This window comes from Cyanistes caeruleus, chromosome 25 (assembly GCF_971803275.1).
Source record: "Cyanistes caeruleus chromosome 25, bCyaCae1.hap1.1, whole genome shotgun sequence".
NCBI classification, from domain to species: domain Eukaryota; kingdom Metazoa; phylum Chordata; class Aves; order Passeriformes; family Paridae; genus Cyanistes; species Cyanistes caeruleus.
Window position 1 is genome coordinate 4,389,426 of NC_141725.1, and position 137,175 is coordinate 4,526,600.

Here is a 137,175-nt window from a genome sequence, read left to right on the forward strand (position 1 = left end):
TGTCACCCTGACACCCTGACACCCTGACACTCTGACACTGTCACCCTGACACCGTCACCCTGACACTGTCACCCTGACACCCTGACACTGTCACCCTGACACCCTGACACCCTGTCACCCTGTCACCGTCACCCTGACACCGTCACCCTGACACTCTGACACTGTCACCCTGACACTGTCACCCTGACACCCTGACACCCTGACACCCTGTCATTGTCACCCTGACACTCTGACACTGTCACCCTGTCATTGTCACACTGTCACCCTGTCACCCTGACCCTGTAACCCTGACACCCTGACACTGTCACGCTGACACCCTGACACCCTGACACCCTGTCATTGTCACCCTGTCACCGTCACCCTGACACCCTGACACCCTGACACCCTGTCATTGTCACTCTGTCATTGTCACCCTGACACCCTGACACCCTGTCACCGTCATCCTGTTCACCCTGACACTGTCACCCTGTCACCATCACCCTGTCACTGTCACACTGTCACCGTCACCCTGTCACCCTGACACCCTGTCATTGTCACGCTGTCACCATCACCTTGTCACCATCACCCTGTCACCGTCACCCTGTCACCCCTCCCTGTCACCTTTCTCTTCCCTATTCCTGTCACCTATCCCTGTCATCCTGTCCTTGTCACCCTGTCCTGTCCCCCTGTCCCCGTCGTGTCCCCATGTCCCCCTGTGGTGTCACCGTGTCCCCTCCCAGCAGGGCAGAGCCGCTGTCCCCAGGGCGTGCTGTGGTGGGACATTGTCAGGGCCCCGGCTGTCCCCAAGGGTGACAACACCCGCGGGGACCGGGCCCTGGACACGGCCACCGTCACCCGGGAGCTGCTGGAGCGGCCGGACGGGGAGGGGACACCCCGGTGTGACCCCCCCGAGGGTGGCACTGTCACCGAGAGCGACGTGTAGGGGACATGGGGACAGTGGGGACAGCAGGGTGGGGACAAGGTGCTGGCCCAAATAAAGGAGCTGCTGGTCCTGGATGGAGCCTGTCCTTGAGGGGACAGGGAGGGGACACTGGGGGGACAGGAGGGGACAGGCAGGGGACATTGAGGGGGACAGGAAGGGACACTGGGGGGACATTGAGGGGGACAGGAAGGGACATTGGGGGGACAGGAGGGGACAGGAGGGGACACTGGGGGGACATTGAGGGGGACAGGAAGGGACATTGGGGGGACAGGGAGGGGACAGGCAGGGGACATTGAGGGGGACATTGAGGGGGACACGGCCGCTGTCCCTCAGGTGACATGTCTGGAATGGGGAGGGGTCACGGACAGGTGTGGGGGGAATTTGGGAATCAAGAACTGGCCTGGTGAGCCCCGCCCACCCAGGTGACAATGCTGTCACCCGCAGGTGACAAAGGGCCACGCCCCTTTAAGCCCCACCCACACTGGCTACAAAGGGCTACGCCCCTTTAAGCCCCTCCCCCAGGTGTCAATAATTACTCCTGCAGGTGACAAAGGGCCACGCCCCTCTAAGCCTCGCCCACCCAGATGACAATGCTGACACCCGCAGGTGACAAAGGGCCACGCCCCTTTAAGCCCCGCCCACCCAGGTGACAATAATGACTCCTGCAGGTGACAAAGGGCCACGCCCCTTTAAGCCCCGCCCACCCAGGTGACAATAATGACTCCTGCAGGTGACAAAGGGTCACGCCCCTTTAAGCCCCGCCCACCATCTGACAGCGACCCCGCCCACTCCCCTCAGGGGGCCGCTCAGGGCGCCGCCATCTTTGAACCGGGCAGAGCCGCCGCCGGGCATTGCGCGGGTTCCCGGCGGGTTCCCGGATTTTTTCCACCGCTCCACCCTGAGCGGGAATCCCCGCCCCTCCCGCCGCTCCTTCCTCTCCCTCCTCCGCCGCTCCCGCGAGGAAGAGGCAAAGTTGTACCGGGCCATGCCCTCAACAAAGATGGCGGCGGCGCGCCTTGCCCTTCCCCGCCATTGAGGCGGCGACGGCGCGCGGTGATGACGCGCAAAGGGCGCGACGGGCGGGGCGGCGGGGCCCGGTAGGAGCGGGGCCGGTTCGGGGCCGGGCGGGGCTGAGGGCGCGGGACGGGCCCGGGCCCCGAGTGAGGGCAAAGGGGGCACCGGAGGCGGCGGGGACACCGGGGAAGGCCGGGAGGAACGGGCCAGGCCTGGGGGTCCCTTTTGGACCCCCCTCAGGTGAGGCCCTGCCCGCATCCCGCTCCTTGGGAAGGCTCGGAGGGCAGGAAAAGGGATTTTAGGAAGGGTCAAAGTGCGAGAAAAGGGATTTTAGGAAGGGTCAAAGTGCGGGAAAAGGGATTTTAGGAGTGCTCCGAGGATGTTCCAGACAGGAGGAAGGATTTAATCCATCCCAGGTTGGGAAAACCTCGGGAATGAAGCAGCCCGGCCTTATTTAATTACATTAAAAATTACCTGCCATTAAAATCAAAGATTCAACCCCAAAGCTGCGATTTCTTTTCCCGGTGTTTGGTTGATTTTAAAGCTCCCGTTTTCCTCGGATTTGACTTTTCCCACCCTGGATATCAATCCCAGCCCGTTTTTGGGGCTGTTTATCCAAATTAAAGGCGTTTCTCCCCTCCCTGTGGATCCCCCTGGATCGGGATAGAGGCTCCTCAATCCCGTTTTTTCCTGGATCCGGGTTTTTTTTTGGATTTCCAGGCGCCTTTTCCATGGGGTGGGAGGCTGGAATTTGGCCTGGGAGGGGGTGCAGATTCCTTTGGGATCAGCCAGGATCTGGAAACTGAGGAAATCCAGGAGATTTATCCCGATCTGAGGCTGGGATAAATCAGGTGGGGTGATCCCAGATTTTCCCCTCTGCAGTGCTTGGTTTTGGGGACTTTCACCTCCCCCAGCCCCACCAAATCCCCAAAATCTGGGAAAGGCCTGGAGAATTCCTGAAGGAGCTGGGAAGGGTCGAGAATTCCTGAGAGAGCTGGGAAGGGTCAAGAATTCCTGAGAGAGCTGGGAAGGGGCTGGAGAATTCCTGAAGGAAACTGGGAAGGGTCTGGAGAATTCCTGAAGGAGCTGGGAAGGGTCTGGAGAATTCCTGAAGGAGCTGGGAAGGGTCTGGAGAATTCCTGAGGGATCTAAGGAGAGGCTGGAGAATTCCCAGTAATGGGCTGGAGAATTCCTGAGGGAAACTGAGAAGGTTCTGGAGAATTCCTGAGGGCGCTGGGAAGGGTCTGGAGAATTCCTGGGAAGAGACTGGAGAATTCCTGAGGGTCTGGAGAATTCCTGAGGGTCTGGAGAATTCCTGAGGGAGCTGGGAAGGGGCTGGAGAATTCCTGAGGGAGCTGGGAAGGGGCTCCAGCTTTTCCAGGGATTGGGGCGGGGAGGGGAGGACATTCCCAATCTCCAGAATTCCCTGCCAGGAGGGGCTCCGCTCCCAGGGGACAGCAGGGAGAGGCCTCAGGGTGCTCCGGCAGGAATTTCCTCATGGAAAAGGCCTTGGAATTGCCCAGGGAAGTTCGGAATTGTCATCCCTGGAGGTTTCCAAGGATGCAAACTCCAGGGGGAGGGGCTGGAGAATTCCCAGGAATGGGCTGGAGAATTCCTGAGGGAAACTGGGAAGGGTCTGGAGAATTCCTGAGGGGAACTGGGAAGGGTCTGGAGAATTCCTGAAGGATCTAAGGAGAGGCTGGAGAATTCCTGAGCGAGCTGGGAAGAGACTGGAGAATTCCTAAGGGGCTGGAGAATTCCCTAGGGAGCTGGGAAAGGGCCTCGAGAATTCCTGAGGGAGCTGGGAAAGGGCTGCAGAATTCCCAGGAAGAGGCTGTAAAATTCCCAAGGGAGCAAGGAAGGCAAACCTCGGAATCCCCATCCCCGCGGATTCCCAACGATCCCAGCTCCGAACCGGCCCCAAACCCGGCTCCGTAACAAAACAAACCCCGAACTTTAGGGGGAAAAAAAACCAAAAAAAAAAACATCCCAGAGCAACTTTTTTTTTTTCCCCCATCCCGGTTTTCCAGAGGATTTGAGGGATGCCCAAGAAATTCCAGGGGGAGAACAGCAAGTCGGCGGCGGCGCGCGCCCGCAGGGCCGAGGCCAAGGCGGCGGCGGAGGCGCGGCGGCAGCAGGAGCTGGAGGATGAGCTCTGGAAGGACGAGGACAAACACGTCCTGAGGAAGGAGCAGAGGAAGGTGGGAACTGCCAAAATCCCGGGAAAACGGAGAGGGGAAGGGTTTGGGATGAGAGGGGGAGGAAGGCTGGGAATGAGGGAGAGGAAGGAAAAGCTCTGGGAGTGAGAGGAGGGAGGAAAGCTGGGAGTGAGGGAGAGGAGAGGGAGAAGTCGGAATGAGGAGAGGAAAAAGTCTGGGGATGAGGAGGAAAAGGTTTGGGAAGAGGAGGAGGAAGAACCCTGGGAATGAGGGAAAGAAGGGAAAACTCTGGGAATGAGAGAAGAAAGAATCCTGGGAATGAGGGAGAGGAAGGAAAAGCTCTGGGAATGAGAGGAAGGAGGAAAACTGGGAGTGAGAGAGAGGAGAGGGAGAAGTCTGGGAATGAGAAGAGGAAAAGGTTTGGGAAGGGGAGGAGGAGCAGAGGAAGTTGGGAACTGCCAAAATCCCGGGAAAATGGAGAGGGGAAGGGTTTGGGAAGGGGAAAAAAAAAAAAAAAAGAGGAAAAGGTTTGGGAAGGGGAGGAGGAACGACCCTGGGAATGAGGGAGAGGAGGGAAATCCCTGGGAATGAGAGGAGAAAGAACCTTGGGAATGAAAGGAGGGAAAACTCTGGAAATGAGGGAGAGGAGAGGGAAAAGTCTGGGAAGGAGAAGAGGTACAGCCTTGGGATGAGAGGGGGAGACCCGTGGGGATGAGGGGAAGGACGTCCATGGATCCATCCATCCATCCATGAATCCATCCATGGATCCATGGGTCCATCCCTTCATCCATCCACGAATCCATCCATGGATCCCTCCCTTGCTCCATGGATCCATCCATCCATCCCTCCAAGGATCCATCCATGGATCCATCCATAAATCCATCCACAAATCCCTCCATGAATCCATGAATCCCTCCATGGATCCCTCCAATAATCCCTCCATGAATCCCTCCATGAATCCATCCATGAATCCCTCCATGGATCCATGGATCCATCCATGAAACCATGAATCCCCATCCATGGATCCATCCATGAATCCCTCCATGGATCCCTCCATGAATCCCTCCATGAATCCCCATCCATGGATCCATCCATGAATCCCTCCATGAATCCATCCATGAATCCCTCCATGAATCCATCCATGAATCCCTCCATGAATCCATCCATGAAACCATGAATCCCTCCATGGATCCATCCATGAAACCATGGATCCATCCATGGATCCATCCATGGATCCATCCATGAATCCATCCATGGATCCCTCCATGAATCCATCCATGGATCCCTCCATGAATCCATTAATCCCTCCATGACTCCCTCCATGAATCCCTCCATGAATCCGTGGATCCATCCCTTCATCCATCCATGGATCCCTCCATGAATCCATCCGTGAATCCCTCCATGAATCCATGAATCCCTCCATGGATCCCTCCATGAATCCCTCCATGAATCCATGGATCCCTCCATGAATCCCTCCATGAATCCATGAATCTGTGGATCCATCCATGAATCCCTCCATGAATCCATCCATGGATCCATCCATGAATCCATGAATCATGAATCCATCCATGGATCCATGAATCCATCCCTTCATCCATTCATGAATCCCTCCCTGGATCCCTCCATGGATCCCTCCATGAATCCATCCATGAATCCCTCCATTAATCCATCCATGAATCCATCCATGAATCCATCCATAAATCCATCCATGGATCCATGAATCCCTCCATGGATCCCTTCAGGAATCCATCCATGGATCCGTGAATCCATCCCTTCATCCATCCATGGATCCCTCCATGGATCTCTCCATGGATCCCTCCATGAATCCCTCCATGGATCCATGAATCCATCCCTCCATGAATCCCTCCATGAATCCCTCCATGAATCCCTCCATGAATCCATGAATCTCTGGATCCATCCATGAATCCCTCCATGAACCCATCCATAAATCCCTCCATGAATCCCTCCCTGGATCCCTCCATGGATCCCTCCCTCCCTCCCCGGATCCCCCCACACCCCCCAACCCCCCCGGCTCCGCTCTGACCCCTCCGGATGGGCGGGAATTCCCAGGAGGAGCGGGAGAAGCGGCGGCTGGAGCAGCTGGAGCGCCGCAAGGAGCTGCAGCGCCTGCTGGAGGAGGAGGATTCCAAGCTGAAAGGGAAAACTCCCAAGCAGGGAAATCCCGGGAAAATCACCCGGGCGCAGATCGAGGAGAACGTCCGGAAGGAGCAGCAGCAGAAGGAAAACCCCGACGGAGGTTCGGGAATTCCCTGGGAATTCTGGGATGGGGATGGGGGAGCCGCCGTTTTTCCAGGAGGAAGTTTGGGAATGGCTGAGGGCGGTTTGGGATTCCCATTCCGTGGAATTATCCCCCCCAAAAAAAAATCCCGGATGTGGCGCTCTGGGGTGGGGTTTGATCCCAAAGCTCGTTTCCAACGTTGGAATTCCGTAGAATTCCATGATTTTTCCCGTGTTCGTATTTTTCCCAATCCCAAATTTCCCATTCCCAATCCCACCTTTCCCTTTCCAGAGGAAAAACTTGATTTTTTTTAGAAAAAAATGGAGTTTTCCAGAGGAAAAATGGAAGTTTTTTTTAGAGGAAAAGCGGATTTTTCCAGAGGGAAAAATTCCAGAGGAAAACCAGAGGTTTTTAGAAGAAAAAAAAAAAAAAATTGGAATTTTCCAAAGGGAAAAAAAAAAAAAAATTGGAATTTTCCAGGGTGGAAAAAACCAGAAATTTTTAGAGAGAAAAAAATTTTTTCCAGAGGGAAAACTGAGTTTTCCAAAGGAAAAAAAAAATAGAATTTTCAGAGGGGGGGAAAAAAACCCAGAAATTTTTAGAGGGAAAAACATTTTAAAAATTCCAGAGGAAAAAAATTGGAATTTTTTAGAGGAAAAACCGGAGACTTTTAGAGGGAAAAACTGAGTTTTTTTTCAGAGGGTTAAAAATGGATTTTTCCAGAGGGGAAAAGCGGGTTTTTGGAGATTTCCCAGCGGGATAATCGAGTTTTCCCGAGGGAATTCCCCTCTCCCGGAGGGATCTGCCAGCATTCCCGTTTTTCCCGGCAGTGGAGAAGGAGAAATCCCACCTGGAATTGCCTCTGGAGGAGAACCTGAACCGGCGGCTGCCCGAGGAGGGCGCGGTGGAGGCGCGGAGCATCGAGGACGCCATCGCCGCCCTCAGGTATGGAATTCCCAGGGAATTTATGGAATTCCCCATGGAATTTATGGGATTGGCCATGGAATTTATGGAATTCCCAGGGAATTTATGGAATTCCTCATGGAATTTATGGGATTGGCCATGGAATTCCCCATGGAATTTATGGAATTGGCCATGGAATTCCCATGGAATTTATGGAATTCCCATGGAATTGCCCATGGAATTCCTCATGGAATTCCCTATGGAATTTATGGAATTCCCCATGGAATTTATGGAATTCCCATGGAATTGGCCATGGAATTTATGGCATTCCCATGGAATTCCCATGGAATTTATGGAATTGGCCATGGAATTCCCCATGGAATTTATGGAATTCCCATGGAATTCCCCATGGAATTTATGGAATTCCCATGGAATTTATGGAATTCCCCATGGAATTCCCATGGAATTTATGGAATTCCCCATGGAATTTATGGAATTCCCATGGAATTTATGGAATTGCCCATGGAATTCCCATGGAATTTATGGAATTCCCATAGAATTCCCCATGGAATTCCCTGTGGATCATCCCTGAGACCTCTGGCCTTTGGATGCCGGTGGGAAATCCCGGGATTTGGGGAGGAAGGGGTGGCGTGTCCCGGAATTCCCGGGGGGATTGCTGTGGGATTGGGGCGGCCAGGAAATCCCTGGGGCCGTTCCCGTCGGGATTGGGGCCGTTCCCATCGGGATTGGGGCCGTTCCCGTTGGGATTGGAGCCGTTCCCTTTGGGATTGGGCCGTTCCCGTTGGGATTGGGGCCGTTCTCGTCGGGATTGGAGCCGTTCCCGTCGGGATTGGAGCCGTTCCCGTTGGGATTGGGCCGTTCCCGTTGGGATTGGGGCCGTTTCCTTTGGGATTGGGGCCGTTCCTGTCGGGATTGGGGCCCTTCCCTTTGGGATTGGGGCCGTTCCCGTCGGGATTGGGGCCGTTCCCGTCGGGATTGGGGCCGTTCCCGTCGGGATTGGGGCCGTTCCCATTGGGATTGGGGCCGTTCCCGTCGGGATTGGGGCCGTTCCCGTCGGGATTGGGGCCGTTCCCGTCGGGATTGGGGCCGTTCCCATTGGGATTGGGGCCGTTCCCGTCGGGATTGGGGCCGTTCCCATTGGGATTGGGGCCGTTCCCGTCGGGATTGGGGCCATTTCCTTTGCCACTGTGTCCCCATCCCTGTCCCCCTGTCCCCATGTCCCTGTGTCCCTGTCCCCGTGTCCATTCCTGTCCCCATGTCCATGTCCCCATGCCCGTGTCCCTGGCAGCGTCTCCCCATGTCCATCCCATGTCTCCATGTCCCCGCAGCGTGTCCCCATGTCCATCCCATGTCTCTACAATGTGTCGCTGTGTCCCCACAACGTGTCCCCATGTCCCCACAGCGTGTCCCCATGTCCCCACAGTACGTCCCTATGTCCCCACAGCATGTCCCCATGTCCCCATGTCCATCCCATGTCACTACAGCGTGTCCCTGTGTCCCCACAGTATGTCCCCATGTCCCCGCAGCGTGTCCCCATGTCCATCCCATGTTCCTACAATGTGTCGCTGTGTCCCCACAGCGTGTCCCCATGTCCCCACAGTGTGTCCCCATGTCTCCATGTCCATCCCATGTCCCCACAACGTGTCCCCATGTCCCCACAGCGTGTCCCAGCCCCAGGAGCGCCACCCCGAGCGCCGGCTCCGCACCCACCTGTGTCCCCATGTCCCCACAGCGTGTCCCCATGTCCATCCCATGTCCCTACAACGTGTCCCCGTGTCCATCCTGTGTCCCCACAAGGTGTCCCCGTGTCCCCACAGCGTGTCCCAGCCCCAGGAGCGCCACCCCGAGCGCCAGCTCTGCTCCCATCCATGTCCTCATGTCCATCCCATGTCCCTACAATGTGTCCCTGTGTCCCCACAACGTGTCCCCATGTCCCCACAGTGTGTCCCCATGTCCCCATGTCCATCCCATGTCCCCACAACGTGTCCCCATGTCCCCACAGTGTGTCCCCATGTCTCCATGTCCATCCCATGTCCCTACAACGTGTCCCTGTGTCCCCACAACGTGTCCCCATGTCCATCCTGTGTCCCCACAGCGTGTCCCAGCCCCAGGAGCGTCACCCCGAGTGCCGGCTCTGCTCCCATCCATGTCCCCACAGCGTGTCCCCATGTCCATCCCATGTCCCTACAATGTGACTCTGTGTCCCCACAGCGTGTCCCCATGTCCCCACAGTGTGTCCCCATGTCTCCATGTCCATCCCATGTCCCCACAACGTGTCCCTGTGTCCCCACAGCGTGTCCCAGCCCCAGGAGCGTCACCCCGAGCGCTGGCTCCGCGCCCACCTGTGTCCCTGTGTCCCCACAACGTGTCCCCATGTCCATCCCATGTCCCTACAACGTGTCCCCGTGTCCCCACAGCGTGTCCCAGCCCCAGGAGCGTCACCCCGAGCGCTGGCTCCGTGCCCACCTGTGTCCCTGTGTCCCCACAACGTGTCCCCATGTCCATCCTGTGTCCCCACAAGGTGTCCCCGTGTCCCCACAGCGTGTCCCAGCCCCAGGAGCGCCACCCCGAGCGCCAGCTCTGCTCCCATCCATGTCCTCATGTCCATCCCATGTCCCTACAATGTGTCCCTGTGTCCCCACAACGTGTCCCCATGTCCCCACAGTGTGTCCCCATGTCCCCATGTCCATCCCATGTCCCCACAACGTGTCCCCATGTCCCCACAGTGTGTCCCCATGTCTCCATGTCCATCCCATGTCCCTACAACGTGTCCCTGTGTCCCCACAACGTGTCCCCATGTCCATCCTGTGTCCCCACAGCGTGTCCCAGCCCCAGGAGCGTCACCCCGAGTGCCGGCTCTGCTCCCATCCATGTCCCCACAGCGTGTCCCCATGTCCATCCCATGTCCCTACAATGTGACTCTGTGTCCCCACAGCATGTCCCCATGTCCCCACAGTGTGTCCCCATGTCTCCATGTCCATCCCATGTCCCCACAACGTGTCCCTGTGTCCCCACAGCGTGTCCCAGCCCCAGGAGCGCCACCCCGAGCGCCGGCTCCGCGCCGCCTTCGCCGCCTTCGAGGAGCTGCAGCTGCCGCGCCTCAAACGGGACAATCCCAACATGCGGCTGAGCCAGCTGCGGCAGCTGCTGAAGAAAGAGTGGATGAAATCCCCGGAAAACCCCATGAACCAGCGGCACAAGGCCTACAACAGCCACAAATAGGACTGCAGCATTCCCGGACTGGGATTCTCCCGGGAAAATCCTCCCTGGGAAAATTCTCCCCGCGGGATTCGCTCCTTTCTCCTCCCCCTCTCTCTCTCTCTCTCTCTCCCTCTCTCTTTCTCTCTCTCCGTGGATTTCTCGAGGTCGGACTGATGGCGCCTTCTCCTTCCCCAGATTCCCTGGAAAAAGCAGCTCCCAGCAGCTCCTTGGTGTTCCCTCCGTGGAATTCTGGAGCCGCCGCGTGGGAAACGCTCCCGGGGCGTGATCCCGAAGCGATTCCAGAGCGGGATCTCCCTCGGGCATCCCTGCTGCCGTTTCCTTTGGGGTTGGGGTATCCCTGGAATCCCTTGGGATATCCCTGAAATCCCTTGGGATATCCCTGGAATCCCTTGGGATAGCCCTGGAATCCCTTGGGATATCCCTGGAATCCCTTGGGATATCCCTGAAATCCCTTGGGGTTGGGGTATCCCTGGAATCCCTTGGGATTGGGATATCCCTGGAATCCCTTGGGATATCCCTGGAATCCCTTGGGATAGCCCTGGAATCCCTTGGGGTATCCCTGGAATCCCTTGGGATATCCCTGGAATCCCTTGGGATCTCCCTGAAATCCCTTGGGATATCCCTGGAATCCCTTGGGATTGGGGTATCCCTGAAATCCTTTGGGATCTCCCTGGAATCCCTTGGAATATCCCTGAAATCCTTCGGGATTGGGGTATCCCTGGTCCCATTTTCTTTGGGATTGGGGTATCCCTGAAATCCCTTGGGGTTGGGATATCCCTGGAATCCCTTGGGGTTGGGATCTCCCTGATGCCATTTCCTTTGGGATTGAGACCATTTCCTTTGGGATTGGGATATCCCTGAAAACCTTTGGGATATCCCTGGAATCCCTTGGGATTGGGGTATCCCTGAAATCCTTTGGGATCTCCCTGGAATCCCTTGGAATATCCCTGAAATCCTTTGGGATTGGGGTATCCCTGATGCCATTTCCTTTGGGATTGGGATCTCCCTGAAATCCCTTGGGATTGGGCTATCCCTGAAATCCCTGCTCTCATTTCTTTTGGGATTGGGATCTCCCTGAAATCCCGTGGGTTTGGGATCTCCCTGGTGCCATTCTCTTTGGGATTGGGATATCCCTGAAATCCCTGCTCCTGTTTCCTTTGGGATTGGTCCCATTTCCTTCGGGATTGGGGTATCTTTGGAAATCCCTGCTCCTGTTTTTCTTGGGATTGGGATATCCCTGCTCCCGTTTCCTTTGGGATTGGGAAATCCCTGAAATCCTGCTCTCATTTCTTTTGGGATTGGGATATCCCTGAAATCCCTTGGGATTGGGATCTCCCTGCTCCCATTTCCTTTGGGATTGGGATATCCCTGCTCCCGTTTCCTTTGGGATTGGGAAATCCCTGAAATCCTGCTCTCATTTCTTTTGGGATTGGGATATCCCTGAAATCCCTTGGGATTGGGATCTCCCTGCTCCCATTTCCTTTGGGATTGGGATCTCCCTGCTCACGTTTCCTTTGGGATTGAGATATCCCTGCTCCCATTTCTTTTAGGATTGGGATCTCCCTGAAATCCCTTGGGATTGGGATATCCCTGGTGCCATTTCCTTTGGGATTGGGATATCCCTGGAAATCCCTGCTCCTGTTTTTTTTGGGATTGGGATATCCCTGCTCCCGTTCCCTTTGGGATTGGGGCTATCCTTGTCCCTTTGGGATTGGGAAGAGGGAAAAATCCTCTCCGGGAGGAGCAGGAAAAGCCTCTCCAGGGGCCGGGGGAGAGGGGACAGCAGTGCCAGGCGGCTCCAGGTGACATTCCCTGGAAAAAGCCAGGCTGTCCCTGTCACCCCCTCCTTGGAATTCCGCAGCCACCGCATGGAAAACGCTCCCAGGGCGTCACCAGAAGATTCCAGAGCGGGGTCGCCGCTCCAGCCTCGGGATTTTGGGAGCAGCTGGGTCGGGAAGAGGGAAAATCCCTCAGGAAGGAAGGGGGGGAGCCGCTCCCCAGCCCCATTCCCGCTTTTCCCGGGGGGGACCGGTGACATTCCCGGTGTCCCCAGGGATGCCGGAGCCCCAGATCCACCCGGAGAAGGGAAATCCCTGCTTTTCCCATCCCTTTTTCTTCTTTGATCCCGGGCTCAGGAGCCTTGGGGAGGGGGAGTGACATTCCCTGTGGGAATGCTGAGCTCCCTTGGGAATGCTGGAATCCTTGGGAACGCCAATCCCGGGTTTTCCCCCCTTCCTTTGGGAATTAAATCCCCAGGAATCAGCCTGGAGGTGCCACCGGGCTCCCCAAAAATCCCATGGGATTCATCCAGGCTCATCATTTTCCCTCTTTTTTTTGGGGGGGGCTGCTCCTCCCCCTGGGCTGGTCCCTGTTCCCGAATCCCAGAATTCCCAAATCCAGCCAGGGAGGAGTGACCCCCCCCTCCCCCCCCCCCAGCCCTTTCTGTGAGTTTGGTGTGTTTGAATCCAATTAAAAATTAAAAAACAAAATCCCAAATCCCATGAAATTGGGGGAGGGATCATTCGGGAAGGGTTTGTGGGGATTCTTTCCCTTTTTTTTGCTGAGTTTTATCCCTGAAAACGTGGAAGATCCCGCTGGAATTGGGGGTGGGATTCCTGCTTGGATTGGGAGGGGTTTCCCGAGGAATGAGGAACCCACGGGAATCCCCATCCCGGGAATTCCCCATCCCCAATTCCTGGGGTGTTTCCCCCCCATCCCCATCCCGGGAATTCCCCAATTCCTGGGGTGTTTCCCCCCATCCCCATCCCGGGAATTCCCCTTCCCCAATTCCTGGGGTGTTCAACCCCATCCCCATCCCGGGAATTCCCCAATTCCTGGGGTGTTTCCCCCCATCCCCATCCCGGGAATTCCCCAATTCCTGGGGTGTTTCCCCCATCCCCATCCCGGGAATTCCCCAATTCCTGGGGTGTTTCCCCCATCCCCATCCCGGGAATTCCCGAATTCCTGGGGTGTTCACCCCCATCCCCATCCCGGGAATTCCCCAATTCCTGGGGTGTTTCCCCCATCCCCATCCCGGGAATTCCCCAATTCCTGGGGTGTTTCCCCCCCCATCCCCATCCCGGGAATTCCCCAATTCCTGGGGTATTCACCCCCCATCCCCATCCCGGGAATTCCCCAATTCCTGGGGTGTTTCCTTCCCATCCCCATCCCGGGAATTCCCCTTCCCCAATTCCTGGGGTGTTTCCCTCCCATCCCCATCCCGGGAATTCCCGAATTCCTGGGGTATTCACCCCCCCATCCCCATCCCGGGAATTCCCCAATTCCTGGGGTGTTCACCCCCCATCCCCATCCCGGGAATTCCCCTTCCCCAATTCCTGGGGTGTTCATCCCCATCCCGAGAATTCCCGAATTCCTGGGGTGTTTCCCTCCCATCCCCATCCCGGGAATTCCCCTTCCCCAATTCCTGGGGTGTTCACCCCATCCCCATCCCGGGAATTCCCCAATTCCTGGGGTGTTCAACCCCATCCCCATCCCGGGAATTCCCCTTCCCCAATTCCTGGGGTGTTCATCCCCCATCCCCATCCCGGGAATTCCCCAATTCCTGGGGTGTTCACCCCCCATCCCCATCCCGGGAATTCCCCAATTCCTGGGGTGTTCATCCCCCATCCCCATCCCGGGAATTCCCGAATCCCCATCCCGGGAATTCCCCTTCCCCAATTCCTGGGGTGTTTCCCCCCATCCCCATCCCGGGAATTCCCCAATTCCTGGGGTGTTTCCCCCCATCCCCATCCCGAGAATTCCCGAATTCCTGGGGTGTTTCCCTCCCATCCCCATCCCGGGAATTCCCCAATTCCTGGGGTGTTTCCCCCCCATCCCCATCCCGGGAATTCCCCAATTCCTGGGGTGTTCACCCCATCCCCATCCCGGGAATTCCCGAATTCCTGGGGTGTTTCCCCCCCCATCCCCATCCCGGGAATTCCCCTTCCCCAATTCCTGGGGTGTTCAACCCCATCCCGGGAATTCCCCTTCCCCAATTCCTGGGGTGTTCACCCCCCATCCCCATCCCGGGAATTCCCCAATTCCTGGGGTGTTTCCCTCCCATCCCCCCCTCCCATTCCCATCTTCCTTTATTCCCAATTCCCATTCCCAATCCCATTCCCACCCCGGGTTCCCTCCCCATTCCCATTCCCTGCTCCCAATCCCATTCCCAATTCCCAATTCCCGGTTCCCATTCCCGGTGTCCCCCCCACGGGATCGAGGGGGGCTCTGGGTCAGTCCCGGGGTCCCGCCCCCTTTTCCCGTGGGATTTGGGGGAATTCCTGCCCCATGGAATTGGGGTCCCCCTTTTCCCGTGGGATTTGGGGGAATTCCTGCCCCATGGAATTGGGATCCCCCTTTTCCCGAGGGATTTGGGGGAATTCCTGCCCCATGGAATTGGGATCCCCCTTTTCCCGTGGGATTTGGGGGAATTCCTGCCCCATGGAATTGGGATCCCCCTTTTCCCGAGGGATTTGGGGGAATTCCTGCCCCATGGAAAGGGGGGATCCCCCTTTTCCCGAGGGATTTGGGGGAATTCCTGCCCCATGGAAGGGGGATCCCCCTTTTCCCGAGGGATTTGAGGGAATTCCTGCCCCATGGAATTGGGATCCCCCTTTTCCCGTGGGATTTGGGGGAATTCCTGCCCCATGGAATTGGGATCCCCCTTTTCCCGTGGGATTTGGGGGAATTCCTGCCCCATGGAATTGGGATCCCCCTTTTCCCGAGGGATTTGGGGGAATCCCGCAGTGCGGGAGGGGGGGGAGGGGCGGAGAAGGGAGGGGATTCCCCGCCCCTCCCCCCCCGGGGATTCCCCTCCCCCCTTTTCCCACCGTGGGGAGGGGGAGGGGACGTTGCCATGGCAACGAGCGGGGGGGGGAGGGGCGGGGGCGGCGGTCACGCGGCCCCGGGATTCGCCCGCGCCACCGCGAGGGGCGGGAACCGGGAATCACCCCCAAAAACCGGGAATCACCCCTGAAAACCGGGAATCACCCCTAAAAACCGGGAATCACCCCAAAAACCGGGAATCACCCCCAAAAACCGGGAATCACCCCTGAAAACCGGGAATCATCCCTGAAAACCGGGAATCACCCCAAAAACCGGGAATCACCCCCAAAAACCGGGAATCACCCCCAAAACCGGGAATCACCCCAAAAACCGGGAATCACCCCCGAAAACCGGGAATCACCCCCGAAAACCGGGAATCACCCCCAAAAACCGGGAATCACCCCGAAAACCGGGAATCACCCCTAAAAACCGGGAATCAACCCCAAAAACCGGGAATCATCCCTGAAAACCGGGAATCACCCCTGAAAACCGGGAATCACCCCCAAAAACCGGGAATCACCCCAAAAACCGGGAATCAACCCCAAAAACCGGGAATCACCCCCAAAAACCGGGAATCACCCCAAAAACCGGGAATCACCCCCGAAAACCGGGAATCACCCCCAAAACCGGGAATCATCCCTGAAAACCGGGAATCACCCCTAAAAACCGGGAATCACCCCAAAAACCGGGAATCACCCCCAAAAACCGGGAATCACCCCTAAAAACCGGGAATCACCCCCAAAAACCGGGAATCACCCCGAAAACCGGGAATCATCCCCGAAAACCGGGAATCACCCCCAAAAACCGGGAATCACCCCTGAAAACCGGGAATCACCCCCAAAAACCGGGAATCACCCCAAAAACCGGGAATCAACCCCAAAAACCGGGAATCACCCCGAAAACCGGGAATCATCCCTGAAAACCGGGAATCACCCCCAAAAACCGGGAATCACCCCAAAAACCGGGAATCACCCCCCAAACCGGGGCTCGCCCCCCAAACCGGGAACCGCCCCACACCGGGAATCCCGCACCGGGAATTCTGCACCGGGAATTCTCCCCCTTACCGGGAGACCCCCCCGCCTTTGCTCTGGACACACGGAGACAGACTGACACACGGACACACGGACAGGAGACACACGGACACACGGACACACGGACAGGGGACAGGGACACACGGACACACGGACACACGGACAGGGGACAGGGGACACATGGACACAGGAACAGGCTCATGGGAACACGCGTGTCACACCTTGCACAACACCCTGAACACCTTGTGCACAAACACCCTGAACAACACCCCGAACAACAGCCTGAACACCCTGAACAACACCCTGAACACCCTGAACACCCTGAACAATACCCTGAACAATACCCTGAATAACACCCTGAACAACAGCCTGAACAACAGCCTGAACACCCTGAACAACACCCTGAACACCCTGAACACCCTGAACAATACCCTGAACAATACCCTGAATAACACCCTGAACAACAGCCTGAACAACAGCCTGAACACCCTGAACAACACCCTGAACAACAGCCTGAACAACAGCCTGAACACCTTGTGCGCAAACACCCCGAACAACACCCTGAACAACACCCTGAATAACCCTAACATAACCTGAATAACAACACCCTGTGCACCCTGCGCACACCCACCCTGAACAACACCCTGCGCACACCCACCCTGAACACCCTGAACAACACCCTGAATAACCCTAACATAACCTGAATAACCTGAATAACAACACCCTGTGCACCCTGCGCACACCCGCCCTGCACAACACCCTGCGCACACCCGCCCTGCACAACACCCTGTGGACACCCACCCTGAACAACACCCTGCGCACACCCACCCTGAACAACACCCTGTGCACACCCACCCTGAACAACACCCTGCGCACACCCACCCTGCACAACACCCTGTGCACACCCACCCTGCACAACACCCTGCGCACACCCACCCTGAAAAACACCCTGCGCACACCCACCCTGCACAGCACCCTGCGCACACCCACCCTGAACAACACCCTGTGCACACCCCGCCTTGCACACCCCGCCTGTTCTCACCCCCCCTTGCACACCCAGCTCGGGAAACCCCTCGTGCACACCCCAATGCACACCCCAATGCACACCCCAATTTACCCCAAATTCACCCCAATGCACACCCCAATTCACACCCAAATTCACCCCAAATTCACACCCAAATTCACACCCAAATTCACCCCAAATTCACCCCAATTCACCCCCAAATTCACCCCAAATTCACACCCAAATTCACACCCAAATTCACCCCAAATTCACCCCAATGCACACCCCAATTCACACCCAAATTCACCCCAAATTCACCCCGAATTCACTCCAATGAACACCCCAATTCACACCCAAATTCACCCCAATGCACACCCCAATTCACACCCAAACTCACGCCCAGCTCACCCCCAATTCACCCCCAATTCACCCCCAATTCAACCTCAAATTCACCCCAAATTCACACCCAAATTCACCCCAATTCACACCCAAATTCACCCCAAATTCACCCCAAATTCACTCCAATGAACACCCCAATTCACACCCAAATTCACCCCAATGCACACCCCAATTCACACCCAAACTCACGCCCAGCTCACTCCCAATTCACCCCCCAATTCACCCCAAATTCAACCCCAAATTCACCCCAAATTCACACCCAAATTCACCCCCAATTCACCCCAAATTCACACCCGAATTCACACCCAAATTCACCCCAAATTCACTCCAAATTCACCCCCAATTAGCCCCCAAAATCACCCCCAATACACACACCTCGCACACCCCCAATTCACACCCCTTGCACAACCCAATTCACCCCAATTCACCCCCAGTTCAGCCCAAAATCAGCCCAAATTCACCCCCAAATTCACACCCAATTCAGCCCCAATTCAGCCCCAATTCAGCCCAAATTCACCCCCAAATTCACCCCCAAATTCACACCCAATTAGCCCCCGAAGTCACCCCCAATACACACACCTCGCACACCCCCAATTCAGCCCAAATTCAGCCCCAATTCAGCCCAAATTCAGCCCCAATTCACCCCCAATTCAGCCCAAATTCAGCCCAAATTCAGCCCCAATTCACGCCAAAATCACACCCCAAATTCACCCCCCCGCGCCCCACACCTCACCCCCCCCTTTGCTCCCCCCACCCCCCGCCCACCCCAAACCCCCCCGTGCCAGCCCCCCCCTCCCCCCCCGTGTCCCCAAACCCGCCTGGGTGACAAAAGAGGGGGAGGGGCTGCAGGAATGGGGGGAGGGGGGGACACTCCAGCCCCCCCCACCCCCCCCAACCCCGGGGTCCCCCCCCCGCCCCCTCCCCACCGCCAGCACCCCCGGGGGTGACACCGAGAGCTTTTGGGGGGGGGGGGGGGAACAAAACCCGGGGGGGGGTGGGGGTCACCGGGGGGGGTCCAAGGGGGGGGGTCCAAGGGGTTCCCGGGGGGGGGTCCAAGGGGGGGGGTCCAAGGGGGGGGGTCCAAGGGGTTCCGGGGGGGGTCCAAGGGGTTCCCGGGGGGGGGTCCAAGGGATTCCCGGGGGGGTCCAAGGGATTCCCGGGGGGGTCCAAGGGGTTCCTGGGGGGGTCCAAGGGGGGTCCCCAGGGGGGGTCCAGGGGGTTCCCGGGGGGGGTCCAAGGGGTTCCCGGGGGGGGTCCAAGGGGGGGCCCCGGGGGGGGGGTCCAAGGGGTTCCCGGGGGGGGTCCAAGGGGTACCCGGGGGGGGTCCAAGGGGGGGCCCCGGGGGGGGTTTGGGGGGTCCTCGGGAGGTCCCCACGGGGTTTGGGGGGGGTCCCGCGGGTGGGCGATCGCCCCCAGCCCCGCGGCTGCGGCGGCGCGCGGGGGTCTGGGGACCCGTCGGGCGGCCGCGTTTATCCCAGCGGCGGCCGGGAAACACCGGGAGAGCCCCGGGAAACACCGGGAGAACCCCGGGAAACACCGGGAGAACCCCGGGAAGCCCCGGGAGAACCCCGGGAAACACCGGGAGAACCCCGGGAAGCCCCGGGAGGCCCCCGGGAAACACCGGGAGAACCCCGGGAAGCCCCGGGAGGCCCCCGGGAAGCCCCGGGAAGCGGCGGGGCGGGTGCTCGCGGCTGCGCGTGTGGAGCGGCGCCGCATCGCCTCCCGCAGCCCCCGCGGCCGCCGCCGCCTGCGCGCTGGGGAAACCGAGGCACGGCGCGGCCGGGAGGGGCTCGGCGGCACCGCGGAGCCGCTCTCCAGGCTCGCCCCCGGCTCCCGGTCGCGATCCCGGGCTCGGCGCCGCACGTGTCGCCGCCGCCGGGCCATGGTCAGCGGCGGCAGCGCCCGAGGGCAGCGGAGGCCGGGGGCTGGCGGCAGGTGGGTGAATTTGGGGTGCGGAGGGGGGGTTTGGGGGACCGGGGCTGGCGGCAGGTGGGTGAATTTGGGGTGCGGAGGGGAGGGGGTTGGGGGACCGGGGCTGGCGGCAGGTGGGTGAATTTGGGGTGCGGAGGGGGGGGTTTGGGGGACCCCCCAGCTCAGCCCCAGGGCGGTGCCGGTGCTGGGGAAAGCCGCGGCGGGCGGGAATTCCCGCATTCCCGGGAATCCCCCGGCTCGGGAGGATCCCCCCGCTCGCTGCCCGGTGGCGGCGGAGGAGGGGGGAGGTTGGAGAAGGGGAGGGGGCAGCGCGGAGGGGCTTCCCCGGGGCTTCCCCGCTGTCCTGAGGCTCCGGCGCGTCCGGGGCCTGTTCATCCTCCCCCGGTAGCGCGGGGGGGGCTCGGGAGGAGCCCCCGGCGGTGACAATGAGGACGCGCTGCGAGTGACAGTGCCCGGCTAAAAATATCCCGGGCTCCCACCCACCGCCAGCGCCGCGGCCTCAAGGTCACTGCCCGGCCGGGGGGTGCGGGGAACGCGGGGGCGCGGGGCGGGGAAGCCCCCGGACCCCCCCTTCCCACCCACCCACCCACCCACCCCCCCCCCGCACGCTGCCGTTGTCGCCAGTGTCGCTCCGCCGAGCCCGGAGCCGGCAGCGCCCGCCGCCCCCGCGCCCCCCGCGCCCCCCGGACACCCCCGGACCCCCCCGGACACCCCCGGACCCCCCCGGACACCCCCGGACACCCCCGGACACCCCCGGTAGCTCCCCGTAGCCCGGGGCCGTGGCAAGTGAGCGGGCGAGGGGGTGGCAGCGGTGTTGGGGACACCCCCGAGGGTGGCAGCAATGTGGGGACACCCCCGAGGGTGGCAGCGGTTTTGGGGACACCCCCGGGGGTGGCAGCGGTGTTGGGGACACCCCCGGGGGTGGCAGCGGTGTTGGGGACACCCCCGAGGGTGGCAGCGGTGTTGGGGACACCCCCGGGGGTGGCAGCGGTTTTGGGAACACCCCCGGGGGTGGCAGCGGTGTTGGGGACACCCCCGGGGGTGGCAGCGGTGTTGGGGACACCCCCGGTGGTGGCAGCGGTGTTGGGGACACCCCCGGGGGTGGCAGCGGTGTTGGGGACACCCCCGAGGGTGGCAGCGGTGTTGGGGACACCCCCGGGGGTGGCAGCGGTTTTGGGAACACCCCCGGGGGTGGCAGCGGTGTTGGGGACACCCCCGGGGGTGGCAGCGGTGTTGGGGACACCCCCGGTGGTGGCAGCGGTGTTGGGGACACCCCCGGGGGTGGCAGCAGTGTTGGGGACACCCCCGGGGGTGGCAGCGGTGTGGGGACACCCCCGAGGGTGGCAGCGGTGTGGGGACACCCCCGGGGGTGGCAGCGGTGTGGGGACACCCCCGGGGGTGGCAGCGGTGTGGGGACACCCCCGGAGGTGGCAGCTGCGGGGACCCCGCGCGTGGGGTGTGGGGACAGCGGGGACTCCCTCCCTGAGGGTGTGGGAATGTTGGGGGTGTCCTGCGGGGGGGACAGGAGGGGACACCAGGGGTGTCCTGCGGGGGGGGACAGGGAGGGGACACCGGGGGTGTCCTGCGGGTGCGGTGTTGCGTGTGGGGACAGCGGGGCCGCTGCAGGGTTTGTGGGGACAATGGGGATGTCCTCCCTGCGTGGGGGGGACACGGGTGTGGGGACATCAGGGACGCCCCCCCTGCGGGTGTGGGGACAGCGGGGATGTCCTGCCCGGGGGGTGCTGTGGTGGGGGACACTGGGGACGCTCTCCCTGCGGTGTTGGTGGCGTGGGGACATTGCTGTGGTGTGGCGACATTGCTGTGGTGAGGGGACATGGCTGTGGGGACATGGCTGCGGTTTGGGGACATTGCTGTGGCGTGGCGACATGACTGTGGTGAGGGGACATGACTGCGGTTTGGGGACATGGCTGTGGCGTGGGGACATTTCTGTGGCTTGGGGACATGGCTGTGGGGACATGGCTGTGGCGTGGGGACATTTCTGTGGCTTGGGGACATGGCTGTGGGGACATGGCTGCGGTTTGGGGACATTGCTGTGGCTTGGGGACATCAGGGACGCCCCCCCTGCGGGGCTCGGCTGCTCGGGGCACCCCCAGCTGACGGATCCAGGGCATTTTGGGGGTCCCCGTCCTTGGGGACAGCGTGGCTGCTGTCACCAAACGCGTGAGCGCGCTTGAGGGCTCGGTGGCACTCGGGGCTCCCCCGAGTTTTGGCTGCTGGGGTGGCCCTGGTGGCACAGGAGAGTGACACGAGTGGCACAGCGGGGGTGACACGGGTGACACAGAGGGGTGACACGGGTGACACTGAGCGGGGTGACACGGGTGACACTGAGCCGGGTGACAGGGGTGACACTGAGCGGGGTGACACGGGTGACACTGAGCAGGGTGACACGGGTGACACTGAGGGGTGACACGGGTGACACTGAGCAGGGTGACACGGGTGACAGTGAGCAGGGTGACACGGGTGACACTGAGCGGGGTGACACGGGTGGCACTGAGCAGGGTGACACGGGTGACACTGAGCGGGGTGACACGGGTGGCACAGCGGGGGTGACACGGGTGACACGGGTGGCACTGAGCGGCGTGACACGGGTGACACTGAGCAGGGTGACACGGATGACACGGGTGACACTGAGCGGGGTGACACGGGTGACAGTGAGCGGGGTGACACGGGTGACAGTGAGCTGGGTGACACGGGTGACACAGAGTGGGGTGACAGGGGTGACACTGAGCGGGGTGACACGGGTGGCACTGAGCGGGGTGACACGGGTGACACGGGTGACACTGAGTGGGGTGACACGGGTGGCACTGAGGCGTGACACGGGTGACAGTGAGCAGGGTGACACGGGTGACACGGGTGACACGGGTGACACGGGTGACACTGAGCAGGGTGACACGGGTGACACTGAGCGGGGTGACACGGGTGACACGGGTGACACGGGTGACACTGAGCAGGGTGACACGGGTGACACGGGTGACACGGGTGACACTGAGCAGGGTGACACCCGGCTCAGCACCCACCACAGCCAGGGTGACCCCGCGCCCCGGACGCGCCTGTGACACCGGGCTGCGGGTGACACGTCCGGCCACCAGCGCTGTCCCGGTGCCGCTGCCCGGCCCGGGGTGGGCACCGGGGGGGCTCCGGGAACCTTCTGGCACCGCCTGGCCCTCCTGGCCTCCACGCGCGGGGACCTTGGGGACACACCCGCCCCTCGCGACCCTCCCGGTGACCTTGTCCCGCCCCGGGGGACCCTGCGCTGGGTGGGCACCGCGGGGACACCCCCTGCTGAGCGCCGGGGACCCCCGCCCTGCCCTGGGGACCCGGGGCTCTACAGGGGCGTGTGCGAGCTTTGGGGGTACCCCCCCTCCGTGGGGGCTTTGTGGCGGTGCCGGGCGCTGCGGGCACAGCCGTGTCCCCCCCCGGGTGGCCGCGGGCGGGGGTCGGCGGTGGCCCGGCGGGGGCAGCCAGGCGGAGCGGCTTTGTCCTTCGGGCTGAGCCGAGCGCGTGGGGGAGGCGCAGGGAGAACCCGGCGCGGCGGCTTTGTCTGGGGACGCCGGCGCGGTGGCGACCGAGGGGGGGCGTGGGGAGCCCGGACCCCCCCGCTGCAGCCCCCCCCGGGACCCCCCAGCCCAGCCCCGAGCACCGCGAGCAGGTAGGGGGGGGTCCCCCGGCTGCGCGACCCCTCCCCGGGCGGGCGGGATGGGGATGGGGTCTCCCCCCCGTTTTGGGTTGGGGGTGTCGCGGGGAGGGGGATCACGGCTCTCTGCCCCCCCCCCCCGCTCGGGGACACGGGGGATGTCGCCGTGTCCCCGGGTCCAGCGGCGGAGCCCGGCTGTTCCGGAGGGGCTCTGGGGAGGGATTTTCTCGGGGAGACCCCGGCACCAGGCGGGGATTCCCCGGCGCCGCGGCGGGGCCGGGGAGCTTCGGGTGTCCCCGCGTGTCCCCGCGTGTCCCCGCGGGTGTGCCACCCCCTGTGCCACCCCCTGTGCCACCCCCAGCTCCTGGCGGCGGGGGGGGACACACGGACACCCCACGGGTGACACCGACCCTGCCTTGGGGAAACCCCCCCAGCGCCGGGCGCTGTCCCCACCCCGCTGTGCCAGGGGGGCGACACGGGGACGGGGGCGGGGGCTCCGGGGGTCGCCACCACCGAGGGTGTCCCCAAACCACCCCCCCCCCCCGCTCCGTGGCACGGCTGGGCTGAGCCATCCCCGTTTTTGGGGGGATCCGCGTGGCCCCAAAGCACAGCGAGCCCCCCCCCCCCGCCCCCTGCCCTGCCCTCGGGGGGCTCCGGTGCCACCCCCGGGCCGCCCCGCGGTGTCCGGCGGGTGGGCAGCGGCGGCTGCGGGGGCCGGGGGCTCCTGCCGGCCCCGCCAGCTGCTCCCCAGCCTGGGACATATGGCCAGGGCTTGGAACCGCCGCCACCGCCGCGGATTTTTGGGGCCGGAGCGGGGGGGGGCTGCCGGGGGTCTGACGCACTCGGTGCCCCCGGCCAGCCCCGGTGGCGACCGGCGGGGAGCCCCCGTCACCCCGCCCGGGGTCACCGCGCGGTCCCCAACAGCCCCGAGCGTCCCCAACCCCGCAATGGGAGGGTGGGGGGGGGCTCCAGCCTGGCTCTCCCCACCCCAAAATTCCTGCCCCACCCTGCGGTGATGCCCGGGCAGGAATTAGCGAGCGGGGAATAAATAAATCACCCGCGGGGAGCGCTTCGGGCCGCCCGCCTCTATTTATAGCCGCGCCCTCCCCGCCGCTGCAGTTGCTCCGAGGCAGCTCCGGGCCACGGGGGGAGCCCAGCGTGGTCCCCTTGTCACCCCCTTGTCACCCCCTTGTCACCCCCTTGTCACCCCCGGGTGCTGCAGCCCGGCCGTGGGGTGTCCCCGGCCGTGTCCCCGCTCCGGGAGGCGCTGTCGCGGCCGGTGTCACCCTCAGGACCGCTTTGGTGTCCCCATCAGCGGCGCGGTGGCACATCCCCAGCTGTCCCCATGGTCGGGGGGCTGGCAGTGCCACCCCCCGCGCTGCCACCCGAGGGTGTCCCGCTGCCGCCGTGCCACATCCCGCGGCGGGGACACCGCGGCCCGTGGCTCAAGGACACAGCGGTGACCGCGGACCTGGCGTGTCCCCATCCCTGCCCCGGTGGGGACAGGCGGGACCTCCCTGCGCATCCCCACCTTGGGGACAAGGACAGGGGACAGGGGACACGCGGCCTCGCCGGGGTGAGGAAGATGAGGGAGAGCTCGGGGCGGGGGGAAGATGGAACCGCCGCCATCCAGGGCAGCGAAGCCACCACGGAGCGGAGCTCCATGAAATATTTACTGTCCCCAACCCCGGGGTGGCCTCACCCAGCCCCATTTGAGGTGACAAAAACTTTTCCCGGGCTGTGGGGCCTGGCACAGCCTCAGGGGAGGGGAGGAAAACATTTCCCCTCCATCCCTGCCCGCTGCGGCTTTTTTCCCTCCCCAGCCGAATATTAAAAAGAAATCGGAGCCCATTTTCCTGCGATAAATTTGGCAGAATGGAGAGAAAATGATCCGGCTCTGGAGGGGAGCCAGGGCTCCGGCTGCACACCGGGAGCAGCTGGGCGCTGGAGCCCGGCCACGCTCCGCAGCTCCCGGGGGAACCGGCACCGCCTCAGCCGCGGCTCTGCGGGCCGGCACCGGGGGTCCCGAGGTGCCGCAGCCCCCCCAGGGGACCGCGGGGTGCCGGTGACAAGCGCAGCTGTCCCCGGGCTGGTGGCCGGAGCCATCCCGCGGTGCTGGAGGCCCCGAATGCCGGGGGGGGGGCCGCAGGGATGGGGGGGATGCGGAGCCCCCCGGGGTGGGCCGTGAGGAGATGGGGGTTTGTGGGGTCTGGGGGGGTCGCGGGGTGTTGTGAGAGGGTGGGGGGTGGTGTGGGGCGGTGGGGTTGGGGCAGTAGGGCTGCTCGTGCTGTGGGGTTTTAGTGGGACATAACCCCCCGTGCTATGGGGTCTTTGAGCCCCCCGTGCTGTGGGGTTTTAGTGGGACACAGCTCCTCCTGCAATGGGGTTTTAGTGTGATGAAGACCCCCGTGCAGTGGGGTTTTTGAGCCCCCCGTGCAATGGGGTTTTTGTGTGACGTAGCCCCTGTGCAGTGGGGTTTTTGAGCCCCCCGTGCAATGGGGTTTTTGAGCCCCCCGTGCAGCGGGGTTTTTGATGGTGCAGCCCCCGTGCAGTGGGGTTTTTGAGCCCCCCGTGCTGTGGGGTTTTTGAGCCCCCCGTGCAATGGGGTTTTTGTGTGATGTAGCCCCTGTGCAGTGGGGTTTTTGGACTGTGCAGCCCCCGTGTGATGGGGTTTTTGAGCCCCCCATTCAGTGGGGTTTTAGTGTGACACAGCCCCCCGTGCAATGGGGTTTTTGGATGGTGCAGCCCCCGTGCAATGGGGTTTTAGTGTGACATAACCCTCCGTGCAATGGGGTCTTTGAGCCCCCCGTGTTGTGGGGTTTTAGTGGGACACAGCTCCCTTTGCAGTGGGGTTTTTGGACTGTGCAGCCCCTGTGCAATGGGGTCTTTGAGCCCCTCGTGCTGTGGGGTTTTAGTGTGACATAACCCCCCGTGCTGTGGGGTTTTTGAGCCCCCCGTGCAGTGGGGTTTTTGTGTGACGCAGCCCCTGTGCAATGGGGTTTTTGGACCGTGCAGCCCCCGTGCAATGGGATTTTTGAGCCCCCCGTGCTGTGGGGTTTTGTGTGACATAACCCCCCGTGCAATGGGGTTTTTGTGTGACGTAGCCCCTGTGCAGTGGAGTTTTTGGACTGTGCAGCCCCTGTGCAGTGGGGTTTTTGAGCCCCCTGTGCAGTGGGGTTTTTGAGCCCCCCGTGTTGTGGGGTTTTAGTGGGACACAGCTCCTCCTGCAATGGGGTTTTTGGACCGTGCAGCCCCCGTGCAATGGGATTTTTGAGCCCCCCGTGTTGTGGGGTTTTTGGATGGTGCAGCCCCTCACGCAGTGGGGTTTTAGTGGGACACAGCTCCTCCTGCAATGGGGTTTTAGTGTGATGCAGACCCCTGTGCAATGGGGTTTTTGAGCCCCCCGTGCAATGGGGTTTTTGTGTGACGTAGCCCCACTGCAATGGGGTTTTTGGACGATGCAGCCCCCGTGCAATGGGATTTTTGAGCCCCCCGTGTTGTGGGGTTTTTGGATGGTGCAGCCCCTCACGGAATGGGGTTTTAGTGTGACACAGCCCCTCATGCAATGGGGTTTTTGATGGTGCAGCCCCCCGTGCAATGGGGTTTTTGAGCCCCCCCGTTCAGTGGGGTTTTTGTGTGACACAGCTCCTCCTGTGCTGTGGGGTTTTTGGATGGTGCAGCCCCTCACGCAATGGGGTTTTAGTGGGACATCACCCTCCGTGCAATGGGGTCTTTGAGCCCCCCGTGCTGTGGGGTTTTAGTGGGACACAGCTCCTCCTGCAATGGGGTTTTTGTGTCATGTAACCCCCCGTGCAATGGGGTTTTTGTGTGACGCAGCCCCTGTGCAGTGGGGTTTTTGGACTGTGCAGCCCCTGCGCAATGGGGGTTTTTGAGCCCCCCGTGCTGTGGGGTTTTAGTGGGACACAGCTCCTCCTGCAATGGGGTTTTTGATGGTGCAGCCCCCGTGCAATGGGGTTTTTGAGCCCCCCCATTCAGTGGGGTTTTTGTATGACACAGCCCCCCGTGCAATGGGGTTTTTGAGCCCACCCCATTCAGTGGGGTTTTTGTATGACACAGCCCCCCGTGCAATGGGGTCTCTGGATGGTGCAGACCCCCGTGCTGTGGGGTTTTGTGTGACATAACCCCCCCGTGCAATGGGGTTTTAGTGTGACACAGCCCCTCCTGCAATGGGGTTTTTGGACGGTGCAGCCCCCGTGCGATGGGGTTTTAGTGTGACGCAGCTCCTCCTGTGCTGTGGGGTTTTAATGTGATGTAACCCCACTGCAATGGGGTTTTTCCTGTGATGCAGGCCCCTGTGCAGTGGGGTTTTTTCATGTGATATAACTTCTCACGCAATGGGGTTTTTGGACTGTGCAGCCCCTCACGCTGTGGGGTTTTTGAGCCTCCCGTTCAGTGGGGTTTTTGTGTGACACAGCCCCCCGTGCAATGGGGTTTTTGGATGGTGCAGCCCCTCATGCAATGGGGTTTTTGTGTCATGTAACCCCCCATTCAGTGGGGTTTTTGTGTGACACAGCTCCTCCTGTGCTGTGGGGTTTTGGAGCCCCCCATTCAGTGGGGTTTTAGTGTGACACAGCCCCCCGTGCAATGGGGTTTTTGGATGGTGCACCACTCATGCAATGGGGTTTTAGTATGACACAGCTCCTCCTGTGCTGTGGGGTTTTTGTGTGACACAGCTCCTCCTGCAATGGGGTTTTTGGATGGTGCAGCCCCCGTGCAATGGGGTTTTTGTGTCACGTAACCCCCCGTGCAATGGGGTTTTTGTGTGACACAGCCCCCCGTGCAATGGGGTTTTTGTGTGACACAGCCCCCCGTGCTGTGGGGTTTTTGAGCTCCCCGTGCAGTGGGGTTTTGTGTGACACAGCCCCACGTGTTGTGGGGTTTTTGGATGGTGCACCCCTCACGCAATGGGGTTTTTGTGTGACACAGCTCCTCCTGTGCTGTGGGGTTTTTGTGTGACACAGCCCCCCGTGCAATGGGGTCGTTGGTGCAATAGGGCCCTTCTTGCAATGGGGTTTTTCTGTATTATGCAGCCCCTGTGCAATGGGGGTTTTGAGCCCCCCGTGCAATGAGGTTTTAGTGTGATGTAACCCCACTGCAATGGGGTTTTTGTGTGACACAGCTCCTCCTGCTATGGGGTTTTGGATGGTGCAGCCCTCACGCAATGGGGTTTTTGTGTCATGTAACCCCCCGTGCAATGGGGTTTTTGTGTGATGTAGCCCCACTGCAATGGGGTTTTTGGATGGTGCAGCCCCTCATGCAATGGGGTTTTTGTGTCATGTAACCCCCCGTGCAATGGGGTTTTTGTGTGGTGCAGTCTCTCGTGGAACAGGGTTGTTGGTGCAATAGGGCCCCTCACACAACAGGATTTTAGTGTGACGCAGCCCCCGTGTAATGGGGTTTTTGGATGGTGCAGCCCCCGTTTAATGGGGTTTTAGTGTGATGCAGCCCCCGTTTAATGGGGTTTTTATGTGAGGTAACCCCACCTGCAATGGGGTTTTTGGATGGTGCAGCCCCTCCTTCAGTGGGGTCGTTGGTGCAATAGGGCCCCCCGTGCTGTGGGGTTTTCTATGGGGCACAGCCCCCCGTGCTGTGGGGTTTCAGGGTGACACAGCCCCCCATTCAGTGGGGTTTCAGTGACACAGCCCCCATGCTGTGGGGTTTTGGTGACACAGCCCCCGTGCTGTGGGGTTTCAGGGTGACACAGCCCCCCATTCAATGGGGTTTCAGGGTGACACAGCCCCCGTGCTGTGGGGTTTTCCATGGGGCACAGCCCCCCATTCAATGGGGTTTCAGGGTGACACAGCCCCCCATTCAATGGGGTTTTGGTGACACAGCCCCCGTGCTGTGGGGTTTCAGGGTGACACAGCCCCCGTGCTGTGGGGTTTCAGGGTGACACAGCCCCCGTGCTGTGGGGTTTCAGGGTGACACAGCCCCCGTGCTGTGGGGTTTCAGGGTGACACAGCCCCCGTGCTGTGGGGTTTCAGGGTGACACAGCCCCCGTGCTGTGGGGTTTCAGGGTGACACAGCCCCCGTGCTGTGGGGTTTCAGGGTGACACAGCCCCCCGTGCTGTGGGGTTTCAGGGTGACACAGCCCCCGTGCTGTGGGGTTTTAATGACACAGCCCCCGTGCTGTGGGGTTTTGGTGACACAGCCCCATGTGCTGTGGGGTTTCAGTGACACAGCCCCCCATTCAATGGGGTTTCAGTGTGACACAGCCCCCCGTGCTGTGGGGTTTCAGGGTGACACAGCCCCTTGTGCAATGGGGTCATGGGTGGTGCGGCCCCTCTGAGCAGGGACATTGGTGTGACAGTCCCTGTGACCCAGGGGACACTGGTGTGACACTGCCCCTCACACCCAGGGGACACTGCTGTGTCACACACCCTGTGGAATGGGGACAGTGGTGTCACACCCCCTGTGACCAAGGGGACACTGGTGTGACACTGCCCCTCACACCGAGGGGACACTGGTGTGACACCCCCTGTGACCCAGGGGACACCGCTGTGACACTGCCCCTCACACCGAGGGGACACGGCTGTGACACCCCCTGTGACCAAGGGGACACTGGTGTGACACTGCCCCTCACACCAAGGGGACACTGGTGTGACAGTCCCTGTGACCAAGGGGACACTGGTGTGACACCCCCTGTGCAATGGGGACACTGGTGTGACATTGCCCCTCACACCGAGGGGACACTGCTGTGACACCCCCTGTGGCCAAGGGGACACTGCTGTGACACTGCCCCTCACGCCGAGGGGACACCGCTGTGACAGTCCCTGTGACCATGGGGACACTGGTGTCACACCCCCTGTGACCCAGGGGACACTGGTGTGACAGTGCCCCTCACACCGAGGGGACACTGGTGTGACACTGCCCCTCACGCCGAGGGGACACTGCTGTGACACCCCCTGTTCAATGGGGACAGTGATGTGACACTGCCCCTCACACCGAAGGGACACCGCTGTGACAGTCCCTGTGACCATGGGGACACTGGTGTGACACTGCCCCTCACACCCAGGGGACACGGCTGTGACACCCCCTGTGCAATGGGGACAGTGATGTGACACTGCCCCTCACACCGAGGGGACACTGCTGTGTCACACACCCCCTGTGACCGAGGGGACACTGGTGTGACACTGCCCCTCACACCGAGGGGACACTGCTGTGACACCCCCTGTGACCAAGGGGACACTGGTGTGACATTGCCCCTCACACCGAGGGGACACTGCTGTGACAGCCGCTCGTGCCGTGGTGTCCCCCGCGTGCCCCATCCCCACCGGCACAGGGGACACGGTGACCCGCGGGGGTGGCACTGCCAGGGCAGGACCCTCAGCGGCCGCGGCAGCTCTGGGGGTCCCCGCCCTGTCACCGGGGGGTTTCGGGGTCCCCCTAACGCCGCGTGTCCCCCCGGCCAGGCGTGGAGGGAAGCCCATGGCCCCCGGACCCCCGGACCGCCCCCGCGCCCGGCCCCGGCCCCGCAGCCCCTGACGGCCCCAGGACCCCCCCGGTCGGCCCCGGGGAGCCCCAGCAGGTACGGGGGGCGGGGGGGCGCTTTGGGGGGCATCGGGTGAGCTTTGGGGTGCACTGGGGGCGTTTTGGGGTGCACTGAGGGCGCTTTGGGGTGCACTGGGGGAGTTTTGGGGTGCACTGGGGGAGTTTTGGGGTGCATTGAGGGAGTTTTTTGGGTGCACTGGGATGTTTTGGGGTGCATTGAGGGTGTTTTGGGGTGCACTGGGGGTGTTTTTGGGTGCACTGGGGTGTTTCGGGGTGCATTGAGGGAGTTTTGGGGTGCATTGAGGGTGTTTTGGGGTGCACTGAGGGCGCTTTGGGGTGCATTGAGGGTGTTTTTGGGTGCACTGGGGTGTTTTGGGGTGCATTGAGGGTGTTTTGGGGTGCACTGAGGGCGCTTTGGGGTGCACTGGGGGTGTTTTTGGGTGCACTGGGATGTTTTAGGGTGCATTGAGGGAGTTTTGGGGTGCATTGAGGAAGTTTTGGGGTGCACTGGGGTGTTTTGGGGTGCACTGAGGGCGCTTTGGGGTGCACTGGGGTGTTTCGGGGTGCACTGGGGGTGTTTTTGGGGCGCATTGAGGGAGTTTCGGGGTGCACTGGGGTGTTTTGGGGTGCACTGGGGGTGTTTTTGGGTGCACTGGGATGTTTTAGGGTGCATTGAGGGAGTTTTGGGGTGCACTGGGGGCGCTTTGGGACGCACTGGGGTGTTTTGGGGTGCACTGGGGGTGTTTTGGGGTGCACTGGGGGTGTTTTTGGGGTGCACTGGGGTGTTTCGGGGTGCACTGGGGGCGTTTTGGGGCGCATTGAGGGAGTTTTGGGGTGCACTGGGGGTGTTTTTGGGGTGCACTGGGGTGTTTCGGGGTGCACTGGGGGCGTTTTGCGGGAGGGCTGTACGGGGGGGAGAACGGGGGGTGATGAATTTGGGGGTGCAGCGCAGCCGGAGGGTGGGGAGGGGCTCCCGGGGGGTGCCGAAGGGCCGCGATGGGGAAGGGGCGTTTTTTTTGGGGGGGCAATTTGGGTCTCCGGGAGGGCGGGAACAGGGGGCGTGGCCAACTTTAGGGGGCGTGACCAAAGGCGTGGCGCGGGCCTCGTCAGCGGGGGCGGGGTTTTCTCGGACCAATCAGACCGCTGGGTTCGCTCAGGCCACGCCCCCATCCACGCCCCCCCCCCCCGGCGCTCCGGTGCCGCCGCCGCGCGCCCCCGGGACCGGTTCGGGCTGCGGCGGCGGCGGGACCCGGCCCGGCCGCCAGGCCCCGGGCACGGCAGGTACCGGGCACGGCGGGGCCGCGCTGGGAACCGCGCCGGAGCCCCCCCGGCCGCCCCGGGCACGGCGGCACCGGGAGCGGCGCGCTCGGGGCTGGCGGGGACGCGCGGCTGCGGCTCGGGACCGGAGATGTCCCGCGGCTGCGGGGAGGGGACAGGGGACAGGGGACGGTGACAGCGCCGGGGGGGTGTGGAGGGGGGGTGGCCGCGGTGTCCCGGTGGCCGCGTCCGCAGCGAGGGGGGCGGGACGCGGTTCCGTGGGCAGGACACGGGGACGCGGAGCGGGGGTCGCGGTGCGGCCCCGCCACGGGCGGGACACGGGCACGGCCCCGCAGGAGTGACACCAGTGTCCCCAACGCCCCCCGTGGCAGCGACACGGACCTGTGGTCACCGCTGGCAGGACGTGTCACCATGGACAGGACAGGACGTGTCCCCACAGACAAGATGTGTCCCCATGGACAGCACATGTCCCCACGGATGGGACGTGTCCCCATGGCCAGGATGTGTCCCCATGGACAGGACAGGACGTGTCCCCATGGACAGGACACGTCCCCATGGACAGGACGTGTCCCCATGGCCAGGACAGAACACGTCCCCACAGACAAGATGTGTCCCCATGACCAGTGCATGTCCCCACGGATGGGACATGTCCCCACAGACAGGACAGGACGTGTCCCCATGGCCAGGACAGGACGTGTCCATATGGATAGGACATGTCCCCACGGATGGGACGTGTCCCCATGGCCAGGATGTATCCCCATGGGCAGGACAGGACATGTCCCCATGGGCAGGACAGGACGTGTCCCCATAGCCAGGACAGTACATGTCCCCATGGGCAGGACGTGTCTCCATGGGCCAGATGTGTCCTCATGAACAGGATGTGTCCCCACGGGCTGAACATGTCCCCATAGCCAGGACGTGTCCCCATAGCCAGGACATGTCCCCATGGCCAGGACATGTCCCCACAGTAGGACGTGTCCCCACAACAGGACGTGTCCCCATGGCCAGGACGTGTCCCCACAATAGGACATGTCCCCATGGGCAGAACACGTCCCCATGGCCAGGACATGTCCCCATAGACAGGACAGGACATGTCCCCATAGACGGGACGTGTCCCCACGGCCAGGATGTGTCCCCACAATAGAATGTGTCCCCATGGACAGGACATGTCTCCATGGCCAGGACGTGTCTCCATGGCCAGGACGTGTCCCCATGGCCAAGACATGTCCCCATGGCCAGGATGTGTCCCCATGGCCAGGATGTGTCCCCACGGCCAGGACAGGACGTGTCCCCATGGCCAGGACAGGACGTGTCCCCATGTCCAGGACATGTCCCCATGGCCAGGACGTGTCCCCACGGCCAGGACAGGACGTGTCCCCATGGCCAGGACATGTCCCCATGGCCAGGACGTGTCCCCATGGCCAGGACGTGTCCCCACGGCCAGGACGTGTCCCCATGGCCAAGTCATGTCCCCACGGCCAGGACACATCACCACCACCCCCACCGAGGCCACCTCACCTCTCCAGGAACCATCACCCAAATCCATTCGCGACACCCCCGTCCCCATCCCGGCCACCCACTCATTGTCCCCCGCGCGTGTCCCCTGTCCCGCAGGTCACCCCCTCTGGGCTGAGCCATGCGGGATCTCCCGGCGCCGTCACCAGCAGAGCCATGAGCAGCTGTCGCCACAATGGGGGGGTGACACGTCCCCGCGTCCCCCTGAGCTCCTCCAGCCGCACCCCGCAGCCGCCGGACGGCGAAACGCAACCGCCGCGCCCCAGCCCGGGTCTCCGGGTGGTGGTGTCCCAACCGGATCATCCCGCGGGGACCGATCCCGCTCCCGCCGCCCTTCCCCGGGGACGGGAGGCGGCGGAGGAACGGGCGGGGGAACCGCGGAGGAACCAGAACATCGGCTACAAGCTGGGCCACCGGCGCGCGCTCTTCGAGAAGCGCAAACGCCTGAGCGATTACGCGCTCATCTTCGGCATGTTCGGCATCGTGGTGATGGTCACCGAGACCGAGCTCTCCTGGGGGGTCTACACCAAGGTTTGGGGGGGTGGGGAAGGGGCTGGGGGGGCTGCGGGGGTCCCCGCGGGGCTGACGGCGGGTGCGGTGTGCCCCTAGGAATCGTCGTATTCGTTCGCGCTCAAGTGTTTGATCAGCCTCTCGACGCTGATCCTGCTGGGGCTCATCGTGATGTACCACGCCAGGGAGATCCAGGTGGGGCGAGAAACGGAAAGGTGGAATGGAAACGCAGCGAGGAGGGCGTCGTGTGCGGCGGCTGGGCGCGGGGAAGGCGGAGCGGGGAGTGGAAAGAGAAAAGCGCTTTGGGTTCTTGGGAAGGAATGGGTTTGTCTTGAAAAGAAATGGGTTTGTCTTGAAAAGAAATGGGTTTTCTTGACAAGAAATCGGTTTATCTTGAAAATAAATCGGTTTTCTTGACAAGAAATCGGTTTATCTTGAAAATAAATCGGTTTTCTTGACAAGAAATCGGTTTATCCTGAAAAGAAATCAGTTTTCTTGAAAAGAAATTGGTTTTCTTGGCAAGAAATTGGTTTATCCTGAAAATAAATCGGTTTATCCTGAAAAGAAATCGGTTTTCTTGAAAATAAATTTGTTTTCTTGACAAGAAATCAGTTTTCTTGAAAAGAAATTGGTTTATCTTGAAAATAAATCGGTTTTCTTGAAAAGAAATTGGTTTATCTTGAAATGAAATCAGTTTTCTTGACAAGAAATTGGTTTATCTTGAAATTAAATTGGTTTTCTTGAAAATAAATTGGTTTCCTTGAAAATAAATTGGTTTTCTTGACAAGAAATCAGTTTATCCTGAAAATAAATCATTTTATCCTGAAAAGAAACAGGTTTTCTTGACAAGAAATCAGTTTTCTTGAAAAGAAACGGGTTTATCTTGCAAATAAATCGGTTTTCTTGACAAGAAATCGGTTTATCTTGAAATGAAATTGGTTTTCTTGAAAAAAATCGGTTTTCTTGAAAATAAATTTGTTTTCTTGACAAGAAATCGGTTTATTCTGAAAATAAATCGTTTTATCCTGAAAAGAAACAGGTTTTCTTGACAAGAAATCAGTTTTCTTGAAAAGAAATTGGTTTATCTTGAAAATAAATCGGTTTTCTTGACAAGAAATCGGTTTATCTTGAAATGAAATCAGTTTTCTTGAAAAGAAATTGGTTTTCTTGAAAATAAATTGGTTTTCTTGAAAATAAATCAGTTTTCTTGACAAGAAATCGGTTTATCCTGAAAATAAATCAGTTTTCTTGAAAATAAATTGGTTTTCTTGAAAATAAATTGGTTTTCTTGACAAGAAATCGGTTTATCTTGGCAAGAAGTTGGTTTATCCTGAAAAGAAATCAGTTTTCTTGAAAAGAAACCGGTTTATCCTGAAAAGCAATCGGTTTATCTTGAGAAGAAATGGGTTTTGTGCTGAAAGAACTCGTTAAAGAGGCAGGGAGAAAAGAGGAATAAAAAAGTTGTGGAATGGAAGAAAAAAATTTCGTGTGAAATAATAGTAATAATAGTAATAGTAATAATACTAATAGTAATAATTGTAATAATAGTAATAGTAGTAGTAATGATTTTTAATAATATAATATAATATAATATAATATAATATAATATAATATAATATAATATAATATAATATAATATAATATAATATAATATAATATAATATAATATAATATAATATAATATAATATAATATAATATAATATAATATAATATAATATAATATAATGTAATATATATAATGTAATATAATATAATATAATATAATATAATATAATATAAGTATAATATATATAATATTATATATAATTATATATTATATAACACATACAATTATATATAATATAAATTATACAATATACATTATATGTATTATTATATTACATACAATAATATCATAATTATGTATATAGATATGAGTTTTATAAATACACGAATAAATACATTTAATTTTAATTCATTATTTTTATTTATTAATTTAATAGACATTTCATTCATCCCATTTAACTTTTAATTCACTAATTTTTATTTATTAATTTAATCAAAATTTTCATTCAACCCATTTAATTTTAATTCATTATTTTTTATTTATTAATTTAATGAACATTTCATTTAACCAAATCAACCCATTTAACTTTAATTCACTATTATATTTATTAATTTAATAAACATTTAATTTAACCATTTCAACTAAATTAACTTTAATTCCCTATTCTATTTATTAATTTAATAAAAATTTTATTTAACCAAATCAACCCATTTAACTTTAAATCACTAATTTTTATTTATCAACTTAATAAAAAATTCCAATTAACCAAACCAATTTATTAATTTTTATTTATCGACTTAATAAAAAAATTCCAGTTAACCAAACCAACCCATTTAACTCTAATTTACTATTATATTTATTAATTTAATAAGCATTTCATTCAACCAAACCAACCCATTTAACTTTAATTCACTGATTTATATTTATTAATTTAATAAAAAATTTCAATTAACCAAACCAACCCATTTAATTTATTAATTTTTATTTAACAACTTAATTAAAAAAACCAACCCATTTAATTTATTAATTTTTATTTACCAACTTCATAAAAAATTCCAATTAACCAAACCAACCCATTTATTATATTAATTTTTATTTACCAGCTTAATAAAAAATTCCAATTAACCAAACCAACCCATTTAACTCTAATTCATTAATTTTTATTTATCAACTTAATAAAAAATTCCAACCCATTTAATTTATTAATTTTTATTTACCAACTTAATAAAAAAACCAAGCCATTTAATTTATTAATTTTTATTTACCAGCTTAATAAAAAATTCCAATTAACCAAACCAACCCATTTAACTCTAATTCATTAATTTTTATTTATCAACTTAATAAAAAATTCCAACCCATTTAATTTATTAATTTTTATTTACCAACTTAATAAAAAAACCAACCCATTTAATTTATTGATTTTTATTTACCAGCTTAATAAAAAATTCCAATTAACCAAACCAACCCATTTAACTTTAATTCACTGATTTATATTTATTAATTTAATAAAAAAAACTCCAATTAACCAACCCAACCCATCCAATCAATTTCCACCCCACCCCTACCCCCAGCTCTTCATGGTGGACAACGGCGCCGACGACTGGCGCATCGCCATGACCTACGAGCGCATCTTCTTCATCTCCCTGGAGCTGCTGGTGTGCGCCATCCACCCCATCCCCGGCCAGTACCTGTTCACCTGGACCGCCCGCCTGGCCTTCACCTACGCCGCCTCGGTGGCCCACGCCGACGTGGACATCATCCTGTCCATCCCCATGTTCCTGCGCCTCTACCTGATCGGCCGCGTCATGCTGCTGCACAGCAAGCTCTTCACCGACGCCTCCTCGCGCAGCATCGGCGCCCTCAACAAGATCAACTTCAACACCCGCTTCGTCATGAAGACGCTCATGACCATCTGTCCCGGCACCGTGCTGCTGGTCTTCAGCATCTCCTCGTGGATCATCGCCGCCTGGACCGTGCGCGTCTGCGAGAGGTGCGGGGAGGGGTCCTCCGGTGGGGGTCACTGGTGGGGATGGGGAGGTGGGGCTGGGGATGGGGGGCTGGGGATGGGGGTCACTGGTGGGGATGGGGATGTGGGGCTGGGGATGGGGGGCTGAGGATGGGGGGCTGAGGATGTGGGGCTGGGGATGGGGGGCTGGGGATGGGGGGCTGGGGATGTGGGGCTGGGGATGAGGGGTTGAGGATGTGGGGCTGAGGATGTGGGGATGGGGGTCCTCGGTGGGGCTGAGGATGTGGGCCTGGGGATGTGGGGCTGAGGAGGTGGGGCTGAGGATGTGGAGCTAAGGATGTGGGGCTGGGGATGGGGGTCTGAGGATGGAGGTCCCTGGTGGGGCTGAGGATGTGGGGCTGAGGATGTGGGGCTGGGGATGTGGGGCTGAGGGGGTGGGGCTGAGGATGTGGGGCTGAGGATGTGGGGCTGAGGATGGAGGTCCCTGGTGGGGCTGAGGATGTGGGGCTGAGGAGGTGGGGCTGGGGATGTGGGGCTGGGGATGTGGGGCTGAGGATGGGGGTCCCTGGTGGGGCTGGGGATGTGGGGCTGGGGATGTGGGGCTGAGGATGGGGGTCCCTGGTGGGGCTGGGGATGTGGGGCTGGGGATGTGGGGCTGAGGAGGTGGGGCTGGGGATGTGGGGCTGGGGATGTGGGGCTGAGGAGGTGACAGATGTGGGCTGGGTGGGTTGGAGACCCCCTCGTGGTCAGGGTGGGACCCCCTCCCGTGGGACATTTTTGGTTTTTTGGGGGGGTTTGTTGGGTTTGTCAGGTCGGTGCTGTGCGGTTGGGGGTGATGTGGGGGGATGTGGGGTGGTGAGGGGGGCAGAACTGGGGGGTGTGGAAGGGAAGGGAAGATTTGGGGTCTTGCAGAGGGGTCTGAAGGTTGAGGGTTCAGAGAGCTGGAGGTGTCAAGGGGACAAAGATTTGGGGTCTCACAGAGGGTTCTTGAGGGGTCTTGAAGGTTGAGGTTTCAGAGCTGGAGGTGTCAAGACAACCAAAATTTGGGGTCCTGATGCGGGGACCAGAAATTGGGGGTCCTGCAGAGGGGTCTGAGGAGCTCGGGGTGTCAAGGGAATGAGAATTCGGGGTCCTGATGTGGGGTCTGAAGGTTGAAGGTTCAGAGAGCTGGAGGTGTCGAGGGGACCAACAAAAATTTGGGGTCCTGCCGTGGGGTCCGAGAACCTGAGGGTCCCACTGTCCAAAAACTGGGGGTCCCACAGGGGGGTCCTGTGACATTCCCACCGAGGGGACCCTCCAGGATGTGTCCGCGCTCCTCAGCTGCTCCTGCGGGGTCCCAGGGATGTCCCTGAGGGGTCCCAGGATGTCCCTGAGGGGTCCCGGGATGTCCCTGAGGGGTCCCAGGAGGTCCCTGAGGGGTCCCAGGAGGTCCCTGAGGGGTCCCAGGGATGTCCCTGTGGGGTCCCAGGATGTCCCTGAGGGGTCCCAGGATGTCCCTGAGGGGTCCCAGGGATGTCCCTGAGGGGTCCCAGGATGTCCCTTTGGGGTCCCAGGGATGTCCCCTCGGGGTCCCAGGATGTCCCTGTGGGGTCCCGGGATGTCCCTGAGGGGTCCCAGGATGTCCCCTCGGGGTCCCAGGATGTCCCTGAGGGGTCCCGGGATGTCCCTGAGGGGTCCCAGGAGGTCCCTGAGGGGTCCCAGGATGTCCCTGAGGGGTCCCAGGGATGTCCCTGAGGGGTCCCAGGAGGTCCCTGAGGGGTCCCAGGATGTCCCTGAGGGGTCCCAGGGATGTCCCTGAGGGGTCCCAGGAGGTCCCTGTGGGGTCCCAGGGATGTCCCTGAGGGGTCCCAGGGATGTCCCTGAGGGGTCCCAGGGATGTCCCTGAGGGGTCACAGGATGTCCCTGAGGGGTCCCGGGATGTCCCTTTGGGGTCCAGGGGATGTCCCTGTGAGGTCCCAGGGATGTCCCCACACGGTTTGAGGATGTCCCTTTGGGATCCTGGGATGTCCCCATAGGGTTCAAGGACATCCCTTTGGGGTCCCAGGATGTCCCCTCGGGGTCCTGGGATGTCCCTTTGGGGTCCCGGGAATGTCCCTATGGGGTCCCAAGATGTCACTGTGGGATCCCGGGGATGTCCCCAGAGTCCAGGGATGTCCCTGAGGGGTCCCAGGGATGTCCCTGTGGGGTCCCCAGATGTCCCCTCGGGGTCCAGGGGTGTCCCTTTGGGGTCCCAGGGATGTCCCCAGAGTCCAGGGATGTCCCCTCGGGGTCCCAGGGATGTCCCTGAGGGATCCAGGGATGTCCCTGTGGGGTCCCTGGATGTCCTTTTGGGGTCCAGGGATGTCCCTATGGAGTCCCCAAATGTCCCCTCAGGGTCCCCAGGACATCCCCACCGTGTCCCCCCCCCCGCTGACCCCCAGCCCGGCCCGGGGGTCGCGCATTAACCGCTGTTGTTTTCCCTCCCTGCCCGCTCTGCTGCTTGCAGGGACAAACTGTGAGTGACCGCAGGGACCGTCCCGAGTGACCGCAGGGACCGTCCCTCGCCCCAGGCTTCCGCTCCCCGAAATTCCCAGAATTTAGGATTAGCTGCAGCCGGGGCTGGGACACGGAAAGGGGCTGGGGGCCCTTTTTCCTCTTGGAACCTCAGCAGCCGCTCCCTGTCCCCTCCCCTGTGTCCCCCAGCCTGGTGGCTCTGGGGGGACATTTAGAGACCCCACAAGGAGTCTCCAAAGGGGTTTTGGGGTTTTTCTTCCCCCCTGGATTCCGATTTTTTGTCCCTTGGCGTTTCCCCCCCGCACGTTTCGGGTTCCTGGGGGGGCAATCCCGGCTGTCCCGGGAAATGTCACCGTGGCTGTCACCTGTCCCCCTCACCCCGCCCTGTCCCTGCCGTGCCCCTCGGTGCCGGGTGAGGTTCCAAGCCCAAACCGGGTCGGGAAGCAGCAATCCTAAATTCCTGGAGCTTGAGACCCCCCACCCCGGCTTGTTCCCGTGTCCCCTTTCCCCTTTTCCTGTCCCCTTTTCCCTTTCCCTGCCCCATTCCCTTTTCCCCAATTCCATTTCCCCTTTCCCACCCCATTTTCCGTTTCCCATTTCCACTTTTCCACCCCATTTTACCTTTTCCCACTCCATTCCCTTTTTCCCATTCCTATTTCCCTTTTTCCAATCCCATTTCCCCATTCCCATTTCCCCTTTCCCATTTCCCAAACCCATTTTCCTTTTCCCAATCCCATTTCCCCAATTCCATTTCCCTTTTCCCAATCCCATTTCCCCATTCCCATTTCCCCAATCCCATTTCCCTTTTCCCAATCCCATTTTCTCTGTTTCCCCTTTCCCCACCCCATTTCCCTTTTCCCCATTCCCATTTCCCCAATCCCATTTCCCTTTTCCCAATCCCATTTCCCCTTTCCCATTTCCCTTTCCCTTTCCCATTTCCCTTTCCCAATCCCTTTTCCCCATTCCCATTTCCCATTTCCCATTCTCATTTCCCCTTTCCCCATTTCCCTTTCCCCACCCCATTTCCCTTTTCCCCAATTCCATTCCCATTTCCCCATTCCCATTTCCCATTCCCATTTCCCATTCCCATTTCCCCTTTCCCCAATCCCTTTTCCCATTTCCCATTCCCATTTCCCATTCCCATTTCCCCTTTCCCCAATCCCTTTTCCCATTTCCCATTCCCATTTCCCATTTCCCATTCTCATTTCCATTTCCCATTCCCATTTCCCATTTCCCATTCTCATTCCCATTTCCCATTCCCATTTCCCATTTCCCATTTCCCCTTTCCCATTCCCATTATCCCCCTCCCCATTCCCACTTCCCCGCATGTCCCCGTCCCCCTGCCCGGCTTGGCGGCTGCTCCGTGTCCCCCGGCCGGGTTTGTCCCCACCCTTGGGGACAGGGGGTGGTGGCACCGCCGTGTTTGTGACGTGGGAATCTCCCGGTGTCCCCGGTGCCCTCCCGGTGTCACCCGCGGTGGCCTCGGGGGGTGCACGGTGACATCGGCGTCCTGCGCTTCTGGGGACAGCGGTGCCACCTCTGTGCCTGTCCCCTCATTGTCCCTTGGGGACACAGCCTGGCCATGGGGACATCCCTGTGGTGTCCCCAATTCCGGCTTGGGGACAACGCCCCAAATCCACCATGATGGGGGGGATCAGTGAGCACGGTGACATCGGCGTCCTTTGGGGACAACAGTGCCACCTCCGTGCCTGTCCCCTCATTGTCCCTGGCCATGGGGACGTCCCTGTGGTGGTGGTGACACGGTGGTGACATCGGTGTCCTGCGCTTCTGGGGACAGCGGTGCCACCTCCGTGCCTGTCCCCTCATTGTCCCTGGCCATGGGGATGTCCCTGTGGTGGTGGTGACATCGGTGGTGACATCGGTGGTGACATCGGTGTCCTACGCTTCTGGGGACAGCGGTGCCACCTCCGTGCCTGTCCCCTCATTGCCCCCTGGGGACACAGCCTGGCCATGGGGACGTCCCCGTGGTGTCCCCAATTCCATCTTGGTGGATTTGGGGTGACATCGGCGTCCTGCGCTTCTGGGGACAGCGGTGCCACCTCCGTGCCTGTCCCCTCATTGTCCCCCAACCCCGTTGCCCACGGGACACAGCCTGGCCATGGGGACGTCCCCATGGTGTCCCCAATCCCAGCTTGGGGACAACGCCCCGAATCCACCGCCACGGGCACGAGGAGGGGCGGGAATTGAGCAGCGGCGGTGGCGGCGGTGGCAGCGGTGACGCCGGTGCCACCGCCCCGCGCAGGTACCACGACAAGCAGGAGGTGACCAGCAACTTCCTGGGGGCCATGTGGCTGATCTCCATCACCTTCCTGTCCATCGGCTACGGGGACATGGTGCCACACACCTACTGCGGCAAGGGCGTGTGCCTGCTCACCGGCATCATGGTGAGCGCGGGGACACCGTGGGGACACTGCGGGGACAGCGTGGGGACACTGCGGGGACAGCGTGGGGACACTGTGGGGACACCGTGAGGGGACACATTGGTGTGGGGACACTGCCAGGGGACATGGTGCCACACACCTACTGCGGCAAGGGCGTGTGCCTGCTCACCGGCATCATGGTGAGCGTGGGGACACTGCGGGGACAGCGTGGGGACAGCGCGGGGACAGCGTGGGGACACCGTGAGGGGACACACTGGTGTGGGGACACCGTGAGGGGACATGGTGCCACACACCTACTGCGGCAAGGGCGTGTGCCTGCTCACCGGCATCATGGTGAGCGTGGGGACAGCGTGGGGACAGCGTGGGGACACTGCGGGGACAGCGTGGGGACACTGTGGGGACAGCGTGGGGACAGCGTGGGGACACTGCGGGGACAGCGTGGGGACACTGTGGGGACAGCGTGGGGACAGCGTGGGGACACTGTGGGGACAGTGTGAGGGGACATTGGTGTGGGGACACTGCTGTGGGGACATCACAAGGGGACAGCGTGGGGACAGCGTGAGGGGACATCGGTGTGGGGACACTGCATGGGGACAGGCACAGGGACACCACGAGGAGACATTGCTGTGGGGACATCACAAGGGGACATCACAAGGGGACAGTGTGGGGACAGCGTGAGGGGACATCGGTGTGGGGACAGTGTGGGGGGACATTGGTGAGGGGACACCGCAAGGGGACACCGTGAGAGGACAGGCACGGGGACAGCACGGGGACACTGTGAGGGGACATCGGTGTGGGGACACCGTGAGGGGACAGACATGGGGACACCACAAGGGGACATAATATTTTCTCTTCCTGGTCAATTTATAACTAAAAAAAAAGCAGAATATTAATTAATTGGTCAATCTATAATAAAAAAAAAGTAAAATATGAATTAATTGGTCAATTTATAATTAAAATAAAAGGAAAATATTAATTAATTGGTCAATTTATAACTAAAAAAAAGCAGAATATGAATTAATTGGTCAATTTATAATTAAAAAAAAGGAGAATATGAATTAATTGGTCAATTTATAATTAAAATAAAAGGAAAATATGAATTAATTGGTCAATTTATAATTAAAAATAAGGAGAATATTAATTAATTGGTCAATTTATAATTAAAAAAAGAGGACAATATTAATTAATTGGTCAATTTACAATTAAAAAAAATCAGAATATGAATTAATTCTAGGAATAAACCAGCGCCACTCACCGAGCATTGCGTGGGGAAAAAAAGGAATTATTTTGATTTCCAGATTGAGAAGGAATCTGGGAATTTCCTGGGCCGGGTCATTTAGTTCACCCCAATTTTACTAACTATGCAAATGATATGCAAATGATACGCAAATGATATGCAAATGAAGGGAGCGAAGCTGTCCCCGCTGTCCCCGCAGGGCGCCGGCTGCACCGCGCTGGTGGTGGCCGTGGTGGCCAGGAAGCTGGAGCTGACCAAAGCCGAGAAACACGTCCACAACTTCATGATGGACACGCAGCTCACCAAGCGGGTGAGGAGCAGGAAAAATGGGGAAAATCTCATGGAAAGTGGGAAAAAATATGTTAAAATGGGAAAAAATCCCGTTAAAATTGGAAAAAATGCATTAAAAATGGAAAAAATCTCATTAAAAATGGGAAAAATCTCATTTAAAATTGGAAAAATCTCATTAAAAGTGGGAAAAATCTCATTTAAAATTGGAAAAATCTCATTAAAAATGGAAAAATCTCATTAAAAGTGGGAAAAATCTCATTTAAAATGGGAAAAATCTCATTAAAAATGGAAAAATCTCATTAAAAGTGGGAAAAATCTCATTTAAAATGGGAAAAATCTCATTAAAAGTGGGAAAAATCTCATTAAAAGTGGAAAAAATACAATAAGAATGGAAAAAATGGGAAAAAATTGGAAAAAATACATTAAAACCATGAAAACCCCATTACAATTGGGGAAAACCCATTGAAATCCCATTAAAACCTCATTAAAACCGGGGAAAATCCCATTGAAAGTGGAACAAGTCCCATTAAAAGTGGAAAAAATACATTAAAAATGGAAAAAAATCTCATTAAAAATGGGAAAATCCCATTAAAAATGGGAAAAATACATTAAAACGGAGAAAATCCCATTACACTTGGGGAAAACCCATTGAAATCCCATTAAAACTGGGAAAAACCCCATTTGGGATGGGACAAGCCCATTAAAGCCGGGTGGTGGCCGTGGTGGCCAGGAAGCTGGAGCTGACCAAAGCCGAGAAACACGTCCACAACTTCATGATGGACACGCAGCTCACCAAGCGGGTGAGGAGCAGGAAAAATGGGGAAAATCTCATTAAAAGTGGGAAAAAATATGTTAAAATGGGAAAAATCCTGTTAAAATTGGAAAAAATGCATTAAAAATGGAAAAAATCTCATTAAAAATGGAAAAAATCTCATTAAAAGTGGGAAAAATCTCATTTAAAATTGGAAAAATCTCATTAAAAGTGGGAAAAATCTCATTTAAAATTGGAAAAATCTCATTAAAAGTGGGAAAAATCTCATTAAAAGTGGGAAAAATACAATAAGAATGGAAAAAATGGGAAAAAATTGGAAAAAATACATTAAAACCATGAAAACCCCATTACAATTGGGGAAAACCCATTGAAATCCCATTAAAACCTCATTAAAACCGGGGAAAATCCCATTGAAAGTGGAACAAGTCCCATTAAAAGTGGAAAAAATACATTAAAAATGGAAAAAATCTCATTAAGAAAGGGAAAAATCTCATTAAAAGTGGGAAAAATACATTAAAATGGAGAAAATCCAATTACAATTGGGGAAAACCCATTGAAATCCCATTAAAACTGGGAAAAACCCCATTTGGGATGGGACAAGCCCATTAAAGCCGGGTGGTGGCCGTGGTGGCCAGGAAGCTGGAGCTGACCAAAGCCGAGAAACATGTCCACAACTTCATGATGGACACGCAGCTCACCAAGCGGGTGAGGAGCAGGAAAAATGGGGAAAATCTCGTGGAAAGTGGGAAAAAATCCGTTAAAATGGAAAAAATCCCATTAAAATTGGAAAAAATGCATTAAAAATGGAAAAAATCTCATTAAAAATGGGAAAAATCTCATTTAAAATTGGAAAAATCTCATTAAAAGTGGGAAAAATCTCATTTAAAATTGGAAAAATCTCATTAAAAGTGGGAAAAATCTCATTTAAAATTGGAAAAATCTCATTAAAAGTGGGAAAAATCTCATTAAAAGTGGGAAAAATACAATAAGAATGGAAAAATGGGAAAAAATTGGAAAAAATACATTAAAACCATGAAAACCCCATTACAATTGGGGAAAACCCATTGAAATCCCATTAAAACCTCATTAAAACCGGGGAAAATCCCATTGAAAGTGGAACAAGTCCCATTAAAAGTGGAAAAAATACATTAAAAATGGAAAAAAATCTCATTAAAAATGGGAAAATCCCATTAAAAACGGGAAAAATACATTAAAACGGAGAAAATCCCATTACACTTGGGGAAAACCCATTGAAATCCCATTAAAACTGGGAAAAACCCCATTTGGGATGGGACAAGCCCATTAAAGCCGGGTGGTGGCCGTGGTGGCCAGGAAGCTGGAGCTGACCAAAGCCGAGAAACACGTCCACAACTTCATGATGGACACGCAGCTCACCAAGCGGGTGAGGAGCAGGAAAAATGGGGAAAATCTCATTAAAAGTGGGAAAAAATATGTTAAAATGGGAAAAATCCTGTTAAAATTGGAAAAAATGCATTAAAAATGGAAAAAATCTCATTAAAAATGGAAAAAATCTCATTAAAAGTGGGAAAAATCTCATTAAAAGTGGGAAAAATCTCATTAAAAATGGAAAAATCTCATTAAAAGTGGGAAAAATCTCATTTAAAATTGGAAAAATCTCATTAAAAGTGGGAAAAATCTCATTAAAAGTGGAAAAAATACATTAAAAATGGGAAAAATGGGAAAAAATAGGAAAAAAAACATTAAAACCATGAAAACCCCATTACAATTGGGGAAAACCCATTGAAATCCCATTAAAACCTCATTAAAACCGGGGGAAATCCCATTGAAAGTGGAACAAGTCCCATTAAAAGTGGAAAAAATACATTAAAAATGGAAAAAATCTCATTAAGAAAGGGAAAAATCTCATTAAAAATGGAAAAATCTCATTAAAAATGGAAAAAAATCTCATTAAAAGTGGAAAAAATACAATAAGAATGGAAAAAATGGGAAAAAATTGGAAAAAATACATTAAAACCATGAAAACCCCATTACAATTGGGGAAAACCCATTGAAATCCCATTAAAACCTCATTAAAACTGGGGAAAATCCCATTGAAAGTGGAACAAGTCCCATTAAAAGTGGAAAAAATACATTAAAAATGGAAAAAATCTCATTAAAAATGGGAAAAATCCCATTAAAAGTGGAAAAAATACATTAAAACGGAGAAAATCCAATTACAATTGGGGAAAACCCATTGAAATCCCATTAAAACTGGGAAAAACCCCATTTGGGATGGGACAAGCCCATTAAAGCCGGGTGGTGGCCGTGGTGGCCAGGAAGCTGGAGCTGACCAAAGCAAAGAAACATGTCCACAACTTCATGATGGACACGCAGCTCACCAAGCGGGTGAGGAGCAGGAAAAATGGGGAAAATCTCATTAAAAGAGGGAAAAAATATATTAAAATGGAAAAAAATCCCATTAAAAGTGGAAAAAATCTCATTAAAACTGGGAAAACCCAATTAAAACTGGGAAAAACCCAATTAAAACTGGAAAACCCCATTAAAACTGGGAAAAACTCCATTAAAACTGAAAAACCCAATTAAAACTGGGAAAAACCCAATTAAAACTGGGGAAAACCCAATAAAAACCGGGAAAAACCCAACTAAAACTGGGGAAACCCCATTAAAACTGGGAAAAACCCAACTAAAACTGGAAAAACCCAATAAATCTGGGGAAAACCCAATTAAAACTGGGAATAACCCAACTAAAACTGGGAAAAACCCAATTGAAACTGGGAAAAACCCAACTAAAGCTGGGAAAACCCAATTAAAACTGGGAAAAACCCAATTAAAACTGGGAAAACCCAATTAAAACTGTGAAAAACCCAATTAAAAATGGGGAAAAAAATGGGACAAACCCCCTGAAAAGTTGGAAAAGCCTGGGAAAAAGGCGATTCCGACGGGCGATTCCCGGGATTTTGGGCTTGCAGGTGAAAAACGCCGCTGCCAACGTGCTCAGGGAAACGTGGCTCATCTACAAACACACCAAGCTGGTGAAGAAGATCGACCACGCCAAAGTTCGGACCCACCAGCGTAAGTTCCTCCAAGCCATCCATCAGTAAGTGCCACCGCTTTTCCTGCTTCCTTGTCCCACTGCCACCTCCCTGTCCCCAGCGTGGGGCGTGTCCCCCTTCCCCGGGTGGGTGACAGCTGTGGTGGTCCCCGGGGGGTGTTTGGTGGCCCTCGGGGGGTGTTTGGTGGCCCCCAGGGGGCCTTTGGTGGCCCCCGGGGTGTCTCTGCTGGGCTCGTCTGAGGGTCTTGGTGTGTGTTCTTGTCGCTGTTTTTGTCACCTGTTCTTGTCACCGTTCTTGTCCCCTGTTCTTGTCACCAACCTTATCCCCATTCTTATCCCCATTCTTGTCCTCTGTTTTTGTCCCTTGTTCTTGTCCCCATCCTTATCCCTGTCCTTGTCCTGTCATTGTCCCCATCCTTGTCCCCTGTTCTTGTCCCTTGTTCTTGTCCCCATTCTTGTCCCCTGTCCCCCATTCCCACTGTCCTTGTCCTCAACCCCGTTGTCCCCTGTTCTTATCCCCCGCCTTGTCCCCTCCTTGTCCCTGTCCCTGTCCCCCTGTTCTTGTCCCCTGTCCTTGTCCCCATCCTTGTCCCCTGTCCCCCATTCCCACTGTCCTTGTCCTCAACCCTGTTCTTGTCCCCATCCTTGGCCCCAGCCCTGTCCCTATCCCCTCCCTGTCCCTGTCCCCTCCCTGTCCCTGTCCCCTCCCTGTCCCTGTCCCTGTCCCATCCCTGTCCCTGTCCCTGTCCCTGTCCCTGTCCCTGTCCCTGTCCCATCCCTGTCCCATCCCTGTCCCTGTCCCTATCCCTGTCCCTGTCCCTCTCCCTGTCCCTGTCCCTGTCCCTGTCCCATCCCTGTCCCTGTCCCTATCCCTGTCCCTGTCCCTCTCCCTGTCCCTGTCCCTCTCCCTGTCCCTGTCCCCGTCCCTGTCCCTGTCCCTGTCCCTGTCCCTGTCCCTGTCCCTGTCCCTGTCCCTGTCCCCTGTCCCTGTCCCTGTCCCATCCCTATCCCTGTCTCTGTCCCCTCCCTGTCCCTGTCCCTGTCCCTGTCCCTGTCCCTGTCCCTGTCCCTGTCCCTGTCCCTGTCCCTGTCCCTGTCCCATCCCTGTCCCTGTCCCTGTCCCTGTCCCTGTCCCTGTCCCCTCCCCTGTCACCCCCAGTCTCCCCGGGGTGTCCCCGGCTGTCCCCAGTGTCCGTCCCCACGTCCCTCATCCATGGGGGGACCCCTGGGGCTGTGACTGGGGTGGGGGCGTGGGGAGTGGCCTGGCCGGGACAGGGGTGTCCCTTTGGGGTCCCTTTTGGGGTCCCTTTTGGGGTCCCTTTTGGGGTCCCTTCGGGCTGGGGGCGGTGACGCTGCGCCGCTGTCCCCTCGGAATTAACCCTTTGTTTTGTCTCTGTTGCGCCCCGTCCCCGCAGAGCTCAGAAGTAAGTGCCCCCCTCCCTCCCCTCCCCCCCAGCTTCGCACGGGCTCCGCCGCCAAATTTTGGGGTGGGGTGGGGTGGGGGACACCCCAAAACTCACCGTGACCCCCCTCCCCCCCACCCCAAAATTTGGGGCGGGTTTGGGGTGGGGAGGCTGCGCTGGCAGGGAGGGGCTGCACCTTTGGGGCAGGGTGGCGTTTTGGGGAGGGGGCGGCGGGGGGGTGACAGCGCTCGTGGGGGGGTGACAGCGCTCGTGGGGGGGTGACAGCGACGCTGGCAGTGTCCCCAAGGCCTCTGGTGTCCCCTCAGGCTGAGGAGTGTGAAGATGGAGCAGCGCAAACTCAACGACCAGGCCAACACCTTGGTGGACCTGGCCAAGGTGAGCCTGGACAGGGAGCGGGGGGGGGATTTTGGGGGGTTTTGGGGAGTTTTGGGGGGTTTTGGGGAGTTTTGGGGGGTTTTTGGGGGGTTACTGGAGGGTTATTGGGGAGTTTTGGGGGGTTTTGGGGGGTTTTTGGGGGTTACTGTGGGGTTATTGGGGAGTTTTGGGGGATTTTGGGGGTTTTGGGGGGTTACTGGGGAGTTTTGGGGGGTTTTTGGGGGGTTACTGTGGGGTTATTGGGGAGTTTTGGGGGATTTTGGGGAGTTTTGGGGGGATTTTGGGGGGTTTTTGGGGAGTTTTGGGGGTTACTGGGGAGTTTTGGGGGGTTACTGGGGAGTTTTGGGGAGTTTTGGGGGGTTTTGGGGGGTTTTGGGGGGTTACTGTGGGGTTATTGGGGAGTTTTGGGGGGTTTGGGGGGTTTTTGGGGTGCTGAGGTGCAAACTGAAAGAGCCTGAACTGGGTGTGTCGCTCTCTGCTCGTCCTGGGGGGATTTTTGGGGTTTGGGGGGATTTTTTTGGTTTTGGGGTGGATTTTTTCCCTTTTGGGGTGTATTTTCCCTTTTGGGATGTATTTCCCCCTTTCAGGGCTCATTTTTCCACCTTCCACCCCCATTTACCCCCTCCCACCGACCCAAATCCCCGACCCCCACCCCAAATCCCACCCCATTTACCTTCCCCGTGACCCCCACCCCAAATCCCCCCCCGTTCACCTCTCCCGTGACCCCCACCCCAAATCCCACCCCCATTCACCTCCCCCGTGCCCCCCACCCCAAATCCCACCCCCATTCACCTCTCCCGTGACCCCCACCCCAAATCCCCCCCAAATCCCCCCATTCACCTCCCCTGTGACCCCCACCCCAAATCCCCCCATTCACCTCACTCCACCCCGTGCCCCCACCCCAAATCCCCCCCCATTCACCCCCCTCCCACCAAACCCAAATCCCACCCCCATTCACCTCCCCCGTGCCCCCCACCCCAAATCCCCCCCAAATCCCCCCCCATTCACCTCCCTCCCCCGTGACCCCCACCCCAAATCCCCCCCATTCACCTCCCCCGTGACCCCCACCCCAAATCCCACCCCCGTTCACCTCCCTCCCCCGTGACCCCCACCCCAAATCCCCCCCATTCACCTCCCCCGTGCCCCCCACCCCAAATCCCCCCATTCACCTCCCTCCCCTGTGACCCCCGCCTCAAATCCCCCCAAATCCCCCCCGTTCACCTCCCCCGTGCCCCCCACCCCAAATCCCCCCCATTCACCTCCCCCGTGCCCCCCACCCCAAATCCCCCCAAATCCCCCCCATTCACCTCCCCCGTGCCCCCCACCCCAAATCCCCCCAAATCCCCCCTCCCCGCGCTGTCCCCAGACCCAGACCGTGATGTACGAGCTGGTGTCGGAGCTGCAGGAGCGGCACGAGGAGCTGGAGAAGCGCCTGGGGGCTCTGGAGGGGCAGCTGGAGGCGCTGGGGCTGAGCCTGCTGGCCCTGCCGGGGCTGGTGAGCCAAGCCCTGGGCCAGCAGCAGCCCCGCCCGGGCCAGCAGCAGCCGCAGCCCCGCCCGGGCCAGCAGCAGCCCCCCCCGGGCCAGCAGCAGCCCCGCCCGGGCCAGCAGCAGCCCCGCCCGGGCCAGCAGCAGCCGCAGCCCCGCCCGGGCCAGCAGCAGCCGCAGCCCCGCCCGGGCCAGCAGCAGCCCCGCCCGGGCCAGCAGCCGCAGCCGCAGCGGGGGGAGCTGCTCGGGCCGTGGCCCCCCCGGCTCTGCTCGGCCACCGCCCCCTGCACGCCCCGCAGAGACCCCCCCCGAGCCGGCCCCGACAGCCCCCGGCCCGCCTCGGACAGCGGCTGAGGGGGGACACGGGGGTCACCTGCTGTCACCTCCGGTCACCTTCTGTCAGTCACCTCCGGTCACCTCGGACAGCGGCTGAGGGGGGACACGGGGGTCACCTCCTGTCACCTGCTGTCACCTCCGGTCACCTCCGGTCAGCTCCTGTCACCTCGGACAGCGGCTGAGGAGGGGGGGGACACGGGGGTCACCTGCTGTCACCTCCGGTCACCTCCTGTCACCTGCTGTCACCTCGGACAGCGGCTGAGGGGACACACGGGGGTCACCTTCTGTCACCTCCGGTCACCTTCTGTCAGTCACCTCCGGTCACCTCGGACAGCGGCTGAGGGGGAGACACGGGTGTCACCTTCTGTCACCTGCTGTCACCTCCGGTCACCTTCTGTCAGTCACCTCCGGTCAGCTCCTGTCACCTCGGACAGCGGCTGAGGAGGGGGGGGACACGGGTGTCACCTCCTGTCACCTTCTGTCAGTCACCTCCGGTCACTTTCTGTCACCTCCGGTCACCTCCAGTCACCTCCGGTCACCTCGGAGAGCGGCTGAGGGGTCGTGGGGACACCCCCGGGACACCCCCGTGTCACCTCTCGTCACCTCCTGTCACCTCGGACAGCGGCTGAAGAGGGGGGGGGACACGGGGGTCACCTCCTGTCACCTCGGAGAGCGGCCAAGGGGTCGTGGGGACACCCCCGGGACACCTCGGAGAGCGGCTGAGGAGGGGGGGGACACGGGGGTCACCTCCTGTCACCTCCTGTCACCTTCTGTCACCTTCTGTCACCTCGGAGAGCGGCCGAGGGGTCGTGGGGACACCCCCGTGTCACCCCCGTGTCACCTCGGAGAGCGGCTGAGGGGGGGGACACCCCCGTGTCACCTCCTGTCACCTCTTGTCACCTGTCACCCCTTGGACTGCGGGAAATGGGGCGGGGGGGCCGGGGGGACACTTGGGGGTCACCTCTGTCCCCTTCCGTGTCCCCCCCCCCACTCTGGACTGTGAATTATGGGGTGGGGGGGGCTTTGGGGACACCCCAATGTCCCCCTCTGTCACCCCCCGACACTTTGGACTCTGCATAATTGGGGGGGGGGCTTAGGGACACCCCCAGACCCTTTTGTACCCCCCCCACACCCCGGGACGCGGTTTTGGGGTCACAAATCTCTTTGTGCCCCCAGGGACGGCGGTTTTGGGGTGCGGGGGGGGGGGCACAGACCCCTTTGTACCCCCCCGTGACGCGGTTTTGGGGTTCAGTTTTGGGGTCACAGCCCCATTTGGATCCACCCTGACGCGGTTTTGGGGTCACAGCCCCCTCGGTGTCCCCCGGGACGGCGGTTTTGGGGTGCGGGGGGGGTCACAGCCCCCTTTGTACCCCCCCAAGACGCGGTTTTGGGGTCACAGCCCCCTTTGGACCCCCCCCAAGACGCGGTTTTGGGGTCACAGCCCCCTTTGGACCCCCCCCAAGACGCGGTTTTGGGGTCACAGCCCCTTTTGGACCCCCCAAGACGCGGTTTTGGGGTTCAGTTTTGGGGTCACAGCCCCTTTTGGACCCCCCATGACGCAGTTTCGGGGTTCGGTTTTGGGGTCACAGCCCCCTCGGTGCCCCCCCCCACCCCTCGGCGCGGTTTTGGGGTGCGGGGGGGGTCACAGACCCCTTTGTAGCCCCCCAAGACGCGGTTTTGGGGTCACAGCCCCATTTGTACCCCCCATGACGCAGTTTCGGGGTTCAGTTTTGGGGTCACAGCCAACCTTGGACCCCCCGCGACGCGGTTTTGGGGTTCAGTTTTGGGGTCACAGACCCCTTTGGACCCCCCCGTGACGCGGTTTTGGGGTCACAGCCCCCTTTGGACCCCCCCCAAGACGCGGTTTTGGGGTCACAGACCCCTTTGGACCCCCCATGACGCAGTTTCGGGGTTCAGTTTTGGGGTCACAGCCCCCTCGGTGCCCCCCCCCACCCCTCGGCGCGGTTTTGGGGTGCAGGGGGGGGGTCCCCGTTTATGTCTGGCCATCGTGTGGCCGTTCCCAGTAGCTTCGTTCTGGAAAGCTCGGTATAAACTTCCTGCCTTCACTGTGCTCGACCCCCCCAAAATCCCCCCCGGGACCCCCCAAAACCCCCCCCCAAAATCCCCTCCCCTCGCTGGGGGCCTCCAGCAGCGCTTTTTTAATTTTGGGGAGGGGGTTTGGGAGAGGGGGGAGGGGACAGAGGGGACAAAGCGGAATTTTGGGGAGGGGGGGGGTGGCAGTAAAATTTGGGGCTGGGGTTCAGAGAGGAGGGGGGAGACCCCCGTGGTGACCCCACCCCCCCCCCCCCAAAATGGTGTTTGGAGGAGGGGGGGGGATTTATTTAATTATTTTTTGTTTTTGGGGAGGGGTCTCTCCATTCCTCCGCCCCCCCAAAGTGACCTTGGCGATGTCACCGTCACCTCTCTGTGCCTCAGTTTCCCCCAGCTGTGAAATGGGGGGGGGGGGGCGGGGGGGTCCTGGATGCAATACTGAGCCCATCCCCCACCCCTCCGGGGGGGGTCAAGACCCCTCCCCAAAACCCCGGACCCCCCCCCAGGCCCGGTTCTGCTCCCCCCGCGCTGTGGGGAGGGGTCGCGGGGGTTTTGGGGGGGATTTTGGGGGGATTTTGGGGGGGTTTTGGGGGGTTTGGGGGGGATTTGGGGGGGCTGAGGCGCAAATTAAAGGAACTGGACTGGAAGCGTCGCTCTCTGCTCGGCCTGGGGGGGATTTGGGGGGGATTTTGGGGGGATTTTGGGGGGATTTTGGGGTGTTTGGGGGGGATTTGGGTGAATTTCGGGCGGATTTGGGGCGGTTTTGGGGGAGTTCAGGGGAGGTTTAGGGGGTTTGGGGGGGATTTTGGGGGGATTTTGGGGTGTTTGGGGGGGATTTGGGTGAATTTCGGGGGGATTTGGGGCGGTTTTGGGGGATTTTGGGGGATTTTGGGGTGGTTTAGGGGGGTTTAGCAGGGATTTGGGTGAATTTCGGGGGGATTTTGGGGTCGGTTTTGGGGGGATTTTGGGGTCGGTTTTGGGGGTTTTTAGGAGGATTTTAGGGTCGGTTTTGGGGGGATTTTGGGGTCGGTTTTGGGGGTTTTTAGGAGGATTTTAGGGTCGGTTTGGGGGGATTTTGGGGTCGGTTTTGGGGGGATTTTAGGGTCGGTTTGGGGGGATTTTGGGGTCGGTTTGGGGGTTTTTAGGAGGATTTTAGGGTCGGTTTTGGGGGGATTTTGGGGGGATTTTAGGGTCGGTTTTGGGAGGATTTTGGGGTCGGTTTTGGGGTTTTTAGGAGGATTTTAGGGTCGGTTTTGGGGGTTTTTAGGAGGATTTTAGGGTCGGTTTTGTGGTGATTTTGGGGTCGGTTTTGGGGGGATTTTAGGGTCGGTTTGGGGGGATTTTGGGGTCGGTTTTGGGGGTTTTTAGGAGGATTTTGGGGTCGGTTTGGGGGGGATTTTAGGGTCGGTTTGGGGGGATTTTGGGGTCGGTTTTGGGGGTTTTTAGGAGGATTTTAGGGTCGGTTTTGGGGGGATTTTGGGGGGATTTTGGGGTCGGTTTTGGGGGTTTTTAGGAGGATTTTAGGGTCGGTTTGGGGCGATTTTTGGGGCGCTTTTTGGGGATTTTTAGGATTTTCCCCCTCCCAGGGAATTTTGTGGGGGTGACAAAACCCCGCGGGGGGAGGGGGGGGGGGGCAGATTTTGGGGGTCCCCGGGAGGGTTGGGGACATTGGGGGAGGGGTGGGGCGGGGTGGTGGCCCCGTGTGACAATCCGGGGGTGGCGCGAGGCTGTCAATCATTAACGCGCCGCGCCTGGCACTGCTGGCACTGCTGGCACTGGTGGCACTGGTGACACTGGTGGTGGCGCTTGTGGTGGCGCTGGTGGTGGCGCTGGTGGTGGCCCGTGGGGGAAACTGAGGCACGGGGACACCGGGGCTTCTGTGTCCCCTTCCGGGGGTGGCCTTGGAGCCTCAGGAGAGCCCCGGGGGTCGCGCGGTGGCCGGGAGGGGTGACATCAGTGTCCCCAAAAGTGTCCCCTAAATGTCCTCAAAAGTGTCCCCTAAAATGTCCCAAAAATGTCCCCAAAAATGTCCCTTAAAGGTTCCCCCAAATGTCCTCAAAATGTCCTCAAAAGTGTCCCCAAAAGTGTCCCCTAACGTGTCCCCAAAATGTCCCCAAAAATGTCCCTAAAGTGCCCCCAAAATGTCCCCTAAAGTGTCCCCAAAGTCCCCAAAAGTGTCCCTAAAAATGTCCCCAAAAATGTCCCTGAAAGGTTCCCCCAAATGTCCTCAAAATGTCCCCAAAAATGTCCTCAAAAGTGTCCCAAAAATGTCCCCAAAATGTCCCCAAAAATGTCCCTAAAGTGCTCCCAAAATGTCCCCTAAAGTGTCCCCATGAATGTCCCCAAGTTTTCCCCAAATGTCCTCAAAATGTCCCCAAAAATGTCCCTAAAGTGCCCCCAAAATGTCCCTTAAAGTGTCCCCAAGAATGTCCCCAAGTTTTCCCCAAATGTCCTCAAAATGTCCCCAAAATGTCCCCTAAAATGCCCCCAAAATGTCCCTAAAAATGTCCCCTAAAGTGTCCCCAAAGTGCCAAAAATGTCCCCAAAAGCGTCCCTTAAAGTTTTCCCCAAAAGTCCTCAAAATGTCCCCAAAAGTGCCCCCCAAAAATGTCCCTAAAATGTCCCCAAAAGTGTCCCCGAATGTCCCCAAAGTGTCCCGATCCCGGCTGCTCTTGGGGGGTCTCCAGGGATTTTTTGGGGTCTCCAAGGATTTTTTGGGGTCTCCAGGGATTTTTTTGGGGTCTTGAGGGATTTTTTGGGATCTCCAAGATTTTTTTGGGATCTCCAGGGATTTTTTGGGATCTCCAGGGATTTTTTCTGGGAATTCCAAGGTTTTTTTGGGAGTTTTTCCAGGTTTTTGGGGGGTCTCCAGGGATTTTTTGGGGTCTCGAGGGAATTTTTGGGGGAATTTTCCAGGGATTTTTTTGGGGTGAAATCTCCAAATTTTTTTTAAATTCCCCCGGGGGGGGATTCCTCCCGTTCCTTCCCCTCCCCCCCCGTTTTTAACCCCTCCGGTGCCGGTTCTTCCCCCTCCGGTGCCGGTTCTTTCCCCTCCCCCCCATTTTTAACCCCTCCGGTGCCGTTTCCTTCCCGTTTCCCCCCTTTTTTAACCCCTCCGGTGCCGGTTCTTTCCCCGTTCTTCCCTTCCCCCCCGTTTTTAACCCCTCCGGTGCCGGTTCTTTCCCCCTCCGGTGCCGTTCTTTCCCCTCCCCCCGTTTTTAACCCCTCCGGTGCCGGTTCTTTCCCCCTCCGGTGCCGGTTCTTTCCCCCTCCGGTGCCGGTTCTTCCCTTCCCCCCGTTTTTAACCCCTCCGGTGCCGTTTCCTTCCCTTTCCCCCCCGTTTTTAACCCCTCCGGTGCCGTTTCCTTCCCTCCCCCCCTCGTTTTTAACCCCTCCGGTGCCGGTTCTGCCCCCCCGCCCTCCCCGGGGGCGGGTCCCGGGGCCGGTCCCGCAGCGCCGCCGCCTCCGCCGCTCCCGGCTGCCATTTTAAGGTGAAACAAAGCGGCGGCGGAGGCGGCAGGTGAGCGGCTCGGTGGGCACCGGAACCCCCGGCACCGGCACCGGCACCCCCGGCACCGGCACCGGCACCGGCACCGGCACCGGCACCACCCGCTACCGGAACGGGGGGGAGCGCCGGGGGTGTCCGCGCACCGGGGCGGGGGGGGGGGGGTTGGGGGGGTTCGTCCTTCGGAACCGCCGGGCTTCTCTCCGGTACCGGGTACCGGGTACCGGCCGCGGGGGTGCAGAGCGGTACCGGGCTCTCCATCGGTACCCGGGACCCCGCCGGTACCGGATTTTAAAGCGGTGCCGCGGTTCCCAGCGGCTCCAGCCGGTGCCGGTCACGGGGTTCCCGAGCGGTACCGGGAGCCCCAGCGGGTCCGCACCGGTACCGGCTCTCCAGCGGCACCCGGGTCCCCGCCGGTACCGGATTCCAGAGCGGTTCTGGGGTCCCCACCGAATCCGAACCGGTACCGGGGTCCGCACCGGTACCGGATTCTAAAGCGGTACCGGGAGCCCCAGCGGCTCCAGCCGGTACCGGTTGCGGGGTTCCAGAGCGGTACCGGGAACCCCAGTGGCAACCGAGTCCGCAGCGGTACCGGGTTCTGAAGCGGTACCGGGTCCGCAGTGGGTCCGCCCGGTACCGGTCACGGGGTTCCAGAGCGGTACCGGGAGCCCCAGCGAGTCCGCACCGGTACCGGGATCCCCAGCCTGCTCCGCCCGGTACCGGTCACGGGGTTCCAGAGCGGTACCGGGATCCCCGCCGGTACCGGATTCCAAAGCGGTACCGGGTTCCCAGCGGGTCCGCACCGGTCCCGTCCCCCCCGACCCCACCGAAACCCCCGCACCCGCTCCCGGTTCGGGTCCCGGTTCTGCTCCCGGTTCTGCTCCCGCTCCCGGTCCCGCTCCCGGTCCCGCTCCCGGTTCCGCTCCCGGTCCCGGTTCCGCTCCTGCTCCCGCTCCCGGTTCCGCTCCCGGTCCCGCTCCCGGTCCCTCTCCCGGTCCCGCTCCCGGTCCCGGTTCCGGTCCCGGTCCCGGTCCCGCTCCCGGTCCCGGTTCCACTCCCGGTTCCACTCCCGGTTCCACTCCCGGTTCCGGTCCCGGTTCCGCTCCCGGTTCCGCTCCCGGTCCCGCTCCCGGTTCCGCTCCCGGTTCGGGTCCCGGTTCCGCTCCCGGTTCTGCTCCCGCTCCCGGTTCTGCTCCCGGTTCCGCTCCCGGTTCGGGTCCCGGTTCCGCTCCCGGTCCCGCTCCCGGTTCCGCTCCCGGTTCCGCTCCCGCTCCCGGTCCCGGTTCCGCTCCCGGTTCGGGTCCCGGTTCCGGTCCCGGTTCCGGTCCCGGTTCCGCTCCCGGTTCCGCTCCCGGTTCCGGTCCCGGTTCCGCTCCCGGTTCCGCTCCCGCTCCCGGTCCCGGTTCCGCTCCCGGTTCCGGTCCCGGTTCCGCTCCCGGTTCCGCTCCCGGTTCCGCTCCCGGTTCCGGTCCCGGTTCCGGTTCCGGTCCCGGTTCCGGTCCCGGTGTCCTCCGGGCTCCCACCGGGACTGGCGGATTTGGGATTTTTGGGAACCGGGCCCCCCGCCCTTGCCGGGCTCCCCCGGTACCGCCGGAACCGTTTTGGGTTTTGTTGTTCCGGGATCTGTGCCCGGCCCCGGGGGGGTCCCCGCGCGGATTTTGGTGATTTTGGGACCCCCCACGCCCCCAAAATTGAATTTTTCCAGCCTGGATTCGGCGGCTCCGCCCTCTGCAATGATTTTTAGTTAATTATTGTTAATTATTCTGTTTTTAATTATTTTAATTATTCTATTTTTAGTTATTTTTAATTATTTTAGTCTTAATTATTCTATTTTTTATTGTTATTTTTATCTTATTTTTATTTGTATTTTTAATTTTTATTTAAATTTTCATTTATGTTTTTATTGTCATTTTAATTATTTTTATTTTCATTTTTATTTTTATTTTCATTTTATTTTCATTTTTATTTTTATTTTTATTTTTATTTTTATTTTCATTTTTATTTTTATTTTCATTTTATTTTCATTTTTATTTTTATTTTATTTTTATTTTTATTTTTATTTTTATTTTCATTTTTATTTTATTTTTATTTTTATTTTATTTTTATTTTTATTTTTATTTATTTTTATTTTTATTTTTATTTTTGTTTTATTTTTATTTTTACTTTTATTTTTATTTTTACATTTATTTCTATTTCTATTTTCATTTTTCTTACAATTTTAACGATTTCAATTTTCATTTGAACTTCATCTTTATTTTAATCTCCATTTTAATTTCATCTCTATTTTAATCTTCATCTTTTTTACTTTAAATTTTTACTTTAAATTTTAATTTTAAATTTAAATTTTTATTTCTTTTTTAATTTAATCATTCTTTTCATCGCGATTATTTCCGTTTTTAATCCTCCCGGATCAGCTGAGGCCAAAACCGAGAGAATTCCAACAATCCCAATTAATTCCCTGCCCGGCTCTGGGGGAGGGACAGGGAGGTGACACCGAGAGCCCGGCGTGGCTGCGTGACTCACCGTGCCTCAGTTTCCCCGCCTCAAAACCTCCTGGGTGGTGACTCCGTGCCTCAGTTTCCCCTGGTGACTCCATGCCTCAGTTTCCCTTGCTGACTCCGTGCCTCAGTTTCCCCTGGGGACTCCGTGCCTCAGTTTCCCTTGCTGACTCCATGCCTCAGTTTCCCCGCCTCAAAAACCTCCTGGGTGGTGACGCCGTGCCTCAGTTTCCCCTGGTGACTCCATGCCTCAGTTTCCCCGCCTCAAAAACCTCCTGGGTGGTGACTCCATGCCTCAGTTTCCCCTGGTGACTCCATGCCTCAGTTTCCCCTGGTGACTCCATGCCTCAGTTTCCCTTGCTGACTCCGTGCCTCAGTTTCCCCTGGTGACTCCATGCCTCAGTTTCCCTTGCTGACTCCATGCCTCAGTTTCCCCGCCTCAAAAACCTCCTGGGTGGTGACACCGTGCCTCAGTTTCCCCTGGTGACTCCATGCCTCAGTTTCCCCTGGTGACTCCATGCCTCAGTTTCCCTTGCTGACTCCATGCCTCAGTTTCCCCTGGGGACTCCATGCCTCAGTTTCCCCGCCTCAAAAACCTCCTGGGTGGTGACGCCGTGCCTCAGTTTCCCCTGGTGACTCCGTGCCTCAGTTTCCCCTGGTGACTCCATGCCTCAGTTTCCCTTGCTGACTCCGTGCCTCAGTTTCCCCAGGAAACTTTTTTAAGGGGTCTCCCAATTTTTTTTTGGGGTGGTCTCCGAGTCCTTCCAGGGGAGGTTTCCCAGATTTTTTTTGGTGGGGTCTCCAGGCTTTTTTGTGAGATTTCCAAGATTTTTTTGGGGTGATCTCCAGGCTTTTTTTTTGGTGGGGTCTCCAAGCTTTTTTTGTGGAGTTTCCAAGATTTCTGGTGGGGTCTCCAGGATTTTTGGGTGGGGTCTCCAGGATTTTTTTGGTGGGGTCTCCAGGATTTTTTGGTGGGGTCTCCAGGATTTTTTGGGTGGGGTCTCCAGGATTTTTTTGGTGGGGTCTCCAGGATTTTTTTGGGAAGTTTCCATGGCTTGTTGAGAGCGGATCTCCAGATTCTTTTGGAGGAGCTTTTCCAGGAGGAATCTCCAGGCTGTTCTTGTGGGGTCTCCAAGAATTTTTTTGGTGGGGTCTCCAGGATTTTTTTGGATTGGGATCTCCAAGCTTTTTTCACGGAATCTCCAAGCTTTTTTTTGCAGAACTCCCGAGCTTTTTTTTGGTTGGATCTCCAATCTTTTTTCGGATTGGGATCTCCAAACTTATTTCAGATTGGGATCTCCAAGTTTTTTTCGGATTGGAACCTCCGAGCTTTTTCCCGTGGCTCCTCCGAGTTCCTTCACGTAGAAACCTCCAAAGCTTTTCCCGACCCAGATCTCCAAACTCCTCCTGGAGGATTTTTCCCGGAGGATTTTTCCGGATCTCCAAACTCCTCCTGGAGGATTTTTCTGGATCTCCAAACTCCTCCTGGAGGATTTTTCCCGGAGGATTTTTCTGGATCTCCAAACTCCTCCTGGAGGATTTTTCTGGATCTCCAAACTCCTCCTGGAGGATTTTTCCTGGAGGATTTTTCCTGGAGGATTTTTCTGGATCTCCAAACTCCTCCTGGAGGATTTTTCTGGATCTCCAAACTCCTCCTGGAGGATTTTTCCTGGAGGATTTTTCCGGATCTCCAAACTCCTCTTTGAGGATTTTTCCTGGAGGATTTTTCCGGATCTCCAAACTCCTCCTGGAGGATTTTTCCAGATCTCCAAACTCCTCCTGGAGGATTTTTCCTGGAGGATTTTTCCGGATCTCCAAACTCCTCCTGGAGGATTTTTCCTGGAGGATTTTTCCTGAAGGATTTTTCCAGATCTCCGAACTCCTCCTGGAGGATTTTTCCTGGAGGATTTTTCCTGAGGATTTTTCTGGATCTCCAAACTCCTCCTGGAGGATTTTTCTGGATCTCCAAACTCCTCCTGGAGGATTTTTCTGGATCTCCAAACTCCTCCTGGAGGATTTTTCCTGGAGGATTTTTCCGGATCTCCAAACTCCTCTTGGAGGATTTTTCCAGATCTCCAAACTCCTCCCGGAGGATTTTTCCCGGAGGATTTTTCCTGGAGGATTTTTCCAGATCTCCAAACTCCTCCTGGAGGATTTTTCTGGATCTCCAAACTCTTCCCGGAGGATTTTTCCTGGAGGATTTTTCCAGATCTCCAAACTCCTCTTTGAGGATTTTTCCTGGAGGATTTTTCCCGGAGGATTTATCCTGGAGGATTTTTCCTCATCTCCCAACTCTTCCCAAAGATCCCTTTTTCCCCACCGAGCTTTCCTCCGGCGTGGCCGCCTCCACCTGGTGACAACCTGGTGACAACCTGGTGACAACCTGGTGACAACAGCCTGACCAAAGTCCTCCACCACCTCCCCGCAGCGCTTTTATCCCTGTCCTTTCCAGGGATGCTCCCCAAAAAACCCTTCGACGGCCCCACCGCCCCTTACGGACCACCCCCTCCAGCATTTGGGCCACCACCACCGGGATTTGGGCCAGCGACCGGCGATTTCGGCTACGACTTCACCTCCCGCTCGCCACCGCCGGGCTCCTACTACGTGGAGGACGTTCCCCAACATTTCTACAAGTGGTGGTCGCCGCCGGGGCTGGTGCGGGCGCTGGAGGCCGCGGTGATGCTGCTCTGCGTCGCCGTCTTCGCCTGCGTGGCCTCCACGCTGGCCTGGGAATACGGCTACGGCTACGGTGGCTACGGGAACGGCCTGGGAGGCTTCTACGGCTCCGGTTATTACGGCGGAGGGGTGAATTACGGTTACGGGTACGGTTATTACGGCGGTGTCACCAACCCACGGACGGCCAACGGTTTCATGATGGCCATGGCGGTGCTCTGCTTCCTGGCCCAGCTGGGATTTCTGGTGGCCGGTTTGAGCAGGTCCGGCGGGTCGAGGTCGCGCCGGTTCTACCTGGCGGTGCTGGTGGCCAGCGCGGTGCTGGCGTTGGTGATGTTGGTGGCCAGCATCGTCTACGTGGTGGGGGTGAACCCGCAGGCGCAGATGAGCGGCGGGGGCTACTACTACAGCCCGCTGCTGGCCATGTGCAGCCAGGTGTACGCCGGGGGAACCGTGCTCAACCAGTACCTGTACCACTACTGCACCGTGGACCCCCAGGAGGTGAGGGAGGGACCCCCAGGAGGTGAGGGAGGGGTGGGAAATGGGGAGGGACCCCCAGGAAATGGGGCAGGGACCCCGGGAAATGGGGGAAGGAGCCCTGGGAAATGGGGCAGGGACCCCCAGGAGGTGAGGGAGGGGTGGGAAAGAGGGAGGGACCCTCAAGAGGTGAGGGAGGGGTGGGAAAGGGGGGAGGGACCCCCAGGAAATGGGGGAGGGATCCCCAGGAGGTGAGGGAGGGACCCCCAGGAAATGGGGAAGGAGCCCTGGGAAATGGGGGAGGGACCCCCAGGAAATGGGGAGGGACCCCCAGGAAATGGGGAGGGACCCCCAGGAAATGGGGGAGGGACCCCCAGGAAATGGGGGAAGGAGCCCTGGGAAATGGGGCAGGGACCCCCAGGAGGTGAGGGAGGGGTGGGAAAGAGGGAGGGACCCCCAGGAAATGGGGGAGGGATCCCCAGGAGGTGGGGGAGGGACCCCCAGGAAATGGGGAAGGAGCCCCGGGAAATGGGGGAGGGACCCCTAGGAAGTGAGGGAGGGGCGGGAAAGAGGGAGGGACCCTCAAGAGGTGAGGGAGGGACCCCCAGGAAATGGGGGAGGGACCCCCAGGAGGTGAGGGAGGGGTGGGAAAGGGGGGAGGGACCCCCAAGAAATGGGGGAGGGACCCCCAGGAGGTGAGGGAGGGGTGGGAAAGGGGGGAGGGACCCCCAAGAAATGGGGGAGGGACCCCCAGGAAATGGGGGAGGGACCCCTAGGAAGTGAGGGAGGGGGGGAAATGGGGAGGGACCCCCAGGAAATGGGGGAGGGACCCCGGGAAATGGGGGAGGGACCCCCAGGAGGTGAGGGAGGGGCGGGAAAGGGGGGAGGGACCCCCAGGAAATGGGGGAGGGACCCCCCGGGAAATGAGGGAGGGACCCCCGGGAAATGGGAGAGGGACCCCGGGAAATGGGAGAGACCCCCCTGGAAATGGGAGAGGGACCCCCGGGAAATGAGGGAGGGACCCCCGGGAAATGGGAGAGGGACCCCCGGGAAATGAGGGAATGATCCCAAGGAAAGGAGGGATGAGGATGGCGATCCCAGGGGAATCACAGGAATTCCCGAATGTGGGAAGGACCCCACAGAAAGGTTTGGGATCTGGGAAGGACAGGAAAGGTTTGGGAAGGACAGGAATGGTTTGGGGTTTGGGAAGGACAGGAATGGTTTGGGGTTTGGGAAGGACAGGAAAGGTTTGGGAAGGACAGGAAAGATTTGAGATTTGGGATCTGGGAAGGACAGGAAAGGTTTGGGAAGGACAGGAAAGGTTTGGGAAGGACAGGAAAGGTTTGGGAAGGACAGGAAAGGTTTGAGATTTGGGATTTGGGAAGGACAGGAAAGGTTTGGGGTTTGGGAAGGACAGGAAAGGTTTGGGATTTGGGATTTGGGAAGGACAGGAAAGGTTTGGGAAGGACAGGAAAGGTTTGGGATTTGGGAAGGACAGGAAAGGTTTGGGATCTGGGAAGGACAGGAAAGGTTTGGGAAGGACAGGAAAGGTTTGGGGTTTGGGAAGGACAGGAAAGGTTTGGGATCTGGGAAGGACAGGAAAGGTTTGGGAAGGACAGGAAAGGTTTGGGAAGGACAAGAAAGGTTTGGGGTTTGGGAAGGACAGGAAGGTTTGGGATTTGGGAAGGACAGGAATGGTTTGGGAAGGACAAGAAAGGTTTGGGGTTTGGGAAGGACAGGAAAGGTTTGGGATCTGGGAAGGACAGGAAAGGTTTGGGGTTTGGGAAGGACAGGAAAGATTTGGGATCTGGGAATCACAGAGAACCTTCGGGATCGGGCTCATCCCACAGGAGAGACCCCCAGGAGCGCTCGGATCTCCAGGATTTGGGAATAAACCCTTGGCAAAGGGGATTTGGGGCAGGGAGAGCGGGTCCCGAGGGGATTTCCCGCTGGAATCCCGGGATTCGGTGGCTCTGCGTGTCCTGGCCCCGATCCCCGCCTGCCTCGGGATGAGCTGGGACTGCGGGAAGGACCGGGACAATCCGGGAAAACCGGGACAATCCCGGGCTGGGAGAGAGGAACCGGGACAATCCAGGAATCTGGGAAAACCGGGACAATCCAGGGCTGGGAGAGAGGAACCGGGACAATCCAGGAATCTGGGAAAACCGGGACAATCCCGGGCTGGGAGAGAGGAACCGGGACAATCCAGGAATCTGGGAAAACCGGGACAATCCCGGGCTGGGAGAGAGGAACCGGGACAATCCAGGGCCGTGGGAAAACCGGGACAATCCCGGGGTGCAGGAAATCCCGGGACAATCCCTCCCGCTGCTCCCGGGAGTTTCGGGGAGGGGACGAGCCCCGGAGCCGCTTCCCAGTTTCGGGAACTTTGCTCTCCCGGTTGTAAAATCCTTGGAGCGGAGCCGGGTTGGGGAAAAACAGGGAAGGTTCGGGATTTGGGAATGTTCGGGATTTGGGAATGTTCGGGATTTGGGAAGGTTTGGGGTTTGGGAAGGTTCGGGATTTGGGAAGGTTTGGGGTTTGGGAAGGTTTGGGATTTGGGAAGGAACAGGGAAGGTTCGGGATTTGGGAATGTTCGGGATTTGGGAAGGTTCGGGATTTGGGAAGGTTCGGGATTTGGGAAGGTTCGGGATTTGGGAAGGAACAGGGAAGGTTTGGGATTTGGGACAGAAACAGGGAAGGTTCGGGATTTGGGACAGGGGAGATTTGGAATTCGGGAAAAATTTGGGATTCGGGAATCAGCCCCGCCCCCCTCGCTCACCTCCCCCCGCTCTGCCCCGCGCCAGCCCCAAAATGCAGCGATCCCAAATTATTCCCGGGATCCCAAATCAGTCCCGGGATCCCAGATCAGTCCCGGGATCCCAAATCATTCCCGGGATCCCAAATCATTCCCGGGATCCCAGATCATTCCCGGGATCCCAAATCATTCCCGGGATCCCAAATCATTCCTGGGATCCCAAATCATTCCTGGGATCCCAAATCAGTCCCGGGATCCCAAACCATTCCCGGGATCCCAAATCATTCCCGGGATCCCAAATCATTCCTGGGATCCCAGATCAGTCCCGGGATCCCAAATCATTCCTGGGATCCCAAATCATTCCCGGGATCCCAAACCATTCCCGTGACCCCGATCCCTAAACACTGGCAGGGATTGGGAGCGGCGGGGCTGCGATCCCAAAGCATTCCCCGATCCCGGGATCCCGGCTCCCGATCCCGATCCCAAAGCATTCCCAGATCCCGGGATCCCGGCTCCCGATCCCAAAGCATCCCCCGATCCCGATCCCAAAGCATTCCCAGATCCCGATCCCAAAGCATTCCCAGATCCCGGGATCCCGGCTCCCGATCCCAAACCATCCCCCGATCCCGATCCCAAACCATCCCCCGATCCCGATCCCGATCCCGATCCCGATCCCATTCCCGATCCCGGCGCTCCCCGCGCGGGGTTGGAATGCGGCTCTTCCAGCCCGGCCGGACCCGGCAGCGCCCGGAGCTGACCCGGGACGGGCCCGGGAGAGCCCGGGGGGGGCGGCGGCTGCTCCGGGCCCGAACAGCCCCAAACCCTTCCCGAACCCCAAACCCCAAATCCTTCCCAAATCCCAAACCTTCCCTGTCCTTCCCGAACCCCAAATCCTTCCCGAACCCCAAATCCCAAACCTTCCCAGATCCCAAACCTTCCCTGTCCTTCCCGAACCCCAAATCCCAAATCCTTCCCAAATCCCAAACCTTCCCTGTCCTTCCCGAACCCCAAATCCCAAATCCGTCACAAATCCCAAACCTTCCCTGTCCTTCCCGAACCCCAAATCCTTCCCGAACCCCAAATCCCAAACCTTCCCAAATCTCAAATCCCAAACCTTCCCTGTCCTTTCCGAACCCCAAATCCTAAATCCTTCCCAAATCCCAAAACTTTCCTGTCCTTCCCGAACCCCAAACCCTTCCTGAACCCCAAATCCCAAATCCGTCACAAATCCCAAACCTTCCCTGTCTTTCCTGAACCCCAAATCCTTCCCGAACCCCAAATCCCAAATCTTCCCAAATCCCAAATCCCAAACCTTTCCTGTCCTTCCTGAACCCCAAATCCTAAATCCTTCCCAGATCCCAAACCTTCCCTCTCCTTCCTGAACCCCAAATCCTTCCTGAACCTCAAATCCTTCCCTGTCCTTCCAAATCCCAAACCTTTCCCATCTTTCCCAAATCCCAAACCTTTAAAATCCCAAACCTTCCCGAATCCCAAACCCCAAATCCTTCCTGAACCTCAAACCTTCCCTGTCCTTCCTTAATCCCAAACCTTCTTTGTCCTTCCCAAACCCCAAATCCGGCCCGACCTTCCCAACCCCCAAACCTTTCCCGTTTGGGATTTGGGATTTGGGAAGGCCAAGGAAAGGTTTGGGATTTGAGAAGGACAAGAAGAATTCGGGATTAGGAAAGGACAGGGAGAGGTTTGAGATTTGGGAAGGTTTGGGATTTGGGAAGGTTTGGGATTCGGGAAGATTTGGGATTTGGGAAGGTTTGGGATTCGGGAAGATTTGGGATTTGGGATTTGGGATGGTTTGGGATTTGGGAAGGTTTGGGATTTGGGATGGTTTGGGATTTGGGAAGGTTTGGGATTTGGGATGGTTTGGGATTTGGGATGGTTTGGGATTTGGGATTTGGGATTTGGGAAAGTTTGGGATTTGGGATTTGGGACGGTTTGGGATTTGGGATTTGGGAAGGTTTGGGATTCGGGATTTGGGAAGGTTTGGGATTCGGGAAGGTTTGGGATTCGGGATTTGGGAAGATTTGGGATTTGGGAAGGTCTGGGATTCGGGAAGCTCAGAGAATCTTCGGGATCGAGCTCATCCAAAGACTTCAGGGATGAAAATCCCACTCCCCACCGACGAGCCGGGGATGATCCCGGGCAGAATTCCCAAATCCCGTTATTCCCGGCAGGCCGTTGCCATCGCCTGCGGCTTCCTGATCGTGCTCCTGCTGTGCCTCATCTGCCTCTTCGCCCACAAAACCCGCAGCAAGATCTGGAAATACGGAAAACACAACATTTACTGGGATAAAATCCCGGCCGCGCCCGAGGGGCCCGACGTGGAGGAGTGGGTGAGTCCCGGGATTTGGGGATTTTTTTTGGGATTTTGGGGATTTTTTTTGGGATTTTTTGGGGATTTTTTGGGGATTTTTTGGGGATTTTTTGGGGATTTTGGGGGGATTTTTTGGGGATTTTTTTTTGGGATTTTTTTGGATTTTTGGGATTTTTGGGAATGGGATCCGGGAGATCCTTCCCGGCCCTTTTCCCAATGGGGCTGGATGTGGAGGAGTGGGTGAGTCCCCGGATTTTGGGATTTTTTTGGATTTTTTTTGGATTTTTTTGGGCTTTTTGGGAATTTTTTTTTATTTTTGGGATTTTTTTTGGGATTTTTTGGGGATTTTTTTTGGATTTTTGGGATTTTTTTGGGGGGATTTTTGGGATTTTTGGGATTTTTGGAATCTGGGAGATCCTTCCCGGCCCTTTTCCCAATGGGGCTGGATGTGGAGGTGTGCGTGAGTCCCGGGATTTTGGGATTTTTTGGGATTTTTTGGGATTTTTTTGGGATTTTTTTTGGATTTTTGGGATTTTTTTGGGATTTTTTTTGGATTTTTGGGATTTTTTTGGGGGGATTTTTGGGATTTTTGGGATTTTTGGAATCTGGGAGATCCTTCCTGGCCCCTTTCCCAATGGGGCTGTACGTGGAGTCCTGGAATTTTGGGAATGTTGGGAATGGGATCCGGGAGGTCCTTCCTGGCCCTTTTCCCTGGGGCTGGATGTGGAGGAGAGGGTGAATCCCAGGATTTGGGGATTTTTTGGGATTTTTTTGGGATTTTGGGGATTTTTTTTGGATTTTTGGGATTTTTTTGGGATTTTTTTGGGGATTTTTGGGATTTTTGGGATCTCTGGGAGGTCCTTCCTGGCCCTTTTCCCTGGGGCTGGATGTGGAGGAGCGGGTGAATCCCGGGATTTTGGGGATTTTTGGGATTTTTGGGATCTCTGGGAGGTCCTTCCTGGCCCTTTTCCAGTGGATTCCAAATTCCCGGATTCAGGATGGGAGCACGGGGACGGCTTTGGGGGATTTAATGGATTTGGGGACACTGGGAGGGGTTGGGGACACCGGGAGGGGTTGGGGACCCCAAAAGCTTTGGGGACACTGGGGTGGAATTTTGGGAATTTGGGGGGGGACCAGGAGGGGTTGAGGGCTTGAGGGAGGATTTGGGGACACCAGGAGGGGTTGGGGACACTGGGAGGGGTTGGGGACACCGGGAGGTGTTAGGGACACCGGGAGGGGTTGGGGACACCGGGAGGGGTTGGGGACACTGGGAGGGGTTGGGGACACCAGGAGGATTTGGGGACACCGGGAGGTGTTAGGGACACCGGGAGGGGTTGGGGACACCGGGAGGTGTTGGGGACACTGGGAGGGGTTGGGGACACCGGGAGGGGTTGGGGACACTGGGAGGGGTTGGGGACACGGCCAGGGGACACCGGGAGGGGTTGGGGACACCAGGAGGGGTTGGGGACACCGGGAGGGGTTGGGGACACTGGGAGGGGTTGGGGACACGGCCAGGGGACACTGGGAGGGGTTGGGGACACCGGGAGGGGTTGGGGACACTGGGAGGGGTTGGGGACACCGGGAGGTGTTGGGGACACTGGGAGGGGTTTGGGACACCGGGAGGGGTTGGGGACACCGGGAGGGGTTGGGGACACGGCCAGGGGACACTGCCAGGTGCCACCGTGTGCGGTTTCGGTCTGGCCAATGATTAACCGGGAGGTGGCACCGGGAAAACCCGGAATTCCCAACGCCAGGAGCTGCTGGCACCTGGATGGGGACCTTGGGGACACGGCCTTGGTGTCCCCAGCGGTGTCCCCAGCGCGGCCCGGGAGGTGTCACCTCCTGTCCTCTGGGGTGGGAATGTCACAGCATTCCCAGGGGAAAGGGGGGAGGGGATCTGGGGACATTCCTGTCCCTGTCCCCTGTCCCTGTCTCTGTCCCCTTGTCCCTCTGTCCTTGTCCCCTTGTCCCTTGTCCCTCTGTCCCTGTCCCTGTCCCTGTCCCTGTCCCTGTCCCCTGTCCCCTGTCCCTGTCCCTGTCCCCAAATACTGTCCCCTGTCCCCTGTCTGTCCCCTGTCCCTGTCCCCTGTCCCTGTCCCCAGATACTGTCCCCTGTCCCCTGTCTGTCCCCTGTCCCTGTCCCCCGTTCCCTGTCCCCTGTCCCTGTCCCCTGTCCCTGTCCCTGTCCCCTGTCCCTGTCCCTGTCCCCTGTCCCTGTCCCGTCCCTGTCCCCTGTCCCTGTCCCCTGTCCCCTGTCCCTGTCCCCTGTCCCTGTCCCTGTCCCCTGTCCCTGTCCCCTGTCCCTGTCCCTGTCCCTGTCCCTGTCCCCTGTCCCTGTCCCCTGTCCCTGTCCCTGTCCCTGTCCCCTGTCCCTGTCCCCTCTCCCTGTCCCCTCTCCCTGTCCCCTCTCCCTGTCCCTGTCCCCTGTCCCCTGTCCCCTGTCCCCTGTCCCCTGTCCCCTGTCCCTGTCCCTGTCCCTGTCCCCTCTCCCTGTCCCCTGTCCCCTGTCCCCTGTCACCCCTCCCAAGTCCCCTCCCCCGTGGCCGCTCTCCCTTTCTCGGCCCCCATTGAATTTTTCATTTCCATTTTGATTTCCGTCCCTTTTGATCCCACTTTGGATTATTTTGATTTCTTTCGGATCCAATCCCCGTTTATTTACTCAAAGTCCCTCCCTGGCCGAGCATTTCCTGTCCCTTTGGGGACACGGTGCCACCCCTGGTGCCACCCTCAGTGCCACTCCTCAGTGTCACCCTCAGTGTCACCCTCAGTGCCACCCTCAGTGCCACCCTCAGTGCCACCCCGTTTTTGGGGACACCGCTCTTTATGGGGTCACCCCAAATGCCACCAGGTTTGGGGACACAGCTGGTGGCCCTCGGGAGGGGACAGGGACGGAAGTGGCGCGTCCGGCCGGATGTCCCCAAGGCCACCAGGGACCGGACAGGCACAAAGGGCCGGAAGGAAGGGGACAGGGGACAGGCGGATGTCCCCGCTCCTTCTGTGGGGCCACCCCAAAGCTGTGGGGGCGTCACCAAAGTTTGGGGTTTTGGGGTTTTTTGGGGGTTTTGGGATATTTTGGGGGTTTTGGAGTTTGGGATTTTGGGGGTTTTGGGGGGTTTTGGGGAATTTGGTTTGTGGGGTTTTTGGGATTTGAAGTTTTTGGTTTGTGGGGTTTTGGTTTTTGGGATTTTTGGTTTTTGAGGTTTGGGGTTTTGGGGTTTGGGGTTTGGGGGTTTGGGGTTTTTGGGGTTTGGGGTTTGGGGGTTTGGGGTTTTTGGGGTTTGGGTTTTGGAGTTATTGGTTTTTGGGGTTTTTGGTTTTTGAGGTTTGGGTTTTGGGGTTTTGGGTTTTTTGGTTTTGGGGTTTTGTTATTTGAGGTTTGGGGATTTGGGGTTTGGGGTTTTTGGTTTGTGGTGTTTTTGAGTTTTAGGATTTGGGGTTTTGAGGTTTTGGGGTTTGTGGGAATGTCCCTGGAGGATTTGGGGGACTTCAGGTGGGACAACAATCCCTGATTTCCATGGATTTTCCATGGGATTTCTTCTGGATTTCTTTGGGAATTTTGGGGGATTTCTCGCAGAATTCTCGGGGATTTCTCAGGGAATTTTCAGGGAATTTTCAGGGATTTCTCAACAACTTCCAGCGATTTCTCCGGGAATTTCCACGCAGTTCCCAGGGAATTTTCTCAGGCCATTTCTCGCCGCTTTCTCCTTTATCTCAGCCTCCAAAAAAATTCCCAAATCCCGACCCCTTTTCCAGGTGAAGAACGTGTCGGGCGGGACGAGCGTTCCGGACGAGGCCGCCACCGTCGCGTACTCGGAGAAGGGCGCGACCCCCCCCTACAGCCCCCCCTCGTACAGCGACCCCCCCCAAATCGGCCTCGGGGCCCCCCCGACCCCCGGCAGCCGGAAAAGGTGGGAAAAGGGGGCGGGAAAGGGAGGAAAATGTGGGAAAAGGGTCAGGAAAGGGGTGGAAAAGGAGGGAAATGTGGGGAGGGGTTGGGAGAGGGGTGGGGAGAGGATTTGGGGGGTTGGGAAAGGGTGGGAAAAGCTGGGAAAGGAGGAAATGCCCAAGTGCACCCCCACGCCCTGTGCCAAAGCTGTGTTCCCATATCCCATACCCCATACCCCATATCCCATACCCCATATCCCATATCCCATATCCCATACCCCATACCCCATATCCCATATCCCATATCCCATATCCCATACCCCATATCCCATACCCCATATCCCATATCCCATATCCCATATCCCATATCCCATACCCCATACCCCATATCCCATATCCCATATCCCATATCCCGTATCCCGTATCCCACATCCCACATCCCACATCCCACATCCCATATCCCATATCCCATATCCCACATCCCATATCCCATATCCCATACCCCATATCCCATATCCCATATCCCACATCCCACATCCCATATCCCATATCCCATACCCCATATCCCATATCCCATATCCCATATCCCATATCCCATACCCCATACCCCATATCCCATATCCCACACCCCATATCCCATATCCCATATCCCACATCCCACATCCCATATCCCATATCCCACACCCCACACCCCACATCCCACACCCCACACCCCACACCCCACACCCCACACCCCACATCCCACACCTCACATCCCACACCCCATATCCAATGACCCCATATCCCTTCAGTGACCCAGACCCTGCCACCCCCTCGGATGACAAGAGCCGTTCCCAGCCCCTTTCCAAGCCCCCCGCCCGCCGGGGCCGCCGCCGGGGCCGCCGCCCGCCCGAGCCGGACGAGTCCCAGTACTCCCAGTGCTCCCAGTACGAGACTGACTGCACCACGGCCGCGGATTCCGGCGACGAGCGCGACCGTGAGCGCTGGCACAGGTGACAGTGGGGACAGTCCGGGCCTGGATCGGGAATGGGGTGGAGAGCAGGAGCAGGGAGGGCATTGTCCTCCTGTGGTCATTGTCCCTTGTGGTCATTGTCCCCTTTGGTCATTGTCCACCTGTGGTCATTGTCCCTTGTGGTCATTGTCCCTTGTGGTCATTGTCATCCTCTGGTCATTGTTCTCTGTGATCATTGTCCACCTGTGGTCATTGTCCCTTGTGGTCATTGTCCACCTGTGGTCATTGTCCTCTGTGGTCATTGTCCCCTTTGGTCATTGTTCTCTGTGATCATTGTCCCCTTTGGTCATTGTTCTCTGTGATCATTGTCCACCTGTGGTCATTGTCCCTTGTGGTCATTGTCCACCTGTGGTCATTGTCCTCTGTGGTCATTGTCCCCTTTGGTCATTGTTCTCTGTGATCATTGTCCCCTTTGGTCATTGTTCTCTGTGATCATTGTCCACCTGTGGTCATTGTCCCTTGTGGTCATTGTCCTCCTGTGGTCATTGTCCAGCTGTGGTCATTGTCCCTTGTGGTCATTGTCCTCCTGTGGTCATTTTCCCATGGTTTATCCCCATTTTCCCGTGGTTTATCCCCATTTTCCCGTGGTTTATCCCCATTTTCCTGTGGTTTATCCCCATTTTCCGGTGGTTTATCCCCATTTTCCCGTGGTTTATCCCCATTTTCCCATGGTTTATCCCCATTTTCCCGTGGTTTATCCCCATTTTTCCGTGGTTTATCCCCATATTCCCACGGTTTATCCCCATTTTCCCACGGTTTATCCCCATTTTCCCACGGTTTATCCCCATTTTCCCGTGGTTTATCCCCATATTCCCACGGTTTATCCCCATTTTCCCGTGGTTTATCCCCATTTTCCCACGGTTTATCCCCATATTCCCACGGTTTATCCCCATTTTCCGATGGTTTATCCCCATTTTCCCGTGGTTTATCCCCATTTTCCCGTGGTTTATCCCCATTTTCCTGTGGTTTATCCCCATTTTCCTGTGGTTTATCCCCATTTTCCCACGGTTTATCCCCATTTTCCCACGGTTTATCCCCATTTTCCCACGGTTTATCCCCATTTTCCTGTGGTTTATCCCCATTTTCCCGTGGTTTATCCCCATTTTCCCGTGGTTTATCGCAGGTGCCACCGCAGTCACCCCACGGTCACCCTGTGACCACCCCACGATCACCCAGTGGTCACTCCGTGGTCACCCCACGATCCCCTTGTGGTCACCCCACAGTCACCCCGTGGTCACCCCATGGTCACCCCACGATCCCCCTGTGGTTACTCCGTGGTCATCCCATGGTCACCCCATGGTCACCCCATGATCACCCCATGGTCACTCCGTGGTCACCCCATGCTCACCCCACAATCCCCTTGTGGTCACCCCACGATCACCCTGTGGTCACCCCATGATCCCCTTGTGGTCACCCTGTGGTCACCCCGTGGTCAACCCACAATCCCCCTGTGGTCACCCCACGATCCCCCTGTGATCACCCCATGCTCACCTCATGATCACCCTGTGGTCACCCTGCGGTCACCCCACGATCCCCTTGTGGTCACCCCATGATCCCCCCATGGTCACCCCATGGTCACCCCCTGGTCACCCCCTGGTCACCTCCTTGTCACCTCCTGGTCACCCCATGATCCCCCCATGGTCACCCCACGATCCCCCCTGGTCACCCCCTGGTCACCCCATGATCCCTCCCTGGTCCCCCCCTGGTCACCCCGTGGTCACCCCACGATCCCCCCATGGTCACCCCATGATCCCCCTTGGTCACCCCCTGGTCACCCCCTGGTCCCCCCCTGGTCCCCCCCGGTCACCCCGTGGTCACCCCCTGGTCCCTTCCTGGTCACCCCCATGATCCCCCCATGGTCCCCCCCTGGTCCCCCCCTGGTCACCCCTGTCCCCCCTCTGTCCGGCTAGGCTGTTCCCCCATGGTCAACCCTGGTCACCCCCCGGTCACCCCTGTTCCCCCCTGCTCACGCCTGGTCCCCCCCTGTCCCCCCCCGGTCACCCCTGTCCCCCCTCTGTCCGGCCAGGCTGTTTCCCCCTGGTCCCCCCCTGTCCGCCCCGGTCACCCCTGTCCCCCTCTGTCCGGCCAGGCTGTTTCCCCCTGGTCCCCCCCGGTCACCCCTGTCCCCCTCTGTCCGGCCAGGCTGTCCTCCCCGGTCACCCCTGTCCCCCTCTGTCCGGCCAGGCTGTTTCCCCCCTGTTTCCCCCCGGTCACCCCTGTCCCCCTCTGTCCGGCCAGGCTGTTTCCCCCTGGTCCCCCCCGGTCACCCCTGTCCCCCTCTGTCCGGCCAGGCTGTTTCCCCCTGTTCCCCCCTGGTCATCCCCTGTTCCCCCCTCTGTCCGGCCAGGCTGTTTCCCCCTGGTCACCCCTGTCCCCCCCGGTCACCCCTGTCCCCCTCTGTCCGGCCAGGCTGTTTCCCCCCGGTCACCCCTGTCCCCCCCGGTCACCCCTGTCCCCCCTGGTCACCCCTGTCCCCCTCTGTCCGGCCAGGCTGTTTCCCCCTGGTCCCCCCCTGTCCCCCCTGGTCACCCCTGTCCCCCTCTGTCCGGCCAGGCTGTCCCCCCTGGTCACCCCTGGTCACCCCTGTCCCCCCTCTGTCCGGCCAGGCTGTTTCCCCCTGGTCCCCCCCTGTCCCCCCCGGTCACCCCTGTCCCCCCTCTGTCCGGCCAGGCTGTTTCCCCCCGGTCACCCCTGTCCCCCTCTGTCCGGCCAGGCTGTTCCCCCCCGGTCACCCCTGTCCCCCTCTGTCCGGCCAGGCTGTTTCCCCCCGGTCACCCCTGTCCCCCTCTGTCCGGCCAGGCTGTTTCCCCCCTGTCCCCCCCGGTCACCCCTGTCCCCCCTCTGTCCGGCTAGGCTGTTCCCCCATGGTCAACCCTGGTCACCCCCCGGTCACCCCTGTTCCCCCCTGCTCACGCCTGGTCCCCCCCTGTCCCCCCCTGGTCACCCCTGTCCCCCTCTGTCCGGCCAGGCTGTTTCCCCCTGGTCCCCCCCTGTCCCCACCGGTCACCCCTGTCCCCCTCTGTCCGGCCAGGCTGTTTCCCCCTGGTCACCCCTGTCCCCCCCGGTCACCCCTGTCCCCCTCTGTCCGGCCAGGCTGTTTCCCCCTGGTCACCCCTGTCCCCCTCTGTCCGGCCAGGCTGTTTCCCCCCTGTCCCCCCCGGTCACCCCTGTTCCCCCCTGGTCACCCCTGTCCCCCTCTGTCCGGCCAGGCTGTTTCCCCCTGGTCACCCCTGTCCCCCTCTGTCCGGCCAGGCTGTTTCCCCCCTGTTCCCCCCCGGTCACCCCTGTCCCCCTCTGTCCGGCCAGGCTGTCCCCCCCGGTCACCCCTGTCCCCCTCTGTCCGGCCAGGCTGTTTCCCCCCTGTCCCCCCCGGTCACCCCTGTTCCCCCCTGGTCACCCCTGTCCCCCTCTGTCCGGCCAGGCTGTTTCCCCCTGGTCCCCCCCTGTCCCCACCGGTCACCCCTGTCCCCCTCTGTCCGGCCAGGCTGTTTCCCCCTGGTCCCCCCCTGTCCCCACCGGTCACCCCTGTCCCCCTCTGTCCGGCCAGGCTGTTCCCCCCCGGTCACCCCTGTCCCCCCCGGTCACCCCTGTCCCCCTCTGTCCGGCCAGGCTGTTTCCCCCCGGTCACCCCTGTCCCCCTCTGTCCGGCCAGGCTGTTTCCCCCCTGGTCACCCCTGGTCACCCCTGTCCCCCTCTGTCCGGCCAGGCTGTTCCCCCCCTGGTCCCCCCCGGTCACCCCTGTCCCCCTCTGTCCGGCCAGGCTGTTTCCCCCCGTGGTGTCTCCGGGCGCTCGCCGGCGCTACAAGGAGGAGTTTGCGTCGGAGCTGCGGCGCTACAAGGAGCTGTGTGCGCACATGGACGGCGTCAACGAGCGCCTGGCAGCGCTGGGCCGGCAGCTGGACCAGGTGCCCGAGGACAGCCCCCAGTACCAGGTGAGCCCGACCCTTCCTCATCCTCGCCTTTTCCTCCTTTTTTCCCCTCTTTTCTGTTGTTTTCCCGCTTTTTTTTCCACCTTTTGAGGGGTTTTTCTGAGTTTTTCTGAGTTTTTTTATCCTTTTTTTTCCCCGTGATTTTTTGGCTCTTTTCCGTCTTTCTTCCTTCTTTTTGTCACATTTTGTCCCCTTTTTTCTCCCCTTCTCCACCATTTTCCCCCACCATTGTCCCCTCCTGTCCCTGTCCCCTGTCCCCACTTGTCCCTCCTGTCCCCTCCTGTCCCCACCTTGTCCCTCCTGTCCCCACCTTGTCCCTCCTGTCCCCTTCCTTTTCCCCACTTCCCCCCCATTTTTCCCCTATTTCCCCCCTGTCCCCTCTGTCCCTCCTGTCCCCTCTCCTGTCCCCACCTTGTCCCTCCTGTCCCCTTCCTTTTCCCCTATTTCCTCCCTCATTGTCCCCTCCCTGTCCCCTCTTGTCCCTCCTGTCCCCATTGTCCCCTCCTTTTTCCCCCCATTTCCCCACCATTGTCCCCTCCCTGTCCTGTCCCTGTCCCCTCTTGTCCCTCCTGTCCCCTCTCCTGTCCCCTGTCCCCTTCCTTTTTCCCTATTTCCCCCCTCCCTGTCCCCTCCTGTCCCCCTCTTATCCCCTCTGTCCCCATTGTCCCCTGTCCCCATTGTCCTCTCCTGTCCCCTCCTGTCTCCATTGTCCCTCCTGTCCCTGTCCTGTCCCCATTGTCCCCTCTTGTTCCCTCTGTCCCCTCCTGTCCCCATTGTCCTCCCTGTCCCCATTGTCCCCTCCTGTCCCCCCATTGTCCCTCCTGTCCCCACTGTCCCCTCCTGTCCCCTCCCTGTCCCCCCTTGTCCCTCCTGTCCCCATTGTCCTCCCTGTCCCCATTGTCCCCTCTTGTTCCCTCTCTGTCCCCTCCTGTCCCCATTGTCCTCCCTGTCCCCATTGTCCCCTCCTGTCCCCCCTTGTCCCTCCTGTCCCTGTCCTGTCCCCATTGTCCCCTCTTGTTCCCTCTATGTCCCCTCCTGTCCCCTTCTGTCCCCATTGTCCTCCCTGTCCCCATTGTCCCCTCCTGTCCCTGTCCTGTCCCTCCTGTCCCCTCTGTTCCCTCCTGTCCCCCCTTGTCCCTCCTGCCCCAATGTCCCCTCCTGTCCCCATTGTCCTCCCTGTCCCCATTGTCCCCTCCTGTCCCCTCTGTCCCCTCCTGTCCCCTCTGTCCCCCCTGTCCCCCCTGTCCCCTCTGTCCCTGACCCCGCTGTCCCCACAGGCCCTGGCTGAGGAGTACAACCACCTCAAGGACCTGAAACGGGTGAGTTTTGGGTTTCCCCCCCCGTTTTTTGGTGTCACCCCGTTGCGTGTCCCCAAACGTCCCCTGACCGTCCCCGAATCCTTCGCAGAGCCCGGAATACCAGGAGAAGAAACAGGAATCCAAAACCCTCCGGAACAAACTCTTCCACATCAAGAGGATGGTGAGCGACTACGACAAACTCCGGGGGTGACCCCGAAACCGCCACCCCCAAAAAAGGGACATTTTTTGGGGGGGGGGACATCCCCAAAAAAAAAAACATCCCCCCCCTCCCCCATCCCCACCTCTCCAAAGACTTTTGTGCCTTTTTTTGGTGTTAAAAAACCCCAAAATTCCTCGTTTTGGGGGTGCCAGAATTGGAGGTGATGGCAGTGTGTCCCCCCACACCCTAAAATGTCCCCAAATGTCCCCAAAATCCACTGGGACCCCCCCAGTGCCTTGCCCTGGTTGTAAATAGGGTTTTTTTTATGGGGTTTGCACCCCCCTGGTTGCCTTAAAGGGGTTTTGGGGGTCTTAAATTGGGGGTTTGGGGGACAAAAAAAAAACCCTTTTGGGGTTTGTTAATTTTTTTTTGGTGGGGGAGGACTCCCCCAAATCCTAAAATATTTTATAGGGAAATGGTGGGAATGATGGGAATTGTGTAATATTTTAATTGGTTTTTTTTTTTTGTAATAAATGAAGTGTAATTGTTGATTTTAATTTGGGGTGGGGGTGAAATGAGGAGGCTGAAATTCCCCAGAATTTGGGAAGGGGAAAATCCCAAATCCCTCCCAGTTTGCGAAAAACAAACCCAAATTCCCGCAAAATTTGGGAGAAAAATCCCAAATCTTTCCACTCTGGGAGAGAAATCCCAAATCCTTCCCAGCCTGAAACGAGGAACCCCAAAATCCCCCAAGATTTGGGAGGGGAACCCCAAATCCCTCAACCTTGGGAAAAGAAATCCCAAAAATCCCTTCACTTTGGAAAGGAAATCCCAAATCCCTCCCAAATTTGGGAGAGAAATCCCAAATCCCTTCACTTTGGAAAGGAAATCCCAAATCCCTCCCAAATTTGGGAGAGAAATCCCAAATCCCTCGAACCTGATTAAAGGAACCCCAAAATCCACCCAATTTTGGAAGGGGAACCCCAAATCCTTTCACTTTGGAAAAGAAATCCCAAATCCCCCCCAAAACCTTGGAAGAGAAACCCCAAATCCCCCCAAATTTGGGAAAAGAAACCCAAAATCCCCCCCAGTTTTGGAAGGGGAACCCCAAATCCTCGCGAACTTTGGGTGAAAAATCCCAAATCTCTCCACTTTGGGAAGGAAATCCCAAATCCATCTGTTCAGGAAGAGAAATCCTAAATTCCTCCCCCAAACCTTGGGGAAAAAAACCCCAAATTCCTCCAGGAAAACCCCAAATCCCCCCAAAACCTTGGGAAGAAAAACCCAAATCCCAAATCCCCCCATCCCGCTGCTCCAGCTCTTCCCAGCGGGATTTGTTCCCCCCCCAAAAAAAAAAAACCCAAAATGAAGAAAAGCCCCTGAAATCCCCATTTTTCCCCCCCAAAAAAATCCCAATTTCAGGATTTTTATGGAGCGTTCCCTATTTTTGGGGGTGGCTTTGATCTCCCCAGTTCCAATTTTTCCGCCGGATCCCAAATCCAGAGCCCCTGGGGTTGTAGGAAATGTCTTTAATTGGCGTTAATTAATGAGTTTATATGGCGGAGCGAGGATTCCGTCGGCCGGGAATCGTCCCGGAATCCCAAAATCCTGAAATCCTGAAATCCCAAATCCTGAAATCCCAAAATCGTGAAATCCCAAATCCCGAAATCCCAGTGTGGGTGGGTGGCTCTGTCCCCCTCTCTGTGTCCCCTCCGTCTTTGGGGACAACACCACCACCCCAAAACTTTTTGGGAGTCTAGAAATTTTTGGGACAACACCAGGACCCCAAAATCTTTTGGAATCCCAAAACCTTTTGGGACAATTCCAGGACCCCAAAACCTTTTGGGACAATGTTACGACCCCAAAATTCTTGGTGACAATGCCAGGACACCAAAACTTGTTGGTGACAGTTCCAGGACCCCAAAACCTTTTGGAATCCCAAAACTTCTTGGGACAATGCCAGGACCCCAAAACTTCTTGGGACAATGCCACAACTCCAAAACTTCTTGGAATCCCAAAACATTTTGGGACATCACCATGGCTCCAAAATCTTCCCGAATCCCAAAACCTTTTGGGAAAACCCCACGGCTCCAAAACCTTTTGGGACAATGTCACGACCCCAAAACTCTTGGTGACAATGCCAGGACCCCAAAACCTCTTGGAACCCCAAAACCTTTTGGGACAACGCTGGGACCCCAAAACTTGGGCTCCAAAACCTCCTGGAATCCCAAAACCTTTTGGGACAATGTCACGACCCCAAAACTCTTGGTGACAGTGCCAGGACCCCAAAACCTTTTGGATCCCAAAACCTTTTGGGACAACCCCACGCCTCCAAAATCTCCTGGAATCCCAAAACATTTTGGGACATCACCATAGCTCCAAAACCTCTTGGAATCCCAAAACATTTTGGGACAATGCCAGGACCCCAAAACCTTTTGGGACAATGTCACGACCCCAAAATTCTTGGTGACAATGCCAGGACCCCAAAACCTTTTGGGACAACCCCATGGCTCCAAAACTTCCTGGAATCCCAAAACGTTTTGGGAAAACCCCACAGCTCCAAAACCTCTTGGAACCCCAAAACCTTTTGGGACAATGTCACGACCCCAAAACTCTTGGTGACAATTCCAGGACCCCAAAACCTTTTGGATCCCAAAACCTTTTGGGACAACGCTGGGACCCCAAAACTTGGGCTCCAAAACTTCCTGGAATCCCAAAACCTTTTGGGACAACCCCACGCCTCCAAAACCTCCTGGAACCCCAAAACCTTTTGGGACAATGTCACGACCCCAAAACTCTTGGTGACAGTGCCAGGACCCCAAAACCATTTGGGACAACCCCACGCCTCCAAAATCTCCTGGAATCCCAAAACGTTTTGGGACAACCCTACGACTCCAAAACCTCCTAGAATCCCAAAACCTTTTGGGACAACCCTACGACTCCAAAACCTCTTGGAACCCCAAAACCTTTTGGGCCACCACGCCTCCAAAAACCTTTCAGAATCCCAAAATTTTGGGACAACGCCGCGACCCCGAAAACCTTTGGCGACAACCCCTCCGCTCTCCGGGCCCCACCCCATCGGCCGCGCCCCCATTCCCGCGGGAGCGGCCGATCCCCAAATCCGTCATTCCCGCTGCGGAGCGTCCGTCCCTATTGTCCGGCCCCGTAGGGCCAGTTGAAGGTGCTGCCGGACAGCAGCATGTCCCGGATCAAGGTCTCGATGGGCGTCTTCCCCACCAGGCGCATGAAGAAGAGCTGGGAGATGAGGGAGGCGGGGACGGCGCGGAGAGCCGGGAGCCGCAGCAGGAGGCGGCCGAAGCGCTGGGGCTGCGAGGGGTACTGGGAGCGCACGTACTCGGTCAGGGCCACCTGCGCCTTCTCCTGCAGCGTCTCCACGTGCGCCGCATCCGACAGCCCGCAGGCGTCTGCGGGGCAACAGCGGGAACGGGATGGGAGAGTAACGGGAATTACGGGGGATTCTGGCGCGGAACGAGCAGGGGAGGGTCAGGGTGGGGCGGTTGGGAATGTGGGGAAACTTATGGGGGGGGGGGGTGGAAATTTATAGGGGGTATCCAGAAATCCGTTGGGAATATCCAGAAATTTATAGGGGATATCCAGAAATCCATTGGGAATATCCAGAAATCTGTTGGGAATATCCAGAAATTTATAGGGGATATTCAGGAATTTATAGGGGATATCCAGAAATTTATAGGGGATATCCAGAAATCCGTTGGGAATATCCAGAAATCTGTTGGGAATATCCAGAAATTTATAGGGGATATCTGGAAATTTATAGGGGATATCCAGAAATCCGTTGGGTATATCCTGAAACCCGTTGGGAATATCGAGAAATTTATAGGGGATATTCAGGAATTTATAGGGGATATCCAGAAATCCGTTGGGAATATCCAGAAATTTATAGGGGATATTCAGGAATTTATGGGGGATATCCATGAATTTGTTGGGAATATCTGGAAATTTATAGGGAATATCCAGAAATCCATTGGGAATATCCAGAAATTTATAGGGGATATTCAGGAATTTATAGGGGATATCCTGGAATTTATAGGGGATATTGAAATTTATAGGGGATATCTGGAAATTTATAGGGGATATCCTGAAATCCGTTGGGAATATCCAGAAATCCGTTGGGAATATCCATAAATTTATAGGGGATATCCAGAAATCCGTTGGGAATATCCAGAAATCCGTTGGGAATATCGAGAAATTTATAGGGGATATTCAGGAATTTATAGGGGATATCCAGAAATCCATTGGGAATATCCAGAAATTTATAGGGGATATCTGGAAATTTATAGGGGATATCCAGGAATTCGTTGGGAATATCCAGAAATCCGTTGGGAATATCCAGAAATTTATAGGAGATAATCAGGAATTTATAGGGGATATCCATGAATTCATTGGGAATATCTGGAGTTTTATAGGGGATATTGAAATTTATAGGGGATATCCTGAAATTTATAGGGGATATCCTGAAATTTATAGGGAATATCCAGAAATCCATTGGGAATATCCAGAAATCCATTGGGAATATCGAGAAATTTATAGGGGATATTCAGGAATTTATAGGGGATATCCAGAAATCCGTTGGGAATATCGAGAAATTTATAGGGGGTATCCAGAAATCCGTTTGGAATATCCAGAAATCCATTGGGAATATCCGGAAATTTATAGGGGGTATCCAGAAATCCATTGGGAATATCCAGAAATCCGTTGGGAATATCGAGAAATTTATAGGGGATATCCAGAAATCCGTTGGGAATATCCAGAAATCCATTGGGAATATCCAGAAATTTATAGGGGATATTCAGGAATTTATAGGGGATATCCTGGAATTTATAGGGGATATTGAAATTCATAGGGGATATCTGGAAATTTATAGGGGGTATCCAGAAATCCGTTGGGAATATCCAGAAATCCGTTGGGAATATCCATAAATTTATAGGGGATATCCAGAAATTTATAGGGGGTATCCAGAAATCCGTTGGGAATATCCAGAAATTTATAGGGTATATTCAGGAATTTATAGGAGATATCCATGAATTCGTTGGGAATATCTGGAAATTTATAGGGGATATCAAAATTTATAGGGGATTTCTGGAAATTTATAGGGGATATCAAAATTTATAGGGGATATCCTGAAATTTATAGGGGATATCCAGAAATCCGTTGGGAATATCCAGAAATCCATTGGGAATATCCAGAAATCTGTTGGGAATATCCAGAAATTTATAGGGGATATCTGGAAATTTATAGGGGATATCCAGAAATCCGTTGGGTATGTCCTGAAATCCGTTGGGAATATCGAGAAATTTATAGGGGATATTCAGGCATTTATAGGGGATATCCATGAATTCGTTGGGAATATCTGGAAATTTATAGGGGATTTCTGGAAATTTATAGGGGATATTGAAATTTATAGGGGATATCCTGAAATCCGTTGGGGATATCTGGAAATTTATAGGGGAATATCCCAAAATCCAATGGGAATCTTTCAAAATACATTGGGAATTCCCAAACCCTCAGGAAAACAAGGAGAAAACTGGGAAAAACCATTCCCCACTCATCCCCAACACCCCAACCCCTCCCAAAACCCCAGAAAACCCATCCCAAACACCCCAAATTCTCCCAAAAAAACCAGGAAAAACCCTTTCTTCACTCATTCCCAACACCCCAAACCCTCCAAAAAACCCGGAAAACCCATCCCCAACACCCCAAACCCTCGGGAAAACCCATGACAACCTCTCCCCACTCAATCCCAACACTCCAAACCTCCCAAAAAACCCAGACAACCCACTCCCAACACCCCAAACCCTCCCAAAACCCCGGAAAAACTCATTCCCAACACCCCAAACCCTCCAAAAAACCCGGACAACCCACTCCCAACACCCCAACCCCTCTCAAAACCCCAGGAAACCCATCCCAAACACCCCAAACCCTCGGGAAAACCCTTCCCCACTCATTCCCAACACCCAAACCCTCCAAAAACCCAGAAAACCCATCCCAAACATCCCAAACCCTCAGGAAAAACCTGGAAAAACCCATTCCCAAACCCTCCAAAAAACCCGGACAACCCATCCCCAACCCTTCCAAAAAAACCCGGACAACCCACTCCCAACACCCCAACCCCTCTCAAAACCCCAGGAAACCCATCCCCAACACCCCAAACCCTCGGGAAAACCCTTCCCCACTCATTCCCAACACCCAAACCCTCCAAAAAACCCAGAAAACCCATCCCCAACACCCCAACCCCCCCCCCCAAAACCCCAGAAAACCCATCCCAAACCCCCCCAAATTCTCCCAAAACCCCAGAAAACCCATCCCAAACATCCCAAACCCTCCAAAAAACCCAGAAAACCCATTCCCAACACCCCAAATTCTTCCAAAAATCTGGAAAAACCCATCCCCAACACCCCAAACCCTCGGGAAAACCTGGAAAAACCCATTCCCAACACCCCAAACCCTCCAAAAAACCCTTCCCCACTCATTCTCAACACCCAAACCCTCCAAAAACCCAGAAAACCCATTCCCAACACCCCAAACTCCCCCAAAAACCCAGAAAACCCATCCCAAACACCCAAACCCCCCAAAACCCCAGAAAACCCATCCCAAACATCCCAAACCCTCCAAAAAACCCAGAAAATCCATCCCCAACACCCCAAACTCCCCCAAAACCCCAGAAAACCCATCCCAAACCCCCCCAAAACCCCAGAAAACCCATCCCCAACACCCCCAAAACCCCAGAAAACCCATCCCCAAACCCTCCCAAAACCCCAGAAAACCCATCCCCAAACACCCCAAACTCCCCCAAACCCCCCAGGCCCTTACCGGGCGTGAAGAGCGCGATGGCCTTGAGGCAGCTGTACTCTGCCGAATCCACCTGCAGCCGGTTGAGCTTCTCCACCTGCTCCTGGAAGAGCCGGATCTGATCCATGAAGGCCACCACCCTGTCGGCCGCCATGGGCGAGGCGTGGAAGCCGGCGGCCGCCAGCAGCGGGGCCACGTGCAGCGGCAGCGCCGACTGCGCCGCGTTCAGCACGAAGAGCTCGCTCCAGCTCAGGCGGAGCAGCGCCACTTGGTCGGAGACGGGGAGATCCGGGAAGAAGGGGATGTTGCGGGCCCACTCCACGGTGCTGAAGAGGAGGCGGGCGGCCAGCTCGCAGATGTTGTCGATGGCCATGAGGCCGCCGGGCTGGGCGTACTGGGAGCCGTAGCGCGCCGCCGGGTAGGGCTCGGCGCGGAGGAGTTGGGAGATGAGCTCCGACAGGGGCTGCCCGTTGAAGAATTCGCCCGCTGGGATGGGGTTGGGGCTGCCCGAGGAGTGGCTGGGGGGGATGCGGCCACGCTGGACGGCTGGGGAGGGAAAGGGATGGAGTGGGGTGGAGCTGCATCCCGATCCCAAAAAATCCCGCTGGATTTTCTTCTCCATCCTCAAAAAATTCCAATGGATTTTCTTCTCCACATTCAAAAAATCCCGCTGGATTTTCATCCTGATCCTCAAAAAATCCCGCTGGATTTTCTTCTGCATCCTGAAGAACCTTACTGGATTTTCATCCCAATCCCAAAAAATCCCGCTGGATTTTCATCCTGATCCTTAAAAAATCCCGCTGGATTTTCATGTCAATCTCACATCCCCATCTCACATCCTTATCTCACATCATCAAAACATCCTGCTGGATTTTCATCCCCATCCCCAAGAACCTTACTGGATTTTCATCTCCATCCTCAGAGAATCCTACTGGATTCCCATCCCAACCCCACATGGATCCTACTGGATTCCCATCCCAGTCCTAAAGAATCCTCTCCTTTGGGAGAGCAGGAAAACATCCCAACCCCATCCTGGAGCCGTTGGGAGCGGCGGGAGGAGCTCCCAGCCCCATCCCGGCGCGTTCCCAGCCGGGAGCCGTGGAGGAGTTGGGAGATGAGCTCCGACAGGGGCTGCCCGTTGAAGAATTCGCCCGCTGGGATGGGGTTGGGGCTGCCCGAGGAGTGGCTGGGGGGGATGCGGCCACGCTGGACGGCTGGGGAGGGAAAGGGATGGAGTGGGGTGGAGCTGCATCCCGATCCCAAAAAATCCCAATGGATTTTCATCCTGATCCTCAAAAAATTCCAATGGATTTTCTTCTCCACATTCAAAAAATCCCAATGGATTTTCATCACAATCTCCAAAAAATCCCAATGGATTTTCTTCTCTACATTCAAAAAATCCCGCTGGATTTTCATCCTGATCCCCAAAAAATCCCACTGGATTTTGATCTCTCATCCTCAAAAAATCCCAATGGATTTTCTTCTCCACATTCAAAAAATCCCAATGGATTTTGATCCTCAAAAAATCCCACTGGATTTTCATCCTGATCCTCAAAAAAATCCTGATGGATTTTCTTCCTGATCCTTAAAAAATCCCACTGGATTTTCATCCCAATCTCCAAAAAATCCCAATGGATTTTCATCCCAATCTCCAAAAAATCCCAATGGATTTTCTTCCTGATCCTTAAAAAATCCCAATGGATTTTCATCCTGATCTTCAAAAAATCCTGTTTGATTTTCATCCCAATCCCCAAAAATCCTGTTGGATCTTCATCCCCATACTCAAAAAAATCCCGCTGGATTTTCATCCTGATCCTTAAAATATCCCACTGGATTTTCTTCTCCATCCTCAAAAAATCCCAATGGATTTTCATCAGAATCCCCAAAAAATCCCGATGGATTTTGATCTCTCATCCTCAGAAAATCCCGCTGGATTTTCATCCTGATCTTCAAAAAATCCCAATGGATTTTCTTCTTCACATTCAAAAAATCCCAATGGATTTTCATCCCAGTCCCCCAAAAATCCTGCTGGATTTTGATCTCTCATCCTCAAAAAATCCCAATGGATTTTCTTCTCCATCCTCAAAAAATCCCGATGGATTTTCATCACAATCTCCAAAAAATGCCAATGGATTTTCATCTCCATCCTCAGAGAATCCTACTGGATTTTCATCCCAACCCCAAAATATCCCGCTGGATTTTCATCCCCATCTCACATCCCCATCTCACATCATCAAAACCTGGGAATTTCGGATCAATCTGGGGTTTTAGGGATCAAACTGAGAATTTTAGGGATAAACCCTGGATTTTTTGGGACAAACCCTGGATTTTTTGGGACAAACCCTGGATTTTTTGGGACAAACCCCAGATTTTTAGGATAAACCCTGGATTTTTTGGAACAAACCCTGGATTTTTTGGGACAAACCCTGGATTTTTTGGGACAAACCCCAGATTTTTTGGGATAAACCCTGGATTTTTGGGACAAACCCTGGATTTTTTGGGATAAACCCAGAATTTTTTGGGACAAACCCTGGATTTTTTTGGACAAACCCTGGATTTTTTGGGATAAACCCAGAATTTTTTGGGACAAACCCTGGATTTTTTTGGACAAACCCTGGATTTTTTGGGATAAACCCCAGATTTCTTGGGACAAACCCTGGATTTTTGGGACAAACCCTGGATTTTTGGGACAAACCCTGGATTTTTGGGACAAACCCAGGATTTTTGGGACAAACCCTGGATTTTTTGGGATAAACCCTGGATTTTTTGGGACAAACCCCAGATTTTTGGGACAAACCCTGGATTTTTTGGGACAAACCCTGGATTTTTTGGGACAAACCCTGGATTTTTTGGGATGAACCCTGGATTTTCTGGGACAAACCCTGGATTTTTGGGACAAACCCTGGATTTTTTGGGACAAACCCCAGATTTTTTGGGATAAACCCTGGATTTTTTGGGACAAACCCAGGATTTTTGGGATAAACCCTGGATTTTTTTGGACAAACCCTGGATTTTTTGGGACAAACCCCCCCTCCCAGGAAGCATTTGGGATTCCCATCCCAGGGGCGATGGAGACGGAGCAGGGAGCGGAATTTTTGGGAACATTTGGGATTCCCACGGATCCGGGAATCCACCCCACCCCCCAACCCCGACTCCGGGCGGGCTCAGAAAAAGAGGGAAAAACCCCCAAAAAATCCCAAAAAAACGGGGTTTTTTTGGCAAAACCCGGAATTCCCGGGATTCCTGGGGATTCTTTGGGAATTTTTTCCGTACCTTCCTTCCTCATTCCCACTCGGAAGCACTTCTTGAGGCGGCAGTACTGGCACTGGTTCCGGTGGTGTTGGTCGATCTGGCAATCCCGGTTGGATCTGCGGGAATCCTCGGGATCAGCCGGAATTCCCGGGAATCCCAAATCCCCCCCAAATTCCTCCCTTCCCGCTTTTCCTTTATGGGAATTCTCGGGGTTTTTTTTTTTTCCCAGCCTCTGGAAAACCGGGAAAAATTTTTTGGGGGATTTTTTTTTTGTGGGGAGGAGGGGGAATTCTCCACCCTGGTTGGGATGGAATTCCAAGGAATTCTGGGGAATTCCAGGAATTTCCAGTGGGGATGGGTGTGAAATCCCTCAGGTGGAGCTGGGCCCAAATCCCGCGGGATTCTGGGATGGAATTCCCAAAATTCCTCAGAGCCTGGAAAAGGGCTTATGGATTCATCCCAAAATTCCCCAAATCCCTAAAAAAATGGTCCTGGCTCGTGGATTCATCCCAAAATTCCCAAAAATCCCTGGAAAAAGCGTCCTGGACCATGGATTCATCCCAAAATTCCCCAAATCCCTGGGAAAAGGGTCCTGGACCATGGATTCATCACAAAAATCCCAAAATTCCCAGCCAAAATTCCCCAAAATCCCCCAAAAATGGTCCTGGCTCGTGGATTCATCCCAAAATTCCCAAAAATCCCTGGAAAAAGGGTTCTGGACCATGGATTCATCACAAAATTCCCAAAATTCCCAGCCAAAATTCCCCAAATTCCCGGAAAAATGGTCCTGGACCATGGATTCAACCCAAAAATCCCAAAATTCCCGGCCACAATTCCCCAAATCCCTAAAAAAATGGGTTCTGGCTCGTGGATTCATCCCCAAATTCCCTGAATCCCTGGAAAAAGGGTTCTGGCCCATGGATTCATCCCAAAAATCCCAAAATTCCTGACCAAAATTCCCCAAATCCCTAAAAAAATGATCCTGGCTCGTGGATTCAACCCAAAAATCCCTGAATCCCTGGAAAAAGAGTTCTGGTCCATGGATTCATCCCAAAATTCCCCGAATCCCTGGAAAAAGAGTTCTGGTCCATGGATTCATCCCAAAATTCCCCAAATCCCTGGAAAAAGGGTTCTGGACCATGGATTCATCCCAAAATCCCAAAATTCCCGGCCAAAATTCCCCAAAATCCCCCAAAAATGGGTCCTGGACCATGGATTCATCCCAAAATTCCCCGAATCCCTGGAAAAATGGTCCTGGCTCGTGGATTCATCCCAAAAATCCCGAAATTCCAGGCCAAAATTCCCCAAATCCCTAAAAAAATGATCCTGGCTCATGGATTCATCCCAAAAATCCCAAAATTCCCGGCCAAAATTCCCCAAAATCCCCCAAAAATGGGTTCTGGCCCACAGATTCATCCCAAAATTCCCCAAATTCCCTGAATCCCTGGAAAAAGGGTTCTGGACCATGGATTCATCCCAAAAATCCCAAAATTCCCAGCCAAAATTCCCAAAATCCCCCAAAAATGGGTTCTGGTCCATGGATTCATCCCAAAAATCCCAAAATTCCCGGCCAAAATTCCCCAAAATCCCCCAAAAAAGGGTTCTGGACCATGGATTCATCCCAAAATTCCCCAGATCCCTGGAAAAAGGGTCCTGGACCATGGATTCATCCCAAAAATCCCGAAATTCCCAGCCAAAATTCCCCAAATCCCTAAAAAAATGGTCCTGGCTCGTGGATTCAACCCAAAAATCCCTGAATCCCTGGAAAAAGAGTTCTGGTCCATGGATTCATCCCAAAATTCCCCAAATCCCTGGAAAAAGGGTTCTGGTCCATGGATTCATCCCAAAATTCCCCAAATCCCTGGAAAAAGGGTTCTGGACCATGGATTCATCCCAAAATCCCAAAATTCCCGGCCAAAATTCCCCAAAATCCCCCAAAAATGGGTCCTGGACCATGGATTCATCCCAAAATTCCCCGAATCCCTGGAAAAATGGTCCTGGCTCGTGGATTCATCCCAAAAATCCCGAAATTCCAGGCCAAAATTCCCCAAATCCCTAAAAAAATGATCCTGGCTCATGGATTCATCCCAAAAATCCCAAAATTCCCGGCCAAAATTCCCCAAAATCCCCCAAAAATGGGTTCTGGTCCATGGATTCATCCCAAAAATCCCAAAATTCCTGGCCAAAATTCCCAAAATTCCCGGAAAAATGGTCCTGGCTCATGGATTCATCCCAAAATGCCCTGAATCCCTGGAAAAATGGTCCTGGACCATGGATTCAACCCAAAAATCCCAAAATTCCCGGCCAAAATTCCCCAAATCCCTAAAAAAATGGGTTCTGGCCCATGGATTCATCCCCAAATTCCCCAAATTCCCCAAATCCCTAAAAAAATGGTCCTGGCTCGTGGATTCATCCCAAAAATCCCCAAATCCCTGGAAAAAGGGTTCTGGACCATGGATTCATCCCAAAAATCCCGAAATTCCCGGCCAAAATTCCCAAAATCCCCCAAAAATGGGTTCTGGACCATGGATTCATCCCAAAATTCCCCAGATCCCTGGAAAAAGGGTCCTGGACCATGGATTCATCCCAAAAATCCCGAAATTCCCAGCCAAAATTCCCCAAATCCCTAAAAAAATGGTCCTGGCTCGTGGATTCAACCCAAAAATCCCTGAATCCCTGGAAAAAGAGTTCTGGTCCATGGATTCAACCCAAAAATCCCAAAATTCCCAGCCAAAATTCCCCAAATTCCCGGAAAAATGGTCCTGGACCATGGATTCAACCCAAAAATCCCAAAATTCCCGGCCACAATTCCCCAAATCCCTAAAAAAATGGGTTCTGGCTCGTGGATTCATCCCCAAATTCCCTGAATCCCTGGAAAAAGGGTTCTGGCCCATGGATTCATCCCAAAAATCCCAAAATTCCTGACCAAAATTCCCCAAATCCCTAAAAAAATGATCCTGGCTCGTGGATTCATCCCAAAAATCCCAAAATTCCCGGCCAAAATTCCCCAAAATCCCCCAAAAATGGGTTCTGGCCCACAGATTCATCCCAAAATTCCCCAAATTCCCTGAATCCCTGGAAAAAGGGTTCTGGACCATGGATTCATCCCAAAAATCCCAAAATTCCCAGCCAAAATTCCCAAAATCCCCCAAAAATGGGTTCTGGTCCATGGATTCATCCCAAAAATCCCAAAATTCCTGGCCAAAATTCCCAAAATTCCCAGAAAAATGGTCCTGGCTCGTTGATTCATCCAAAAAATCCCGAAATTCCCGGCCAAAATTCCCCAAATCCCTAAAAAAATGGTCCTGGCTCGTGGATTCATCCCAAAAATCCCCGAATCCCTGGAAAAAGGGTCCTGGCTCCCATTCCCACCCGGAATTCCCCACATCCAGCCCCCCCCCCAATCCCATTCCCGGCCTTTCCCAGCCGGGATTGGGGAATTTTGGGATGAATTCCGGCGGATGAAGCTCCGGCAGCCAGCGGAATCCCGACACGGATCTTTCCGGAATCCCAACACGGCTCCAGCGGGGATTCCCAGGGAATGAATTCATCCCGAACATCCCCGGCGCGGCCGGGAACGTGATCCCCATGAAAAGGCGGGAGATGACGGCTTCATCCAGGCCCCGAGATTCCCGGGAAATGCGGCCGGGAAAGGATGGGAACGGCGGGAAAATGATCCCGGGGAATTAATTAAAATAATCCGGGGATTATCCCGGATGGAGCCGCCGGCATCGGGAAAAGCTTCCCAAAAATTATCCCGGATTTTTCCCAATGGATAAAATCTCCTGGATAATTCCCAGCACAGCCTCGGAATTTTGGGAAAAATCCCAAAAATTATCCTGGATTTTTTTTTCTGATGGATAAAATCTCCTGGATAATTCCCTTCACAACCCTGGAATTTTGGGATAAATTCCCTAAAATTATCCCGGATTTTTCTCCATGGATAAAAATATTCAGATGATTCCCAGCACGGCCTTGGAATTTCAGGAAAAGCTCCCAAAAATTATCCCGGATTTTTTTCCCAATGGATAAAATCTGGATAATTCCCACATTGGTTTTGGAATATCAGGAAAAATTCCCCAAAATTATCCCGGATTTTTCTCAATGGATAAAAATATTCGGATGATTCCCATCACGGCCTTGGAATTTCAGGAAAAGCTCCCAGAAATTATCCCGGATTTTTTTTCCGATGGATAAAATCTCCTGGAGAATTCCCACATTGGTTTGGGAATATCGGGAAAAATTCCCAAAATTTATCCCAGATTTTTCTCCATGGATAAAAATATTCAGATGATTCCCAGCACAGCCTTGGAATTTTGGGATAAGTTCCCTAAAATTATCCCGGATTTTTCCGATGGATAAAATCTCCTGGATAATTCCCAGCACAACCCTGGAATTTTGGGAAAAAATCCCTAAAATTATCCCGGATTTTTTTCCCGATGGATAAAATCTGGAGAATTCCCACATTTGCTTTGGAATTTCAGGGAAAATCTCCCAAAATTCCTCCTGGATTTTTCCCAACTCTCGAACCCTCCCACGGCACCGGGAAAATTCCCAAAAAAATAAAAATTCCCTGCGGATTTTTCCATTGGAAAAGGCGAGCTGGGAAATCCGGGAAGCTCCGGAGGGCCGCGCTAATGACTTTAATTAGGGCGGGTAATTAGCGGCAGCCAGAATTAAAGGTATTTTGCATATGCAAATGAGCTCGGGGCCGCTTTGGATTCCCGGAATAAAAAGCGGGATTCTGGAGCTTTGTTCCCATTTTTTTTTTGTTTTCCCTTTGGAAAAGTCAAACATTCCCGAGTCATTTCCTGATTTTTTGGGGAATTAAACAAAAAAAAAAATTAAAAAAAAAAAGGAAAAAAATAAAAAAATTCCTTTGGAATATCCCAAATCCCAGGGATTCGCTCCGGGTTTTTCCTGGGAATTTGGAATTCCCCAAATCCCGTCTTTATTCCCCCTCGTTTTCCAAGGATCCGGAGGGGAAACTGAGGCAGGGCCGCAGGCGCAGGGAGGGATTGGGGAATTCTGGGAATTCCCCCCAAAAAAAACCATTCCCGGATTTCCCAGCTCGCCTTTTCCAATGGAAAAATCCGCAGGGAATTTTTATTTTTTGGGAATTTTCCCGGTGCCGTGGGAGGGTTCGAGAGTTGGGAAAAATCCGGGAGGAATTTTGGGAGATTTTCCCCGAAATTCCAAAGCAAATGTGGGAATTCTCCAGATTTTATCCATTGGGAAAAAAAATCCGGGATAATTTTTGGGAATTTTTCCCAAAATTCCAGGGTTGTGGTGGGAATTATCCAGGAGATTTTATCCATCGGAAAAAAAATCCAGGATAATTTTTGGGATTTTTTCCCCCAATATTCCCAAACCAATGTGGGAATTATCCGGGAGATTTTATCCATTGGGAAAAAAATAAAAAAATCCAGGATAATTTTAGGGAATTTTTCCCAAAATTCCAGGGTTGTGACAGGAATTATCCAGGAGATTTTATCCATCGGAAAAATCCGGGATAATTTTTGGGAGCTTTTCCTGAAATTCCAAGGCTGTGCTGGGAATCATCTGAATATTTTTATCCATTGAGAAAAATCCAGGATAATTTTTGGGAATTTTCCCCAAAATTCCAGGGTTGTGCTGGGAATTATCCAGAAGATTTTTTTTTTCACTGGAAAAATCCGGGATAATTTTTGGGAATTTTTCCCGAAATTCCAAAGCAAATGTGGGAATTCTCCAGATTTTATCCATTGGGAAAAAAAATCCGGGATAATTTTGGGAGCTTTTCCTGAAATTCCAAGGCCGTGGTGGGAATTATCCAGATTTTATCCATCGGGAAAAAAAATCCAGGATAATTTTAGGGAGTTTTTCCCAAAATTCCAGGGTTGTGATGGGAATTATCCAGGAGATTTTATCCATCGGAAAAAAAATCCGGGATAATTTTTGGGAGCTTTTCCTGAAATTCCAAGGCTGTGCTGGGAATCATCCGAATATTTTTATCCATTGAGAAAAATCCGGGATAATTTTTGGAGATTTTCCCCAAATTCCAAGGCCGTGGTGGGAATCATCCGAATATTTTTATCCATCAGAAAAAAAAGTCCAGGATAATTTTTGGGAATTTTTCCCCAAATTCCGAGGCTGTGCTGGGAATTTTCCAGGTAATTTCTTTTCATTGGAAAAATCCGGGATAAATTTTAGGAGCGGGAGTTGATTCCAGCCGGGATTGGATCCAACGGCTCCCGGATCATTCCCGATCCTTTTCCCTTCTCCCGGGAATTCCAGAGCCTTCCCTGAGCCGGGATGGGCGAATGGGAACCCTCGGGAATTCGGGAATTCCGGGATGAGGGAATGGGAACCCTCGGGAATTCGGGAATTCCGGGATGAGGGACTGGGAACCCTCAGGAATTCCAGGATGAGGGAATGGGAACCCTCAGGAATTCCAGGATGAGGGACTGGGAACCCTCAGGAATTCCGGGAAGAGGGAATGGGAACCCTCAGGAATTCGGGAATTCCTGGATGAGCGAATGGGAACCCTCGGGAATTTGGGAATTCCTGCATGAGGGACTGGGAACCCTCGGGAATTCCGGGATGAGGGACTGGGAACCCTCGGGAATTCGGGAATTCTGGGATGAGGGACTGGGAACCCTCGGGAATTTGGGAATTCCGGGATGAGGGACTGGGAACCCTCGGGAATTCTGGGATGAGGGAATGGGAACCCTCGGGAATTCTGGGATGAGGGACTGGGAACCCTCGGGAATTCTGGGATGAGGGACTGGGAACCCTCGGGAATTCGGGAATTCCGCTCTCCCTGGAGCAGCTGGGATTGGAGCCTCGCTCATTCCAAACTCTGGGAATTCCAGAGGTTCCGGCAGCTCCGAACTTCCCGGGGGTCCCATCCTGGAGCTCCTCAGGGATCCCGGAATTCCAGAGGCTCCCGGTATCCCGGAATTCCAGAGGCTCCCGGTATCCCGGATCCTGGTATCCCTCCCTGGATCCCTGCTCCCGGTATTCCAGCGGATCCCGGAATTCCAGAGGCTCCCCGCTCCCGGTATTGACCCGGATCCCTGATCCCGATATCCCTGCTCCCGCTGGATCCCGGTGGATCCCGCTGGATCCCGGCATTCCCGCGGCTCCCGCTGGATCCCGGCCATGCCCGGGGCGAGTCACGGGAATGCCGGGAGCGGACGGACGGAGCGGGAGCGCCGGGAACACCGGGAATGAGGCCCGGGATGGACCGGGAATGGACCGGGAATGGACCGGGAACACCGGGAACACCGGGAACGGACCGGGAATGAACACCGGGAATGGACCGGGAACACCGGGAACACCGGGAACGGACCGGGAATGGACCGGGAATGGACCGGGAACACCGGGAACACCGGGAACGGACCGGGAATGGACCGGGAATGGATCGGGAATGGACCGGGAACGGACCGGGAATGGAACGGCAATGGACCGGGAATGGACCGGGAACACCGGGAACGGACCGGGAATGAACACCGGGAATGGATCTCTGGGGATGGACCGGGAATGTGGACAGGGAACACCGGGAATGGATCGGGAACACCGGGAGTGGATCCCGGGAATGGACCGGGAACACGGACCGGGAACAGCGGGAATGGAAGCGGCCGGGATGGGGGAGGGGGGAACCCAGCGGGGGACTGGGAGCCACTGGTTTGTACTGGGACACCCCCAGCTCACCGAGAGCCCCGCTCATCCCCAACCGCGCCGGCACCGGCATCCCCCCGGTGACCCCCGGTATCCCCCGGTTCCCTCCCCCGGTATCCCCCGGTTCCCTCCCGGTATCCCCCGGTTCCCTCCCCCGGTATCCCCCGGTTCCCTCCCGGTATCCCCCGGTTCCCTCCCCCGGTATCCCCCGGTTCCCTCCCGGAATCCCCCGGTTCCCTCCCCCGGTATCCCCCGGTTCCCTCCCTCGGTATCCCCCGGTTCCCTCCCGGTGTCCCCCCGGTCTCTCCTGGTCCTCCCGGTACCCCCGGTGTCACCCTGGTCCTCTCCCGGTATCCCCCGGTCCCCTCCCGGTGTCCCCAGGGTGTCCCCCCGGTCTCTCGTGGTCCCCCCGCTCCTCTCCCGGTATCCCCGGTGTCCCCCCGCTCCTCTCCCGGTGTCCCCCAGGTCCCCTCCCGGTACCCCCCGGGTGTCCCCCCTCTCCCCGATCCCCTCCCGGTATCCCCGGTGTCCCCCCGCTCCTCTCCCGGTGTCTCCCCGGTCCTCCCGGTATCCCCGGTGTCCCCCGCTCCTCTCCCGGTGTCCCCCAGGTCCCCTCCCGGTATCCCCGGTGTCCCCCTGATCCTCTCCCGGTGTCTCCCCGGTCCTCCCGGTGTCCCCAGGGTGTCCCCCCAGTCCTCTCCTGGTCCCCAAAGGTCCTCTCCCGGTATCTCCCAGTGTTCCTCCGGTCCCCCCGGTGTCCCCCCCGGTGTCCCCCCCGGTGTCCCCCGGTGTCACCTGCAGGTGTAGCTGAGGTTCCTGCGGATGCTGCGTTTGAAGAAGCTCTTGCAGCCCTCGCAGGTGAACACCCCGTAGTGCTTCCCGCTGGATTTATCCCCGCACACCACGCAGTCCGCGCCGGCCCCGGGCCGCTCCTCCTCGCCGTGCTCCGCGTCGCTGCCGCCGCCACCGGGGGACGCCGCCTCCTCCGCTCCTCCGCCGCCGCCGGTGCCGCCGGCTCCGCCGCCGTTCGGTTCGCCCCAAGCGCCGGCCACCATGGCCATGGCTCCGCGGGGCTCGGCGGGGCTCAGCGCCGCATGGAGCGGAGCCTCGCCGTGCTGCCGGTGCTGCCGGTGCTGCTCCCGGTGCTGCCGGTGCTGCTCCCGGTGCTGCTTCTGCTCCCGGTTCTCCTCCCGGTGCTGCTTCTGCTCCTCCCGGTACCGGTTCTGCTCCCGGTTCTCCTCCCGGTTCTCCTCCCGGTGCTCCCGGTTCTCCTCCCGATCCTGCTTCTCCTCCTCCCGGTACCGGTTCTGCTCCCGATTCTTCTCCCGGTGCTGGTTCTGCCCCTGCCGGTGCTGCTGCTGCTCCCGGTTCTTCTCCCGGTGCTGGTTCTGCTCCCGGTTCTTCTGCCGGTGCCGCTTGTCCACCTCCCGGTTCTTCTCCCGGTTCTGCTGCTGCTCTTCCCGGTGCTGGTTCTGCTCCCGGTTCTTCTCCCGGTTCTTTTCCTCCTCCCGGTTCTTCTCCCGGTTCTTCCTTTCCTGGTTCTTCTCCCGGTTCTTTTCCTTCTCCCGGTTCTTCTCCCGGTTCTTCCCCTCCCGGTGCTGGTTCTGCTCCCGGTTCTTCTCCCGGTTCTTCCTTTCCCGGTTCTTCACCCGGTTCTTTTCCTCCTCCCGGTTCTTCTCCCGGTTCTTCCTTTCCCGGTTCTTTTCCTCCTCCCGGTTCCTTTCCCGGTTCTTTTCCTCCTCCCGGTTCCTTTCCCGGTTCTCCTCCCGGTTCTTTTCCCCCTCCCGGTTTTTACCGAGTTCGGTAAGTTTTACCGGGGGGGGGGGTGGGGGGGTGGGAGGGGGGGGAGGGCGGGGAGGGGGAGGGGGGAGAGAGGGAGGAGGAAAAAAAAAAAAAAAAATTTAAAAAAAATAAAAAATAAAAAAGCTCCGCTTTTTTGGGGTAGTTTTTTTCTTTTTTAGGTTTTTTTTTGGGGTCGCCCCCTCAGGGATTTGTCGTTCTCCTCCTCCTCCTCCTCCTCCCGGTTCACGGCCCCGCGGAAAGTTTGCGGCGGCGGCGGGGCCGGGGCGCGGCGCATCCCCCCGCGGGCACCGGCCGCATGCGGGGCCGCTCCCGCCCCCGGTGGCTCCTGCGCTCCGCGGCACCGGCTGGATGGAGGAGGAGGAGGAGGAGGAGGCGAAGAGGAGGAGGAGGAAGGAGGCGGCGCTGCCCCGGTTCGCCCTCGCCGCTCTCCGGGCCCCGCCGCCGCTCGCAGCCCCGGTGCCGGTGCGGCTGCGGGTGCGGCGGGACCGGCTCCGCCGAGCCCCGGGGCTCTCCCCGCCTCCCGTGAAAGAGCAAAGTTCAGCCGCTGCCGCGGTGGCCGCCCCGCATGCTCCTCCCCGGCCTCCTCCCCTTCCGCTCCCGGGTCCTGCCCCGGTCCCGGCCCCGCCGCCGCCGCCGCCGCACCGGGGCCGCCCCCGCCGCTCCCCCGCGGGTCGGGAACGGCCACGGGAAACGGCGGGGATGGGGAGAGGGGAGAGGGAGGGATGGGGAGAGTGGAGAGGGGATGGGGAGAGGGGATGGGGAGGGATGGGGAGGGATGGGGAGAGGGGGAAAAGGGATGGGGAGAGGGGAGAGGGGAGAGGGAGGGATGGGGAGGGATGGGGAGAGGGGATGGGGAGAGGGGAGAGGGGGAAAAAGGGGATGGGGAGAGGGGAGAGGGGATGGGGAGGGATGGGGAGAGGGGATGGGGAGGGATGGGGAGGGATGGGGAGAGGGGGAAAAGGGATGGGGAGAGGGGAGAGGGGAGAGGGAGGGATGGGGAGGGATGGGGAGAGGGGAGAGGGGGAAAAAGGGGATGGGGAGAGGGGAGAGGGGATGGGGAGAGATGGGGAGAGGGGATGGGGAGGGATGGGGAGGGATGGGGAGAGGGGAGAGGGGGAAAAGGGATGGGGAGAGATGGGGAGAGGGGAGAGGGGAGAGGGGGAAAAAGGGGATGGGGAAAGGGGAGAGGGGATGGGGAGAGATGGGGAGAGATGGGGAGAGGGGAGAGGGGAGAGGGGAGAGGGGAGAGGGGATGGGGAGAGATGGGGAGAGATGGGGAGAGGGGAGAGGGGATGGGGAGAGGGGAGAAGGGAGAGGGGATGGGGAGGGATGGGGAGGGATGGAGAGAGAGGGAAACGGGGACGGAGAGAGATGGGGAGAGGAATGGGCAGAGGGATGGGGAGAGGTGAGAGGATGGGGAAAGGGGAGAGAGGGAAATGGGGATGGGGAGGGATGGAGAGAGGGGGAAACAGGGACGGAGAGAGATGGAGAAGGATGGGGAGAAGATGGGGAGAGGGATGGGGAGGGATGCAGAGGGATGGGGAGAGGGATGGAGCAGGATGGAGAGGGATGGGGAGGGATGGAGAGGGATGGGGAGGGATGGAGAGGGATGGGGAGAGGGATGGAGAGGGATGGAGCAGGATGGAGAGGGATGGGGAGAGGGATGCAGAGGGATGGAGAGGATGGAGAGGATGGGGAGAGGGATGGGGAGGATGGGGAGGATGGGGAGAGGGATGCAGAGGGATGCAGAGGGATGGGGAGAGGGATGCAGAGGATGGAGAGGATGGGGAGAGGGATGGGGAGAGGCATGCAGAGGGATGCAGAGGGATGGGGAGAGGGATGGAGAGGATGGGGAGAGGGATGCAGAGGGATGCAGAGGGATGGAGAGGGATGGGGAGAGGGATGCAGAGGATGGAGAGGATGGGGAGAGGGATGGGGAGAGGCATGCAGAGGGATGCAGAGGGATGGGGAGAGGGATGGGGAGGATGGGGAGAGGGATGCAGAGGGATGCAGAGGGATGCAGAGGGATGGGGAGAGGGATGGGGAGAGGGATGGAGAGGATGGGGAGAGGGATGGGGGTCGCGGTTCGGGGGCCGGAGGTGGCCACCCTGGCCCCGGCCCCTCCTGGGTCCCCGCGGAGCTTTGGGCACCCCCGGGGCTGGGCTGGCACTGGGAGCACCGGGAAACCGGGATCAGAGCGGGAAAACCGGGATCAGAGCAGGAAAACCGGGATCAGAGCGGGAAAACCGGGATCAGAGCAGGAAAACCGGGATCAGAGCGGGAAAACTGGGATCAGAGCGGGAAAACCGGGATCAGACTGGGAAAACCGGGATCAGACTGGGAAAACCGGGATCAGACTGGGAAAACCAGGATCAGAGCGGGAAAACCGGGATCAGAGCGGGAAAACCGGGATCAGACTGGGAAATCTGGGATCAGAGCGGGAAAACCGGGATCAGAGCGGGAAAACCGGGATCAGAGCAGGAAAACCGGGATCAGAGCGGGAAAACCGGGATCAGAGCAGGAAAACCGGGATCAGAGCGGGAAAACCGGGATCAGAGCGGGAAAACCGGGATCAGACTGGGAAAACCGGGATCAGACTGGGAAAACCAGGATCAGAGCGGGAAAACTGGGATCAGAGCGGGAAAACCGGGATCAGAGCAGGAAAACCGGGATCAGAGCGGGAAAACCGGGATCAGAGCGGGAAAACCGGGATCAGAGCGGGAAAACCGGGATGAGACTGGGAAAACCGGGATCAGAGCGGGAAAACCGGGATCAGAGCGGGAAAACCGGGATCAGAGCAGGAAAACTGGGATCAGAGCGGGAAAACCGGGATCAGAGCGGGAAAACCGGGATGAGACTGGGAAAACCGGGATCAGACTGGGAAAACCGGGATCAGAGCGGGAAAACCGGGATCAGAGCAGGAAAACTGGGATCAGACTGGGAAAACCGGGATCAGAGCGGGAAAACCGGGATCAGAGCAGGAAAACCGGGATCAGAGCGGGAAAACCGGGATCAGAGCAGGAAAACCGGGATCAGACTGGGAAAACCGGGATCAGAGCAGGAAAACTGGGATCAGAGCGGGAAAACCGGGATCAGACTGGGAAAACCGGGATCAGACTGGGAAAACCGGGATCAGAGCGGGAAAACCGGGATCAGAGCGGGAAAACCGGGATCAGACTGGGAAAACCGGGATCAGAGCAGGAAAACCGGGATCAGAGCGGGAAAACCGGGATCAGAGCAGGAAAACCGGGATCAGAGCGGGAAAACCGGGATCAGAGCGGGAAAACCGGGATCAGAGCAGGAAAACCGGGATCAGAGCGGGAAAACCGGGATCAGAGCAGGAAAACCGGGATCAGACTGGGAAAACTGGGATCAGAGCGGGAAAACCGGGATCACACCGGGATCCAGGGATCAGACCGAGGGCCTGGCGTGGCACGAGGATTCCAGGATCTGACTGGGAGCCCCACATTGTGCCAGGAAAAAAAATCCCACGGCCTCATAAAGTCCTGTGACCCCAAAAGGTTCCATGACCCCAAAAAATCCTGTGGCCCCAAAAAGTCCCTCAGACCCTAAAAAGTCCCTGCAGCCCCATGAAGTCCCCGTGGTCCCAAAAAATCCACACGGCCCCAAAAGGTCCCTGAGGCCCCAAAAGATCCCACAACCCCATAAAATCCTGAGACCCCAAAGGGTCCCATGGCCCCAAAAAATCCTGTGACCTCATAAAGTCCCCAAGGTTTCAAGAAGCCCCCACGGCCCCAAAAGGTCCCATGACCCCATAAAATCCTGTGACCCCATAAAATCCTGCGACCCCATAAAGTCCCTGTGGTCCCATAAAGTCCCTGAGGCTCCAAGAAGTCCTCATGGCCCCAAAAGGTCCCCACGGCCCCATAAAATCCTGAGACCCCATAAAATCCCTGTGGCCCCATAAAGTCCCTGAGGCCCCAAAAGGTCCCCGAGGCCCCATAAAGTCCCTGTGGCCCCATAAAGTCCCTGAGGCCCCAAAAGATCCCACAACCCCATAAAATCCTGCGACCCCATAAAGTCCCCAAGGCTCCAAGAAGTCCCCACGGCCCCAAAAGGTCCCTGCAGCCCCAAAAGGTCCCATGACCCCATAAAATCCTGTGGCCCCATAAAATCCCTGTGGCCCCATAAAGTCCCTGAGGCCCCAAAAGGTCCCCACGGCCCCAAAAGGTCCCACGACCCCATAAAATCCTGTGACCCCATAAAGTCCCCGAGGCTCCAAGAAGTCCTCATGGCCCCAAAAGGTCCCCGAGGCCCCATAAAGTCCCCGCGGCCCCATAAAGGCCCCAAAAGGTCCCTGCGGCCCCAAAAGGTCCCCGAGGCCCCAAAAGGCCCCAAGAGGTTCCCACAGCCCCAAGAGGTCCCCACAGCCCCAAGAGGTCCCCGCGGCCCCAAAAGGCCCCAAGAGGTCCCCCGCGGCCCCATAAAGGCCCCACGGCCCCATAAAGGCCCCAAGAGGTCCCTGTGGCCCCATAAAGGCCCCGCGGCCCCATAAAGTCCCCAAAAGGTCCCCGCGGCCCCATAAAGGCCCCGCGGCCCCATAAAGGCCCCAAGAGGTCCCCACGGCCCCATAAAGGCCCCAAGAGGTCCCCGCGGCCCCAAAAGGTCCCCGCGGCCCCATAAAGGCCCCGCGGCCCCATAAAGGCCGGCCGCAATGCGGTCGATCCAGTCGGACCCGATTCCTGGGAATCATTAACCAGGGGATAATCGGGATAATCCCTGCGGGAAAAGCGCCTGACCCCGGCACCCCGCCCTGCCCCACGCACCGGACAAAGTCCCCAAATCCCGGCGGGAGGGGCACGGTGACCCCAAAAACACCAAAACACCAAAAACGTCCAAAAACGTCCAAAAACATCCAAAAACACCAAAACACCAAAAACATCCAAAACACCAAAACACCCAAAAAGTCCAAAAACATCCAAAAACACCAAAACAGCAAAACACCAAAAACGTCCAAAAACACCAAAAACACCAAAACACCAAAAACGTCCAAAAACGTCCAAAAGCACCAAAAACATCCAAAACATCAAAACACCAAAAACGTCCAAAAACACCAAAAACACCAAAACACCAAAAACATCCAAAAACATCCAAAACACCAAAACACCAAAAACGTCCAAAAACATCCAAAACCACCAAAAACATCCAAAACTACCAAAAACCCCCAAAACACCAAAACACCCAAAAAACACCAAAACCCTAAAATCACCAAAAACACCAAAAACACCCAAAACACCAAAAACGTCCAAAAACATCCAAAAACATCCAAAAACGTCCAAAAACATCCAAAACCACCCCAAAACCCCAGAAACACCCAAAACCCCCAAAACTCCAAAAACCCCAAAACACCCAAAAACCCCCAAAACCCAAAACACCCAAAAACCCCAAAACACCCCAAACCACCCAAAACCCAAAACACCCAAAAAACCCCAAAACCCCAAAAACCCCAAAAACCCCAAAAACCCCCAAACACCCCAAAACCCCAAAACCCGCCAAACCACCCAAAACCCAAAACACCCAAAAACCCCCAAAACCCAAAACACCCCAAAACCCCAAAACCCCCAAAACTCCAAAACCCCAAAACCATCCAAAACCCCCAAAACCCCCAAAACCCCAAAACCCCAAAACACGCCAAACCACCCAAAACCCAAAACACCAAAAAACCCCAAAAACCCCAAAAACCCCAAAAACCCCAAAACCCCAAAACCCCCAAAACCCCCAAAACCCCAAAACCCCAAAACCCGCCAAACCACCCAAAACCCAAAACACCCAAAAACCCCAAAACCCCAAACCCCCAAAAAACCCCAAAAACCCCAAAAACCCCCAAAAGGCGCCGGTTCAGGTTCAGCCTCCGGAATTCCCGATCCTGTTCCGGGATTGACGGGAATTGGGGATGGCCATGAATGAAGTGAAACCCCAAATTCCCTGGATTTTGGGATCTGATCCCAATTCCTGAACATTCCATGGAATATTCCCTGGGAAATCCTGGGAATGGGTTTTGGGGGATCCCAATCTGGCCTTTCCCCTGGGTTAGGCCTGGAATTCCTTGGGAAAACAAAGAATTCCCAAATAAATTCCCCAATATTTCCCAAATATTTCCCAAATAAATTCCCAAATAACTCCCAAATTCCCAAATAATTCCCAAATAATTCCCAGATAAATTCCCAAATAAATTCCCAAATAATTCCCAAATAAATTCCCAAATAAATTCCCAAATATTTCCCAAATAAATCCCCAAATATTTCCCAAATAAATTCCCAAATAATTCCCAAATAATTCCCAAATAATTCCCAAATAATTCCCAAATAAATTCCCAAATATTTCCCAAATAAATTCCCAAGTAATTCCCAAATTCCCAAATAATTCCCAAATAATCCCCAAATAATTCCCAAATTCCCAAATAATCCCCAAATAATTCCCAAATATTTCCCAAATAAATTCCCAAATAAATTCCCAAATAATTCCCAAATAAATTCCCAAATATTTCCCAAATAATTCCCAAATATTTCCCAAATAATTCCCAAATAAATTCCCAAATAAATTCCCAAATATTTCCCAAATAATTCCCAAATAATTCCCAAATAATTCCCAAATAAATTCCCAAATATTTCCCAAATATTTCCTATACATTTCCCCAAATAATTCCCAAATAAATTCCCAAATATTTCCCAAATATTTCCCAAATAAATTCCCAAATAACTCCCAAATTCCCAAATAAATCCCAAATAATTCCCAGATAAATTCCCAAATAATTCCCAAATAAATTCCCAAATAATTCCCAAATAATTCCCAAATAAATTCCCAAATAATTCCCAAATAAATTCCCAAATAAATTCCCAAATATTTCCCAAATAATTCCCAAATATTTCCCAAATAATTCCCAAATAAATTCCCAAATAAATTCCCAAATATTTCCCAAATAATTCCCAAATAATCCCGGTGGATTTCCGAGTTTTCCCCATGAATTTTCGGGGTTCCCCATGGATTTCTTGGGGTTCCCCATGGATTTCCATGTCCCCTCATGGGTTTCTAAGTTTCCCCATGAATTTTTGGGGTTCTCCGTGGATTTCTTGGGGTTCCCCATAAATTCCCGTTTCCCCCCCGTGGATTTCCGAGTTCCTCCGTGAATTTCGAGTTCCCCCATGAATTTTCGGGGTTCCCCATGGATTTCTTGGGGTTCTCCATGGGTTTCCGTGTCCCCCCATGGGTTTCTAAGTTCCCCCATGAATTTTCGGGGTTCCCCATGGATTTCTTGGGGTTCCCCATCGCTTTCCGAGTTCCCCTTAAATTTCCGAGTTCCCCCCATGGATTTCCGAGTTCCTTCCACGGATTTCTGGGTTCCCCCATGAATTTTTGGGGTTCTCCATGGCTTTATTGGGGTTCCCCATAAATTCCTGTTTCCCCCCCGTGGATTTCCAAGTTCCTTCGTGAATTTCGAGTTCCCCCATGAATTTTCGGGGTTCCCCATGGATTTCTTGGGGTTCCCCATGAATTTCTGATTTCCCCCATAAATTTCCAAGTTCCCCCCATGGATTTCCGTGTTCCTTCCGTGGATTTCTGAGTTTCCCCCATCGATTCCTGTGTTCCCCCATGAATTTTCAGGGTTCTCCATGGATTTCCGAGTCCCCCCCATGGATTTCCGAGTTCCCCCATGAATTTTTGGGGTTCTCCATGGCTTTATTGGGGTTCCCCATAAATTCCCGTTTCCCCCCCATGGATTTCCAAGTTCCTCCGTGAATTTTGAGTTCCCCCATGAATTTTCGGGGTTCTCCATGGATTTCTTGGGGTTCCCCATCGCTTTCCGAGTTCCTCCATAAATTTCCAAGTTCCCCCCATGGATTTCCGAGTTCCCCCATGAATTTCTGGGGCTCTCCGTGGATTTCTTGGGGTTCTCCATGGATTTCCGTGTCCCCCCCATGGGTTTCTAAGTTCCCCCATGAATTTTCGGGGTTCCCCATGGATTTCCGTGTCCCCCCCATGGATTTCCGAGTTCCCCCATGAATTTTCGGGGTTCTCCACGGCTTTATTGGGGTTCCCCATAAATTCCCGTTTCCCCCCCGGTGGATTCGCGAGTTCCCCGGTGGATTCCCGAGTTGCCCGGTGGATTTCGGGGTTCCCCGGTGGATTTCGGGGTGTCTCTAGACGCAGCTCTCCCCGCCGCCGCGGAGGTTCCGCAGTGTCCGGGCCAGGGCTCGCTCCCTGCGGCCGTGCTGGTCCCGCAGCGCCGCCGCTCGCCCCTGCAGCCGCCGCAGCTGCTCCGCCCGCCTGCGCCGGGCCCCGCGCAGCGCCAGCGCCAGAGACCTGCGGGGTTCGGGGGGTTCGGGGGGTGAGAGGGGGTTCGGGGGGGTGAGAAGGGTCAGGGGGGCTCGGGGGGTTCGGGGGATGAGAGGGGTCAGGAGAGTGAGGGAGGTTCAGGGGTTCGGGAGGTTCGGGGGATTCGGGGGGTGAGAGGGGTGAGAGAGGTCAGGGGGGTTCAGGGGGTTCGGGGGGTTCGGGGGTTGAGATGGGTCAGGGGGGTTCGGGAGGTTCCAGGGGTTCGGGGGATTCGGGGGATTCGAGGGGTTCGGGGGGTTCGGGGGGTGAGAGGGGTCAGGGGGGCTCGGGGGGTTCGGGGGGCTCGGGGGGTTCGGGGGGCTCGGGGGGTTCGGGGGGTTCGGGGGTTGAGATGGGTCAGGGGGGTTCGGGAGGTTCCAGGGGTTCAGGGGGTTCGGGGGGTTCGGGGGGGTGAGATGGGTCAGGGGAGTGAGGGAGGTTCAGGGGTTCGGGGGATTCAGGGGGATTCGGGGGGTTCGGGGGGGGTGTGGAGGGTTTAGGGGGGTTCGGGGAGCTCAGGGAGTCAGGGGGGTTCGGGGGGTTCGGGGGATTCGGGGGGTTCGGGGGGGTGAGAGGGGTCAGGGGGGTTCGGGGGGCTCAGGGGTCAAGGGGATTCAGGAACTCAGGGGGGGTGTGGAGGGTTTAGGGGGGTTCGGGGAGCTCAGGGAGTCAGGGGGGTTCGGGGGGTTCGGGGAATTCGAGGGGTTCGGGGCGTTAAGGGGAGTGGAGGATTTTGGGGATTCAGGGAGTCAGGGGGTTCAGGGAGCCGGGGGACACAGGGGACCCAGAAATCCAGGGGGGACCGAGAGTGCCCAGAACCCCCAGGGGACCCCCAGGACCCCCAGGACCCCCAAGGGACCCCCAGAGGACACTCCGAGGACCCCCAAGGGACCCCCAGGACCCCCAAGGGACCCCCAGAGGACACTCAGAGGACCCACAGGGGACCCCCAGGGGACATCCAGGGGACCCCCAGTGGACCAAGAGTGCCCAGGACCCCCAAGGGACCCCCAGGGACCCCCGGGGACCCCCGGGGACCCCCGTGCCCACCTGTGCGCCTGGAAGAGCTCCATGGTGGCGGCGGCGCTTTGCGCCTGCTGGGCCCGGCTGGCAGCGCTGCTCCGCTCCAGGGCCAGCGCCAGCTCCCGAGCGCGCCCGCGGAGCTGCTCCGTCCTGGGGACACGCGGGTCACCCCCGTGTCACCCCCTGTCACACTCTGACAGCCCCGTGTCACCCCAGCCCCACAGCTGCTCCGTCCTGGGGACACGCGGGTCACCCCCGTGTCACCCCCTGTCACCCCCTGACAGCCCCGTGTCACCCCCGTGTCACCCCTGTGTCACCCCGTGTCACCCTCTGACAGCCCCTGACAGCCCCGTGTCACCCCCTGACAGCCCCGTGTCATCCCCTGACAGCCCCGTGTCACCCCCCTGTCACCCCTGTGTCACCCCCGTGTCACCTCCGTGTCACCCCCTGACAGCCCCGTGTCACCCCAGCCCCACAGCTGCTCCGTCCTGGGGACACGCGGGTCACCCCCGTGTCAGCCCCGTGTCACCCCGACAGCCCTGTGTCACCCTGTGTCACCCCCGTGTCACCCCCTGTCACCCCCTGACAGCCCCGTGTCACCCCCCTGTCACCCCCGTGTCACCCCCTGTCACCCCCGTGTCACCCCCGTGTCACCCCCTGACAGCCCCGTGTCACCCCGTGTCACCCCCATGTCACCCCGTGTCACCCCCTGACAGCCCCGTGTCACCCCCTGACAGCCCCGTGTCACCCCCCGACAGCCCTGTGTCACCCTGTGTCACCCTGTGTCACCCCGTGTCACCCCCGTGTCACCCCCGTGTCCATCCCGGCCCCACAGAATCCCAAGCCCCGGACAATTCCCGATCCCCACACACCCCCCACACCCCATGGATCCCACACACCCCACACACCGCACACACCCCACACACCCCACACACCCCACACACCCCACACACCCCACAGACCCCCCAGACCCCACACACCCCACACACCCCACACACCCCACAGACCCCACACACCCCACACACCCCACACACCCCACAGACCCCACACACCCCACACACCCCACACCCCCCGCTCTCGCCTGGCCCGGATGCGGAGCAGCTCCTCCCGCGTCCTCTCGGGGTCCGGGCGGTTCCGCGGAGCCATCGCTGCCCCGCGCCCGATCCGCGCATCCTGCAGGGATTCCGGGGCTGTCTCCCGCCCCTCGGGACCCCCCAAAATCCCGGGAATCTCCCCGTGGGATCCATCCCTACCTCCCCGGAGCTGCTGCCGGAGCTGCCGGAGCTGCCGGAGCTGCTGCCGGAGCTGCCGTCCCGCTCCCGTTCCCGGTGCCGGAGCAGGAGGCGCAGGGCGGCTTCCCGGGGTCCGGTCGCGGCCAGGAGCAGCTCCAGACCCCGCTTCTCCCGCTCTTCCAGCTGCAGCCGCTCCCGCAGCTCCGCCAGCGCCTCCTGGGTGTGCGGGGAAACTGAGGCACGGCCAGGGGACACGGGAGGGGCTCCAGGCCCCGCTTCTCCCGCTCCCGCAGCTCCGCCAGCGCCTCCTGGGTGTGCGGGGAAACTGAGGCACGGCCAGGGGACACGGGGCGGGACCGGGGAGGGATTCGGGGATTCAGGGATTCGGAGATCCAGGGATTCGGGGATTCAGGGATTCAGGGATCCAGGGATTCAGGGATCCAGGGACTCGGGGATTCGGGGATTCAGGGATTCAGGGATTCAGGGATTCAGGGATTCAGGGATTCGGGGATTCGGGGATCCAGGGATTCAGGGATCCGGGGATTCGGGGATTCGGGGATTCGGGGATCCAGGCAGGGATCAGTGGAGAGATGCAGGGAAGGATCCAGGACAGGATGCAGGGAGGGATCCATGGAGAAATCCACGGAGAAATCATGGGAGCGATGCAGGGAATGACCCAGCGAGGAACCCAGGGAGGGATCCAGGAAGGGATCCAGGGAAAGGATCCAGGGAAAGGATTCAGGAAGAATCCAGGAATGATCCAGGAAGGGATCCAGGAAGGGATCTAAGGAAGGATCCAGGAACGGATCCAGGAAGGGATCCAGGAAGGATCCAGGAAGGGATCCAGGGAAAGGATCCAGGAAGGATCCAGGGAAGGATCCAGGGAAAGGATCCAGGAAGGATCCAGGAAGGATCCAGGGAAAGGATCCGGGAAGGATCCAGGGAAAGGATCCGGGAAGGGATCCAGGAAGAATCCAGGAATGATCCAGGAAGGGATCCAGGTAGGGATCTAAGGAAGGATCCAGGAAGGATCCAGGAAGGATCCAGGGAAAGGATCCAGGGAAAGGATCCAGTAAGGGATCCAGGAAGGATCCAGGAAGGATCCAGGGAAAGGATCCAGGGAAAGGATCCAGGAAGGGATCCAGGAAGGATCCAGGAAGGATCCAGGGAAGAGATCCAGGGAAGGGGTCCAGGGAAGGATCCAGGGAAGGGATCCAGGAAGAATCCAGGGAAGGGATCCAGGGAAAGGATCCAGGGAAAGGATCCAGGAAGAATCCAGGAAGGATCCAGGGAAAGGATCCAGGAAGGGATCCAGGAAGGGATCCAGGGAAAGGATCCAGGAAGGGCTCTAAGGAAGGATCCCCCCGCACCTTGAGCACGGCCAGCTCCTGCAGCAGCTCCTCCTTCTCGGGCCGCCTCCAGCCGGGCAGCAGCGCCCGCGCCTCCCTCAGCGCCCGCTCCGCCCGCGCTCGGGGCTCCCGGTGCCGGGGGGCTCCGGGGGGCTCGGGGGTGTCCAGCAGCGACCCCTCCACCGCCGCCTGCTCGGCCCGGAGCCTCCGGATGTGCTCCCGCAGCGCTCCCTCCTCCATCCCCCGGCAGCTGCGGGGGGCGGTGGGCACGGGGGTACCCGCTGGGGAGGGGGGGGCTCAAAGCCGGGACCCCCGAGCCCCCCCCCCCCGGTACCTGCGGCTGTCCTCGGGGTCCCGGCGGCTTTTCGGTTCCGCTGCTCCCGGCGGTTCCGGGCTCGGTTCTGCCGCGGTTCCTGGGTAGGGGGTGGGGGGGCTTTGGGGTGCCCCAAAAGCTCCCAGTGCCTCCCAGTGTCCCTCGGGCGTCTCCCAGTAACCCCAGGCGTCCCTGCGGCTCCTCCCTGATTGCTCCCCGGAATCTCCCCAGTATTCCCGGTATCCCCCCAGCGTTCCCCCAGTACCTTCCGTGATAATTCCCGGTATCCCCCCTGTATCCCCCCGCTATCCCCCTGGTAGCCCCCCGGTATCCCCCTGGTATCCCCCCGGTATCCCCCCGGTAGCCCCCCGGTATCTCCCTGGTATCCCCCCGGTATCCCCCCGGTATCCTCCCTTATAACCCCCCAATATCCTCCTAGTTTCCCCCCAGTATCCCCCCAGTATCCCCCCAGTATCCCCCCAGTCCCCGTGTCCCCGTGTCCCCCGCTGTCACTCACCCCCACGGGTGCCACCCTCCGGTGTCGCCTTTGCCCGCACCAGCTCCAGGAGGGCGGCGTAGGCCCCTCCGCAGCGCTCGCTGGGGGACGAGGGGCTCAGGGGGGGCTGTTCCCGTCCCTGTCCCTGTCCCTGTCCCTGTCCCTGTCCCTGTCCCTGTCCCTGTCCCTGTCCCTGTCCCGGTCCCTGTCCCTGTCCCTGTCCCTGTCCCTGTCCCTGCCCCATCCCTGTCCCTGTCCCTGTCCCTGTCCCTGTCCCTGTCCCTGTCCCTGTCCCTGTCCCTGTCCCATCCCTGTCCCTGTCCCTGTCCCTGTCCCTGTCCCTGTCCCTGTCCCTGTCCCTGTCCCTGTCCCTGTCCCACCCCTGTCCCATCCCTGTCCCTGTCCCTGTCCCCGTCCCTGTCCCTGTCCCTGTCCCTGTCCCTGTCCCTGTCCCTGTCCCTGTCCCTGTCCCTGTCCCACCCCTGTCCCATCCCTGTCCCCATCCCTGTCCCCATCCCCATCCCTGTCCCCTCCTGTCCCCATCCCTGTCCCCTCTTGTCCTCATCCCTGTCCCCTCCTGTCCCCATCCCTGTCCCCATCCCTGTCCCCCGCTGTCCCCCGCTGTCCCCGCTGTCCCCGCTGTCCCCGCTGTCCCCGCTGTCCCCACCTGCAGCTCAGTGCCAGTCTCAGCGCGGAGCTCCGCGCCTCCCGCAGCCCCAGCTCCACGCTCAGCCGCTCCGCCTCTCCCTTGCACTCCCCGAGCGCCGCCGCCAGCTCCCGGTTCAGCTCCTGCAGCCGCGCCAGCTCCCTGCGGCCCGCCCGCTGCCTCAGTTTCCCCCGCGCGGGGCTGCGGGGGCTGCGGGGGCGCCTCGGGGGGTTCTGGGGGGGACTCACCCCTGCAGCTGCTGCAGCCGCTCCTCCTGATCCCGGCCGGGGCTCGCCGAGGGTCGGGGGGACAGCGGGGAGTGGGGCTGGATCGAGAGGGGCTGGATCGAGAGGGGCTGGATCGAGAGGGGATGGATCCCGTGGGGCTGGATCGAGAGGGGATGGATCCCATGGGGCTGGATCGAGAGGGGATGGATCCCATGGGGCTGGATCGAGAGGGGCTGGATCGAGAGGGGATGGATCGAGAGGGGATGGATCCCGTGGGGCTGGATCGAGAGGGGATGGATCCCATGGGGCTGGATCGAGAGGGGCTGGATCGAGAGGGGATGGATCCCGTGGGGCTGGATCGAGAGGGGATGGATCCCATGGGGCTGGATCCCATGGGGCTGGATCGAGAAGGGATGGATCCCGTGGGGCTGGATCGAGAGGGGATGGATCCCATGGGGCTGGATCCCATGGGGCTGGATCGAGAGGGGATGGATCCCGTGGGGCTGGATCCCGTGGGGATGAATCCCGTGGGGTTTTATCCCGTGAGGCTGGATCCCGTGGGGATGGATCCCATGGGGCTGGATCCCATGGGGCTGGATCGAGAGGGGATGGATCCCGTGGGGCTGGATCCCGTGGGGATGAATCCCGTGGGGTTTTATCCCGTGAGGCTGGATCCCGTGGGGATGGATCCCGTGGGGCTGGATCCCGTGGGGATGGATCCCGTGGGGATGGATCCCGTGGGGCTGGATCCCGTGGGGATGGATTGAGAGGGGATGGATTGAGAGGGGATGGATCCCGTGGGGATGGATCCCATGGGGTTTAAGTTCCATGGGTTTTTATTCCGTAGGATTTTATTCCATGGGATTTAATTTCATAGGATTTTATCCCATGGAGTTTAAATTCCATGGGTTTTATTCCATGGGGTTTTATTCCCACGGGGCCCAGCCCTGTCACCCCCCCGGTGCCATCCCGCCGAGGGGACACCAGAGCCCCGTGCCAGGGCAGGACCCCCCCGTGCCCCCACCCGAACTCACCCGCTGTCCCGGGGGGCTGCTGGGCCCGGGGGTGTCACCGGTCCCGGGGGTGTCACCGGTCCTGGGGGTGTCACCAATCCCAGGGGTGTCACCAATCCCGGGGGTGTCACCGGTCCCGGGGGTGTCACCGAGCCTGGGGGTGTCACCAATCCCGGGGGTGTCACCGGTCCTGGGGGTGTCACCAATCCCGGGGGTGTCACCGACCCCAGGAGTGTCACCAATCCCGGGGGTGTCACCGGTCCCGGGGGTGTCACCAATCCCGGGGGTGTCACCGAGCCTGGGGGTGTCACCGAGCCTGGGGGTGTCACCAATCCCGGGGGTGTCAGCAATCCCGGGGGTGTCACCCGTCCTGGGGGTGTCAGCAATCTCAGGGATGTCACCGAGCCCGGGGATGTCACTGATGCCGGGGGTGTCACTGGTCCCGGAGATGTCCCCAATCCCGGCACTGTCACCGATCCCGGCACTGTCACCAATCCCGGCGATGTCCCCAGTCCCGGCGATGTCCCCAATCCCAGGGATGTCCCCAATCCCAGGGATGTCCCCAGTCCCAGGGATGTCCCTTCCGAACGTCCCCGGCTCCTCCAGCCTGGCCAGAGCCTCCCGCAGCTGCCGCACCTGAAGCGGACCCCGCGCTCAGCACCACCGGCACCGCTCCGCTGCCACCCTCGCGGTGTCACCGCCTGTCCCCCGAGCGCGCCACCCTCCCCGCACCCACCTTGCCCTGCAGCCGGTCCCGCTCGCCCCGCAGCTCCCGCAGCGCCGCCGCGGCCCTGCCCAGCTCCCGGTCACGGTGGCCCAGGGTGGCCCGCAGGCTCTCGTTGCTCGCCGCGGCCGCCGCCACCTCCTCCGGTAAATCCCGAGGCTCCCCCGCCGCCCAGCCCGGTGTCCGGCTCAGCTCCTCCAGGCTCTGGCGGTGCCGGGGGTCAGTCGGTGCCCGTGGCGGGGGCGCGGCGGGGGTGGCGAGGCTCACCTGGAGCGCTCGGTGCCAGCCCGGGCCGGGCGGTGGCCGCGCCGGTGGCCGCCGGTGGCGGGAGAAGACGGCGCGTTCCAGGGAGCTGACGGCGTGCTGGAGGCGCTCGAAGAGATCCGGGCTGGCAGCTGGGGACACGGCCGGGGTCAGGGGGGGACACAGTGACACCGTGACACGGGGGTGTGACATGGGTGTGACACCGTGACACGGCTGTGTGACACGGGTGTGACACCGTGACATGGGTGTGTGACACCCTGTGTGACACCGTGACACGGGTGTGTGACCCCGGCTGTGTGACACCGTGACACGGCTGTGTGACACCCTGTGTGACCCTGGGTGTGTGACACGGGTGTGACACCGTGACACGGCTGTGTGACACCCTGTGTGACACCAGGTGTGTGACACCCTGACATGGGTGTGTGACACGCTGTGTAACCCCGGCTGTGTGACACCCTGTGTGACACGAGTGTGTGACCCCGGCTGTGTGACACTGTGACACGGCTGTGTGACACCCTGTGTGACACCCTGTGTGACACCCTGTGTGACCCCGGCTGTGTGACACCGTGACACGGGTGTGTGACCCCGGCTGTGTGACACTGTGACACTGTGACACCCTGTGTGACTCCGGCTGTGTGACACTGTGACACGGCTGTGTGACACCCTGTGTGACACGGCTGTGTGACCCCAGCTGTGTGACACCGTGACACCGTGACACGGCTGTGTGACACCCTGTGTGACCCCGGCTGTGTGACCCCGCTGTGTGACACTGTGACCCCGCTGTGTGACACTGTGACACGGCTGTGTGACCCCGGCTGTGTGACACCGGCTGTGTGACACTGTGACACCCTGTGTGACACCGGCTGTGTGACACCGTGACACGGGTGTGTGACACCGGCTGTGTGACACTGTGACACTGTGACACCCTGTGTGACACTGTGACACGGAGCGCAGCGCTCACCGTCCTGCCCGGTGCCGCCGATCCCGGAGGTCCCGCGGGGTCGCGGTGCTGGTCTGGCAGAGGGGACAGAGGGGACCGAGGGGACAGAGGGGACAGAGGGGACAGCGGGGACAGAGGGGACAGAGGGGACAGTGGCGGTGGTGTCCCAGCTGTCCTCATCCTCCCTGTGGGGTGGGGAAGGGCACAGTGAGGGGTGGCGCGGTCCCCGTGTCCCCTCAGTGCCGAGGTCCCCGCAGTCTCGGTGTCCCCTCTGTCCCCTCTGTCCCCTCTGTCCCCTCTGTCCCCGCTGTCCCCGCTGTCCCCGCTGTCCCCGCTGTCCCCTCTGTCCCCTCTGTCCCCGCTGTCCCCGCTGTCCCCTCTGTCCCGCGGCGGCGGTGCCGGTACCTGGCGGGGCGCTGCTGTCGCCGCTGATGTCGCTGGGTCACCCCTGCCAGCAGCGGGATGTCCTCGGTGTCACCGTCCACGTCCCCATCGTCCTCCTCCTCCCCCTCCTCCTCCTCTTCCTCCTCTTCTTCCTCCTCCTCCTCCTCGTCCCGCGGGCTCCGGGTGCCGGTGTCCCCGGTGTCCCCGGTGTCCCCGGTGTCCCCGGTGTCCCCGGTGCCGGTGTCCCCGGTGTCCCCGGTGTCCCCGGTCCCGGTGTCCCCGGTGCCGGTGGCTCCCGGTGCCCTTTCCTGGACCGGGGATCAGCTTTGGCCGCCGGCCCGGCCCCATCCCGGTGCCCGCAGCGGGAATTCCCACCCCGGAGCCCCGGTTGGGGTCAGCCCCGGTGTGGGGTCAGCCCCGGGGTGTGACCCCCGTGTGGGTTTGGGGTCAGTCCCGGTGTGGGGTCAGTCCCGGTTTGGGGTCAGTCCCAGTTTGGGGTCAGTCCCGGTTGGGGTCAGTTCCGGTGTGTGACCCCCGTGTGGGTTTGGGGTCAGTCCCGGTTTGGGGTCAGTCCCGGTTTGGGGTCAGTCCCGGTGTGGGGTCAGTCCCGGTTTGGGGTCAGTCCCGGTTTGGGGTCAGTCCCAGTTTGGGGTCAGTCCCGGTTTGGGGTCAGTCCCGGTTTGGGGTCAGTCCCGGTTGGGGTCAGTCCCGGTTTGGGGTCAGTCCCGGTTTGGGGTCAGTCCCGGTTTGGGGTCAGTCCCGGTTGGGGTCAGTCCCGGTTTGGGGTCAGTCCCGGTTTGGGGTCAGTCCCGGTGTGGGGTCAGTCCCGGTTGGGGTCAGTCCCGGTTGGGGTCAGTCCCGGTTTGGGGTCAGTCCCAGTTTGGGGTCAGTCCCGGTTTGGGGTCAGTCCCGGTTTGGGGTCAGTCCCAGTTTGGGGTCAGTCCCGGTTGGGGTCAGTCCCAGTTTGGGGTCAGTCCCAGTTTGGGGTCAGTCCCGGTTTGGGGTCAGCCCCGGTGTGGGGTCAGTCCTGTTTGGGGTCAGTCCTGTTTGGGGTCAGTCCCGGTTTGGGGTCAGTCCTGTTTGGGGTCAGTCCCGGTTTGGGGTCAGTCCCGGTTTGGGGTCAGTCCCGGTTGGGGTCAGTCCCGGTTTGGGGTCAGTCCCGGTTTGGGGTCAGTCCCGGTTTGGGGTCAGTCCCGGTGTGGGGTCAGTCCCAGTTTGGGGTCAGTCCCGGTTGGGGTCAGTCCCAGTTTGGGGTCAGTCCCAGTTTGGGGTCAGTCCCAGTTTGGGGTCAGTCCCGGTTTGGGGTCAGTCCCGGTGTGGGGTCAGCCCCGGTGTGGGGTCAGCCCCGGTTTGGGGTCAGTCCCGGTGTGGGGTCAGTCCCGGTTTGGGGTCAGTCCCGTTTGGGGTCAGTCCCGGTTTGGGGTCAGTCCCGGTGTGGGGTCAGCCCCGTTTGGGGTCAGCCCCGGGGTGTGACCCCCGTGTGGGTTTGGGGTCAGCCCCGGTGTGGGGTCAGCCCCGGTTTGGGGTCAGTCCCGGTTGGGGTCAGTCCCGGTTGGTTCCCGCTCACCTCCTCCATGCCGGGATCGTCCTGCCCGTGGCTCCCGGAGCTCCCAGCACGTCCCAGTTCCATCCTGGAGCTCCCAGCACGTCCCAGTTCCATCCCGCAGCTCCGGGATATCCTGGTCCCGCACCGAGGGTCCCAGTCAGTCCCAGTTCCCCCCAGGGTCCCAGTCAGTCCCAGTTCCCCCCAGGGTTCCCAGCACATCCCAGTTCCCCCCAGGGTTCCCAGTCAGTCCCAGTTCCCCCCAGGGTTCCCAGCACATCCCAGTTCCCCCCAGGGTTCCCAGTCAGTCCCAGTTCCCCCCAGGGTTCCCAGTCAGTCCCAGTTCCCCCCAGGGTCCCAGTCAGTCCCAGTTCCCCCCAGGGTTCCCAGTCAGTCCCAGTTCCCCCCCGAGTCCCAGTCAGTCCCAGTTCCCCCCCCAGGGTTCCCAGTCAGTCCCAGTTCCCCCCAGGGTTCCCAGTCAGTCCCAGTCCCCCCCCGGCATTCCCGTTCTGTCCCGATTCCATTCCCAGGATCCCAAATCCCCCCCGGCATTCCCGTCCTGTCCCGGTTCCTCCCAAGGCTCCCGTTCTATCCCGGCATTCCCACACCGAGGATCCCGGTTCTGTCCCGGTTCTGTCCCGGTTCTGTCCCGGTTCTCTCCCGGTTCTGTCCCGGTTCTGTCCCGGTTCTGTCCCGTCCCAGGCTCCGGCACCTCCCGGCGGTTCCCGGCTGCGCCTCCGGCCTCCCCCAGCCCTGTTCCTGCCGGGATTTCCTCTTCCTTTAACTCCTGCGCTGCTCCGGCTCACCGGGACCAGGGAGGCCCTTTTGGGGTGCTCTGACCCCCCAAAACCCCCCCAAAGCCCCCCCAAAATCCCCCCAAAAAATCCCAAAAAAATCCCTCCCAAAAATCCCAAAAATTCCCCAAAAATCCCCAAAATCCCCCAAAAATCCCCCCAAACCCCCGAGCGCCTCCGACCTCCCCAGTGCCAAATTCTCCAGGGGTTTTTGGGGTTCTCTAGAAGTTTATTGGGGTTCTCCTGGGGTTTTTTGGGGCTCTCCAGGGGTTTTTTTTGGGTTTTCAAGATGTTTTTTGGGGGTCTCCAGATGTTTTTTTTTGGGTTCTCCAGAGGCTTTTTGGGGCTTTTCTTGAGGTTTTTGGGGTTCTCTAGAAGTTTATTGGGGTTCTCCAAGGATTTTTTTGGGTTCTCCTGGGTTTTTTGGGGTTCTCCAGATGTTTTTTGGGGTCTCCAGAGGTTTTTTGAGGCTTTTCTTGAGGTTTTTGGGGTTCTCTAGAAGTTTATTGGGGTTCTCCAAGGATTTTTTTGGGGTTCTCCAAGGATTTTTTTGGGGTTCTCCTGGGGTTTTTTGGGGTTCTCCAGATGTTTTCTGGGGTCTCCAGATGGTTTTTTTGGGTTCTCCAGAGGCTTTTTGGGGCTTTTCTTGAGGTTTTTGGGGTTCTCTAGAAGTTTATTGGGGTTCTCCAAGGATTTTTTTGGGTTCTCTTGGGGTTTTTTGGGGTTCTCCAGATGTTTTTTGGGGTCTCCAGATGTTTTTTGGGGTCTCCAGAGGTTTTTTGGGGGGTTTCCTGCGGTTTTTGGGGGTTCTAGTGGGACTTTTTGTGGGCATTCCAGCGTTTTTCTGGTTTCTCCTGAAGTTTTCGTGCGTTCTCCAGGTACTTTTTTTGGGGGTTCTCCAATATTTTTGTGGCTTCTCCAGCCGTTTTTCGGAGCTTTTGGGGGTTCTCCAGGGGTTTTTTTGGGGTTCTCCAGCATTTTTTGTGGGTTCTCCAGGGGTTTTTTGGGGGTTCTCCAGCATTTTTTGTGGATTCTCCAGGGATTTTGGGGGTATTTGTGGCTCTCAGAGATTATTTGGGGTGCAGGGAGGGGCTGCGGGTGTTGGGGGTGGAGCAGGAGGATTTGGGGTGCCTGAGGCAGTTCTGGGGGCGCAGAGGAGGATTTGGGGTTCACGTGGGGTTTTTGGGGTGCCTGAGGCAGTTCTGGGGGCGCACAGGAGGATTTGGGGTTCACGTGGGGTTTTTGGGGTGCAGGAAGCAGTTTCTGGGGTGCACACACGATTTTTGGGGCTCAGCGCGGTTTATAGGAACATTTATGGGGCGGGGGATGCGTTTGGGGGAGCTTTGGCTGAAGGACCACAACTCCCAGCAGCCCCCGCGCGGCGCCACTTCCGGCGGTCGGGAAACACTTCCGGGACCTTCGCGGCGGTGAGCGCGGAGTGTTCGGGGGGTTCAGGGGGGTTTTGGGGGGCGAAAACGAACGAAGAAACGCCGAGAAGGGAGGGTGTGAAGGGAAGGGGGCTGGGGGTGGCGTTCGAGGCTCCGGGGGTCCCCCCTCCAGTTGTGGCAGCCGGACACTCGAGGGACTGCAACTCCCAGCAGCCCCCGCGCGGCGTCACTTCCGGCGGGACGGGGCGGGGCCAGAGCGGCAGCGAGCGGTGAGCGCGGGGGGATTTTGGGGGGTTTTGGGGGGATTTTGGGGGGTCCAGGAGGGTTTTGGGGGGTCGGGGGGCGAACACGAAGCGGGGAGGAAAAGGTGGGGGAAGGGAAGAGGGAAATGGGGCAGGAGGGGCCGAGAAATGGGGGATGGGTGGGGAGGGGTCTTCAGGGATGGGGGCGGGGGGGGAATTTGGGGTTCGGTGAATTTGGTGTCCCAGGACCCCCAAAACCGCTGATTTTGGGGTCACAGCCACACCAGGACCCCCAAATCCGCTGATTTTGGGGTCCCACTCACACAGGACCCCTGATTTTGGGGTCCCACCCCCCCAAGACCCCCAGATTTGGGGGTTGCAGCCCCACAGGACCCCTTGATTTTGGGGTCACAGCTCCACCATGACCCCCAAACCCCCAGATTTTGGGTTCCCCCCCACCCAAGACCCCCAGATTTTGGATTCCCACCCTCCAAACCCCCAAAATTTGGATTTTCACCCCTACAAGACCCCCAGATTTTGGGGTTTCAGCCCCACCGTGACCCCAAATCCCCCAGATTTTGTCTCCCACCCTCACAAGACCCCCAGATTTGGGGGCTGCAGCCCCACAAGACCCCCAAATTTTGGATTCCCACCCCCCCAAACCCCCAAAATTTGGATTTTCACCCCCGAAACTCCAAAATTTTGGTCTCCCACCCCTACAAGACCCCCAAATTTTGGATTCCCACCCCTATAGGATCCCCAAATTTTGGATTCCCACCCCCTAAACCCCCAAAATTTGGATTCCTACCCCTACAAGACCCCCAGATTTGGGGGCTGCAGCCCCACCAGACCCCCAAATTTTGGATTCCCACCCCCCAAAGCACCAAATTTTGGATTCCCACCCCCTAAACCCCCAAATTTTGGATTCCCACCCCTCCCAAACCCCCAAATTTTGAACTCCCACCCCCCAAACCCCCAAATTTTGGATTCCCACGCCCCAAACCCCCAAATTTTGGACTCCCAAACCCCCAAATTTTGGATTCCCACCCCCCAAACCCCCAAATTTTGGATTCCCACCCCTCCCAAACCCCCAAATTTTGGATTCCCACCCCCCAAACCCCCAAATTTTGGATTCCCACCCCTATAGGACCCCCAGATTTTGGATTCCTACCCCCCAAACCCCCAAATTTTGAACTCCCACCCCCCCAAAGCCCCAAATTTTGGGTTCCCACCCCCCAAAGCCCCAAAATTTGGATTCCCATGCCCCAAACCCCCAAATTTTGGATTCCCACGCCCCAAACCCCCAGATTTTGGATTCCCACCCCTCCCAAACCCCCAAATTTTGAACTCCCACCCCCCAAACCCCCAAACTTTGGATTCCCACGCCCCAAACCCCCAGATTTTGGATTCCCACGCCCCAAACCCCCAAATTTTGGATTCCCATCCCCCAAACCCCCAAATTTTGAACTCCCACCCCCCAAACCCCCAAATTTTGGATTCCCACCCCTCCCAAACCCCCAAATTTTGGATTCCCACGCCCCAAACCCCCAAATTTTGGACTCCCAAACCCCCAAATTTTGGATTCCCACGCCCCAAACCCCCAAATTTTGGATTCCCACCCCCCAAACCCCCAAATTTTGGATTCCCACCCCTATAGGACCCCCAAATTTTGGATTCCCACCCCCCAAACCCCCAAATTTTGGATTCCCACCCCTATAGGACCCCCAAATTTTGGATTCCCACCCCCCAAAGCCCCAAATTTTGGATTCCCACCCCTCAACCTTCCTCTTCCCCCCTCCCCTTTATTTTTGGGGTGATTCCCCACCCTCCAGGACCCCTCCCCACCATGGACACGTCGGAGCCGGGCAGCGCTGCCGAGGATGAGGAAGAGAAGGTTCCAGAAGCTCGGCCCCGCACCCGCTCCAACCCGGAGGGCGCCGAGGACCGGGCGGGGGTCTCGGGGGTCTCGGGGGTCTCGGGGGTCGTGGGCAGCCGCAGCGAGGGCGAGGGCGAGGCGGCGGGCGGGGGTCGCGGCCCCCGGGGCAGCCCCGGGCACGGCCCCAGCGAGGTGCAGGTGAAAACACCGCGGGTCAACTGCCCCGAGAAAGTGGTGAGAGACAAACTGGGGGCACTGGGGGCACTGGGAGGGGCTGGGGGGGGCTGGGGGGGAGACTGGGGGGGGTTGGGGGGGACTGGGAGGGAGACTGGGGGCACTGGGAGGGATTGGGGGGGACTGGGAGGGGATTGGGGGGCACTGGGAGGGGCTGGGAGGGAGATTGGGGGGACTGGGGAGGGTTGGGGGGGAGACTGGGGGGACTGGGGGGGAGACTGGGAGGGGATTGGGGGGACTGGGAGGGATTGGGAGGGGTTGGGGGGGACTGGGAGGGATTGGGAGGGGTTGGGGGGGACTGGGAGGGGATTTGGGGGACTGGGAGGGATTGGGAGGGAGACTGGGGGGTGTGGGAGGGGGATTGGGAGGGATTGGGAGGGGGACTGGGGGCACTGGGAGGGATTGGGGGGGACTGGGAGGGGATTGGGGGGCACTGGGGGCACTGGGAGGGGCTGGGAGGGAGACTGGGGGGACTGGGGAGGGTTGGGGGGGAGATTGGGGGGACTGGGGGTGAGACTGGGGGGGGATTGGGGGGATTGGGAGGGGATTGGGAGGGATTGGGAGGGATTGGGAGGGAGACTGGGGGGACTGGGAGGGATTGGGGGGGACTGGGAGGGACTGGGAGGGATTGGGGGGGACTGGGAGGGATTGGGAGGGACTGGGGGGTGTGGGAGGGGGATTGGGGGAGACTGGGAGGGGATTGGGGGTAACTGGGAGGGGATGGAAGGGGGACTGGGGGGGGATTGGAGAGGGCATTGGGGGGGACTGGGAGCACTGGGAAGGACTGGGAGGGGATTGGGGGGAACTGGGAGGGGTGGGAGGGGGGACTGGGGAGGGGATTGGGGGGACTGGGAGCACTGGGAGGGGGTGAGAGGGGGATTGGGGGGACTGGGAGGGGATATGGGGGGGACTGGGGAGGACTGGGAGGGATTTTGAGCACTGGGAGGGACTGGGAGGGACTGGGGGCGCGGTGGCGGGGAGGATGCTGGGGACATACTGGGGACACTGGGGGTGACACTGGGGGTGACCAGGGGTACCAGGGACACTGGGGTCACACTGGTGCCGTACTGGTGTCACTGGTGTCACACTGGTGTCACACTGGTGCCGTACTGGGGACACTGGTGTCACACCGGTGTCACCGGTGTCACTGGTGTCACACTGGTGTCACACTGGTGACACTGCTGGGGACACTGGTGTCACACTGGTGTCACTGGTGTCACACTGGTGCCGTACTGGTGTCACTGGTGTCACACTGGTGTCACACTGGTGCCGTACTGGGGACACTGGTGCCACACTGGTGCCGTACTGGTGTCACTGGTGTCACACTGGTGTCACACTGGTGACACTGTTGGGGACACTGGTGCCACACTGGTGTCACTGGTGTCACACTGGTGGCACTGGTGGCACTGGGGGTCTCAGCCGTGCCCCCTCCCCAGATCATCTGCCTGGACCTGGCCGAGGAGATGGCGCTGCCCAAACTGGAGTCCTTCAATGGGTCAGGGCTGCATTTGGGCTGTTCCAGGGGATTTGGGGGTCCCTGAGGGGTTTTTGAGGTGGTTTTGGGGTGTCCCTGGTGTCCCTGAGGGGTTTTTAGGGTCCCTGAGGTGTTTCTGGTGTGCCTGACGGGTTTTGGGGTGTTTCTGGGGTGTTTCTGGTGTCCCTGAGGTGTTTTTGGGGTGTCCCTGGTATCCCTGACAGTTTCTGGGGTGTTTTTGGGGTGTTTTCAGGGTGTCCCTGTTGTCCCTGACAGTTTTCGGGGTGTTTCTGGGGTGTCTCGCTATCCCTGACGGGTTTCGGGTGTTTTTGGGGTGTTTTTGGGGTGTCCCTGGGGTGTCCCAGTATCCCTGACGGTTTCGGGGTGTTTTTTGGGTGTTTTTTGGGTGTTTTCGGGGTGTCCCGGTATCCCTGACGGTTTCTGGGGTGTTTTTTGGGTGTTTCCGGGGTGTTTTCGGGGTGTCCCTGACTGGTTTTCGGGGTGTTTTTTGGGTGTTTTCGGGGTGTCCCGGTGTCCCTGACAGTTTTGGGGTGTTTCCGGGGTGTTTTCGGGGTGTTTTCGGGGTGTCCCGGTGTCCCTGACTGGTTTTCGGGGTGTTTCCGGGGTGTTTTCGGGGTGTTTTCGGGGTGTTTTTGGGTGTTTTCGGGGTGTCCCGGTGTCCCTGACAGTTTCGGGGTGTTTCCGGGGTGTTTTCGGGGTGTCCCTGACAGTTTCGGGGTGTTTCCGGGGTGTTTTCGGGTGTTTTCGGGTGTTTTTGGGGTGTCCCTGACAGTTTCGGGGTGTTTTCGGGGTGTTTTCGGGGTGTTTCCGGGGTGTTTTCGGGGTGTCCCTGACAGTTTTGGGGTGTTTTTTGGGTGTTTTCGGGGTGTCCCTGACAGTTCCGGGGTGTTTCCGGGTGTTTTCGGGGTGTCCCTGACAGTTCCGGGGTGTTTTCGGGTGTTTTCGGGGTGTCCCTGACAGTTTTGGGGTGTTTCCGGGTGTTTTCGGGGTGTCCCTGACAGTTCCGGGGTGTTTTCGGGGTGTTTTCGGGTGTTTTCGGGGTGTCCCTGACAGTTCCGGGGTGTTTTTTGGGTGTTTTCGGGGCGCAGCTCCCGCAGCAACGCGCTGACGGTGGCGCAGAAGATGATCGAGATGTTCGTCAGGACCAAACACAAAATCGACAAAAGCCACGAGTTCGCCCTGGTGGTCGTCAACAACGACGTCACCTGGGTGGGGCCCGGGGGGAATTTGGGGGGCCCAGGGGGGTTTGGGGGGGCCCGGGGGGATTTTGGGGGGCCCAGGGGGGTTTGGGGGGGCCTGGGAGGGGTTTGGGGGGGTCCAAGGGGGTCTAGGGGGGTTTGGGGGGGCCTGGGAGGGGTTTGGGGGATCCAGGGGGGTTTGGGGGGGATTTGGGGAGGGTTTGGGGGGGCCCGGGGGGGATTTTGGGGGGTCCAGGGGGGTTTGGGGGGGCCGGGAGGGGTTTGGGGGGGTTTGGGGGGGATTTTGAGGGGTCCAGGGGGGTTTGGGGGGGCTGGGAGGGGTTTGGGGGGGTCTAGGGGGGTTTGGGGGGGACTGGGAGGGGATTTTGGGAGGGTTTGGGGGGTGCAGGGGGGTTTGGGGGGATTTTGGGGGGCACAGGGGGGTTTGGGGGGGCTTGGGAGGGTTTGGGGGGGATTTTGAGGGGTCCAGGGGGGTTTGGGGGGGATTTTGGGAGGGTTTGGGGGGCCCAGGGGGGTTTGGGGGGGCCTGGGAGGGTTTGGGGGGGTTTTGGGGGGTTCTAGGGGGGTTTTGGGAGGACTGGGAGGGGATTTTGGGAGGGTTTGGGGGGGCTTGGGAGGGTTTGGGGGGGATTTTGAGGGGTCCAGGGGGGTCCAGGGGGGTTTGGGGGGGATTTGGGGAGGGTTTGGGGGGCCCAGGGGGGTTTGGGGGGGATTTTGGGTGGTCCAGGGAGGGGTTTGGGAGGGGCTGAGAGAGGTTTTGGGGGGTCCAGGGGGGTTTGGGGGGGCCTGGAAGGGGTTTGGGGGATACCAGGAGGGGATTTTGGGGTTTGGGGGGTGCCAGGAGGGGGTTTTTGGGGTGCCAGGAGGGGATTTTGGGGTGCCAGGAGGGGATTTTGGGTGCCAGGAGGGGTTTTGGGGTGCCAGGAGGGGGTTTGGGGTGCCAGGAGGGGGTTTGGGGTGCCAGGAGGGGTTTTGGGGTGCCAGGAGGGGGTTTTGGGGTATTTGGGGTGCCAGGAGGGATTTTGGGGTGCCAGGAGGGGATTTTGGGGTGCCAGGAGGGGGTTTGGGGTGCCAGCGGTGCCAGCCCCGTGCCCTGGCAGCTGTCGGGGTTCACCTCAGACCCCCGCGAGGTTTGCAGCTGCCTCTACGACCTGGACACCGTCGTGTGCCACTCCTTCAGTATCCTGCTGCCACCGGCGCCACCAAGCGGTCACCGGGGTCACCAAGGGGTCACCGGGGTCATGGGGGGGTCACCGGGGTCACCAGGGTCACCGGGGTCACCGGGGGGTCACCGGGGGGTCACCGGGGAATCACCAAAGGGTCACCAAGGGGTCAACGGGGGGTCCTGGGGGTCACTGGGGGGTCACCGGGGGTCACCGGGGGGTCACGGGGGGGTCACCAGGGTCACTAGGGGGGTCACCAAGGGGTCACCGGCGGGTCCTGGGTGTCACCGGGGTCACTGGGGTCACCAAGGGGTCACCGGGGTCACCGGGGGGTCACCAAGGGGTCACTGGGGTCACCGGGGTCACCAAGTGGTCACCGGGGGGTCACCGGGGTCACTGGGGTCACCGGGGTCACCAAGGGGTCACCGGGGTCACCAAGGGGTCACCGGGGTCACCGGGGGGTCACCAGGGGGTCCTGAGTGTCCTGGGTGTCACCAGGGTCACCGGGGGGTCCTGAGTGTCACCGGGGGGTCACCACTGGGGGGTCACCAGGGTGTCCTGAGTGTCACCAGGGCCACCGGGATGTCCTGGGTGTCACCAGGGGGTCACCAGGGCAAGCGGGGGGTCCTGAGTGTCATCAGGGGGTCACCAGGGTGTCACCACTGGGGGGTCACCGGGGGGTCCTGAGTGTCACCAGGGTGTCCTGCGTGTCCTGGGTGTCCCTGGGGTGTCACCGAGGTGTCCCTGGGGTGTCCTGGGTCCCCAGGGTGTCCCCAAGATGTCCCCAGGGTGTCCCCAGTGTCCCCAGGGTGTCCCCAGTGTCCCCAGGGTGTCCCCAGGGTGTCCCCAGGGTGTCCCCAAGATGTCCCCAGGGTGTCCCCAGTGTCCCCAGGGTGTCCACAGTGTCCCCAGGGTGTCCCCAGGGTGTCCCAGGGTGTCCCCAAGATGTCCCCAGGGTGTCCCCAGGGTGTCCCCAGGGTGTCCCCAGAGTGTCCCCAGTGCCAGGATCAGCCTTGACCCGCAGTTCAGATCTGGACGGGCTCTTCAACCTCATGTGAGCAGCTCCGGGGGGTTCCAGAAGGTTCTGGGGGTGCTGGGAGAGGGTGGCACCCTGAGCCCCCTGTCCCTGTCCCTGTGGGTGCCACCTTGTCCCCATGGTGTCACCCTGTCCCTGTCCCTGTGGGTGCCACCTTGTCCCCATGGTGTCACCCTGTCCCTGTCCCCATTCCTGTCCCTATGGTGTCCCCTGTCCCACAGTGTCCCCACGCTGTCCCCATGTCCCCACGCTGTCCCCATGTCCCCGTGTCCCCACGCTGTCCCCATGTCCCCACGCTGTCCCCGTGTCCCCACGCTGTCCCCGTGTCCCCACGCTGTCCCCATGTCCCCACACTGTCCCCACACTGTCCCCATGTCCCCATGTCCCCACACTGTCCCCACGCTGTCCCCATGTCCCCATGTCCCCACACTGTCCCCACGCTGTCCCCATGTCCCCACGCTGTCCCCGTGTCCCCACGCTGTCCCTGTGTCCCCATGTCCCCATGTCCCCACGCTGTCCCCATGTCCCCACACTGTCCCCACACTGTCCCCATGTCCCCATGTCCCCACGCTGTCCCCATGTCCCCACGCTGTCCCCAGGTCCCTGTGTCCCCATGTCCCCACGCTGTCCCCATGTCCCTGTGTCCCCACGCTGTCCCCATGTCCCCACGCTGTCCCCATGTCCCCATGTCCCCACGCTGTCCCCATGTCCCCGTGTCCCCACGCTGTCCCCATGTCCCTGTGTCCCCATGTCCCCATGTCCCCACGCTGTCCCCGTGTCCCCACGCTGTCCCCAGGTCCCCGTGTCCCCACGCTGTCCCCACGCTGTCCCCGTGTCCCCATGTCCCCACGCTGTCCCCACGCTGTCCCCGTGTCCCCATGTCCCCACGCTGTCCCCATGTCCCCACGCTGTCCCCATGTCCCCGTGTCCCCACGCTGTCCCCACACTGTCCCCATGCTGTCCCCGTGTCCCCGCAGCCAGCAGAAGGTGGAGCTGCCGGTCACTGACAATGTCCAGACCATCCCCCCGCCCTTCGTGGTCAGAACCATCCTGGTGTTCGGGCGCCCGGGCTGCCAGCCCCAGTTCTGCGGGGGCGAGCACGTCAAGGTCCTGCCTGCCCCCAGTCCCCTCTCTGTGCCCCAAATTCCCCTCTCTGTGCCCCAAATCCCCTCTCTGTGCCCCAAATCCCCCTCTTTGTACCCCAAATCTGTCCTTTTAAACCCCAAATCCCCTCTCTGTGCCCCAAATTCCCCTCTCTGTGCCCCAAATCCCCTCTCTGTGCCCCAAATTCCCTCTCTGTGCCCCAAATCCCCTCTCTGTGCCCCAAATCTGTCCTTTTAAACCCCAAATTCCCCTCTTTGTACCCCAAAACCCCTCTCTGTGCCCCAAATTCCCTCTCTGTGCCCCAAATTCCCCTCTTTGTGCCCCAAATCCCCTCTCTGTGCCCCAAATCTGTCCTTTTAAACCCCAAATCCCCTCTTTGTGCCCCAAATCCTCCTCTCTGTGCCCCCAATCCTCCTCTCTGTGCCCCCAATCCTCCTCTCTGTGCCCCAAATTCCCTCTTTGTGCCCCAAATTCCCCTCTCTGTGCCGCCAATCCTCCTCTCTGTGCCCCCAAATTCCCCTCTCTGTGCCCCAAATTCCCCTCTCTGTGCCCGAAATCCTCCTCTTTGTACCCCAAATCTGTCCTTTTAAACCCCAAATCCCCTCTCTGTGCCCCAAATTCCCTCTCTGTGCCCCAAATTCCTCCTCTTTGTGCCCCGAATCCCCTCTCTGTGCCCCAAATCCTCCTCTCTGTGCCCCCAATCCCCTCTCTGTGCCCCAAATCTGTCCTTTTAAACCCCAAATCCCCTCTCTGTGCCCCCAATCCCCTCTCTGTGCCCGAAATTCCCTCTCTGTGCCCCAAATCCTCCTCTCTGTGCCCCAAATCTGTCCTTTTAAACCCCAAATCCCCTCTCTGTGCCCCAAATTCCCCTCTTTGTGCCCCAAATTCCCCTCTCTGTGCCCCAAATCTGTCCTTTTAAACCCCAAATCCTCCTCTCTGTGCCCCAAATTCCCCTCTTTGTACCCCAAATCCTCCTCTCTGTGCCCCAAATCCCCTCTCTGTGCCCCAAATTCCTCCTCTTTGTGCCCCAAATTCCCCTCTCTGTGCCCCAAATTCCCCTCTTTGTGCCCCAAATTCCCCTCTTTGTACCCCAAATCTGTCCTTTTAAACCCCAAATCCTCCTCTCTGTGCCCCAAATTCCCTCTCTGTGCCCCAAATTCCCTTCTTTGTACCCCAAATTTGTCCTTTTCTGCCCCAAATCCCCACTTTTCCACCTCAAATCCCTCCTTTTCTACCCAAACCCCCCAATTTTCACCCCAAATCCCCCAATTTCCACCCAAATCCCCCGATTTTCACCCCAAATCCCCCAATTTTCACCCCAAACCCCCCAATTTCCACCCCAGATCCCCAATTTTCACCCCAAACCCCCCAATTTCCACCCCAGATCCCCAATTTTCACCCCAAATCCCCCAATTTTCACCCCAAACCCCCAATTTTCACCCCAAACCCCCAATTTTCACCCAAATCCCCCGTTTTCCCCCCAGAAGTTGCTGCAGTGCCCCTATTTCTTCTTCGACGTCGTTTACATCCACAACGGGCTGGACGAGAAGGAGGACGAGAGCAGCTGGAAGGTGAAGGGGCCCCAAATCCCCCAAATCCCCCCCATTCCCACCCCAAATCCCCCCCATTCCCACCTCAAATCCCCCAAATCCCCCCCATTCCCACCCCAAATCCCCCAATTTCACCCCAAATCCCCCCCATTCCCACCTCAAATCCCCCAAATCCCCCCCATTCCCACCTCAAATCCCCCAAATCCCCCAAATCCCCCCAATCCCACCCCAAATCCCCCCCATTCCCACCTCAAATCCCCCAATTTCACCCCAAATCCCCCATTCCTGCCCCCTTCCCACCCCAAATCCCCCCTTCCTGCCCCCTTCCCACCCCAAATCCCCCATTCCCGCCCCATTTCCACCCCAAATCCCTCAAATCCCCCCTTCCTGCCCCAAATCCCCCCCATTCCCACCCCAAATCCCCCCTTCCTGCCCCAAATCGCCCCATTTCCACCCCAAATCCCCCCTTCCCACCCCAAATCCCCCAAATCCCCCCCATTCCCACCCCAAATCCCCCCTTCCCACCCCAAATCCCCCAAATCCCCCCCATTCCCACCCCAAATCCCCCCCATTCTCACCCCAAATCCCCCAATTTCACCCCAAATCCCCCATTCCCACCCCATTTCCGCCCCAAATCCCCCAATTTCACCCCAAATCCCCCATTCCCACCCCATTTCCACCCCAAATCCCCAAATCCCCCCTTCCCGCCCCAAATCCCCAACAACAATGGGAGGATGGAAAGGGGGGATTTGGGGTGAGAATTTGGGGGGATTTGGGGTGGGAATTTGGGGGATTTAGGAGGGGAATTTGGGGGAGAAATTGGGGTGGGAATGGGGTGGGAATTTCGGGGATTTAGGAGAGGAAATTGGGGACATTTGGGGTGAGAATTTGGGGGATTTAGGAGGGGAATTTGGGGGAGATTTGGGGTGAGAATTTGGGGGATTTAGGAGGGGAATTTTGGGGTGGGAATTTGGGGGATTTAGGAGGGGAATTTGGGGGAGATTTGAGGTGGGAATTTGGGGGATTTAGGAGAGGAAATTGGGGGAGATTTGGGGTGGGAATTTGGGGGATTTAGGAGAGGAAATTGGGGAGATTTGGGGTGGGAATTTGGGGGATTTAGGAGGGGAATTTGGGGGAGATTTGGGGTGGGAATTTGGGGGATTTAGGAGGGGAATTCGGGCAACAAGAGAAAACACAACGACGAAATTTTGAGTCAAAACCGGGCGACAAAACCCGACTCCTCCGCATTCGAAGCGCCAGAACCCGAATTCCTCCGCGACTCCCCCCCTGGGGCCGCCCCCATCCGTCTGTCCCCGTCCCTGAGCGTCCCCTGTCCCCTCCCGCAGGACATGTTCGGCTTTTTCGGCAGCCTGGACACCAAAGGCACCAGCTACAAGTACGAGGTGGCGCTGGCGGGGCCGGCGCTGGAGCTGCACAACTGCATGGCCAAGCTGCTGGCGCATCCCCTGCAGCGGCCCTGCCAGAGCCACGCCGCCTACGCGCTGCTGGACGGCGGGGACAGCCCCGACAGCGAGGCCACCGTCTGAGGGATGGCCCGGTGGCACCTCGGGGACAGCCCGGTGGCGCCTTGGGGTGGTTGGGGACAGGGGGTGGTGCTGGTGGAGCGGTGTGTACGCGGAAAATGAAGAGGTTTTGTTGTTTTGGGTCATTTCTTGTGGTTCTGTGTCACCTCCAGGTCACAGGGATGGAGGTCCTGGGGTGGTTGGGGACACGGGGTGACAGTCCTTGGGACACGGGGTGACACTCCTTGGGACACGGGGTGACAGTCCTTGGGACACGGGGTGACACTCCTTGGGGACACGGGGTAGTGCTGGCGGAGCGGTGTGTACGCGGAAAATGAAGAGGTTTTGTTGTTTTGGGTCGTTTTGGGTCGTTTCTTGTGGTTCTGTGTCACCTCCAGGTCACAGGGATGGAGGTCCTGGGGTGGTTGGGGACACGGGGTGACAGTCCTTGGGGACACGGACTGGTGGAGCAGTGTGTACGGGGAAAATGAAGAGGTTTCGTTGTTTTGGGTCGTTTTGGGTCATTTCTTGTGGTTCTGGGTCACCTCCAGGTCACAGGGATGGGGATCCCGGGGACCCTGGGGTGGTTGGGGACACGGGGTGACACTCCTTGGGGACACGGGGTGACACTCCTTGGGGACAGAGGGTGGTGCTGGCGGAGCGGTGTGTACGCGGAAAATGAAGAGGTTTCGTTGTTTTGGGTCATTTCTTGTGGTTCTGGGTCACCTCCTCTGGTCCTGGGTCACCTCCAGGTCACAGGGGTGGGGGTCCAGTTGATGACACTGGGGACACTGGGGACCTTGGGGACACTGGGGACACTGGGCAGTGCCGGTTTGGGGACACTGGGGACACTGGGAACACTGGGGACACTGGGGACACTGGGCAGTGCCGGTTTGGGGACACTGGGGACACTGGGCAGTGCCGGTTTGGGGACACTGGGGACACTGGGGACACTGGGGACACTGGGCAGTGCCGGTTTGGGGACACTGGGGACACTGGGGACACTGGGCAGTGCCGGTTTGGGGACACTGGGGACACTGGGGACACTGGGGACACTGGGCAGTGCCACACTGGGAGCTCTGGGCGATCCCAGCTCGGGCCACCGGGGGGCGCCGGGTATTTTGGCCCCGCCCCTCTGCGTCTGACGTCATCCACGATGATGGGCGTGGCCGGCGGCTACCTCCTCCCATTGGCTCCTTTTCAGCCAATCAGCGGCGGCGCGGGGTCGTTTGAACGGGCGGGATGAGCGGAGCGTAAGCGGGGTCGGGATATCGCGATAGGGATATCGGGATATGGGATAGGGACACCGGGATATCGGGATAGGGATATCGGGATATCGCGATAGGGACACCGGGATATCGGGATAGGGACACCGGGATATGGGATAGGGATATCGGGATATCGGGATAGGGACACCGGGACATCAAAATACCCGGATATCGGGATCGGGATATCGCGATAAGAATATCGGGATAGCGGGGTCCAGGCACCGGGAGGGGACAGCGGGGTCACGGGGGACACTCCGGGATTGGGGACACCGGGGGACACCGGGACCGTGGGGGGGACACAACGCGACCTTGGGGACACCGAGGGGACCCTGGAAGCGGGGGTGGCACCGGGGGTGGCACCAGGACAGGGAGGGGACCCCACCCCCGCGTCCCGGGCGGGGCCACGCGATGTCCCCCGGCGGTGCCGGTGGCACTCGGGTGTCCCCAGGGGTGGCCCCGGGGGTGACCCTGTCCCGCTGCCACCACCCAGCTGTCACCACCGGGAGCTGCCACCGCGGGACGCGGCCCGGGGGTGTCACCGCTGCCTCGGGATCCTGCTGCGGGCACAGGTGAGAGGGGACAGCGACAGCCGGGACGGGGACAGGGACACCCCGGGACAGGGACACCTCGGGACAGGGACACCTCGGGATGGGGACAGGGACACCCGAAATGGGGACATGGACACCTTGGGATGGGGACAGAGACACCCCGGGACAGGGACACCTCGGGACAGGGACACCCCGGGACAGGGACACCCGAAACGGGGACAGGGACACCTCGGGATGGGGACAGGGACACCCCGGGACAGGGACACCCCGGGACAGGGACACCTCGGGACAGGGACACCCCGGGACAGGGACACCTCGGGATGGGGACAGGGACACCTCGGGACAGGGACACCTCGGGATGGGGACAGGGACACCTCGGGACAGGGACACCTCGGGATGGGGACAGGGACACCCCGGGACAGGGACACCCCGGGACAGGGACACCCCGGGACAGGGACACCTCGGGACCGGGACACCTCGGGATGGGGACAGGGACACCTCGGGACAGGGACACCTCGGGATGGGGACACCTCGGGACAGGGACACCCCGGGACAGGGACACCTCGGGACAGGGACACCTTGGGATGGGGACAGGGACAGCCGGAATGGGGACAGGGACACCTCGGGATAGCGACAGGGACACCCGGAACAGGGACAGTGACACCCGGAATGGGGACAGGGACAGCCGGGATGGGGACAGGGACACCCGGGATGGGGACAGGGACACCCGGAATGGGGACAGGGACAGCCGGGATGGGGACAGGGACACCCGGAATGGGGACAGGGACACCCAGAATGGGGACAGGGACAGCTCTGGGGACAGTGACACCCAGAATGGGGACAGGGACACCCGGGATGGGGACAGGGACACCCGGAATGGGGACAGGGACACCCAGAATGGGGACAGGGACACCCAGAATGGGGACAGGGACAGCTCTGGGGACAGTGACACCCAGAATGGGGACAGGGACACCCGGGATGGGGACAGGGACACCCGGAATGGGGACAGGGACACCCAGAATGGGGACAGGGACACCCGGGATGGGGACAGGGACACCCAGAATGGGGACAGGGACAGCCGGGATGGGGACAGGGACAGCCGGGATGGGGACAGGGACAGCTCTGGGGACAGTGACACCCAGAATGGGGACAGGGATACCCGGAATGGGGACAGGGACAGCCGGGATGGGGACAGGGACACCCAGAATGGGGACAGGGACAGCCGGAATGGGGACAGGGACAGCTCTGGGTGCGGCTGTGCCACCCCTCGGCCGTGCCACCTGGCAGCGGTGCCAGCGCTGTCCCCTCCCCGCAGGAGCCGCTGGACAGGGCCCGGAGCCCCGCGCAGGGTGAGGTCCCCAAGGTGTCCCCAGAGCCGCGGTGGCCCCGGGGGGCCCTGTCCTTCCTGACCGAGGATGGCAGCGACTCCTGGGTGGCCCTTGGGGACATTGCCGAGGCCGGACCCCTCAGCAGCACCCGCAGGTCCCTCCTGGATGAGCCGGGGGACAGCGGTGTCCCCTCGCTGTGGCCGGAGTGTCCCCAAGAGCCCCCTGGGGACAGCGGTGTCCCCTCGCTGTGGCCGGAGTGTCCCCAAGGGGACACCGCTGTCCCCTCGCTGCGGCCGGAGTGTCCCCGAGGGGACACCGCTGTCCCCCTGCCACCCCTGGCCTCCAGCACTCTGCTCTGGGAGCGGGACCAGCCCCAGGAGCCACCCCCGAGCCGCATTTTGGGGACAAGGACACGCGGTCCCCCCAAGCCCAGCCTTGGGGACAGCCCTGTCCCCTGTCCCCGTTCTGCTGCCGGGGTGTCCCCGAGGCGGCGCCAGGGCGGGGTTTTGGGGACACGCGCGGTGTCCCCGAGGTCCCCCCGGCCCCGCAGCTGCTCGGTGACACCGCAGGGCTCGGGGGACATCGCGGGTGGCACCGCCGGGGGATGGCGAGGGGCTGTCCCCAAGGGGCAGGTGACAGAGCCGAGGGGTGGGGACCCCGCTGGGTTTGGGGACCCCGCTGGATTTGGGGACCCCGCTGGGTTTGGGGACACCGCTGGGTTTGGGGACCCCGCTGGGTTTGGGGACCCCGCTGGGTTTGGGGACCCCGCTGGATTTGGGGACCCCGCTGGGTTTGGGGACACCGCTGGATTTGGGGACAGCACCGAGAGCTTCGTCACCGCCCGGGAGTCCCTGGAGGCCGAGGGGGCTCAGCCCGGGGAGCCCTCGGGGGGTGCAGCCCCCGCCCCACAGCCCCGGGATTTGGGGCGAGGGTTGGGTCTGGGACAGGATTTGAGTCTGGGACAGGATTTGGGGCGGGATTTGGGTTTGGGACAGGATTTGGGGCAGGATTTGGGGCAGGATTTGGATTTGGGGCAGGATTTGGGTTTGGGGCAGGGTTTGGGTTTGGGGCGGGATTTGGGGCAGGATTTGGGGCGGGATTTGGGTTTGGGGCAGGATTTGGGGCAGGGTTTGGGTTTGGGACAGGATTTGGGGCAGGATTTGGGGCAGGATTTGGGTTTGGGTCAGGATTTGGGTTTGGGGCAGGATTTCGGACAGGATTTGGGTTTGGGGCAGGATTTGGGTTTGGGGCGGGATTTGGGGCAGGATTTGGGGCAGGGTTTGGGTTTGGGACAGGATTTGGGGCAGGATTTGGATTTGGGACAGGATTTGGGGCAGGGTTTGGGTTTGGGGCAGGGTTTGGGGCAGGGTTTGGGTTTGGGGCAGGGTTTGGGGCAGGGTTTGGGTTTGGGGCAGGATTTGGGTTTGGGGCAGGATTTCGGGCAGGTTTTGGGGCGGGAGGGCTCCGGAGCCGCCCCCCAAATCCCCGCGTCCTCCTCGGATCTCGGGGGGCTCCTGGCCCGGCTCTGCAGCCTCCGGGGGTCCCCGCGGTGTCCTGGCGGTGTCACCCCGCGGGGGGGGGACAGCCTTGGGGACCGCCACGTCACCCCCAGGAGCAGGAGGCGCCTGCGGGCGGCGGCAGCGCGGCTCCGCTCCCCTTCCTCCCGCTCCTCCTCCTCCTCCTCCCCCTCCTCCTCCTCCTCCTCCCTGCTCCCCGAGACGCTCCCGATGTCCCCAAGACCCCCCGGGGTCGCTGTCACCTCCCCCTCGGGGCGCGGTGTCACCCCAGGGGACAGGGATGGGGATGGAGAAGGGACCGGCGGCTCTCGGGGTGACACCCGGACCCTCCCCGCGCTGTCCCCAGGGGGTGGCAGCGACCCCAAATCCGGGCCCTGCGTCCTGCGGGGACTTGGGGACAAGGGACACCCCCAGAGCTCTCTGTCCCTCCCCCGGGACTCCCCCAAACCCAGCCCCAGGGTCCGGCCGGTCCCCGGGGCCCGGCGACACCCCCAGATGTCCCCGTGTGTCACTCGGGGTCCCCTCGGTGCCACCAGCAGCCCCAAGCCTGAGGGTGGCTCTGGGTGGCAGCGCCACTCGCCCTTGGGGACATCCCGGTCCCGGGGGGTCCTCCTGGCCCCGCGGCCATCTGGCAGTGCCAGTGGGGACCTGGGGACACCTTCCGTGTCACTGTCACCCTGCGGGGACCTGGGGACACCTTCCGTGCCACTGTCACCCTGCGGGGACCTGGGGACACCTTTCGTGCCACTGTCACCCTGCGGGGACCTGGGGACACCTTCCGTGCCACTGTCACCCTCCGTGCCACTGTCACCCGGCCGTGCCACCCCCTGCTCCGAGAGCCACCCGGAGGACGTGACAGAGGACCGGGCACCCCGCGAGTGTCACAGCCCCGGGGGTGACAGGGATGTCACCAGCAGCCCCGGGGGTGACAGGGGTGTCACCAGCAGCCCCGGGGGTGACACCGGGCAGGGTGGCCGCGCGTGGCTTGGGGACACTCCCGGCCCTCTGGAGCGCTGGGGACAGCGCGGGTGGCCCCAGGGTGAGTCTGGAGGTGCCACCCTCGGGTGCCCCCCCTGGGATCCCCCCCGAGCCGGCTGGGGGTGGGAATGGGGGGTTTGGGGGTCTGGGGGTGGGAATGGGGGGGTTTGGGGGTCCTGGGGGTGGGCAGGGGGGTTTGGGGTCCTGGGGGTGGGAATGGGGGGTTTGGGGGTCTGGGGGTGGGCAGGGGGGGTTTGGGGGTCTGGGGGTGGGCAGGGGGGGTTTGGGGGTCCTGGGGGTGGGAATGGGGGGGTTTGGGGTCCTGGGGGTGGGAATGGGTGGGTTTGGGGGTCTGGGGGTGGGCAGGGGGGGTTTGGGGGTCTTAGGGGTGGGAATGGGGCTGGATTAGGGGGTTTGGGGTGGTGGGGATGGGAATGGGGGTTTCGGGGCCATGGGGACAGTCATTGGGGTTTTGGGGCCATGGGGACGGTCACTGGGGTTTTGGGGCCATGGGGACGGTCATTGGGGTTTTTGGGGCCATGGGGACAGTCACTGGGGTTTCAGGGCCATGGGGACAGTCACTGGAGTTTTTGGGGCCATGGGGACAGTCACTGGGGTTTTGGGGCCATGGGGACAGTCATTGGGGTTTTGGGGCCATGGGGACGGTCACTGGGGTTTTTGGGGCCATGGGGACAGTCACTGGGGTTTTGGGGCCATGGGGACGGACATTGGGGTTTTGGGGCCATGGGGATGGTCACTGGGGTTTTTGGGGCCATGGGGACAGTCACTGGGGTTTTGGGGCCATGGGGACAGTCATTGGGGTTTTGGGGCCATGGGGACAGTCACTGGGGTTTTTGGGGCCATGGGGACAGTCACTGGGGTTTTGGGGCCATGGGGACAGTCATTGGGGTTTTGGGGCCATGGGGACAGTCACTGGGGTTTTTGGGGCCATGGGGACAGTCACTGGGGTTTTGGGGCCATGGGGACGGACATTGGGGTTTTGGGGCCATGGGAACGGTCACTGGGGTTTTGGGGCCATGGGGACAGTCACTGGGGTTTTGGGGCCATGGGGACAGTCATTGGGGTTTTGGGGCCATGGGGACGGACATTGGGGTTTTGGGGCCATGGGAACGGTCACTGGGGTTTTTGGGGCCATGGGGACAGTCACTGGGGTTTTTGGGGCCATGGGGACAGTCACTGGGGTTTTGGGGCCATGGGGACAGTCACTGGGGTTTTGGGGCCATGGGGACAGTCACTGGGGTTTCGGGGTGGCTCTGCCACCGCTGCCCAGCGCTGTCCCGGCCCGCAGGGCACAGCCCGGAGCTGCTGGCCGCGCTCAGGACCGGCCGCGTCCCCGACTGCGGCCAGGACGAGCTGGAGCTGAGCCGGCACTTCGAGCGGCCGGAGCGCGGCCGGACCTGGCGCGAGGGACACCTCAAGTCCAGCTTCAACTACCTCCTGCTGGACCCCAGGTGCGGGCACCTCCCTGAGCCCCCTGCCCGCTCCTGGGGGAGCCCCCGCCCCAAAAACCGCGGGGTTCGGTCCTTTAGGGTCACCCGGGACCTGCCCCGGCGCAGCCCCGGCCTGAGCCCGGCCCAGCGGTTCCGGACCTTCATCAGCGCCGTCTTCTACGTGGGCAAAGGGACACGGGCCAGGCCCTGGTGGCACCTGCGGCAGGCGCTGGCACAGCATCGGCGCGGGACATGCAGGGTGGGGATTGGGAATGGGATTGGGGGAATGGGGATGGGGATTGGGATTGGGAATGGGGATGGGATTGGAGGAATGGGGATGGGAATGGGGGAATGGGATTGGGAATGGGAGTGGGGG

At 58.1% G+C, this 137,175-nt stretch overlaps 8 protein-coding genes across 14 annotated transcripts in view; 6 read left to right on the forward strand and 2 right to left on the reverse strand.

Moving 5' to 3' along the window:
- The window catches only part of SLC5A5 (solute carrier family 5 member 5), a 17,163-nt gene extending 16,167 nt beyond the window's left edge, over positions 1-996 (forward strand). The window contains exon 14 of the mRNA XM_086862967.1: positions 723-996. Coding sequence (XP_086719093.1) covers positions 723-922 — 200 coding nt within the window. The 3' untranslated portion in view covers positions 923-996. The remainder of the gene's footprint in view (positions 1-722) is intronic.
- A 947-nt stretch (positions 997-1,943) lies between these two features.
- On the forward strand, positions 1,944-12,973 carry CCDC124 (coiled-coil domain containing 124). Of its 3 annotated transcripts, none has more exons than XM_086862955.1 (5): positions 1,944-2,019; positions 3,967-4,137; positions 6,166-6,352; positions 7,165-7,279; positions 10,276-12,973. In XM_086862955.1, exons 2-5 carry the CDS (start codon positions 3,979-3,981, stop codon positions 10,478-10,480), a joined length of 666 nt encoding a protein of 221 aa, XP_086719081.1. In that variant the 5' UTR covers positions 1,944-2,019; positions 3,967-3,978; the 3' UTR covers positions 10,481-12,973. The 3 variants fall into 3 exon arrangements, with proteins under 3 accessions (XP_086719081.1, XP_086719080.1, XP_086719082.1); XM_086862954.1 differs by lacking the exon at positions 1,944-2,019 and adding an exon at positions 2,064-2,176; XM_086862956.1 differs by lacking the exon at positions 1,944-2,019 and adding an exon at positions 2,194-3,463.
- Positions 12,974-19,535: 6,562 nt separating this feature from the next.
- On the forward strand, positions 19,536-54,133 carry KCNN1 (potassium calcium-activated channel subfamily N member 1). The gene is made up of 10 exons (XM_086862338.1): positions 19,536-19,672; positions 30,758-30,873; positions 33,729-34,160; positions 34,239-34,334; positions 37,258-37,676; positions 42,409-42,550; positions 43,984-44,094; positions 47,799-47,926; positions 49,611-49,680; positions 51,047-54,133. The coding sequence occupies exons 3-10, from the start codon at positions 33,786-33,788 to the stop codon at positions 51,518-51,520; spliced, it is 1,815 nt and encodes a 604-aa protein (XP_086718464.1). The 5' UTR covers positions 19,536-19,672; positions 30,758-30,873; positions 33,729-33,785; the 3' UTR covers positions 51,521-54,133.
- Positions 54,134-56,536: 2,403 nt separating this feature from the next.
- Positions 56,537-78,632, forward strand: OCLN (occludin). Of its 2 annotated transcripts, XM_086862333.1 has the most exons (8): positions 56,537-57,074; positions 62,010-62,731; positions 67,652-67,810; positions 71,545-71,699; positions 72,468-72,668; positions 76,449-76,620; positions 77,895-77,936; positions 78,025-78,632. In XM_086862333.1, the coding sequence occupies exons 2-8, from the start codon at positions 62,012-62,014 to the stop codon at positions 78,124-78,126; spliced, it is 1,551 nt and encodes a 516-aa protein (XP_086718459.1). In that variant the 5' UTR covers positions 56,537-57,074; positions 62,010-62,011; the 3' UTR covers positions 78,127-78,632. The 2 variants fall into 2 exon arrangements, with proteins under 2 accessions (XP_086718459.1, XP_086718458.1); XM_086862332.1 differs by lacking the exons at positions 56,537-57,074; positions 62,010-62,731 and adding an exon at positions 63,718-65,151.
- A 957-nt stretch (positions 78,633-79,589) lies between these two features.
- On the reverse strand, positions 79,590-97,642 carry NR2F6 (nuclear receptor subfamily 2 group F member 6). 3 transcript variants are annotated; one of them, XR_015279104.1, is made up of 5 exons: positions 96,613-97,642; positions 88,177-88,271; positions 84,925-85,449; positions 81,008-81,500; positions 79,590-80,961 (listed from the first exon to the last, which is right to left on the reverse strand). XR_015279104.1 is itself a non-coding variant. In XM_086862335.1 (4 exons), exons 1-4 carry the CDS (start codon positions 96,876-96,878, stop codon positions 81,226-81,228), a joined length of 1,161 nt encoding a protein of 386 aa, XP_086718461.1. In that variant the 5' UTR covers positions 96,879-97,642; the 3' UTR covers positions 79,590-81,225. The 3 variants fall into 3 exon arrangements, 1 of the variants encoding a protein (XP_086718461.1); XR_015279105.1 differs by having other exon boundaries at positions 79,590-79,971; positions 80,050-81,500; XM_086862335.1 differs by having other exon boundaries at positions 79,590-81,500.
- An 8,020-nt stretch (positions 97,643-105,662) lies between these two features.
- USHBP1 (USH1 protein network component harmonin binding protein 1) lies at positions 105,663-116,515 on the reverse strand. Its single transcript, XM_086862340.1, has 16 exons — positions 116,130-116,515; positions 114,584-114,870; positions 114,200-114,363; positions 113,242-113,369; positions 112,987-113,178; positions 112,272-112,886; positions 111,763-111,830; positions 111,259-111,357; positions 111,032-111,172; positions 110,386-110,465; positions 109,890-109,968; positions 109,577-109,805; positions 108,228-108,422; positions 108,056-108,147; positions 107,002-107,124; positions 105,663-105,942 (listed from the first exon to the last, which is right to left on the reverse strand). The coding sequence occupies exons 1-16, from the start codon at positions 116,325-116,327 to the stop codon at positions 105,780-105,782; spliced, it is 2,853 nt and encodes a 950-aa protein (XP_086718466.1). The 5' UTR covers positions 116,328-116,515; the 3' UTR covers positions 105,663-105,779.
- A 1,961-nt stretch (positions 116,516-118,476) lies between these two features.
- On the forward strand, positions 118,477-129,855 carry BABAM1 (BRISC and BRCA1 A complex member 1). Of its 2 annotated transcripts, none has more exons than XM_086862957.1 (9): positions 118,477-118,556; positions 120,362-120,639; positions 122,076-122,134; positions 123,223-123,343; positions 124,434-124,512; positions 125,526-125,550; positions 126,510-126,639; positions 128,121-128,207; positions 129,533-129,855. In XM_086862957.1, exons 2-9 carry the CDS (start codon positions 120,376-120,378, stop codon positions 129,731-129,733), a joined length of 966 nt encoding a protein of 321 aa, XP_086719083.1. In that variant the 5' UTR covers positions 118,477-118,556; positions 120,362-120,375; the 3' UTR covers positions 129,734-129,855. The 2 variants fall into 2 exon arrangements, with proteins under 2 accessions (XP_086719083.1, XP_086719084.1); XM_086862958.1 differs by having other exon boundaries at positions 120,362-120,423.
- Positions 129,856-136,590: 6,735 nt separating this feature from the next.
- The window catches only part of ANKLE1 (ankyrin repeat and LEM domain containing 1), a 4,119-nt gene continuing 3,534 nt past the window's right edge, over positions 136,591-137,175 (forward strand). Inside the window, exons 1-2 of the mRNA XM_086862342.1 lie at positions 136,591-136,820; positions 136,899-137,058. Of these exons, the coding sequence (XP_086718468.1) occupies positions 136,591-136,820; positions 136,899-137,058 (390 nt within the window). The remainder of the gene's footprint in view (positions 136,821-136,898; positions 137,059-137,175) is intronic.

Coding starts and splice junctions, on each gene's coding strand:
- CCDC124 (XM_086862955.1), top strand. CDS start 3,979: ATGCCCAAGAAATTCCAGGGGGAGAACAGCAAGTCGGCGGCGGCGCGC. Junction 4,138..6,165: donor TGAGGAAGGAGCAGAGGAAG/GTGGGAACTGCC, acceptor GGGAATTCCCAG/GAGGAGCGGGAGAAGCGGCG. Junction 6,353..7,164: donor GAAGGAAAACCCCGACGGAG/GTTCGGGAATTC, acceptor TTTTCCCGGCAG/TGGAGAAGGAGAAATCCCAC.
- KCNN1 (XM_086862338.1), top strand. CDS start 33,786: ATGAGCAGCTGTCGCCACAATGGGGGGGTGACACGTCCCCGCGTCCCC. Junction 37,677..42,408: donor ACCGTGCGCGTCTGCGAGAG/GTGCGGGGAGGG, acceptor CGCCCCGCGCAG/GTACCACGACAAGCAGGAGG. Junction 47,927..49,610: donor TTCCTCCAAGCCATCCATCA/GTAAGTGCCACC, acceptor GTGTCCCCTCAG/GCTGAGGAGTGTGAAGATGG.
- OCLN (XM_086862332.1), top strand. CDS start 64,402: ATGGTTTGGGAAGGACAAGAAAGGTTTGGGGTTTGGGAAGGACAGGAA. Junction 72,669..76,448: donor GACCGTGAGCGCTGGCACAG/GTGACAGTGGGG, acceptor CTGTCCGGCCAG/GCTGTTTCCCCCCGTGGTGT. Junction 76,621..77,894: donor AGGACAGCCCCCAGTACCAG/GTGAGCCCGACC, acceptor CTGTCCCCACAG/GCCCTGGCTGAGGAGTACAA.
- NR2F6 (XM_086862335.1), bottom strand. CDS start 96,878: ATGGCCATGGTGGCCGGCGCTTGGGGCGAACCGAACGGCGGCGGAGCC. Junction 85,450..88,176: donor AGTGGGAATGAGGAAGGAAG/GTACGGAAAAAA, acceptor TTCCCTCCCCAG/CCGTCCAGCGTGGCCGCATC. Junction 81,501..84,924: donor CATCGCGCTCTTCACGCCCG/GTAAGGGCCTGG, acceptor GTTGCCCCGCAG/ACGCCTGCGGGCTGTCGGAT.
- USHBP1 (XM_086862340.1), bottom strand. CDS start 116,327: ATGTGCTGGGAACCCTGGGGGGAACTGGGACTGACTGGGACCCTGGGG. Junction 114,871..116,129: donor ACGATCCCGGCATGGAGGAG/GTGAGCGGGAAC, acceptor TCCCCGGTCCAG/GAAAGGGCACCGGGAGCCAC. Junction 109,806..109,889: donor GACCCCGAGGACAGCCGCAG/GTACCGGGGGGG, acceptor CGCCCCCCGCAG/CTGCCGGGGGATGGAGGAGG.
- BABAM1 (XM_086862957.1), top strand. CDS start 120,376: ATGGACACGTCGGAGCCGGGCAGCGCTGCCGAGGATGAGGAAGAGAAG. Junction 120,640..122,075: donor TCAACTGCCCCGAGAAAGTG/GTGAGAGACAAA, acceptor CCCCCTCCCCAG/ATCATCTGCCTGGACCTGGC. Junction 126,640..128,120: donor GCGGGGGCGAGCACGTCAAG/GTCCTGCCTGCC, acceptor TTTTCCCCCCAG/AAGTTGCTGCAGTGCCCCTA.